We start from the raw sequence: 139,713 nt of genomic DNA, 5'->3' as shown, positions 1-139,713 counted from the left end.
CAACTGCTCGGTGATCGCGGACGTGAGACACGATGGCTCCGAGCCCTGCGTGGACGTGCTGTTCGGTGGGGAGCCCTGCGGGAGGGCGGGGCGGGCAGCGCGCACCCCCGGCCCCGCAGTGCTCCCCGCGCCTGACTGTTGTTCTCCCCTAGGAGACGGGCATCGCCTACTGATGCGCGGCGCCCACCTTACCGCCCAGGAAATGCTCTCAGCCTTCGCCTCCCACATCCAGGCCAGAAGCTCTGAGAGCGAGGACAAGCCGGATGCTGGTACTGGTACCAAGCGCAGATAGGGGAGAAGACAGACCGACTGGCAGGTTTTGGCCTGGGACTAGTAGGACACTTATGTAAGAAGAGCTTTGTTTAACCACACACATCACTTTCTGCAGGGCCTCTGAGTGCCAGTGAAACCCTAAGAGCCCAAAAGCGGGGATCGTGAATACAGATCCAGCCGTTGCTTCTGGGAGATAGATGGGGAAGGGGACAGAATAAATTTGAATTTTCACTTTCTTACCATACACTGTTGCTTAAGCCTTTCTGAATTTGACTTTTTTCAACATGCATTCAAGGTGCCCCTTACTCTAGTCAAATCCGTACTGCTTTCCCAATACTCATCTTTACATCTTAGTAAGTGGCATCAGACCCTCTTTAAGAGATTCATTCTTTTTTAAAATTTATTTTATTTATCTTCCCTTTTGTTGCCCTTGTTCTTTATTGTTGTAGTAGTTATTGTTGTTGTTTTAGATGTCGTCATTGTTGGATAGGACAGACAGAAATGGAGAGAGGAGGGGAAGACAGAGAGGGGGAGAGAAAGAGAGACACCTGCAGACCTGCTTCACCGCCTGTGAAGCGACTCCCCCCCTGCAGGTGGGGATCCAGGGGCTCGAACCAGGATTTTTTTTTTTTAATTTCTTTATTGGGGAATTAATGTTTTACATTCAACAGTAAATACAATAGTTTCTACATGCATAATATTCCCCAGTTTCCCATATAACAATACAACCCCCACTAAGTCCTCTGTCATCCTTCTTGGAGAACCAGGATTCTTATTCTGGTCCTTGCGCTTTGCGCCATGTGCACTTAACCCTCTGCTCTACCTCCCGACTCCCGAGATTCATTCTTTCATGGAACTTTATGGGTCCTTTACCTCCCTCCCCGCTCCCCTCCTGCAATCAAAATGGTGTTACTCTCACATTTCTCATTCTTCTTTCTCATCTCATCTTCTGTCATAACTTTACTCTCTCTGGCTAAGTGCTACATTTTTATTTGACGCTAATCTCAACTTCTGGGCCCAAGTGGTGGCACACCTGGGTTGAGCACACACATTATCATGGGCATGGACCAAGGTCCAAGCCCCTGGCTCCACCTACTGGGGGGAAGCTTCAGGAGTGGTAAAATAGCCCTGAGGGTGTCTCTATCTCCCCTTTCCCTCTGAGTTTCTTTCTGTCCTGTCAAAATAAATAAAATAATCAGTCTAGAGGCTGAGTGGTGGTACATCAGGTTCAGTGAACATGTTACCATGCAAGGACACCCAGGTTCAAGCCCCCAGTCCTCAACGGCAGGGCTGCAGGTTTCACTTTCTCACCTCTCTGTCTCTCCTTTCCATCCCAATTTCTCTCTATCCTATCAAATAACAATACAATAAAACTTTAAGGGGGGGGCCTCATTATCATAAAAAAATCTCAATCTCTCTTCTGTTGTTAGGTTAACCTACTAACAATTTATTGCAGATTCCACCAACACTTTGTACAGAATAGAACTGATAAGTCTTACATGAACATACACTTGCCTCTCCCTTGGGTTCCTCTTTTCTTTCAATGGCACTTCATTTGTATGACTATCTGTATTAGAAACCACAGCATTATCTCTAGTTCTGTCCTATTTATTTTCCTATATACCCAGTTAATATGTTTAGAATATTCTGCTCCTGAGGGTTAGGGAGACAGCATAATAGCTATGCAAAAGACTTCCATGCCTGAAGTTCCGAGCTCTCCCAGGTTTAAGCCCAGCACTACCATCAACCTGAGCTGAGCATGCTCTGCTGTTTCTGTGTCTTTTCTATTATTGAGTAGAGACAGAAATGGGAAGGGGTAGGGGAGATAGGGAGAGAAAAACAGAGACACCTGAGCAGCACTCGTGAAGCTTTCCTCATGCAGGTGTGGACCAGAGGCTTGTATATGCCTCCATGCACACTGTAATGTGAGCACTTAATGAGGTGCCTGGCCCCTTTCTTTGTCTTTCTGTATCATTAAAATAAAAAGTTTTCTTTAAAAAAAAAAAAAAGCTCTTGAAATAGCCTCTCCATTCACTCTTCTGTATCACTGTTATGTTTTCCCACTCATTATCCTGTTTTTTTCTTTATTTTTTCTAATCATTTTGCTGCTGCTTTATTTTCTTTAAAAGGTTGTCACTGGTTGTTTTCCATAACTTTTCTTTATTATTTTTTTTTTAATTTTTATTTATAAAAAGGAAACATTAACAAAACCGTAGGATAAGAGGGTTACAGCTTTGCACAATTCCCACCACCAGAACTCCATATCCCATCCCCTTCCTTGATAGCTTTCCTATTCTTTAGCCGTCTGGGAGTATGGACCCAAGATCACTGTGGGATGCAGAAGGTTGAAGGTCTGGCTTTTGTAATTGCTTCCCCACTGAACATAGGTGTTGACAGGTTGATCCATACTCCTAGCCTGCCTCTCTGTTTCCCTAGTAGGGGAGGGGTCTAGGGAAGCTGAGCTCCAAGGCACATTGGTGGGGTTGTCTGTCCAGGGAAGTCTGGTCAGCATCCTGCTAGCATCTGGAACCTGGTGGCCGAAAAGAGAGTTAACATTCAAAGCCAAACAAATTGTTGACCAATCATGGACCTAAGGGCTGGAATAGTGCAGATGAATTGGGGGGGGGGTCCTCCATTTATTTTTTATTATTTTTTTTTCCTCCTCCAGGGTTATTGCTGGGCTCGGTGCCTGCACCATGAATCCACCACTCCTGGAGGCCGTTTTTTTTCCCCCTTTTGTTGCCCTTGTTGTAGCTTCGTTGTGGCTATTATTATTGCCCTTGTTGACGCAATTCGTTGTTGGATAGGACAGAGAGAAATGGAGAGAGGAGGGGAAGACAGAGAAGGGGAGAGAAAGATAGACACCTGCAGACCTGCTTCACCGCCTGTGAAGTGACTCCCCTGCAGGTGGGGAGCCGGGGGCTCGAACCGGGATCTTTACGCCGGTCCCTGCGCTTTGCGCCACTTGCACTTAACCCTCTGCGCCACCGCCCGACCCCCGGGGTTCTCCATTTTATAGCTAGCTAGTGGGCATATTTTAGTTTTATTTCAAAGGGCCTGTAGCTATACTAGTGGTTTTTTGTTTGTTTGTTTGTTTGTTTTCCCCCAGCCTGAAATCTGATATACAGATGGATCCAAGTTATTGTCTGGGGCGATGATGTCATGGCTGGAAAAGGACCAGAGAGCTGGATCAGGGAAGACAGTCTCTCTAATATGGGAAAGGGGTATAAATATTACTGTAAACCCCATTGAATTGATATCATGGGGCCCATAATTAGCTTAGGAGCCTGTGTGACCTCTACATCCCTCTAGATCTGAGCTCACATTCTGTGGTCATGAGTAGGAACATTCCATGCTACCCCAGTATCGACCCATCTTCCTCAGGTGTAGCATAGAGTATGTTATCTATTCTCCCTTTGGAGGATGGAATATTTTCTACCATTGTTGATCCAAGTTGAGGGCAAGGTGCTATGGGGGCCCACAAAGGGGTCTATTTTGTTGTTCCTGATAGAAATGACCGGTAACAATGGAAAGAGGGATTTTAGTTCTAGGCCCATCAAGTCTGTTTGGGAATCTCAGGACTCCCCGATTAGGGTGTCACTGGTTTTTATCATTCACTACTTGTTTCAGAATATAGTGCCTATGGACTTTTTAGGCCTAAAGAGTTTCATACCATTAATGTGGGTCATGAAATCAGCTTAGGGAGTTAAATCAACCTTTAAAAGTAAAGTAATACAGAATTAAAAGTATGAATGTATGGCACCTGGAATGGGGTGTACTCTTTGAAGTATATAATCATGAATATAGAACTTATATAAAGTATTTGTGTTGTGTCCATGTACTTGGTTGCAATATGGAATTATTTCTTTGGCTAGGGAGACAGCACAGAGATACATGACTTGCACCCCTGAGGTCCTAAAGGTCCTAGGTTTATCCCTGGTGCCACCATATGTGAGAGCTTAGCAGCGCTCTGGTCTCCATGTATGTTTCTCTCATGCAAACAGGTAAATATATATTTAAAACAGAATGCTTTTATTTACTGTAAATTTTAGAAAAATAAGTGGGCTAGGCAGTGGCACACCTGGTTAGTACACGTTACCATGCACATGGGTTCAAGTCACCAGTTCCCACATGCAGAGCTTCATGGGTGGTGAAGAAGCGAAGTTCTGGCTCTGTACCCCTCCCCCCCTCAATTTGTCTTATCAGTAAAGTTAAAAGGGGGGCGGTGGCACACTGGGTTAAGCACACATAGTACAAAGTGCAAGGACCCATGCAAGTTTCCTGGTTTGAGCCCCCGGCTTCCCATCTGCAGGGGAGTCGTTTCATGGGCAGTGAAGCCGGTCTGCAGGTGTCTTTATCTCTATCTTTCCCTCCCCTCTCAATTTTACTCTGTCATATCCAATAAAATGGGTAGGCCACTGGGTGCAGTGGATTTGTAATGCTAGCACTGAGCCCCAGCAATAACCCTGGAGGCAAAGGAAAAAAAAAGTGTTTTTTAAAGATTTCTTTTTTTTTTAAGAAAGATTTTATTTATTTATTAATGAGAAAGATAGGAGAAAGAGAGAGAACCAGACATCACTCTGGTACATGTGCTGATAGGGATTGAACTCAGGACATCATGCTTGAGAGTCTAGTGTCTAGAGTCTAAACACGAAAAAAAAATTTTTTTTTTTTGCCTCCAGGGTTATTGCTGGGGCTCAGTGCCTACACCATGAATCCACTGCTCCTGGAGGCCATTTTTTCCCCTTTTTGTTGCCCTTGCTGTAGCCTTGTTGTGGTTATATTATTGTTATTGTTGATGTTGTTCGTTGTTGGATAGGACAGAGAGAAATGGAGAGAGGAGGGGAAGACAAGACACCTGCAGATCTGCTTCACTACCTGTGAAGCAACTCCCCTGCAGGTGGGGAACCAGGGGCTCCAACTGAGATCCTTCTGCCAGTCCTTGCGCTTTGCACCACGTGCGCTTAACCCGCTGCACTAGCGCCCGACCCCTGAAAATAAAATGTTTTTAAAAAGGTGATAACCACTTGCTTAGAGAACTTCAGAATGCTCAGCTATGCAAGCTTAACAGTGCTTTGGTAAAAACAAAACAAAAACCTCCCATTGTTTTATAGCATAACTATACAGCTTCCTTGCTGAAAAAGGTTCTAGCTGGGGAGTCAGGTGATAGCACAGCAGGTTAAGCGCACATGGCGCAAAGTGCAAGGACTGGCAGAAGGATTCCGGTTCCAGCCCCCAGCTCCCCACTTGCAGGAGAGTTGCTTCACAGGCGGTGAAGCAGGTCTGCAGGTGTCTTATCTTTCTCTCCCCCTCTGTCTTCCCCTCCTCTCTCCATTTCTCTCTCCTATCCAACAATGATGACATCAATAACAACAACAACGATAATAACTAGGACAACAATAAAAACTAGGACAACAAAAGGGAATAAATATTTAAAAATTTTTTTTGAAAGGGTCCTAGCTCCAAAGTTTTTTTTTTTTTTTTTACTTCATTGACAAAGATTAATGTACTAATACTTCCCTCTTAGTTAAGAACCATAGGGCTGAACTTGCAGCTTTGCCCTTAAGTTATGTAACTTTGAAGAATTAGTTTCTTCATGTCTGTTTACTCATTTGTAAAATGGGGATAAGAGTACCTACCTCATAGGAGTATTGAGAAAATTCATTTGACAGCTGTGAAGTACCTAGAACATTACTAGGAACATAGTAGCTCCTTGTGGAAAGAATATTGATAACCACCATTTGAGTTCTACAGCTCAGTCTAATTGTCTGTTATCACTGGCCAGACTTAACAACTTGCCTCTTCAATAAAAACAGAGACTGTTCAAGCATTGCTGTAAACGTAGCCTGAGTACTGGCTCTGTGCTTCTAGATTAGGAAATTGAACTTGAGGCTGGTTTTTTTTGTTTGTTTGTTTTCTTTTCTTTTCCTTGACTCTAGCACCTTGCAGATGATCTGGTACAGTGCGTGCAATAAACATTTGTAGAATTGGGGAGTTGGGCAGTAGCGCAGAGGGTTAAGCGCATGTGGCGCAAAGCACAAGGACCAGTGTAAGGATCCTGGTTCCAGCCCCCGGCTCCCCACCTGAAGGGGAGTTGCTTCACTGGTGAAGCAGGTCTGCAGGTGTCTCTCTTTCTCTCCCTCTCTCTTTCCCTCCTTTCTCCATTTCTCTCTGTTCTATATAATGATGACGACAATAATAATAATAACAACAATAAAAACAAGGGCAACAAAAAGGAAATAAATATTAAAAAAAAATTTGTAGACCCCTCCTGGGGATATATTCTAAGGAACCCAACGCATCCATCCAAAAAGATCTGTGTACACATATGTTCTTGGCAGCACAATTTTTAATAGCCAAAACCTGGAAGCAACCCAGGTGTCCAACAACAGATGAGTGGCTGAGCAAGTTGTGGTATATATACACAATGGAATACTACTCAGCTGTAAAAAATGGTAACTTCACCGTTTTCAGCCGATCTTGGATGGACCTTGAAAAAATCATGTTGAGTGAAATAAGTCAGAAATAGAAGGATGAATATGGGATGATCTCACTCTCAGGCCGAAGTTGAAAACAAGATTAGAAAAGAAAACACAAGTCGAACCTGAAATGGAATTGGAGTATTACACCAAAGTAAAAGACTCTGGGGTGGGTGGGGAGAATACAGGTCCATGAAAAATGATGAATGAAATAGTGGGGGTTGTATTGTTAAATGGGAATCTGGGGAATGTTATGCATGTACAAACTATTGTATTTACTGTTGAATGTAAAGCATTAATTCCCCAATAAAAAAAAAATTGTAGAATTAAAAATAGGTAGCATTGACCTTGTACCTATACTGGAATATAAGGACTAATAATGAAGTTTAAATATGTAGTATGTTGTTTTTTTTTTTTCTCCAGGGTTATTGTTGGGGCTCAGTGCCTGCACCATGAATCCACTGCTCTTGGAGGCCTTTTTTTTTCCCCTTTTGTTGCCGCGTTGTGGTTATTATTGCTGTTATAAGACAGAGAGAAATCGAGAGAGGAGGGGAAGACAGAGGGGGAGAGAGAGACACCTGCAGACCTGCTTCACTACTCGTGAAGTGACTCCCCTGCAGGTGGGTAGCCGAGGGCTGCAACTAGGATCCTTACGCAGGTCCTTGGGCTTTGCACCACGTGCGCTTAACCCGCTGTGCTACGACCGACTCCCCTTTATTTTTTCTTACTACCATTGTACTTGGTTCACATCTCTATTATAAAACTTACTACAGGGAGTCGGGTTAACAACAACAGTAACTACAATAAAAAACAACAAGGGCAACAAAAGGGAATAAATAAATATTTTTTAAAAATAAAGTAATGGTGGTATATGTAGCTCAGTGCCAGAACAAACGTCCTGGGTTCAGTTCCCAGCACTGGGGGAAAAATGTTTGTACTGAATGATCATAATATATATATATATATATATATATATATATATATATATATATATATATATATTCCCTTTTGTTGCTCTTGATGTTTTATTGTTGTAGTTCTTGATGTTGTCTTTGTTGGATAGGACAGAGAGAAATGGAGAGGGGGAGAGAAAGATACCTGCAGACCTGCTTCATTGCTTGTGAAGTGACTCCCCTGTAGGTGGGGAGCCGGGGGCTCGAACCGGGATTCTTGTGCGGGTCATTGGGTTTTGCACCACTTGTGCTTAACCCGCTGCGGCTACTGCCCGACTCTCTTGTGATCATACCTTTTATATTGAGCTTACTGTGATAAGAAATTAATGGATGTTACAGTCTTCCCTGACCTGTACATTAAGGGATTCTTCCCCTATATCTTTTACTTGCTAGGTTATGTCAACAACAACAAAAGTGGGGAAAGCCTTTTCTAAATACATTTACCACCATTATAGCTCCTTTTAGCATTCACCTAGATAAGGAAATGTGGTTTTTAAAATCACATGGTTGTGGCCTGGGATGTAGCTCAGTGTAAGTCCTATGTGAAGTCTCCTTGCACAGCATATGCTGTAACAGTGCTCAGGTTCTCATAAAATAAGTATTTAAAATGCCACAAATGAGGACATCTGATAGGGCATATGCCTTGCTACCTGTGTGACCTAGCACCATACTGTACTACTATAGCACCCGGGGAAGTTCTGGTGCTGCCTCTACTGAAGTACAAGTAAAAAAAGCCATCTAGGAGGTGGCACAAGTTCCATTTCTAGCATCACATATGCCAAAGTGATGTCCAGGTTCTCTTTCTCTTTAAATCTTTGTTTTTAATAATTTTTTATTTTTTAATTTTAATTTATTTATTGGATAGAGAGCCAGAAATCGAGAGGGAAAGGGAGTTAGGGAGGGAGAGACAGACACCTGCAACCCGGCTCCACCACTTGCAAAGCTTTCCACCTGCAGGTGGGGACCAGGAGCTTGAACCTAGGTCCTTGCTTATTGTAAAATGTGAGCTCAACCAGGTGCACCACCTCCCTGCCCTGTTTTTAATATTTTTTACATTTATTTTGGGTAGAAACAAATTGAGAGAAAAGGGGACTATAGAAGAGAAACCTGCAGCACTGCTTCATTGCTTGTGAAGCATTTCCTCTGTAGGTGGGCATAAAGGGGCTTGAACCTGGGTCATTGTCCATTATGTGTGTGCTCAACCAGCTGCACCACCTCCCGGACCCTCATTAAGTAAATCTTTAAAAATAAAGAATGAAAAAGTATTGAAGTTGCATTTGTGTAATGCCCCAGCCTGCCATAAAATAATAAGATTGTTTAAAAGACATTGCTGAAGGAAGAAAAACGACATTGCTGGAACAGGTCCCAGACTTACTTTTTGAGTCCATTCCTGCATCTTTCACTTCACTAAGAACAAGGCATGAATTTGGACAGTCTGATTCAAATACACCTGGGTTCAAAGTTAGCCACTTCCCGTCTCAATATAAAGTTACTTGAATTTTTTTTTTTCCTCCAGATTTATCGCTGGGGTTCCCTGCCAACACTACGAATCCACTGCTCCTGGTGGCCATTTTTCATTTGAATAGGACAGATGGAAATTGAGAGAGGAGGGGAAGACAGGTGGAAAGACACCTGCAGACCTGCTCCACGGCTTGTGGAGTGACCGCCTTGCAGGTGGGGAGCCGGGGGGCATGAACCGAGACCCTTGCACGAGTCTTTGCGGTTACTATGCGCTTAACCCGGTGCGGCATCGCCTGCTTGCCTCAATTTTTTATTTTTAATTATTTTTTGGGTAGGAATAGGATCGGGAAAAATCGAGTGAGGGTAAAGACAGAGGGAGGGCGAGAGAAAAGTAGACATCTGAAGACCTGCTTCATCTCTTATGAAGCGACTCCCCTGCAGGTGGGAGACACCCCCCCCCCCGAATGTTTTCTAGGTCTGTTTTTACTTAATTAGGGCGGGGTGGAGTCCAGTTAGATGTAAAATGTTGCTCGTGGCGTTTTAGATCCTTAACATATAATCTATTAAAATTTTTAAAAGGTCAGTGTGAAATCAGTGTTTTCTACTAGCACCTGGACGCCCTGAGATCGCCTAGCGATGCTTACCCTGTGGAAGCGGCGAGAGGGCCAAGCTGGGTGACTGGCCCCGCTCCACGCGGGTTCAAGCTTGGGGCTTAGCCTGACGTGGCAGGGTGGGACTTCCGGCGGGAGGCGGGGCCGAACCCGGAAGCGCAGAGCGGCAGGTGCAGCGGCGTGTCTCCCGAGCTGGGACGGCGAGATCGCTGTCCCCGGGTGCAGGGATGGCTCGGGGCGAGCGGCGCCGCCGCGGGGTGCAGTCAGATGGTGCGCGGACGGCTGAGAGGAGGGGCGGCCCGGCGCGGCGGGACGGCCGGCGCGGCGAGGCCATGGGCGCCCCCGGGAGGCCGGCTCTGGCCGTGGTGGTCCTGGCGCTGGCGCTGGCGCTGGGCCTGTCGGGGTCCTGGCTGCTGAGCTGGCAGCGCGCGCGCCGGGCCGTCACGCTGCACCCCGCGCCCCCCGCGCTGCCCCCCGACTCTTCCAGCCCCGCCGTGGCCCCGGGCCTCTTCTGGGGCACCTACCGCCCTCACGTCTACTTTGGCATGAAGACCCGAAGCCCGAAGCCCCTACTCGCCGGTAACCGGGCCCGGGGCGGGCTCTTCGCAGGGGCACCCCGGCTGGGGTGCCGGGCAGTGGCGGGAGGTGCGCAGCGCAGTCCCCCGGCGCCCACAGGCCCCTTGCTCTCTCTCTGACTGACCCGGCCATTCTACCCCCAGGACTGATGTGGGCGCAGCAAGGCTCCACCCCGGGGACCCCTAAGCTCAGGCACACGTGTGAGCAGGGGGACGGCGTGGGCCCCTATGGCTGGGAGCTCCATGACGGCCTCTCCTTCGGGCGGCAGCACATCCAGGATGGGGCCCTGCGGCTCACCACTGAGTTCGTCAAGAGGCCCGGGGGTCAGCACGGAGGGGACTGGAGCTGGAGAGTCACTGTAGAGCCTCAGGTCAGGGGCGCAGGGCACCCTCCCCCAGCCCAGACTCCCTCCACTCTCCTTGGCCGGCAGTGATTGCAGAATCAAGTGGGAATTGGCAGCAGCAGGGGCTCCAGGTCAGGCTGTATGACCACCTCTGCTGTCTCAAAGGTTTGGGCTCCTTGTCTGTCAAATGGAGGTTAAAAATAGCACCTCCCTCTCAGGATGATGAGAGTTACCTGAAGTCTTCTCTCAAGTTCTTAGCGCAGTACAGAATACTGTTATTTCCCACAGAGCCCTGGCAACACTCTTATGTCACGCCCTGGGTGCTTGCCTTCAGTGGCCCTCTATGCTACTTTATTTTGTTTTTCAAACTGCTCCTGCCTGGTGTCCTTTCGCCTCACTAAGGATGATCTGCATGAGAGACTGGCAAGATAATGTGTTTCTCTTTTCTCCTTGCCCATCTAGGCTCCAGGCACTACCGCCCTTCCATTGGTCTCCCTGTTCTTCTATGTGGTGACAGATGGCAAGGAAGTCCTAGTGCCCGAGACAGGGGCCAAGGGACAGTTGAAATTTATCAGTGGACACACCAGTGAGCTTGGTGACTTTCGCTTTACTCTTCTGGCACCGACCAGTCCAGGGGATACTACTCCCAAATATGGCAGGTAAGTGTGGAAAGGGAGTGTGGGGTGGTGGGATTGGTGATGAGGATGCAAACTCAGCCTACTCGCTGTAGTTAACACCCCCTTACTTTGCTCCAGTTTCCATTCTCACCAGGCCCTATAGGGTAGCCAAGACCTTCCCATTCTGACTCCTGATCACCTCATATTTCTCTTTATAATCTCTACTACTTCCTCTTGATTTTATTATTATTATTATTATTGAAGAATGTATTTATTTATGAAAAAGGAGGAGAGAGTGAGAAAGAACCAGACATCACTCTGGTACATGTGCTGCCGGGGATTGAACTCAGGACCTCATTCTTGAGAATCCAATGCTATAGCCACTGTGCCACCTCCTGGACCACTTACTTTTTTTTTTTTTTTTTTTTTTACCAGAACACTGATCAGCTCTGGCTTATAGTAGTGCAGGGAGGACTTCAGAGCCTCAGGCCTGAAAACCATTATGTTATCTACCCCCCACCTGATATATATATTTTCAATTTACTATTATCTTTATTTATTGGATAGAGACAGCCAGAAATCAAGAGGGAGGTGATAGAGAGGGAGAGACAGAGAGACACCTGCAGCCGACTCACCACTCATAAAGCTTTTCCCCTGCAGGTGGGGGCTGGGGGGTCGAACCCAGGTCCTTGCACATTGTAATACATGTGCTCAACCAGGTACGCCACCACCCAGCCCCACCGCCTGACATTTTTTAAAATATTTATTTATACGAGAAAGAGATCCAGGACATTAGTCTGACATATTTGGGGCCAGGGATTGAACTTAAGACCTTGTGATTGAGGGTCCAACCCTTTTATCTACTTTGCCACCTCCTGGCCTACTTGAATAACATATCCTATTATTTCCTCCCCTCAAGCTACAATGTCTTCTGGTCATCCAACCCAGGACTTCCTTTGCTGACAGAGTTTGTGAAGAGTCGCCTTAATAGCTGGTTTCAGCACCGGCCTCCAGGGGCTACCCCTGAACGTTACCTTGGTTTGCCAGGATCACTTAAGTGGGAGGATAGAAGCCCAGGTGGGCAAGGACAGGGGCAAGGGCAATTCCTGATACAGCAGGTGACTTTGAAAGTCCCTTTTTCTTTGGAGCTGGTGTTTGAATCAGGCAGTGCTCGGGGAGGAGGAAGACAAACCTTGGAGCAGCTGTCGGGCAGCCTGCTGACCCAGGCCCTGAAGAGTCACGCCACATCCTTTAGAGAACGTTTTGAGAAGACTTTCCGACTAAATGAGAAGGGCCTCAGGGCTGAAGAGCAGGCTTTAGGTCAGGCTGCCCTCAGTGGTCTGCTTGGTGGGATTGGCTACTTCTATGGACAGAGTCTGGTGTTGCCAGATATGGGGGTTGAGGGGTCTGAGCAGAAGGTGGACCCAGCCCTCTTTCCACCAGTCCCTCTGTTCACAGCAGTCCCCTCCCGGTCATTCTTCCCACGAGGTTTCCTTTGGGACGAGGGCTTCCACCAGCTGGTGGTCCAGCGATGGGACCCCAGCCTCACTCGTGAGGCCCTGGGTCACTGGCTGGGGTTGCTCAATGCTGATGGCTGGATTGGGCGGGAGCAGATACTGGGGGATGAAGCTCAAGCCCGAGTGCCCCCAGAATTCCTGGTGCAACAGACAGCTCATGCCAACCCCCCAACCCTACTTTTGCCTGTAGCCCATATGCTAGAAGGTGGTGAGCCTGCCAACATGGTGTTCCTCCGCAAGGCCTTCCCCCGTCTGTATGCTTGGTTCTCCTGGCTCCACAAGAGCCAGGTAGGGCCAGTGCCACTATCTTACCGCTGGCGGGGTCGGGACCCAGCCTTGCCAACCCTACTGAACCCCAAGACACTGCCTTCAGGACTAGATGATTATCCCCGAGCTTCACACCCTTCAGCCACTGAGCGGCACCTAGACCTGCGGTGCTGGGTGGCACTGGGTGCCCGTTTGCTGGCACAGCTGGCAGAGCAGCTGGGAGATACTGAGGCAGCCACAGAGCTGGGCCCACTGGCTGCCTCACTGGAAGCAGAAGAGAAACTGGATGAGCTGCATTGGGCACAAGAGCTAGGAGTCTTTGCAGATTTTGGGAATCACACGAAAGCAGTGCAGCTGAAGCCTCGCCCCCCTCAGGGGCTGGTACGGGTGGTGGGCAGGCCCCATCCTCGGATGCAGTATGTGGATGCCATGGGCTACGTCAGTATTTTCCCTTTGCTTTTGCGGCTGCTGAATCCCAACTCGTCCCACCTTGGGCCCCTGCTGGATGTTCTAGCTGACAGCCGCCACCTCTGGAGTCCCTTTGGTTTACGCTCCCTTGCAGCCTCCAGCTCTTTTTATGGCCAGCGCAATTCAGAGCACGATCCCCCCTATTGGCGGGGTGCTGTGTGGCTCAATGTCAACTACCTGGCCTTGGGGGCTCTATATCACTATGGGCATCTGGAGGGTCCCCACCAGGCCCGGGCTGCCAAGCTGCATAGTGAACTCCGTGCCAATGTGGTGGGCAATGTGTGGCGGCAGTATCACTCCACTGGTTTCCTATGGGAGCAATACAGCGACCGAGATGGGAGAGGCATGGGCTGCCGCCCTTTCCAGGGCTGGACTAGTCTTATCCTACTAATCATGGCTGAAGACTACTAAGGAGACAGGACAGAAGGGGAGCCAGCCCCTTTTGTTTCATTCTGGACTAGAGGGATGAGGTCTTCAGCTTCTGCCCCCCCCCCCCAGCCCTCCTCAGTGACTAGGGCTTCAAACCCCTCTTGGTTCATCTCAGGTGTTGCCTTGCTCCTTATGCCATCCCATAGAGCCCTGTGGCAAATGTGAATTCAGAGTCTTATTTTTCTAAATAAATTGGAAAACTGCCAAACTGATGTTGTTGCCAGTTGTGCCTCCCTAAGAGGTCTTAGTCCAGTCTAAGCCTTAAAGTTGACTCTTGGTCATCAGAGGTGAAAAAAGTAGCTACACCCACCATTCAGCCCTCCCCCTCCCCATCATCCATGGAGATGAGTTGAGTTCTAGTCCACCCAAATCCACAAGTAGCTGGTTCACATCTCTTTAATGAGATCAAAGGCTCCTGTGTATTTTTGGGGGGGCTGAGCTAGCTAGCACTATCCCCCAAACACTGCCCCTCTCCTTGGGGCTTCAGCCCTTTCAAACAGATTCTAGGAGAGCAGAGAAAGGCCAAGAACTCAAGACATTGGGATCAGGGCTCTTTCTGGTAGGCAAGTAACCCACCCACCTTCCCCAAACTACTTATGGGATAGCTGCCTCATTGGAAGCCAACTCCACAGAAGAGACCTGGGGGATGGGGTCCAGGGGCAGTGCACAAAGGGGATGGCCCTCCACGTCTGGCAGGGTGACACTCGCCCTAGTCTCCTTGACTGGCTCTCCCTCACTGGAGTCAGGACAAGGACAGAGCTCAATACCCGAGTCACCAGTCAGGCGGCGATAGCGACAGGAAGGGGGTGTAGAGGCAGGGTTCACCCCTGCCCCAGGCTCATCCTCCTGATGGGGGGCAGTCTGGTGGGAGGAAACACCTTCCATGTTTGTTCCCTCGAGCTGGGCAGGGCAGGCAGATGCGGAGGAACTGCAGGTGCATTCGCTGGAAGTAGTCAAGGGGCAGCCTGGAGCCACAGTGTAAGGAGGCGGTGGAGTGCCTGGGCGGTGAACCACGTCTTCATAGGCTGGGGGCTTAAAGGTGCTGAGGAGGCCTGTAAAAAGAATTATGGTTGGTTGAAGGCAACCAGGGCTAGGCTAATGATCTCTATCCTATTAGGGAGCAGGAAAATGTGCTTTGATATGTGGGGGTGATTCAGGGTCCTGGTTTCAGAGGACCTGCTGGTAACCCAAAGCCTTGAGTCACTCACGGAGGTCGAGAAGTGAACCAGTAGGGACAGGACCAGCCCCATGGCATGCCCCGTGGTAGGCCAACAAGTTGATCTCACGCTGCCGCTGCTGTTGCTGTAGACGGAGTTTAGCCCGTCGATGCCGGAAGGCACAGCAGCAGCTAAAAAGGATGAGGACAGTCCAGAGCAGCCAGAACCCTGCAGGGGATGAGAAGACAGTGTCTTAGCTACCTCCCATGCAGAAGAGAGTACCTGATATAGATGGTCTGAGGTTCAAGGGAAGGTGGATAGAGGGGCCTGAGAACAGCACCCGCTGAAGACTCACACCAGAGCTCATAGTAATAGGTGCAGCAGCCGGTCTCCCCGCAGCAGTGACCACTCTCACAGAGGTAGGGCTGGTTGTTCACTCCTGGGCATAGCTCTCGAAGCTGGAAGCAAGGAGGTACTTAGAACCAAGGGAGAGTCCAGCCCAAACCCAAGATACTGCCATTGCCCACTCCCTGTACACACATAGACACAATTCCACCCTGTGAATCAAGTTAAACTCAAGAGATGTCTATGGAGGGGGAAAGAGTGATACTGAGTAGTGTTCAAATATCTCAAGGGCTGTGAAGAGAGATGAGGATCTGGAATAGGCAGAATCAGTCTAGAAAACAAGACATAAGGGGTGGACGTACAAAGAGGCAGGTTTCAGCTTTCCATATAGGAGGCTGATAACATTCAAGCCTGCCCCCAGGCCCCAAGGCGTCTCTGTTGAGTATTTTGGCAGCCACCAAAAGATGTCTAGGTCATTTCAAAGGGTATGGGGTTCAAGGTAATTTCCTCCAGAGCTAAACTGCTTTCATCATCCCTCACAGTCTGACACTCCCAACCCCCAAGCTGGATCTTTGCACCCCTGGGTCTCAGGCTTCCTAGGGAAGTGCAGGGGCAGCGTTGAGCCGCAGAGCAATGCTCCCAACCAGATGGGATTGCTGCGGATGAAGGATGACTCCCAGGGCGGGAGTCTGGGTTCCAGCTCTTTTCCAGGTTGCAGCCTCATGAGAAGCCGCGGTCAGACTGTTAAGGCAATAGGTATACAGAAAAAAAACACAAACAACTGTTGTAAGACGGAGGGAGCCTTCCTATGGCTCTGGTCACTGGGGAGCCACTGCAAGCTACTAATGCAAACATGAGATGAGGGTCTAGGAGCCTGCAAAGTCAGGTCAACTGCATCTACCTTACAAAGTTTAGACAGAGTGGAACAGACATGTTTAAGAACTTCACAGTACCTTTAATCCGAGCTCCTCCCCTCTCCCACTCCCCCCAAGGAGCGGACAAGGAAAGAGAAATAAATGGCTGTCGCGATGGATTTCTGGAGCTGCTGGGATACCTGCTGTTGCGGCACCCGAAGTGCTCCCCAGGCCTCCTCGCTGCTGTTCCCGCTGCCGGCCCGAGCCATTCCTCCACCTACAGCCCCCCGAAGACCAGAGCCTCCTCCACCATCAGCCGCCCCGCCCCTGCCACCTCTGCTGCCACCGCCATGGTCCCCGCCCGGCCCATCTTCGCTGCCGCCACCATCACTCTGCGGCCGGAGCTTCCATCCGGGGAGAGCTCTGCCAACTAGGACCCAGGTTGCTCTTTCCTACCAATCAGCACCACCCTCCGACAGACTCTCCAATGGGAGCGGAACAGAGGCTTCCCCCCGCGACCAATCGCCAGCAGTGCTCTCACCCCTCGCCCAGACAACAAGAGCTCACACAGACAAAGAGTGGAATTAGGGCCGGCCCGGTCCTGACTGACAGCAGCATCAGCCAACAGGAGCAACAGAACAGATTTGGGGTTATAGACCAATGAGCGGCCGCCTGGAAGAGCAAAATTCCTGTTGATTGGCCCAAAAGGGATTTCAGCAAATGTCTGATCACACCAGGTAGTCCCAGAGTGAGGGAAGAGGCGGGGTCCCAAAGACTGGGCGCCCCCTTGCCAGTCTCGTAGAGGGTTCTGGGCTGACTTCCTGGCTTGACACAAGTCCAGCTGGGGCAACCTGTGTGTACCATGCATTGGCCAGCCCGTCCCATCCCCCAATACTGTACAAGTCTAGGCACCAGATGAAATTTAATAGGTGGGAAAGACAATGTTATGTGGGCAGGGAATAAGGCGCAGAGTCCGAGTTAGGTAACGATCTTAGGTAGCCAGAAGGGGGGATCCAGGACCCTCTGGCGCCCCCAGTCTCATCTGCAAGTTGATGCGGTAGCACTGGAGGCTGCAGAGTGCCTGGCCTGTGCGGGAGCAGGCGTATCGGCGCGGGTGTGGGCAGCCAGGGACAGAGCATCGCGGAGGGACAGATGCTGCTGGCCGCTGAGACACTGGTGCAGGGGCAGGCACGCCAGGTGGGAAGGAAAGAGTGGACCCCTGAGTCCCGCTGCTGTAGCGCACCATGGGGGCTGGGGCTGTGGTGCGCCCTCCCCGCCGCTCGCCCCTTGCGGCCCCCCGGCCTCCCCGGCCGCTGGGCGCCGCAGTCTTGGTGAGCCGCTCTATAGTTTGGTTCTTGTGCTCCTCAGCCCTGCGCGCAGCCTGCAGCCTTCGCTTCCGCGCACGCTCCTCCCGCTTCAGCAGCATTTCCTCGGTGAGGGCTGGGGCAGGGCAGCCTGTGGCCACCGGCAGCGGCAGCACTGGGGTAGGCTGACTCTGTGCCTTCTGGAGCAGAGCCCGCTGAGGAGACAGAAAGAAAGGGTGGTGTCAGAAAATGAAGAGTGGGACTGGATGGTGGTGCACCTGGCTGAACACAAGCATCACAGAATGAAAGAACCAGGGTTCAAGACCCCAGTCCCCACCTGCAGGGGGAAAGCTTGACAAGCTGTGAAGCAGAGCTGCAGATATCTATCCAAAATAAATAACATGTATATGCTAAAATATATGTTAAAATGTTATTTATATATTTATAAATATATTCACATTTATATATGTATGTAATACATTTATATATCATATATGGAAAGAAAATTAAGGTGTGAGATTCTCCAAAACGAGAAATAGCAGTGAGGGCATGAAAGGTGGGCCCTGAGAAGTACAGAACTTGTGAAAAGGGGTGGAATGTGTACCCTCTTTTGGAGTTATTTTTTAAAAATAATCAATCTATGTATTCTTGGATAGAGATAGAGAATTGAGAGAGAAGGGGATAATGGAGAGAAATATACTTTCACCACTCTTTTTTATTTTAAATTCTTTATTTTATTTTATTTATATATTCCCTTTTGATGTCCTTGTTGTTTTATTGTTGTAGTTATTGATGTCGTTTGCTGTTGGATAGGACAGAGAGAAAATGGAGAGAGGAAGGGAAGACAGAGAGGGGGAGAGAAAGATAGACACCTGCAGACCTGCTTCACTACTTGTGAAGCAACTCCCCTGCAGGTGGGGAGCCAGGGGCTCGAACCAGGATCCTTACACTGTTCCTTGCACTTTGCACCACCTGTGCTTCACCCGCTGAGCTACCACCTTACCTCTTCCACCACTCTTGAAACTTCTCCCCTGTAGGTGGGGAGCCGAGGTTTTGAACCAGGGTCCTAATCCATTGTAACATGTGCACTTTACTAGGTGTGCCACTACCTGCCCCCTCTTGGGAGTTTCTAATACTATTTCAGACATTTGGCTTTAGATCTTTGACTCAAGGGAAAAAGCATTAGTTTACGTTACCTGTCTGCCTGGTTTACCAAACTTTGTACCCCCATATCTAGAGGTTTTATATTGTTTTAATCTTTTTTGTTTGTTCTTAAAGCAACTATTTTTTTAAACATTTTATTTATTTATTTTTTGCCTCCAGGGTTATCGCTGGCGCTTGGTGCCTGCAGTACGAATCCACTGCTCCTGGAGGCCATTTTCCCCATTTTGTTGCCCCTGTTTAGTTGTTATTGTTGTCATAGCTGTTGTTGTTGTTGGATAGGACAAAGAGAAATCAAGAGAGATGGGAAAAACAGAGAGGAGGAGAGAAAGACACCTGCAGACCTGCTTCATTACTTGTGAAGTGACCCCCTGTAGGTGGGGAGCTTGAGGCTCGAACTGGGATCCTTATGCCAGTCCGTGTGCTTTGAGCACGCGCTTAACCCGCTGCGCTACTGCCCAGATCCCTTTAGCATTTTATTTTTATTTTAGTAAAAATAGATACAAGAGAAATTGAGGAGAAGCAGGAGACAGAAAGGGTGAGAGACAAAGAGACACCTGCAGCACTATCTCACCACTGTGGAAGCTATTATAGGTGGAGACCAGGGACTTGAACGTGGGTCCTTGCACCTTGCCACATGTGCGCTCAACTGGGTGTATTCCCACTCAGCCCATTTTAATCCTTTTCTATGAATGGGTCATATCAACTGAGTAACTACTCAAACCTCAATATTTTTTTAAAAAATATTTATTCTTTATGTATTTATTTTGTTGCCCTTGTTGTTTTATTGTTGTAGTTATTATTGTTGTCGTTGTTGGATAAGACAGAGAGAAATGGAGAGAGGAGGGGAAGACAGAGAGGGGGAGAGAAAGATAGACACTTGCAGACTTGCTTCACCGCCTGTGAAGCGACTCTCCTGCAGGTGGGGAGCCGGGGACTCAAACCTGGATCCTTACGCGGGTCCCTGTGCTTTGCACCACATGCGCTTAACCCACTGTGCCACGGCCTGACCCCAAACCTCAACATTTATGGATGGCCAGCAAGATGGCTCACCTGGGAGGAAGCTTGCTTTGCCATATGTACCACCCAGGTTCAGGCCTGGCCCCCACCACCATGGAGGAAGATTTGGTCCTCTGGTGACTTTCCCTCTCTCGTTCTATCTCTGTCTCTTTCTTTTGATCTGAAAAAAAAAAAAAAATTGGCCAAGAGCAGTAAAGTTCTGGTGACAAAAACAAAACAATAAACCTTTAGGGTTACCTTTGATTCTTTTTTCTTATGCCGGTCCTTGCGCTTTGCGCCACGTGCACTTAACCCACTGAGCTACCACCCGACTCCCTGACTCTTTGTCCTTCCCCCTTCTCAACTCATCCCCAATAGCTGTCTACTTCTAAAAATATATCCGGAATTCATCTGTTTTTCTTCATTTCTACAATGTCAGCTTGGTTCAAGCCATAACAATCTCCCACCTGACCACTTCAATGGCTACCTAGCTGGTATATCCTTATTTTTGTTCCCATTCTGCTAGGAGCCAAAGAAACCTATGGAAATATAGTGAAATCTATCACTTATCTGTATACATGACTGCACAGATAACTTTCATTTATTCTCAACCATCACTAGCCATGTTCCACTTTCTTTGTACCTGCTAGTCTCTGCCTGAACAGTTTATCTGGTACTGGGAATATCATATCATCCCTGATGCCTTCCCTGAGTACCCTATCTAATGTCTCTTATCTACCACCTTCTAGTTCATCACACTATTTATTTTAATTTTTTAAATTATCTTTACTTATGTATTGGATAGAGACAGTCAGAAGTCAAGAGGGATAGAGAAGGAGAGAGACAGCTACCTGCAGCACTGCATCACCACTCCCAAAGCTTTCCCCCATAAGTGGGGACTGAGAACTTGAACGTTGTAATATGTGCATTCAACCAGGCATGTCACCACCTGGCCCCCGTCACACTATTTTTGTATTTTCTTCTTTTTTTTTTTTAATATTTATTTATTTATTTATTTTTCTGTCTCTTTCCCTCTCTATCTCCCCCCCCCTCAATTTCTCGCTGTCTCTATCCAATAATAAATAAATAAAATGTTTTCTTTTATTGTTGTTGTAGTAGTTGTTGTTAGTGATGTCGTCATTGTTAGGACAGAGAGAAATGGAGAAAGGAGGGAAAGACAGAGGGGTGAGAGAAAGGGAGACACCTGTAGACCTGCTTCACCGCTTGTGAAGTAACTCCCCTGCAGGTGGAGAGCCGGGGCTCGAACCCGGATCCTTATGATGATCCTTGCTCTTCGTGCTACGTGTGCTTAACCCACGGCATTACCGCCCGACTCCCATAGAATGGTTTTTAAAAATATTTATTTACTCATTCCCTTTTGTTGTTCTTGTTGTTAAATATTTATTCCCTTTTGTTGTCCTTGTTTTATTGTTGTAGTTATTATTGATGTTGTTGTTAGATGGGACAGAGAGAAATGGAGAGAGGAGGGGAAGACAGAGAGAGGGAGAGAAAGATAGACACCTGCAGACCTGTTTCACCGCCTGTGAAGTGACTTCCCTGCAGGTGGGGAGCCGGGGGCTCGAACCAGGATCCTTATGCTGGTCCTTGTGCTTTGCGCCACCTGCGCTTAACCCACTGCGCTACTGCCTGGTTCCCTATTTTTGTATTTTCAAAATTATTATTGTTGTTATTAATTTTTAAATTGCCATCAGAGTTCTTCCTGGGGCTCAGTGCCAGCACTACGAATCTACCACTCCTGGTGGCCATTTGTTCTGTTTTCTTCATTTTTTAATTTAATTTTATTTTATTTGGTAGTACAGAGAGAAATTGAGAGGGGATGGGGAGACAGAGAAGGAGAAATATAAGACATTTAGCAGGTGAAGCTGGTCTGTAGGTGTCTCTCTTTCTCTCCCCCTGTCTTCCCCTCCTCTCTCCATTTCTCTCTGTCCTATCTAACAATGACGACATCAATAACAACATAAAGAACTACAACAACAATGAAAAATAAGGGCGACTTCTGGAGGCGGAGCTACGAGCAGCAGATCGCTTTCTCTCCTCTCCTCTCCTCTCCCGGATCAACTAGGAATACCAAAGGAGACCACCCGGACCGAAACAAGACAGGACTAGAATGACCACAGAAACCCAGTAAATCACCCGTGAGTACAAACACGCGTGGCTGGTGACAGAGAGGAGAGAGGGGCCTAAGGAGAGATTAAGTGACTGCTAACAGTTCGACAGTTTGTCAGTGGAGACACCACCTCCAGTCTGCTCCACCAACAAGGGGACAGCTGAAGGGAGGAAAGGACTCCCCAGAGACTCACCAAGTACAGCTCTGAGTCTCCATTGCTACTACCCTCAGAATCTGGAGCAGCAACAGGGAGGGACACCAGGGCACAGAGATCTAACCGGGAAACTCAGGAGAAGACCTATACCTCGGTGGCATAGCTGAAGGGCTGTGAAAGTCTCTTTGCATAACCACTGGATTATCTCTGCCACACCCTGCTTTATCTCTTGGTCAGGAGTCATTGATTAAGCCAAGAAGCCTATTGATAGTTTAAAAGCCCTCAGGCTACCATAGCCTACAGGGGAAAAAAAAAAGGCTTTTACACCACTGAACTCCAACTCAGGGATTGAAAAAACTGTTAACTTATATAAAATGGTTAAAACAACAAGAAAAAATAATGGAGACTCGAACCAGGACAAGAGTCCAGCTAAAAGTCCTCCAGAGGGCGAAGCACAAAACAACGAGTTCAACATCCAAACATTAGCTAAGGAAATAATAACAGGAGTGAGTAAAGAATTTGAAAAAATTGTAATCAGAACTGCAGGAACAACAAATGAGAATATGGAAGAAAATTCTAATAATCGCATGGTTATTAGAGAGCTGAAAGCTGAAATTGCTGAGCTAAGAAGGCAACTAGCTGAACAAGCTAAAACAGTATCAGAGCAGGGCAACAAAATAGATGAACTCCAGAAAGCAGTAGAGGGCAGAGAGAATAGAATCAATGAGGCTGAAGACAGAATTAGCAAGATTGAGGATGAATTAGAGACAACTAAAAAAGAAGTAAGAGATGTCAAAAAGAGATTAAGAGATGCTGAAAACAACAACAGAGTCCTATGGGATGACTTCAAAAGAAACAATATACGCATTATTGGCTTACCAGAGGAAGAAAGAGAAGGGGAGGAAGAAAGCGTTCTCCAGGCCATAATAGCTGAAAATTTCTCTAGTCTAGACAACACCAAAGACATAAAGATTCAAGAAGCCCAGAGGGTCCCAAACAGAATTAACCCAGACCTAAAGACACCAAGACATGTCATACTTAGATTGGAAAGGAATAAGGATAAAGAAAGGATCCTCAAGGCTGCAAGAGAAAAACAAAGAGTCACCTACAAAGGAAAACCCATAAGATTAGCAGCGGACTTCTCCATACAAACACTACAGGCCAGAAGAGAATGGCAAGATATCTATCGAGTGCTCAATGAGAAAGGCTTTCAGCCAAGAATACTATATCCTGCTAGATTGTCATTCAGACTAGATGGAAGCATCAAAACCTTCTCAGACAAGCAACAGTTGAAGGAAGCAACCATCACCAAGCCTGCCTTGAAAGAAGTTCTGAAAGGTTTCCTATAAACAACCAGACCACCACAAATAGAACATATATCAAAACACTCTAAAACTCTACAAGAATGGCGTTAAAATATCTTCAATCTTTGATATCAATAAATGTGAATGGCCTGAATTCACCTATTAAAAGACACAGAGTAGGAAGATGGATCAGAAAACACAACCCAACAATATGTTGTCTACAGGAAACTCACCTAACGCAACAAGACAAACACAGACTTAAAGTGAAAGGATGGAAAACTATCATTTAAGCCAATGGCCCACAAAAAAGGGCAGGAACAGCTATTCTCATATCTGACATGATAGACTTTAAAATAGATAAAATTAAAAAGATAGGAATGGACACTACTTAATGCTCAGAGGATCAGTCAATCAAGAGGACTTAACAATTATTAATATCTATGCACCCAATGAGAAGCCATCTAAATACATCAAACTTCTACTGAAAGAGCTACAGCAATATATTAACAGTAACACAATCATAGTAGGGGACTTCAACACCCCACTATCTCAACTTGACAGATCATCCAGGCAGAAAATCAGTAAAGACATAAGGGAGCTAAATGAAGAGATAGATAAACTAGAACTATTGGACATTTTCAGAGTCATTCATCCCAAGAAACTGGAATACACATTTTACTCAAATCCACATGGATCATTCTCAAGGATAGACCATATGTTAGGCCACAAAGACAGCATCAGCCTATTCAAGAGCACTGAAATCATCCCAAGCATCTTCTCAGACCACAGTGGAATTAAACTAACACTTAACAATCAACCAAAGATTAGTAACAGTGCCAAAATGTGGAAGCTCAACAGTACACTTCTTAACAACTTCTGGGTCAAAGAGGAAATCAAGGAAGAAATCAAAATGTTTCGAGAGTTCATAGACACAAGCTATCAAAATATTTGGGACACAGCTAAAGCAGTCCTAAGAGGGAAGTTCATAGCTATACAAGCACAAATTAGGAAACAAGAAAAGGCACAAATAAACAGCCTGATTGCACATCTTAAAGACCTAGAAGAAGAACAACAAAGGAACCCTAAAGCAACCAGAAGGACAGAAATTACTAAAGTTAGGGCAGAAATAAATAACATTGAGAATAGGAAAACCATACAAAAGATCAATGAAAGTAAATGTTGGTTCTTCGAAAGAGTAAACAAAATCGACAAACCTTTAGCCAGACTCACAAAACAAAAAAGGGAGAAGACCCAAATAAATCGGATAGTAAATGAAAGAGGAGATATCACAACAGACACTGCAGAAATTCAACATATCATGCGAGGCTTCTATGAACAACTATATGCCACCAAGTTAGAGAACCTGGAAGAAATGAATGATTTCCTAGATACCTACCAACTTCCAAAACTAAGTAAAGAGGAAGTGGATAACATGAACAGGCCCATCACAGCTAATGAAATTGAAACAGTTATCAAAAATCTTCCCAAAAATAAAAGTCCTGGACCAGATGGTTTTACAAATGAATTCTACAAAACTTTCAAAGAAGAACTAATACCTCTACTTTTAAAAGTCTTCCAGAAGATTGAAGACACTGGAATACTCCCTGCCAGCTTCTATGAAGCCAACATCACCCTGATACCAAAAGCAGACAGGGACACAACCAAAAAAGAAAACTACAGACCAATATCTCTGATGAACATAGATGCGAAAATATTGAACAAAATTCTAGCCAACCGGATACAGCAGTATATCAAAAAGATTGTCCATCATGACCAAGTGGGGTTTATCCCAGGCATGCAAGGTTGGTTTAATATACATAAATCAATCAATGTGATCCACCACATCAACAAAAGCAAGACCAAAAACCACATGGTCATATCAATAGATGCAGAGAAAGCCTTTGACAAAATACAACATCCCTTTATGATCAAAACACTACAAAAAATAGGAATAGATGGAAAATTCCTGAAGATAGTGGAGTCTATATATAGCAAACCTACAGCCAACATCATACTCAATGGTGAAAAACTGGAAGCATTTCCCCTCAGATCAGGTACTAGACAGGGCTGCCCACTATCACCATTACTATTCAACATAGTGTTGGAAGTTCTTGCCATAGCAATCAGGCAGGAGCAAGGAATTAAAGGAATACAGATTGGAAGAGAAGAAGTCAAACTCTCCTTATTTGCAGATGACATGATAGTATACATGGAAAAACCTAAGGAATCTAGCAAGAAGCTTTTGGAAATCATCAGGCAATACAGTAATGTGTCAGGTTATAAAATTAACATTCAAAAGTCAGTGGCATTCCTCTATGCAAACACTAAGTTAGAAGAAATTGAAATCCAGAAATCAGTTCCTTTTTCTATAGCAACAAAAACAATAAAATATCTAGGAATAAACCTAACCAAAGAAGTGAAAGACTTGTATACTGAAAATTATGAGTCACTACTCAAAGAAATTGAAAAAGACACAAAGAAATGGAAAGATATTCCATGCTCATGGGTTGGAAGAATTAACATCATCAAAATGAATATATTACCCAGAGCCATCTACAAATTTAATGCTATCCCCATCAAGATCCCAAGCACATTTTTTAGGAGAATAGAACAAATGCTACAAATGTTTATCTGGAACCAGAAAAGACCTAGAATTGCCAAAACAATCTTGAGAAAAAAGAACAGAACCGGAGGCATCACACTGCCAGATCTCAAACTATATTATAGGGCCATTGTCATCAAAACTGCTTGGTACTGGAACATGAACAGACACACTGACCAGTGGAATAGAATTGAGAGCCCAGAAATGAGGCCCCACACCTATGGACATCTAATCTTTGACAAAGGGGCCCAGACTATTACATGGGGAAAGCAGAGTCTCTTCAACAAATGGTGTTGGAAACAATGGGTTGAAACATGCACAAGAATGAAGCTGAATCACTGTATTTCACCAAATACAAAAGTAAATTCCAAGTGGATCAAGGACTTGGATGTTAGACCATAAACTATCAGATACTTAGAGGAAAATATTGGAAGAACTTTTTTCCGCATAAATTTTAAAGACATTTTCAATGAAACAACTCCAATTACAAGGAAGACTAAGGCAAGTATAAACCTATGGGACTACATCAAATTAAAAAGCTTCTTCACAGCAAAAGAAACCACTACCCAAATCAAGAGACCCCTCACAGAATGGGAGAAGATCTTTACATGCCATACATCAGATAAGAGTTTAATAACCAACATATATAAAGAGCTTACCAGACTCAACAACAAGACAACAAATAACCCCATCCAAAAATGGGGGGAGGAATTGGACAGAATATTCACCACAGAAGAGATCCAAAAGGCTGAGAAACACATGAAAAAATGCTCCAAGTCTCTCATTGTCAGAGAAATGCAAATCAAGACAACAATGAGATATCACTTCACTCCTGTGAGAATGTCACACATCAGAAAAGGTAACAGCAGCAAATGCTGGAGAGGGTGTGGGGTCAAAGGAACCCTCCTGCACTGCTGGTGGGAATGTCAATTGGTCCAACCTCTGTGGAGAACAGTCTGGAGAACTCTCAGAAGGCTAGAAATGGACCTACCCTATGACCCTGCAATTCCCCTCCTGGGGATATATCCTAAGGAACCCAACACATCCATCCAAAAAGATCTGTGTACACATATGTTCTTGGCAGCACAATTTGTAATAGCCAAAACCTGGAAGCAACCCAGGTGTCCAACAACAGATGAGTGGCTGAGCAAGTTGTGGTATATATACACAATGGAATACTACTCAGCTGTAAAAAATGGTGACTTCACCGTTTTCAGCCGATCTTGGATGGACCTTGAAAAAATCATGTTGAGTGAAATAAGTCAGAAACAGAAGGATGAATATGGGATGATCTCACTCTCAGGCTGAAGTTGAAAAACAAGATTAGAAAAGAAAACACAAGTCGAACCTGAAATGGAATTGGAGTATTACACCAAAGTAAAAGACTCTGGGGTGGGTGGGTGGGTGGGGAGAATACAGGTCCATGAAAAATGATGAATGAAATAGTGGGGGTTGTATTGCTAAATGGGAATCTGGGGAATGTTATGCATGTAAAAAAAAAAAAAAGTAGAAACGCAAAGCAGAAATTGAGTTTGGAGTATGGCACCAAAGTAAGAAAGCAGAAGTATACTAGAGTTTGCAGTGAGTACCTCCCTAATACTTCCTCTCCACTTTTCCAAGCTTTGGGTCCATGATTGCTCAACAATTTGTTTGGCTTTGTATGTTAACTCTCTTTTCAGTCACCAGGTTCCAGGTGTCATCAGGATGCCGGCCAGACTTCCCTGGATTGAAGACACCACCAATGTGTCCTGGAGCTCAGCTTCCCCAGAGACCCATCCTACTAGGGAAAGAGAGAGGCAGACTGGGAGTATGGACCGACCAGTCAACGCCCATGTTCAGCGAGGAAGCAATTACAGAAGCCAGACCTTCTACCTTCTGCAACCCTCAATGACCCTGGGTCCATGCTCCCAGAGGGATAGAGAATGGGAAAGCTATCGGGGGAGGGGGTGGGATATGGAGATTGGGCGGTGGGAATTGTGTGGAGTTGTACCCCTCCTAAAATAAAAAAAAAAAATAAAAAAAAAAAAAAGAATGGGAAAGCTATCAGGGGAGGGGATGGGATACAGATTTCTGGTGGTGGGAACTGTGTGGAGTTGTACCCCTCTTATCCTATGGTTTAGTCAATGTTTCCTTTTTATAAATAAAAAAAAAAAAATAAGGGCAACAAAAGGGAAAATAAATAAATAAATAAATAAAGTAAAATTAAATAAATAAAGATAGGGGCCAGGTGGTGGCGCACCTGGTTGAGCGCACGCACTGCAGTGCACAAGGACCTGGGTTCAAGTCCCTGGTCCCCACCTGCAGCGGGAAAGCTTTGCAAGTGGTGAAGTAGTGTTGCAGGTGTCTCTCTGCCTCTCTCCTTCTCTTATCACTTCGTTCTCTCTTGATTTCTGGCTGTTTCTATCAAACAAAATAAAGATAATAAAAATTATTTTAAAAAAATGATTAAAGATAATAACAATAATGTTAGCTGGAGGTCTTGCTTGTCTTTTCCCCACTGCTATCCCCATCACCTAGCAAAGTAACTGGCAAGTGAATAAAGGATGAAACAACTTACTTGTCGAGCAGTAAGCAGCCGTTCATTGATTTCTTTCTTGAGATCACCATTGTCATCCAGCTCCCCTTTCTCTAAGGCATCCAGCCACCTCTGTTCTTCCTCTTCTTCCTGACCTCCTATGCCACCAGACAGGTCCCGAAGTGGTGAGGGAGACAGATTACTGTCTTCATCTGGAAAGGAAAGTTGGAGCACAAATGGAATGGGGTAAAATGTTCAGATGGGGTCCCCTGGAAGTTGGGCGGTAGCACAGCAGGTTAAACGCAGGTGGCGCAAAATGCAAGGACCAGTGTAAGGATCCGGGTTCGAGCCACAGTTCCCCAACTGCAGGGGAGTCGCTTCACAAGCGGTGAAGCAGGTCTGCAGGTGTCTTTCTCCCCCTCCTTTGTTTTCCCCTTCTCTCTCCATTTCTCTCTGTCCTATTCAACAACAACGATTATCAATAACAACTACAATAATAAAACAACAATGGCAACAAAAGGGAATAAATATTTTTAAAAAGCTTAAAAAATAAAAACAAACAGAAGAGATCCCCTAATGTAGTCAAATGAATAACACGATCTTCAAAATTCTCACCCTCCTCAGAACCAGCCCATTTCCCTTAACCAGGTATAGTAAGAAACCCAGTTTCCCCACCTCCAAGTCCTTCTCACCCAGCCAGGCCCGGTACTGCTCAAGGGGGACTCCTTCCATAGGTTCCTCTTCATTGTCCACAACCATAAGGGGTGAGGGTGAACGTGGCCCCTCGGGAATCACAGTGAAGGTAGGGACGCTGAAGAAAAGGCAAACCTATTCTGTAAATTGAGCAAGTATTTTCTATTGTTCAGTGGCTACATCCAGCCTTCCCTACTTTTTTTTTTTAACCAGACGGCTGCTCAGTTCTGGCCAATAGTGATGCCTGAGACTCATTCACTCCTGATAACGCGATCTCTTAGTCTTTCTTCTTGGAATTTTGTTACCTTAACGTGGGCCCTGAAGTCAGTGTCCAAACTGTCTTCTAGAAAGCCCTGTTAACTTTTCCTTCTATCTTTGCCTTAGAGTCCTCCAAGTAAAACCCTGGCCTTCTTGGTCTCACCTTTTGGTGCCCAGGACCTGCCCGCCCAGCTTGATTTTGAGTTTGAGTTGAGGCTTGGCAGGAGATGGCTGTGTGGCACCGGCCTCCTCTTCCTGGTGGTGTTTCTTCTTGTGTTTCTTCTTGTGCTTCTTGTGTTTTTTCTTGTGCACTCCGTGGCCGTGGGCTCCCGCCAAACTCAACTCGAGCGCTTCCCCTGCAGAAGTAGAGGCTGTCAGCAGTGGGCAGGGGGAGCCCCGTCGGGCCACCTGTCCTCGGGGTGTCCAGCTTTTCCCGCGGTGCTTGCTGTTACCATGACGACAGCATCGCCTTTCCTCCCCTTCCCCCCCCTCCCCGGCCAAGTCCCCTGGTTGCTCCGAGAAGCACGAAAGGAACTCCTCTGTTTCGGAAACTTCAGCTGCTTTACTAGCCCTCGCTTACCCGGCTCGGGGGCCTCCATAGCCCCAGAAGTGCTCCCGCGCCGCCACAGCTTACTCATGGGGATCTGAAGGAAGGGAGGGTAGAAATGGCTAGGACACAAGCAGACATGCCTCTTCCGCCCCGCGGAAGAAGTGACTCCAGAGGAGGAATAACGGGTTACATCCGGTGTGTTGCTGCCATGTTTGTGAGGGGCACGCTTTCTGGCTAAAACCCTCCCCCAGAAACAACATGCTTCCAACCAAAGTTCCGGGTCCTCAGAGGTGGCTTTCGCTCGGAGGGGGCGTGGCTCTCTCGTCGCCGGGTCTCCTCCGCTCGCTTCCGGAACGAGGAGCCGGCAGTTCAATTAGCGGCATATTCAAGAATGATGGGCATATCCTCGGACCAAATTCATAGCTAGGTCCAGAGGATACAAGACGAATATGAACATTTCCCCCTGCTCCTGAGGAGTTCACACTTCGGAAGAAGAGTATGTAAGAACTGTCGCTGAAGTGAAGGAGATTGTATGATGGTTATGCAAATAGACTCTGGTGCTTGAGGCTCCTAGCTCCCAGGTTAAATTCCCAGACCACCATAAGCCAGAGCTGAGCAATGCCCTGGTAAATAAATTTAAAAAAAAATAATAGCCTGGGGGAATAACATAATGGTTATGCAAAAAGACTTTACTGCCTAAGGTTCCAAAGTCTCAGGTTCAGTCCTCAGCACCATCATAAGCCAGAGTTGAGCAGTACTCTGGTAAAAAATACATAAATAAATAAGTAGCAGTAAAGGTAACACATTTCTTTTTTTAAAAAATCACTTCAGTGCTGGCCATGGCATGTCCTATAGAATGTACATGTTACTATGTGCAAGGACCCAGGTTCAAGCCACCAGCCCCCATGTTCAGGGAGGAAGCTTCATCATGAGCAGTAAAGTAGTGCTGTGGGTATCTTTCTCTCTCCCTCTCAACTTCTCTGTTTCCATAAAAAATAAAACAATCTTTTTTTTTAAATCACTTCAGAGCATATGCTGATTTACAGGATTGTTGCTGTCACAGTGGTATAGTTCTACATCTCCCAAGCTGGGAGTCAATACACTTCACCTGCCACCAAACCCCAGTCCCACCATTTATTAACTATGTAACCTTGGGTTCAAAGTTACTTAAGTTTTCTGAACCATGTATTTCACTTCTGTGTGATGGAATTTTTTTTTTTAATTTTTTATTTAAGAAAGGATTAATGAACAAAAACATAAGGTAGGAGGGGTACAACTCCACACAATTCCCACCACCCAATCCCCATAATCCCCCCCCTCCCATGGTAGCTTTCAGATCTTCTTAGTCAGCTTCTGTTGATGAGTGGGATCATCCCATACTCATCTTTATCTTTCTGACTTAGTTCACTTAACATAATTCCTTCTAGCTCTGTCCAAGATGGGTCAGAGAAGGTGGGTTCATTGTTCTTGATAGCTGCATAGTATTCCATTGTGTATATATACCACAGCTTTCTCAGCCACTCATCTGTTGTTGGGCACCTGGGTTGCTTCCAGGTTTTAGCTATTATGAATTGTGCTGCTATGAACATAGGAGTACACACCTCTTTTTGGTTGGGTGTTTTTTTTTTGTTTTTTTTTTTTAATTTTTTATTTAAGAAAGGATTAGTGAACAAAAACATAAGGTAGAAGGGGTACAACTCCACACAATTCCCACCACCCAATCCCCATAATCCCCCCCCTCCCATGGTAGCTTTCCCATTCTCTAGCCCTCTGGGAGCATGGACCCAGGGTCGTTGAGGGTTGCAGAAGGTAGAAGGTCTGGCTTCTGTAATCGCTTCCCCGCTGAACATGGGCATTGACTGGTCGGTCCATACTCCCAGTCTGCCTCTCTCTTTCCCTAGTAAGGTGTGTCTCTGGGGAAGCTGAGCTCCAGGACACATTGGTGGGGTCTTCAATCCAGGGAAGCCTAGCCAGCATCCTGGTGGCATCTGGAACCTGGTGATTGAAAAGAGAGTTAACATATGAGGCCAAACAATTTGTTGAGCAATCATGGATCCCAAGCTTGGAATAGTGGAGAGGAAGTGTTAGGGAGGTACTCACTGCAAACTCTAGTGTACTTCTGCTTTCAGGTATATATTTTGCAGTCGTTTATGGATACGTGTGCACATAAGCTCTCTCTCACAGAAACTGGTGTATATCTAGATTATGGGACTTTGTTAGAAAGTGAACTACCTGAGATGAAATTAGAGTGTACTATGAAAGGAAAGGTCTCACCCGAGTAATGAAGTTGAAGGATTGTCATTCCACACGTGAAGTCTCTGGATGCAGTCTGAGGTGAAGCATATTGAGGTGGCAATCGTTGCTTTGGTTAGGTTGTGATCGGTGGATGCAATATTATTTGGTTTGGATTGGGAGATGCATAAAGGAAAGTGGGCCCTATCCAAGGGTTCCAGGACTGGGGGAAGTAGGGGCTCTATAGTGGAGATGTGAGGTTCCTGCTGTCTTAGGGTTCAAAAAGACAATCGATAGTTAATATTATCATCACTTTATTTGTTAGTTGGGTTAACTTTGAAAAGTCCCTTTGTTATGGTTTGCTGGACAGTACCCAGTATCTTGTATATAGCTGTGCTATTGGATGCTTCTAATCTACTTGGTCTAGGCTTTTGAGAGAGTCCGCATATCAAATACACAGCCTATATATTAAAAAGATTCAGTTTGTCTTTTGAGAAACTTTGAGACATACAATTGATTTCCCCCTCTCATATTAATTAACTACTGATGTATATGTCTACATTTTGCTAGGAGTGTACATAAACACCATTCCCACCACCAAAGGGCTGTGACCCATCCCTCCCGCCCACTCCCACCCCCCACTGGCCCAGGAAGCTACATGTCTACCCCTCACCACTGGGTTTTTACTTTGGTGCCTGGTTGGGTGTTTTTAAAAAATATTTTTATTATCTTTATTTATTTGATAGAGATAGCCAGAAATCGAGAGGGAAAGGAGTGATAGAGAGGGAGGGAGAGAGACAGAGAGACACCTGCAACACTGATCCACCACTGGCAAAGCTTTCCCCCTGCAGGTGGGGATGGGGGCTCCAACCGGATCATCGCACCTAGTAATATGTGTGCTCAACCAAGTGCGCCACCACCTGGCCCATTGTGTGATGGAATCTTATAGGATCTTCTTCACAGGACTCTTTCAAGGAATAAAGCAAATTAAAAAATGCAAAGTCTGAGGTCAGGGAGGTGCCATGATGAATATAGTGCTGGACTTGGATGATGAGACCCTGAGTGTGATCCCTGGCAAGAGTCATACTCTGGTTTTCTCTATCTTGTATTGATAAATAAGTATTTTAAAAAATTTATTAGAGATGGAAATCAAGAGGGAAGAGGAGATAGGGAGAGAGAGAGAAGAGACACCTGCAGCATTGATTCACTTCTTTTTTCTTTTTGCCTCCAGTGTTATTGCTGGGGCTCTGTGCCTGCACTAGGAATCCACTGGTCCTGGAGGCTATTTTTTCCCTTTTGTTGCCCTTGTTGTTTATCGTTATTGTTCTTATTATTATTGTTTTCATTGCTGTCGTTGCTCTTGGATACGACAGAGAGAAATCGAGAGAGGAGGGGAAGACAGAGAGAGGAAAGATAGACACCTGCTGACCTGCTTCACCACTTGTGAAGTGAAGCCCTGCAGGTGGGGAGCCGGGGGCTAGAACTGGGATCCTTATGAGGGTCTTTGTGTTTTGCCACATGTGGCCATGTGAACTTTTTAAAATATATTTATTTTATTAATTTATTCCCTTTTGTTGCCCTTGTTTTATTGTTGTAGTTCTTGATGTCATCGTTATTGGATAGGACAGAGAGAACTGGAGAGAGGAGGGAGTTGGGCAGTAGTGCAGCGGGTTAAGCGCACCTGGCGCAAAGCACAAGGACTGGCATAAGGATCCCAGTTCGAGCCCCCGGCTTCCCACCTGCAGGGGAGTCTCTTCACAAGTCTGCAGGTGTCTATCTTTCTCTCCCCCTCTCTGTCTTCCCCTCCTCTCTCCATTTCTCTATGTCCTATCCAACGATGATGACATCAACAACGATAAGAACTACAACAATATAACAACAAGGACGACAAAAGGAAATAAATAAATATTAAAAAAAAAGAAATGGAGAGAGGAGGGGAAGAGAAAGACACCTGCAGACCTGCTTCACCACTTGTGAAGTGACTCCCCTGCAGGTGGGGAGCTGGGGGCTTGAACCAGGATCTTTAAGCCGGTCCTTGTACTTTGCACCACGTGTGCTTAACCCGCTGTACTACTGCCCAACTCCCGGCCATGTGAATTTAACCCACTGCTCTACCGCCCGACTCCCACTGATTCAAGCTTTCTCCCTGAAGGTGGGTACAGAGGGCTCAAACCCAGGTCCTTGGACATTGTAACATGTACATTCAATAGGTGTACCATCACCTGGCCCAATTTTTTTTTAAAGAATGCAAAGTTTGGGCTATTGGGCAGTAGCACAGTGGCTTAAGCACACATGGTGCAAAGCACAAGGACCGGTGTAAGGATCCCGGTTCAAACCCCCAGCTCCCCACCTGCAGGGGAGTCCCTTTACACGCTGTGAAACAAGGACTGATGTAAGGATTCCAGTTCGAGCCCCCGGCTTCCTACCTGCAGGGGAGTCTCTTCACAAGCGGTGAAGCAGGTCTGCAGGTGTCTGTTTTTCTCTCACCCTCTCTGTCTTCCCCTCCTCTCTCCATTTCTCTGTCCCATCTAACAACGACATCAATAACAACAACAATAACTACAACAACAATTAAAAAAAAACAGGGAGTCGGGCTGTAGCGCAGCAGGTTAAGCGCAGGTGGCGCAAAGCACAAGGACCGGCATAAGGATCCCGGTTCGAACCCCGGCTCCCCACCTGCAGGGGAATCGCTTCACAGGTGGTGAAGCAGGTCTGCAGGTGTCTATCTTTCTCTCCTCCTCTCTGTCTTCCCCTCCTCTCTCCATTTCTCTCTGTCCTATCCAACAACGACAACAACAATAATAGCTACAACAATAAAACAACAAGGGCAACAAAAAGGAATAAATAAAATAAATAAATAAATAAAAATAAAAAACAAGGGCAACTAAAGGGAAAATAAATAAATTTTTTTTAAAAAACAATGCAAAGTTTAAGTCTGGAAGATGAACAACAGTAGTCACGAGACTTGCATGCATGAGGCTCAGAGACTCTAGGTTCAATCCCTGGTATTATCATATGATACAGTTGAACTCTAGTGTCTTTCAATATCCTTTCTTTTTTTTTAATATTTATTTATTCTGTTTTGTTGCCCTTGTTGTTTTATTGTTGTAGTTATTACTGGTGTCATTGTTGTTGGATAGGACAGAGAGAGATGGAGAGAGGAGAAGACAGAGCGTGGGAGAAAGATTGACACCTGCAGACCTGCTTCAACGCCTGTGAAGCGACTCCCGTGCAGGTGGGGAGCTGGGGACTCCAACCGGGATCCTTAAGCTAGTCCTTGCATTTTGTGCCACGTGCATTTAATCCACTGCACTACCACCCGACTCCCCAAGATCCTTTCATTTTTAAAAAAATATTATTTATTTATTTTCCCTTTTGTTGCCCTTATTTCTTTTTATTGTAGTTAATATTGTTGTCATCATTGTCAGATAGGACAGAGAGAAATGGAGAGAGGAGGGGAAGACAGAGACGGGGAGAGAAAGATAGACACCTGCAGACCTGCTTCACCGCCTGTGTAGGGACTCCCCTGCAGGTGGGGAGCCGAGGGCTCGAATCTGGATTCTTACACCAGTCCTTGTGCTTTGCGCCACCTGTGTTTAACCTGCTGCTCTACCGCCCGACTCCCAAGATCCTTTCTTTATCCTCATTCCTTTCCATTCTAAATATGATGTGTCTTGGTGTCTTTACGTCTGGGTTAATTCTGTTTGGGACCCTCTGGGCTTCTTGAAACTTTATGCTTTTGATGTTATCTAGACTAGATAAGTTCTTAGCTATTATGTCCTGAAGAATGCTTTCTATCCCTCCCTCTCTTTCTTCCTCTGGTAAGCCAATAATGCGTATCTTATTTCTTTTGAAGTCATCCCATAGGTCTCTGTTGTTGTTTTCTGTATCTTTTAATCTCTTTTTAAGATCTCTTACTTCTTTTTTAGTTGTCTCTAATTCATCCTTGATCTTGTTAATTCTGTCTTCAGCCCCATTTATTCTATCCTCTCTCCCCTATACTGTTTTCTGAAGTTCTTCTATTTTGTTATCCTGTTCTGAAACTGTTTTAGCTTGTTCAATTAGTTGTGTTCTAGTTGTGTTCTTTCGTTGATCTTTTGTATGATTTTCTTATTTTCAATGTTATTTATTTCTGCCCTAACTTTAGTGATTTCTGTCCTTCTATTTGCCTTAGGGGTCCTTTGTTCTTCTTCTAGGTCTTTAAGATGTGCAATCAGGCTGTTTATTTGTGCTTTTTCTTGTTTCCTAATGTGTGCTTGTAGGGCCATGTTCACTTAGCCCTCTGCGCTACCACACAACCCCCTACTACTTACATTTTTATAGCCCAAATATTTGGAAGGAATGTGGTGTTTTCAATGAGGAAAAGAATGTAGGAAGTCAAGCAAGCAAGGAGGGGATCATCTATTGTTTCTTTTTTTTTTTTCTTCCAGTTTTTTAAAATTTTTGTCCCTTTTATTTATTTTTATTTTATTTATTTTTTTATTTAAGAAAGGAGACATTAACAAAACCATAGAATAAGAGGTGTACAATTCCGCACAATTCTCATAACCCAATCTCCATATCCCATCCCCTCCCCTGATAGCCTTCCCATTCTCTATCTCTCTGGGAGTATGGATCCGGGGTCGTTGTGGGTTGCAGAGGGTGGAAGGCCTGGCTTTTGTAATTGCTTCCCCGCTGAACATGGGCATTGAGTGGTTGATCCATACTCCCAGTCTGCCTCTCTCTTTCCCTAGTAGGGTGGGGCTCTGAGGAAGTGGAGCTCCAGTACACATTGATGGGGTCATCTGTCCAGGGAAGTCTGGTCAGCATCTTGCTGGCATCCGGATCCTGGTGGCTGATAAGAGAGTTAACATACAAATCCAAACAAACTGTTGAACAATCATGGACCTAAAGACTGGAATAGTGCAGATGAAGTGTAGGGGGTATTCCCTGCATGCTCTTGTGTACTTCTGCTTTCAGGTATATATTTCTCCCCTAGTTTATGGGCACTGGTGAACCTATGCTCTGTCTCAGGGGACTTGGACTATACCTAGGTTTGGGAACTTTATTGGGGAGTGGAACACCTGGAATGGAATTAGAGAATACTATGAAAGGGAAGGTCTCACCTGAGTGATGAAGCTGAAAGGTTGTCATTCCACACCTGAAGTCTCTGGTTACAGTTTGAAGTGAAGCATGCTGGGGTGGCACTCATTGCGTTGATTAGGTTGCGATCCGCGGATGCAATATTATTTGATTTGAATTGAGAGCAGCATGCAGAAAAGTGGGCCCCACCCTAAGGTTCCAGGACTGGGGGAAATATGGGCTCTATAGTGGAAATGTGAGGTTCCTGTTGTCTTAGGGTTCAAGAAGACAATGGATAGTTATTGTTATCGTCACATTATTTGGTGATAGGGTTAACTTTGGAAAGTCCCTTTGTTAGGGTTTGGGGTATAATACCCAGCATCTTGTATATAGCTGTGCTACCGGTTGCTTCTGTTCTCCCTGGTCTAGGCTTTTGGGAGAGACAACATATCAAAGACAGCCTATGTATTAAAAAGACTCAGTCTGTGTTTTAAGAAGTTCTAGACATATGATCAATTTTTCACCTCTCATATTAATTAAATAGCGGTTTATATGTTTACACTTTAATAGGATTGTACATAAACACCACTCCCACCACCAAAAGACTGTGTCTCATCCCCACCCCCACCCCCCCACCCTCCCACCGTGCCAGGAAGCCCAATTGCCACCCTCCCTTCACCACAGGGTTTTTACTTTGGTGCCCTGCTCTCGATTTAATCAGATCCTGCTTTTAGTTTCCCTTTCTGTTCTTCTTTCTCAGCTTCTGTTGATGAGTGGGGACATCCCATACTTATCTTTATCTTTCTGACTTAGCTGACTTAACATAATTCCTTCTAGCTCTGTCCAAGATGGGTCAGATAAGGTGGGCTCATTGTTCTTAATAGCTGCATAGTATTCCATTGTGTATATGTACCACAGCTTTCTCAGCCACTCATCTGCTGTTGGGCACCTGGGTTTTAGCTATTATGAATTGTGCTGCTATGAACATAGATGTACACACATCTTTTTGGTTGGGCATTATGGAATCCTTGGGGTATATCCCCAGGAGAGGAATTACTGGGTTATATGGAATGTCTATGTGAAGGCCTTGTGAGAGTTCTCCAGACTGCTCTCCAGAGAGGCTGGACCAATTTACATTCCCACCAGCAGTGTAGAAGGGTTCCTCCGTCCCCACAGCCTCTCCAACATTTGTTGCTGCTGTATCTATTGTTTCTAAAGGTGTATTGGAAGGTGGTCCAGGAGGTGGTGCAGTGGGTAAAGCGTTGGACTTTCAAGCATGAGTTCTTAAGCTCGAGCCCTGGCAGCACATGTACCAAATTGATGTCTTGTTTATTCTCTCTCTCCTCCTATCTTTATCATAAATAAATAAAATCTTTTTTTAAAAAAAAGTGATTTGGAAGTACTATGGGAAAACTGAGGAAGATAGAATACTGAAATGCTAAAGGAGGGGTGTGAGGACTGGGGGGGGGGCAGCATAATGATTATACAAATTAGTTTCATGCCTGAGGCTCTGAGGTTCCAGTTTCAGTCCCAAGCACCAGCACTGCTTCCTCCCTCTTCCCCCAACTTAACCTCATCATCGACTTACCTCATCATCGATTTACCTCATCATCGACTTACCTCATCATCGACTTACCTGAGAGTAGAGACATCTGACTCAAGGGATTCGATTGTGGGCCTCTGGCTTCAGATCCAGCAACCTAACCACTCACCCACAGTCCTCAGCCATGCTGGGGGAAGGTTTCTAGTAACCTTAACATGTATCCATCACTAAGAAAACCTGCAACGACTGACACACTTCCTACTTCCCATCACACCTTTTAGATGTTTTCACTTATCCATCTCAATCTTGCCCTCTTTCTTCCCTTTCTATGCCTGATCTCAACAAAAAACAAAACAGGACTTTTCCCAGAGCACTGTCTCTGTTTCTAAAGCCCTGGACTTATTTGGATGATGACAGTGTTGTGTGTGCCCATGAGTTTAAGAAAGGGTGGGAGATGCCACATAAATTTAAAAGGGACAGGGCTAGGTTTCCAAGACAACAACAAAAAGACCAAGGCAAGATGAGAGGGTTGGAACTGACCTCCAGGTGGGAAGAAGGGCTGGTGACCAAGCTCAGCCACTAGTAATCAAAGATTTTACCTCTCATCCCTAGACCTCTAATAGATCCCCCTCTCCACTGTCACTGGCCATCTCCATCAGGAGCAACGTAATGGACCCCTTTGTGGGCTCCTATAGGACCTTGCCCTCAATGTGGATCAACAGTGGTCAGGACTGCCTCATTCTTAGAAGGGAGGTCAGACCAATATCCTCTACCACCCAAGGAAGATGGATCTGGCAACAGGTGCAGCCTAGAATGTTCCTAGCTAGGACCACAGAAGACGAGCTCAGACCAACAGGGATGCAGAAGTCACACAGGCTCCACTGAATATAGGCCCCAGATCAAATCGATGGGATTTACAGTTAATGGTATTTAGATACTTTTCTCAGATTTGGGAGCTATTATCTTCCCTGATACAGCTTTCTAGTCTTATTTGCAACCCTGATACCATCTCTCCAGATAATACCTTGGGTCTACCTGCATGTTAGTTGTCAGGCTCAGCCAAAAACTAGTAAGGTCATGGGCCCCTTGGAATCTACCTAAAATTGACCTACTAACTTTTCCAAAATGGGAACCCCAAATCTCATTTGCTATAGTCTTGCCTTTAGGTCCCTGATTATTAAACAATTTGTTCTTCTTTATACCTTAATGCTTTTTTAGATACCAAGTTGCAGATGCTACCATGACGCCAACCTGAATCCCCTGGGCAGACGACCCCACCAATATATCCTGGAACCTCATCTCTCCGGAGCCCTGCCCCACTAGGGGAAGATATAAACAGGCTGGGGGTATGGACTGGCCTGCCGACACCCATGTCCAGTGGAGAAGCAATTACAGAAGCTAGACCTTCCACCTTCTGTACCCCGTAATGATCGTGGGACCATGTCCCAGAGAGATGAATAGGAAAGCTTCCTTCCAATGGAGAGGATGGGATATGGAACTCTGGTCATGGGAAATGTGTGGAATTTTACCCCCTCTTATCCTATGGTTTTGTCAATATTTTCTATTTTATAAATAAATTAATTTTTTTTTAAAAAAAGGCCCAGAAGACAAGCACACAAAGTCACGGCCACTGGCATTTCCTTGCCTGGAGTGACACATGGCATTGTGTGGTCAGCAGTGTTGAAAGTTAGGATGGGCATTCAGAAGGTAGCAGAGATCAGTGTGGTTCACAGTAATTCTGGGAAGGTCTCTGAAGAGTGGGGTCCTGAGCTGAGGACGAACTAGGATCTGGTGCAGTGACAGGATGGGTCACCACCCAGTCAGACAGCAGAAGGGATTCTGCACATGTGTCTTTGTGTGTGGATGGATTCCCATTACAGATCTCTGTGCTTTCCTCTTCTGTGAAGAATGTTGTAGAAAAAGGGGGAGGGGGCCAATGGTGGTGGCACACCTGGTTATGTTCACATGTTTCCATGTAAGAAGGATCCAGATTCAAGCCCTCAGTTCTCACCTGTGGATGGAAGCTTCAAAAGCAGTGAAGTAATGCTGCAGGTTCCCCCACCCCCTCTCATACACACACACACACACTCACACACACACACACACACACACACACACCACACACACACACACACACACACACACACACACACACACACACTCCCCTCTCTATCCCTTTCCCTCTCAGTTTCACTCTGTCCTATGTTGTGGGGAGCCACATGTGCCCTCAAGGTTGCTATTGGCATGGCCACAAGCCATTGTTCACAGAAGGCCTTGCTTACAAGGTAAGTTTCTGTTTCCTAACTAGAGTCTTGACAAAGAAAAGTTTCTGTTTGTCACTTTACCTTTCTCGTAAATCAGGTAACTTGCCCACCTCCCTACGAATCACCCAGGACCTTCCAGATAACAGCTGATCACCATGACAGCATGCCATGTCAACCAATTGTCCCCAACTGCTAACCTCCTCCTTACCCTGGCCTTAAAAACAGCACCTTTTATGCTAATAAACAGACTTGATCAGAATCCTGTCTTGTCTCATTTCTCTCTTGTGTCTCTTGTCCCCATTCCCTCTCCCTTGTCCTCACTCCCTCTCCTAAGTTTACCCATGTTGAAGGTTCCGCAGGACGGGACACTATGTAATTAAATAAAAATTTAAAAAAATTAATTCCGTTGTGATCAATATCTGTAATGTGTCTAATTTCCTCCATAAAAACTGTGTGACACAGCCCTGCTTGCTGTGTAGATAAGGTCAGTTAAGATGCCTGACTACTTTACAGAGTTCCACCCAGTACAACTGCCACATTTGCATGGCCATCTCTCATGACAATAAACACTTAGTCCTGTACACTCAGTTTTATATAGACAACTGAAATGAAACTTGTATGTGAATCTTTACAAGCCCAGCCCAGATCCTGAGCCCAGACTTAGCACTGAAACAAACATTTAGATCACTGTGTCTATCAAAAAAATGATCTTGGAAATATTCCATATTTACTCCACAGAGGTATATACATTTGTTAGTAGCTGAGCATAAATTGGAGTCATCCTTACATGTATGTGTTATGGTGATAAAGTCTACCAAGTTAAAAGCTAACACAAAGCATAGATACTAACTCAACTGTGATGGAGAGAGGAAAACAGAAAGTTGGAGAGAGAATGCTATTCACTGTAGGAACAGCTGGGAGTTGGTGGGAATGGGGCAGAATACTCCCGACTGCAACAATATAAGGGCTTATTTCTCTTTCTTGTAACTGTCCAGGCTAATCTACCCCTTGAGGTTATCCTGGAACCCAGGTACACAACTATCCAAAATCTATGGGTGAAATCGAGGAACTTCTGTCAACTACAATAGAAAACCTATTTTCTTTTAATTTTTTTAATTTAATTTAAAAAAATTTTAATATTTATTTATTTATTCCCTTTTGTTGCCCTTGTTATTGTTGTAGTTATTGTTGTTGTCGTTGTTGGATAGGACAGAGAGAAATGGAGAGAGGAGGGGAAGACAGAGAGGAGGAGAGAAAAACAGACACCTGCAGACCTGCTTCACCGCCTGTGAAGCGACTCCCCTGCAGGTGGGGAGCCAGGGTTCGAACCGGGATCCTTATGCCGGTCCTTGTGCTTTGCGCCACCTGCGCTTAGCCCGCTGCACTACAGCCCGACTCCCTAATTTAATTTTTTAACATTTATTTATTCCCTTTTGTTGGCCTTGTTTTATTGTTGTAGTTATTGGATTGACAGTTGTTGGATAAGACAGAGAGAAATGGAGAGAGGAGGGGAAGACAGAGAGGGGGAGAGAAAGAGAGACACCTGCAGACATGCTTCACCGCTTGTGAAGAGACTCCCCTGCAGGTGGGGAGCCAGGGGCTCGAACTGGGATCCTTATGCCTGTTCTTGTGCTTTGCGCCACTTGTGCTTAACCCGTTGAGCTTCAGCCAGACTCCGTAGGAAACTTATTTTCTATCTTGCTTTTCAATAACCTCTAAATGACTTTGAGTTGTCTGTTCTCCTAGGATTTGGTGACAACAATCATGGAAGCATTATGACTGCCTTTGAGCCAGATACCAAAATATATCATGGGTATTCCCTTCTTTTTCTAGCGTTTGCCCTTCTTCCGTAGCCAGTCAACAGCGTCAGGTTGAGCACAATAAAGTCATTATAGAATCTTGGAATATCAATTACACTTAGCAGACCTTTTTTTGTTCTTGGGGGGTGGTGGTGCATATTTTTTCCCTTACTGGGCTCCATGCTTATACTTCTGCCACCCTGTGCATAACCTTCTTCTTTTTAATATTTTACTTAAATAGTGAGAAAGAGGACAGGGGTAAATAGCATAATGGTTATGCAAAAATACTCATAACTGAGGCTCTAAAGTTCCAGGTTCAATCCCTTGCACCATCATAAGCCAGAGTTGAGCAGTGCTCTGGTAAATAATAATAATAATAATAAATATATATATATATATACACACACACATAACCCATACGTGTGTGTGTGTGTGTGTGTGTGTGTGTGTGTGTGTGTGTGTGTGTGTGTAGGAGCGAAAAGAGAAAGAAAAAAACACCTGCCGCATTGTTCCACAGCTCACAATCCTCCCTCCCATCCTTTACACCCACAGGGTGTCTGGGGGCTCAAGCACAGATCCCTATGCACAGTAAAGTGTACTTCTACCCAGTGAGCCTTCCCCCTGCTTCTACTTTAATGCTATCTAAAACAAAATAGACTCATTTTCTGCTTGGAACCCCAAAGCACGATATCAGAACTCTTGACTTACAGATTCACCTTGCCAAGGAACTATTTGTTTTTTTCTCTTTAATATTTATTTATTCCCTTTTGTTGCCCTTGTTGTTTTATTGTTGTAGTTATTATTGTTGTTTTTATTGATGTCGTTGTTGGATAGGACAGAGAGAAATGGAGAGAGGGGAAGACAGAGAGGGGGAGAGAAAGTTAGACACCTGCAGACATGCTTCACCGCCTGTGAAGCGACTCCCCTGCAGGTGGGGAGCCAGGGGCTCGAACTAGGATCCTTGTGCTTTGCACCACGTGCACTCAACCCACTGCGCTACCGCCTGACTCCCAAGAACTATTTGTTATTGATAAATCAAGAACTGTACATGTGAATTTTCTGGAGAATAATAATTTTTTTCCTCATTTTTTTTCTCAAGCAAGCAAGGTAAAGTTTTTCTGTTGTTTTTTTTTTTTTCTGGATTCTACTTTTTTTTGATAGGAGATTTAGAATAATATAGAATTTTTCTAAATCCTAACTCTTGTAATTACTGTTTCTTTGACCTCAAGCCCCATGGGGAGCTGAGCGGAGGTGTAGCGGGTTAAGTGCACATGATGCGAAGTGCAAGGATCGGAGTAAGTGTCCCAGTTTGAACCCCTGGCTCCCCACCTGCAGGGGTTCACTTAGCAGGTGGTGAAGCAGATCTGCAGGTGTCTTTCTCTCCCCTCTTCATCTTCCCCTCATCTTTCAGTTTCTCTCTGTCCTATCCAACAACAATAACAGCAGCAACAACAACAATGATAAACAACAAGGGCAACAAAAAGGGAAAAAATAAAAATTTAAAAAAGTGTGTACACATGTGCATGATCATACTGAAGGATGTAGTGTGCATCTTTACAAAATCAAATACATAGATTATCTATTCAATAAGCCTTCAACTGCATAAAAAGAATGAATTCTTCAACTTCAACAAAATAGTCAGTTAAAAATATCATACATGACTGCTACATCTTGCTACTTAGTATATTACTAAACATTAGTGTGATAGAAGGTTTAGGTTATATTGCACAGACACCCATCATGGGAGGATAGGCATTGTATCAAAGTGACAACATCAAGTTGCAAATCAGTATTTCCTTCATGAGGCCATCTTCTAAAAGGTAATCTGGGGTGGGTATAGATAGCATAATGTTTATGCTTAGCGACTCTCATGCCCAAGGCTCCAAATTCCCTGTCTCAGTACCCCTACACTACTATAAGCTAGAGCTGACCAGTGCTCTGGTAAAAATCACATACATACATACATAAAAATTTAAAAGTAGGGAGTCGGGCTGTAGCGCAGCGGGTTAAGCGCAGGTGGCGCAAAGCACAAGGACCGGCATAAGGATCCCGGTTCAAACCCCGGCTCCCCACCTGCAGGGGAGTCGCTTCACAGGCAGTGAAGCAGGTCTGCAGGTGCCTATCTTTCTCTCCCCCTCTCTGTCTTCCCCTCCTCTCTCCATTTCTCTCTGTCCTATCCAACAACAACAACAATAATAACTACAACAATAAAACAACAAGGGCAGCAAAAGGGAATAAATAAATAAAATAAATATTTAAAAAAAATTAAAAAAAAATTAAAAGTAATCTGGCCCCTTTATTCCAAGAAGGATTCAAACTTGCCATCACTTTGTTGGAGCCTTTCCACATTGTTCTCCTGATGAGAACATGGTGAATAATTGCCTCAGAGCCTACAGACTATAAATGGGACTTGTTTAGAAACTCACAGGGCCCAGCCAGCAGTGCTGCCCAGCTTGGCAGAGAAGCTGAACTGAATCTGGAGCTTTGGATCCTTAGGGTGTGAGAGTTTCTTTGCATAACTACTATATTATCTCTCCCCCATCCTGCTTTATCTCTTGGTCAGGAGTGAGTGGTTAAGCTAAGAAGTCTACTTATAGTTTAAAAGCCTTCAGTCTCCCATAGCCTACAGGGAAGAAAAAGAACAAAAGAGGTTTTTTGTTTTTTGTTTATTTATTTTCCCTTTTTTTGCCCTTGTTGTTTTATTGTTGTAGTTATTATTGTTTTTATTGATGTCATTGCTGTTGGATAGGACAGAAAGAAATCGAGAGCGGAGGGGAAGACAGAGGGGGAGAGAAAGAGAGACACCTGCATATCTGCTTCACCCCTTGTGAAGTGACTCTCCTGCAGGTGGGGAGCCGGGGTTGGAACCAGGATTATTATGCCAGCACCACCTGTGCTTAACCCACTGTGCTACCGCCCGACTCCCTGTTGTTGTTATTGATGTCCTCGTTGTTGGATAGGAAAGAGAGAAATGGAGAGAGGAGGGGAAGACAGAGAGGGGAAGAGAAAGAGAGACACCTGCAGACCTGCTTCACTGCCTGTGAAGCGACTCCCCTGCAGGTGGGGGAGCTGGGGGCTCCAACTGGGATCCTTACACCAGTCTTTGCACTTTGTGCCACGTATGCTTAACCCACTGCACTACCGCCCAACTCCCCAAGAAAGGCTTTTAACTGCTTCTGTGCTCCAACTCAGGGACTGAAATAATATTGAAACAACTGTTCATTTCCACAACTGTGAACTCTTTAAGTACCTTACTTAGACACAAGTCAATCCAGGCAAGAGTGATCAGTAATTTGAAAAGTAATGAGAGAGGGACCTCATAACATACTACTTAGAATGCCAAGTAATGGAAATCCCTGAATAGTGAGACATTCTGAAAGGAGCATGTGGATGTAGAAGAAAGGACCAGGGACAGATCTGGTGGATCCCAGCTGACAACTAGACAGAGGAACTAGTCAGGGTTGAAGTCAACAGAGGCTAGAAAAACACCCAAGGAGCAAGAAATGCAGATAAGGGGCAGGCAAAACTCCAAAAATAAATAAAAGCCTCTATTCTAGCAGGGTGTGAAGACATTCCCAGGAATTAAAGTGAGGTGTCACCTGTGGCTAGTATTCTTTGAATATTTTATAACTTTGTTTTATGTATACCCTTGTTTTCACATGCCTTCTCTCCGTGATACCTGCCCCCTTGCCCCCCACCCCCATCCTCAACAAGGTAACATGGTAAAGGAGATGCTGTTATTAGGTGGAAACAGGTCCAGTGTTTAAATGGTTTCCCTAAAGTACATGGTTAAGGAATTGCAAAGCCAGCCAAAAGCAGAGGCTTCCTGACCCCCAATCCAATAGTGTTTTCTCAACATCCTGATATCTAAGTAAAGGAAGTGGCAGCAGTGAGTTATTTTGTTTTTGTTTTTACTTTTGCTTTGTTTATAGTAGAAGAATTTGAATATGGGTGTAGGCTGAAAGAGTTTGACTTTCTGCAAGAGCCTTTCACTTTATTTTCAAATATCATTGATTATGAAATAATTTCAAAATTACAGAAAAGTTACACCCACCAGTCTAAGTTTTTTACTTTGCTGCAATTTTTTTTATTATTGTAGTTATTATTGTTCTTATTGGATAGGACAGAAAGAAATGCAGAGAGGAGGGGAAGACAGAGAGGGGGAGAGAAAGATAGTCACCTGCAGACCTGCTTGAGAAGCGACTCCTCTGCAGGTGGGGAGCCGGGGGCTTGAACAGGGATCCTTACACAGGTGTTGCAATTATTTTTAAATATATTTTATTTTGATGGGAGGAGAGGTGGAGGTATAGATAGAAAGAGAAAGAGACACTAGAGCACTGCTGAGTTTTGGTTTACTGTGGTGCAAAGGACTGAAGCTAGAACTTTGGAGCCTCAGGAATGAAAGTTTTTTTTTGCAGAACTGTCATGCTATCTTTTCCACCCAGGAAAATTTTTAATGTCTATGCCAAGTAAATAATACACACATAAGATCAACACAACGGTTGGCACCTCAACATACTTCAGCTCAGACTGTGTCCAGAGACTTCACGTGTGGAATGACAACCCTTCAGCTTCATTACTCGGGTGAGACCTTTCCTTACATAGTATTCTCTAATTACATCCCAGGTGGTTCACTTTCTAACAAAGACCCAAAACCTAGATATACACCAGTTTCTGTGAGAGAGAGCATATGTTCACACGTATCCATAAATTACTGCAAAATATATACCTGAAAGCAGAAGTACACTAGAGTTTGCAGCGAGTACCCCCCTAACGCTTGCTCCCCACTATTCCAAGCTTTGGGTCCATGATTGCTCAACAATTTGTTTGGCTTTGTATGTTAACTCTCTTTTCAGTCACCAGGTTCCAGATGCCATCACGCTGCTGGCCAGGCTTCCCTGGACTGAAGATCCCACCAATGTGTCCTGGAGCTCTGCTTCCCCAGAGACCCACCCTACTAGGGAAAGAGAGAGGCAGACTGGGAGTATGGACCAACCAGTCAACGTCCATGTTCAGCAGGGAAGCAGTTACAGAAGCCAGACCTTCCACCTTCTGCAACCCACAATGACCCGGGGTCCATGCTCCCAGAGGGATAGAGAATGGGAAAGCTATCATGGGAGGGGGTGGGATATGGGGATTGGGTGGTGGGAATTGTGTGGAATTGTACCCCTCCTACCCTATGGATTTGTTAATTTATCCTTTCTTAAATAAAAAATAAATTTAAAAAATATATACACATAAGATAAAGCCATTGCAGACTTTTCTAATAATCTAATGTATAAGAATCTAAGTAAAATATTTATTATTTTTTAATTTTATTTATTTATTTTGGAAGGTAACAGAAATAGAGAGGGGAGGGGGAGATAAAGAGAGAGAGAGAGAGAGAGAGAGAGAGACATACAATACTGCTTTACCCAGGTCCTTGAGCACTCTAGTATGTGTGCTCAACCAGGTGTACCACCACCCTGCCCTCTAAGTAAAACGCACAGAGGTGCACTAATTATTTCACATCCTAAAATCAAGCATCTGCAACAAAATGGGCATTCCTTTAGGATGATGTCAATCTTTCCATCATTCTTTGAGGAGTATTTAACTGCCTAGCACTTCAAAAATGTCTTAGACTCATCTTGTACTTTCCCTGGAAAAGAGGTGGGAACTAAAGGTAGCCAGACAACAAGAGCATATGGGTGAGTTTATTCAGAGACCATAGCAAAGCTGTGACACATGAACTTGTTGATGTGGATTGCCTGGCCCACACAGTCACCCAGGCGCAATCAGAATATCATGAACTTTCTCTGGGTCTTGTTTTCACTTGATCTAGATTCAAAGTCCAATTAGGAGCATTCCAGTTGGTTGCCTGGCTGAATGCCTATCTCTGAGCCGTGAAGAAATAGAGGGAATGTGGGTGTCTGTCTCCACCAGCTATATAAAGAGGAGAGCCTCAGTCTACCAATATTCTCTGTAGTAGAGGACTATGCAGAAACAAGAACATGATTTGAACACTGGATGACCAGTGATGCCTCCCTTTGTGTATAATTCATAGTTAGGGAGATGGAGGTACAGATGGAAGGTAAAGAAAAAGTTGGGAATATTATGCACCAAACCAGCATGCTGGTAAATGTTTGACAGTTGGGGAGGGAACAACAGTTCTGAATCATGTTGTTGGCCTATTTCTGTTGTAGAAATACTTCCATCGTGGCCAGTGTCAACTAAGATGAAATTGAATGCTTAAGTTAGGGGCCAGCAAAATAGCTCACTTGGATAGCTTTGTGCTGCTTTGCTGTGTGTGCTTCCCAGGTTTGAGCCTGACTCCCATTGCACTGAAGGAAGCTTTGGTACTGTAGTCTCTTTCACTCACTTATCTCTGCCTCTGTGTTGCTATTGAAAAATAAATACACTAATTAAAATGATTTACTTATTGGGGCCAAGTGGTGGTGCACCTGGTTAAGCACACACTGCAATGTTACAATGTACAAGGACCTACGTTGGAACCCCCGTCCGTACATGCAGGAAGAAAGCTTTCTGAGTAGTGAAGCAGGTCTACTTGTGTCTCTCTGTCTCTCTCACTCTCTATTTCCCCCTCCCTCTCAATTTCTGGCTGTATTTAGCCAATAAATAAAGATAATAAAAATCATTTAAAAATATACTAACTGTGTAATTGGAACTCCAAAGACTTTTCTTTAGCTTAATTTTGTGTGTGCACTAACATTCCCTAGTTTTTGTGTGATCATTCTAAGAGTTGCTGCAAGATTACAGTGGATGTGATCTTTTAGCATGTGCTTTTATAAAAAGTGGTAGCTCCAGATGATATAGCAATCTACCTTATATAGAGCCTTCAGAAACTGTGAGTGGAGATGAATGCAGTGTGTGACCGGTGGTGATAAATGTATCTTTGTGTGTGAGTGTGCATGGTAGCTAATGTGCATGGTACTTGTGTGAGGGCCTGGTAGCTAATGTGTGTTTGAGATCCTATATACCAGCATGTACCAAGAATGTGTGTGTAGTTTTAATTATACTGCAATGTATACTCTGGTGTGTTATTTATACAGTACTAGTACTGTACACTGATTTTCCCTCCTTGTGTTTGCTGTTGCACACTGATTGCTAAGGGTGCATCAATTGTAAGCATCGAATACTCCATACTTTTCCTTCCCTGTGAATGGAATGAGAAAAGCCTTCTTTCTTTGCTTTAGGCAGCTGTCATCTCTTTGTGGTGACCCCATCTGGGTCACCTTAAGAAAAAAGTGTAGCAAGAACCGGCGTAAGAATCTCGGTGGGGGGGGGGGGTCGGAAGGTGGCGCAGTGGGTTAAGCGCAGTGGGTTAAGCGCATGTGGCGCAAAGCGCAAGAATCCCGGTTTGAGCCCCTGGCTCCCCACCTGCAGGAGAGTCGCTTCACAGGCGGTGAAGCAGGTCTGCAGGTGTCTATCTTTCTCTCTCCCTCTGTCTTCCCCTCCTCTCTCCATTTCTCTCTGTCCTATCCAACAACGAACAACATCAACAATGGCAATGATGATGACCACAGCGAGGCTACAACAACAAGGGCAACAAAAGGGGGAAAATGGCCTCCAGGAGCGGTGGATTCATGGTGCAGGCACCGAGCCCAGCAATAACCCTGGAGAAAAAAAAAAAGAATCCTGGTTTGAGCCCCGGGCTCCCCACCTGCAGGGGAGTCGCTTCACAAGCGGTGAAGCAGGTCTGCAAGTGTATATTTTTCTCTCCCTCCTCTGTCTTGCCCTCCTCTCTCTATTTCACTCTGTCCTATCCAACAACGATGACATCAATAACAACAATAATAACCACAACAATAAAACAACAAGGGCAACAAAAAGGAATATAAAGAAATAAAGTTAAAAAAAAGAAAAAAGTGTAACAGATTTCTCACTCCAAAAAAAATTACTTATTTAACATAAAGGGGGAGAAAGAGGAAGAGAGAACCCAAACATCACACCAGCATCTTTGATGCCTGATCAAACTCAGGACCTTATACAAGCAAATTCCATGCTCTATCCACTGCACAGCCTCCTGAGATGCCAGATTATGGTCTTTAATATGTAGTTTATCTGTGTTACCACTTTCCTGAAATCTCCATTCACAATGAGTACAAATTGTCAGGGAAGATTTGTGTTCTAATTTATTTCCAGACTTCTTCCATCTCTTCAGCCCTTGTTAGGGAGTTTCTTTCTTTTTTTAAAATTTTTTTATATTTATTTATTTATTTATTTATTTTCCCTTTTATTTCCCTTGTTGCTTTTTATTATTGTTACAGTTATTATTGTTGTTGTTATTGATGTCATCATCATTGGATAGGACAGAGGGAAATGGAGAGAAGAGGGGAAGACAGAGAGGGGGAGAGAAAGATAGACACCTGCAGACCTGCTTCACCGCCTGTGAAGCCACACCCTGCAGGTGGGGAGCTGGGGGCTTGAACCAGGATCCTTACACCAGTTCTTGCACTTTGTGCCACCTGTACTTAGCCCACTGCACTTAACCTGCTGCGCTACCACTTGACTCCTATCAGGGAGTTTCAAAACCTTCCAAAAGTGTGGTTGGAAAAACAGTTTAACTGGCTGTGAGCTCAGACCAATACGAACTCAAAGGTTACACAGGCTCTAGTGCCATATATATATGTATGTATGTATGTCCTGGGTCAGGTGGATGGAGGTAAATAGTTACTTCTACCCACAGAATTTTTCTCAAGAGTGGGAGCTACTTTCTGCCCTAATCCAACTTTCTAGTCCTTTTCTCTACTTTGACACCATTTTCTCAGATAATGGTTTTTTAAAAATTTTATTTATTTTCCCTTTTGTTGCCCTTGATGTCTTTTTGTTGTTGTAGTTATTATTGTTGTTGTTATTGGTATCATCGTTGTTAGATAGGACAGAGAGAAATGGAGAGAGGAGGGGAAGATAGAGAGGGGGCAAGAAAGATAGACACCTGCAGACCTGCTTCACCGCCTGTGAAGCAACTCCCCTGCAGGCAGGTGGGTAGCTGGGGGCTCTAACCAGGATCTTTAGGCCGGTCCTTGTGCTTTGCGTCATGTGCGTTTAACCTGCTGTGCTACCGCCCGACTCTGGAGACAATGGTTTTATCTAACTTCATGCTAGCTATCAAATTCAAGCAAAAACTACTGTAGTCATTGCCCATAGAAACATGCCTAAAATGGATTTCTGAGCTTTCTTCTACCAGAAAAGCCCCGATCTCATCTTCCCTGTTCCTACTTTTTGGTTCCTGTTCATTAACCATTTTGTCTCAATGTACTGCCATCTTTCAGACTTGATTCCACCCTGACTTCTCTGGGCAGACAACCTCACCAATGTGTCCTGGAACCTCACCTCTCCAGAGCCCTACCCCACTAGGCAAAGACAGAAATAGGCTGGGGTTATGGATTGACCTGCCAATACCCATGCACAGTGGAGAAGCAATTACAGAAGCCAGAACGCCTACTTCCTGTACAACTTTGATCCATACTCCCAGTAAGGGAGAAGTAATAGGAGGAAGAGGATAAGAGGGCTCTGAACTTTAGCTCGGTCAGGTCCCAGAGAGAGGGGACGAAAAAGATAAAAATTTTGGACGTAGTAATAGGGTGATGTAGGGCTTGGAGGGGAAGAGAGAAATGGACCTGGAAGAAAAAAGGGGTAAATATGTACAAATGCAGATGGATAGTTGTAGAGATGACAGTTGATCCATATCTGAAACTTTGAGAGAACCGTAGTGGTTTTCAATGGAGGGATTAGGGATTCAGAACTCTGGTGGTGGGAACGGTGTGGAATACCCTGTTGACATGTAATTTTGTAAATCACTATCAATTCACTAATAAAATTTTTTTTAAAAAAGTAGAAAGAGCTCAACTGGTAAGAACACAGATTTATATTATATTATATTAGTGGTTAATGATTTACAGTACAGTTGTTGAGACTTGAGTAAACTTTCTCATCTCACCACAATAGGTGATCAATCACATCCATATGATCTTAGTCAGTTATGAGTTCTTAAATGTATTTTGAGACTTGACTGATAAAATGTCTGACATTCTTTTTAAAAAATAAAGTATTTTGGGGGGCCAGGTGGTAGTGCAGCGGGTTAAGACCACATGGTGCAAAGCGCAAGGACCGGTGTCAGGAGCCCAGTTCCAGCCTCCAGCTCCCCACCTACAGGGGGGTCACTTCACAAGCGGTGAAGCAGATTTGCAGGTGTCTATCTTTCTCTCCCCCACTCTGTCTTTCTCTCTTATCTCAATTTTTCTCTGTCCTGTCCAACAACAACGACAGCAATAGCAACAATAATAATAACATCAACGATAAACAACAAGGGCAACAAAAGGGAAAAATAGCTTCCAGGAGCAGTAGATTCCTAGTGCAGGCACTGAGCCCCAGCAATAACCCTGGAAGCAAACATATATATTTACTTACTTTTGCCTCCAGGGTTAACACTGGGGCTTGGTGCCTACACTAAGAATCCACTGCTCCTGGAGGCCATTATTCCCATTGTTGTTGTTGCTATTGCTGTTGTTGTTGGATAGGACAGAGAGAAATATAGAGAGAAGAGGAGACAGAGAGGGGGGAGAAAGACACCTACAGACCTGCTTCACTGCTTGTGAAGTGACCCCCCTGCAGGTGGGGAGCCTGGGGCTGGAACCAGGATCCTTATGCAGGTCCTTGTGCTTCGTGCCATGTGCACTTAACCCGCTGTGCTACCCCCCAGACTCCTATTTATTTACTTTTAATGAGAGAGATGCAAAGAGAAAGGGAGGTGGGAGACCAGATCACTGCTCAGCTTTGGCTTATGGTGGTACTGGGGACTGAACCTGGGACCCTTGGTGCCTCAGGCATGAAAGCCTATTTGTATAACCATTATGCTGTCTCCTCAGCTGCTCCTCTGACATTCTTTAAATTTGTAGTCTCATTCTTGGAAGTTTTTCATGTACACTGAGAACTGACCTATATGGGGAATCTTTTCTATATTGTTTATATACATAGGACCTTTTCCGCTCTCTCCTTCTGAGTGTGTGTGTGTGTGTGTTAGCAGGATTATTGCTGGGGAAGAGCACAAGTCTTGTATGCTTGAGGATCCCAGTTCAATTCCCAGCACCTAAAGTACTGGGAATGGTGTTCTGACTTTTTCTTTTTTTTAAAATTTTTAAAAATATTTATTTTATTTATTTATTCCCTTTTGTTGCCCTTGTTTTTTTTTATTGTTGTAGTTATTATTGTTGTTGTCGTTATTGGATAGGACAGAGAGAAATGGAGAGAGGGAGGGGAAGACAGAGAGGAGAAAGATAGACACCTGCAGACCTGCTTCACCGCCTGTGAAGCAACTCCCCTGCAGGTGGGGAGCCGGGGTTCGAACCAGGATCCTTATGCCAGTCCTTGTGCTTTGCGCCACCTGCGCTTAGCCCACTGCACTACAGCCCAACTCCCGTTCTGACTTTTTCTTTCTCTGTCTTTGACTCTCATGTGAAACTCTCTCTCTTTTTTTCCCAAGAATTTTTATTCATTTTAATGAGAGAGAGAGAGAGGAAGAGAGAAAGAAAGACAAGAGTGCTACTCAGCTCTGGCATATGATGGTACTGGTGATTAAACCTAGGACTTCAGAGCCTCAGGCACGAGAGTCTTTTGCATAACCATTATGCTGTCTCCTTAGCCCTGAAATTCTCTATCACATGTGAAATAGATAAAATCAAATCTTTAAAAAGAAGAAAAGGGGCTAGAGAGACAGCATAATGGTTATGCAAAGGACTTTCATACCTGAAATTGTAGGTTTCAGTTTTAATCCCCAGTACCTCCATAAGCCAAAGCTGAGCAGTGCTTTGTACTCTCTATTGTTCCATATCATCTCTTACTCATTAAAATTAAAATATTTAAAAAAGGTGGAGGTAGATAGCATAATGGTTACGCAAAGAGACTCTCATGCCTGAGGCTCCAAAATCTTAGGTTCAGTCCCCTGCACCACCATAAACCAAAGCTGAGCAGCGCTCTGGTTAAAAAACAAACACCTTCCACAAACGCTGGAAAATAGCTCACTTGGATAGTGTGCTTCTTTGTTATGTGTGTGACTCAGGTTGAGTCTGCCCCCCCCCCCCCCTGCATTGAAGGAAGTTTTGGTGCTGTGGGAATCTATCCATCTGTCAGTCACAAAACAAAAGCAAAGCAAAGGGAAGTAAAACAACACAACATAACACAACACAACTGGGCTGGGTGGTTGTGCAACTAGTAAAGTGCACAAGTTACCATGCCTGTGGGCCCAGTTCAGGCCCCCAGTTCCCAGCTGAAGGAACTGCAGGAGCTTCATGAGCAGATGTCTCCTCTTTTCTCTCTCACTGTGTCTCCTCATTCATTCTCAATTTCTCTCTTTTTTAAATAAAAATTTTCTATTTATTTATTATTATTACTTTTATAGTTATTTATTTATTCCTTTTTTGTTGTCCTTGTTTTTTTATTCTTGTTGTAGTTACTGTTGTTGTTGTTATTGATGTTGTTGTTGGATAGGACAGAAAGAAATGGAGAGAGGAGGGGAAAACAGAGAGGGGGAGAGAAAGATAGATACCTGCAGACCTGCTTCACCACCTGTGAAGCGACTCCCCTGCAAATGTGGAGCCTGGGTCTTGAACCGGGATCCTTGTGCTGGTCCTTGCGCTTTGTGCCACCTGCGCTTAACCTGCTCGCTACCGCCCGACTCCCCCTTATTTATTATTGGATAGAGACAGAGAAGTTGAGAGGGGGGAGAGACAGATATAGAGAGAAACAGACAGAAACCTTCAGCTCTACTTCACTCATAAAGCTTTCCCCCTGCAGGTAGGGACTAGGGCTTAAACCTGGGTCCTTGTGCACTGTAGTATGTGTGTGTGCTTAACCAGGTGTGCCACCACCTGGCCCCCTCAATTTCTCTGTTTCTATCCAATAATAATAGTAATGATGGAATACCACTCAGCTGTTAAAAATGATAAAGTCACAGAAGAAAGGAAGACATTACTGTGAAGGACTTTTTTTTTTTTTTTTTTTGCCTCCTGGGTTATTGCTGGGGCTCAGTGCCTGCACCACAAATCCACTGCTCCTGGAGGCTATTTTTTCCCCTTTTGTTGCCCTTGTTGTTTTATTGTTGTTGTGGTTATTATTGTTGTTGTTATTGATGTCGTTACTGTTGGATGGGACAGAGAGAAATCGAGAAGGGAGGAGAAGACAGAGAGGGGAGAGAAAGATAGACACCTGCAGACCTGCTTCACTGACTGTGAAGTAACTCCCCTGAAGGTGGAGCCTGGGGCTCAAATCAGGATCCTTAAGCCGGTCCTTGCACTTTATGCCTTGTGTGCTTATACTGTGCGACCCCCTGATATTTTTCTTTTTTTTTGAAAGATAAGTGAGACCTAACTTTTTTTCATAATAGGGAAAATCAGTATGTAGACTAAAAAAATAGAGAAAAAAATATATACACATTTCCGTTGCTATAGATTCAACAATATGTGCATCCCTGATCTTAGAGTTTATCAGATTCTCACTCTAAGTTATGGTTCTGATCCATATGTTTTTTTAACTTCTTTATTGGGGGATTAATGTATTATATTCAACAGTAAATACAATAGTTTGTACATGTATAACATTTCTCAGTTTTCCACATAATAATACACCCCCCACTAGGTCCTCTGTCATCCTTTTTGATCCATATGTTTCTATACATCTACTAGAGATTGCTATCACTTCATGGGCAACACAGGAACATTTGATTAAAGAAAATTGATGAAATCATCTCCTTTGAGTCATCTAGGGTTGAACTAGCAGGCACCATGTTAAGTGAGATAGAACCAAAAGAGAAGAACAAACACTAAATGCTCTCACTTGTAAGTGGGAGGGAGGAAGAACACAAAATGAAAAGTGCATGTGGCATGGTATATTGCATCAAAGTAAAGGACCCTGGAGGGGGTGTCAGGCGGTGGCACACTGGGTTAAATACATACAGTACAAAGTACAAGGATTCCAGTTTGAGCCCCCAACTCTCCACCTGCAGGGAGGTTGCTTCACAGCGGTGAAGCAGGTCTGCAGGTATCTATCTTTCTCTTCCCTTCTCTATCTTTCCCTCCCCTCTCAATTTCTCTCTGTCCTGCCCAATTAAAAAAAAAAAAAGCTAGCTAGCTGCCAGGAGCAGTGGATTCATAGTGCAGGCACTTTGCCCCAATGATAACCCTGGAGGCAGTAAATAAAGGACTGTAGGGACGGAGTGAGTGGAGAGGTGGAAGAGAACTTTGGAGTCTCCTACTTTTCTAAAAAAAAGATTTTATTTATTTATTAATGTGAAAGATAGCAGGAGAGAGAAAGAACCAGCCATCACTCTGGTACATGTGCTGCCGGGGATTGAATTCAGGACCTCACGCTTGAGAGTCCAATGCTTTATCCACTGTGCCACCTCCCGGACCACTGGAGTCTCCTATTGCATAATGAAACTGTACTCATTGGCTGCATTGTAAAGCATTAATCCCTTCAACAACAACAAAAATAATAAAAAGACGAGCTTTCATAGTACAGGCAGTGAGTCCTGGTGATAACCCTAATGGGAAAAAAATTATTTACATGGTGGGTGGGGGAGGGTGCTCAGAGTATCACTCCAATATATGCAGTGCATGGGATTGAAGCCTGGTGTCATGCATGCAAGTGCTGTGCTTTACTTGTGGAGCCACCTTCCAGGTCCACCATATTAATTAGTTAAGCCAACAAATTTCCCCCTTTAGGGCTGGCAAAATATCTCACTTGGATACTATGCTGCTTGGCCATGTAAAGGATGTGTGCCACAGCTCTGCTCCACTGCTTTGGCCTTTTTGTATAGTGTTCCCATGTGGTGGCCAGGGACTTGAATCTGGGTCCTTGTGCATGGCAAAGTGTGCTCCCAACTGGGTTGACTATCTCCTGGTCCCAAGAAGCAATTTTGAATCCTGTTTTCTCCCTCTCTCCCTTTTTTCTCTTTTTGCTTCATTCTCATCACATTTATTTCTATATTTTTAAAGTTAATTGCTTAGATTTCTTTCTTAGTTGTGCACATTCTATTATTGTTCATCAGAGACCTCTGTGGGACTTTTTTTTTACTGCCAGATTAACTCAAATTGCAATTCATCTTTTTATTTCTTTTGTTATGAACTATACGTCCTCTCTTGAACCTGAGCTGTTATTATTTCTTTTAAAATTTCTTTTAATTTTTATTTATAAAATGGAAGTATTGACAAGACCATAGGATGAGAGGGGTACAATTCCACACAGTTCCCACCACTAGAATTCCGTATCCCCTCCCCTTTCCTGATAGCTTTCCTATTCTTTAACCCTCTTCGAGTATGGACCCAGGGTCATTATGGGGTGCAGAAGGTAGAAGGTCTGGCTTCTGTAATTGCTTCCCCGCTGAACATGGGTGTTGGCAAGTCGATCCATACTCCCAGCCTGTCTCTCTCTTTCCCTAGTCGGGCAGGGATCTGGGAAGACGGGGCTCCAGGATCGTCCTTCCTTTTAGCCAGAGCAGTGTTCAACTCTGGCTAATGGTCGCATGGGGGATTGAACTTGGGATCTCTGGTACCTCAGACATGAAAGTCGTTTGCATAGCTTTTATGCTATCTACCCCGCCCCACTTTGCCCTCCTTTAGGTACTCAAGTTATGGGCGGAGAGCTGAGGTGGCTGGTGCCTTAGCCAAGCGCAGCACCCGCTCCACTTTAGGGGGCACTGTGTGTGCCAGACACAACACTGGAGACTTTACCCCCATTCTCGTAGCCTGAGCAGTGGGAGTGATGACTGTATCCCATTTGGACATATGAGAAAGCCGAAGCACGGAAAGCTGAATAGCAGAGCCAAGGCTTCATGGTTAGTAAGAGATAGACATGGACTCCAAGACGTGCTTTTACGCACTGCCCCACGAACTGTGACCACTAAGTATGGACTGCGAGCTGGCGAGGAGAGCCTGAAGGGTCGGGGACCGAGAAGGGACGTTGGAGACCTGAGGAAACTGAAGTGGTTGTCTGGGGAGCGGCGCAGGAGCGCAAGTGTAGTTGTGCGCACCCGGCGGGGCTTCCCGACCCGGGTTTTCCGGGGAGGGCTCAGCTTGGCAGGTGGGAGCAGCTGTGGGCGGGGCTTCCCGGGCCAGGTGAGGCGCGGGCGAGCTGGCGGGAAAGGCAGGTACGCGCGGCCCCTGCAGTGAGCGCGCAAGTTGGAGCTCCCAGGCTGCTGGGCGAGGCACTCCAGGAGTCCTGGGACCGGCCGGGCTGACTGGGTCTCAGCGGGGGCGGAAGAGCGGGGAGCCGCGCCCGGCCCAGCCCAGGTGCAGGTCCCCGGGGCGGGGTTTGGGAACTGGCTGAGGGGGGCGGTGGGTGCCGGTTCGATTGGAGACCAGACGAGCCCGGTGGCGCGCGGAGGACCTGGGCGGCCAGAGGCGCGGACTTCGCAGCATGTTTTCCCGAAACCACCGGAGCCGGGTCACCGTCGCCAGGGGCTCCGCCCTGGAGATGGAGTTCAAACGCGGCCGTTTTCGTCTGAGTGTCTTCAGCGACCCGCCGGAGGTGAGCGCCCCTTGCCCCCGCCGCCCCTGCCTGGGCTCTCGCAGCCCCGCGCCCGCCTCCGCTGCTGCCCCGGCCCCGCACGCGGCTCTGCCTCCCAAGCCCGCCGCTCCCGCCCTGGCTCCAGCAGCCAGGTCTCCCGCAGGGGGGCGGAGACGCAGCGAGCCCCTTGTTGTTGACTTGAAAAGTGAGGCGCGGCCGCTTGGTTCGTGGGTCGGACCTGTGCCTCCCCAGACACTCTGGTGTAGTTTGGGATGATTCACTTCTCCTTTCTGGAATAACTCCGGGTTGGCCTAAATATAAGAGGTTCCAGACGCGATACCCCAAAATGTGTCTGGACCCCGGTCCCTCCCGGGCACGCTGTGGCAAAGGGCGGCGGCCACTCGGCGGGCGCCTGACAGCCCAGACCCGGCCGGGCACGCAGCACCCCACCCCCGTGTCGCCAGCCCCTTCCCACGCCCTGGGTCCATCTCCCGGGACAGTCACTGCGGTCTCGAGCTGCAGGCCAGATCGCACCCCCTGTCTGCCACTCCCTTTCGTTGAATCTCTCTTCGACTGCTTCTCTGCATCCTCCGAAGGGCTGGGAGAGAGAGAGAGTGTGTGTGGGGGGGTCGGCTTCCGTGGACCGATTTGGGGTTATTTCCCACACGTTCACCCAGTTCCCCTGAGTCCAGCCTCTGCAGTGAATGTCCTCGCTCTGCTCTGAGCCCTACCTGGGTGCGGGAGGGACCGACCTGTGGGGCTGAGCGGAGAGGTTGTCCCAAGGTCAGTTGTCTTTCCCTGCGGCGCTGCCGGGAGAGGGTTAAGTGAGGGGGCCTGGCTCCCGCCCCACCGGGATTCTAGACTCGCTTCGGCCCCCTCCCAGCCTCCTCTTTCCCCTCCGGCCCGAACAAAGACGCTTTCAACACCGTCCTGCCGTCCGGGCCTTCACTGACTCATAAGTTAGTGGACCTGGCGGAGAGGGCCCTTGTCTGTTACGCGCAATCCCTGGGTGCGGGGGCTGGAGTGGGGGCCAGAGATGGGGGAGGGGCCTGGGGGCCGCCCCCAGACGGTCAGGCCCTCGGGGGCCCTGGAGGAGCTGGGGCGGAGCTACTAGCTGGGCCTGCTGCCGAGGGGAGTGTGACTCCGGGCCTGGTGGAGGGGGTGGCGGCGGTGGCAAAACTGCAGCTGGCTGGGAGCTGGGGCTGGTTTCCTGTCTGGAAGGGAAGGGGCCCAGGAGGGGAGCAGGCCAGCAGCGAACAGGCACACCCCTGCTTTCTCTCTCCCCCCACCCCCTTCTCTTCCCTCCTACTGGAAAAGCGAGGTAATCGTGAGCCCAGAGTGGGGCGGGCTGGATGGGGGCTCCCGTTTGCAGTAGGTGGCCACATTTACTCCTTTGTCCCACTCGCTGGGCTCACTGTTCCCGCCAGTCCACAGTTCCAACTCGTTTCTGCCTCAAGCTCTGCCCGAGACCCAGTGGGAAGCCTCCAGACTCCTTGCAGAGGCCAGCACTCTCTGAACCTGCAGGAGGAGTCCCCTCCCAGCCCCCTTCCAGCTGTGCCTGCCCCTCACGCCCTCCCGGCACACAGATTCTCTGTCTGCCAGACCAGAGCTGTGGGCGGGTGCTGAGGAGGGGCCGGAGTGCGAATGAAAAGGCCTTTTTCTTCCACAGCTGGGAGAACAGTTGCCACCAAAGCAAGACTGGACACTCTGTGCCCAGAGCCCCCTCTGCAGCTGGCCTCCTCTCCTGGAACTGAGTCCACCTCATCTTGCTCTCCTCTCCTCCCATGTCTGGCTCTCACCAGGGCCTCGGGACTGCAGGAGGCCAGGAAAGTCTGTCTCAGCGGCCAGAGAGGTCTAACGGGAGTGCAGAGGGACAGGGGCAGCTTCTGCCCACTTCTTTCAAGACCAGGGAAGCAGCGGGAAGAGGAATTGTGGGACTCCGTGGTGCCTACGTATACCCGCCCCTCTGGAGGGGTTGTCTAGGGGAGGGACACTGGGGGGCGCAGAGATGCAGGACAGATTGCACATCCTGGAGGACCTGAATATGCTCTACATTCGGCAGATGGCGCTCAGCCTGGAGGTAAATGCCCCGTTCCGGGAGCACACCTACTCGCATGCACCCCAGCCCTTCTGGGCTCTGTCCATCCCTGCTAGGGTTGAAGGAGGAGGGTCTGCTCCGAGGAAGGGTTGGGTGGTTCCGTAGGCCCTGTGTTGGGGGCTGTGTGTGGGTGCAGGCACACTTCTGCCTACCAGAGCATTATGTTGGCTGCATGGCCTTTCTGTGGGTATCTAGAAGCTCTGTGGATGGGTGTGGATGTGTACTCTTTTCAGAGATTTGAAGAAGACAGGAGTTCAATCAGTGTTTGCAGGAAGGATGTGATCTTTCTAGGGAGGGGGAAGGGGACTTTGGGGCAGGATGTAAGGATTCTGCTAGCCTTACTGGGAACTGTTTGTTCTTTTCTTTTATTATTTATTTATTATTTTTATTTGTTTGTTTTGCTACTAGAGTCATTGCTAGGTCTGTGTGCCTGCACAATGCCACCATTCCTAGTTGGCATTTTTTCTTTTTTTTCTTTCTTTCTCCTTTCCTTGATAGCAGATGAAAGACACAGAGATAGGGAGAGAAAGGGGGAGATTGGCAAAAGGAGAGACACCTGTAGCACAGCTCCACTGCTAGTAAATCTGCCCCTGCAGGTGGAGACTGGGGGCTTGTGCACTCTACTGGAAACATGTGCACTGTAGTGAGTATGTCACCACTCAGACCCTCTTTTTTATTGTATTTATTTTTTTATTATAATCATGTTGCTGGGATTTGATGTGGTCACTAGAAATCTACCAATCCGAGTGCTATTCCCTCCCCCCATTTTTTTCCTTTTGTTTTATTTGGTAGGACAGAGAGACATTGAAAGGGGAGGGGGAGGGAGTAAGAAAGACATGCACCTGCAGACTTGCTTCATTGCTTGTGAAGCATCCCCCCGAAGGTGGTTCAGCACCACCATAAGCCAGAACTGAGCAGTGCTCTGGTTTCTTTATCTCTCCCTCTTGATCTTATTTATTTATTTAATAAAGTACCCAGGGTGGGGCAGGAGAGATAGACTTAAAGGTCCCAGGTCCCATCCCTGGCACCACCACAGGCCAGATCTGAGCACTGTGGTGCTCTGGTGTCTTTTTTTTTTTTTTTTAATGAAAATAAATCTTCAACAAAAGAGAATGTATGCAAGTTAAAGTGTTCAGAGTGAAGATGGAGAAAGGGATGAATTTGAAACAAAGGTAGATCTGATAAGGTTTGTTGACTGACTGGATTTGAAGAGTGAGGCAATGAGTGGACACCAGGATGATTCCCTGGAGTGTGCCTAAGCAACTAGTTGGTGTGGTAATTTATTTACTGAGATTGAGGAGATGGAGGAAACTGGAAGTGACTTCCTTCACCACACGTGCACAGGTGAGGGGTGCTGCTGAGGCAGGACTGTAAAGGTCCAGGTCCTGCATGTGCTGTCCACCCCCCACTCCCAGCCCCTCAGCCTCTCCCTGACTCCTTGGGTCATAACAGACATTACTATCTAGTCCATCATAACACTGCATCAGGAGGGAGTGTTTTTTTTTTTTCTTTCTTTTTTTCTTTTTTGCCTCCAGAGTTATTGCTGTGGCTTTGTGCTTGCACTACAAATCCACTGCTCCTGGAGACTATTTTTTCCCATTTTGTTGTTGTTGTTTATTGTTGCCATTGCTGTTGTTGTTGGATAGGACAGAGAGAAATGGAGAGAGGAGGGGAAGACAGAGAAGGGGAGAGAAAGATAGACACCTGCAGACCTGCTTCACTGCTTGGGAAGCAACCCCCCTACAGGTGGAGAGCTGGGGTCTCGAATCGGGGTCCTTGCTCTTCGTGCCATGTGCACTTAACCCACTGAGCTACTGCCTGGCCCCCGAGGGTGCCTTCTCTCTCTCTCTCTCTTTCTTAAATGTTTGTTTATTCCCTTTTGTTGCCCTTGTTGTAGTTATTATTGTTGTTATTGATGTCGTCGTTGTTGGATAGGACAGAGAGAAGTGGAGAGAGGAGGGGAAGATGGGGAGAGATAGACAGACACCTGCAGACCTGCTTCACTGCTTGTGAAGCAGCTCCCCTGCAGGTGGGGAGCCAGGGGCTTGAACCAGGATCCTTACGCCAGTCCTTGCACTTGGCGCTTTGTGTGCTTAACCTGCTATGCTACCGCCTGACTCCTGAGGGGGTGCCTTTTAAAAATTAATTTATAGAGACAGAGAAGGCAGAGAGAGTGAAAGTTGGCTACACTAAAGCTTCCTTCAATGAGGTTGGAGCCAGGCTGGAACATGGGTCACATGAATAGCAAATCAGCACACTATCTAAGTGAGCTATTTTGTCAGTTCTGGAGGACACTCCTCTTTTCAGTTTGTTTGCCTGGAGAGCGTCACCAACCCCCCTGCCCCCGGCACTGCTCAGCTCTGGCTTATGGTGGTGCTGGGGACTGAACCTGAAAAACATTTGGTGCCTTTGGCATGATGTTTTCATGTATCCATCATGCTATCTCCTTAGTTCTGGATCACTCATATTTTTTCCTTTTTAAAAATATTTATTTATCAAGTAGATAGAGACAGTCAGATATCAAGAGGGGGGAGTAGGGCGGTAGCGCAGCGGGTTAAGCGCATGTGACACAAAGCACAAGAACTGGCGTAAGGATCCCGGTTCGAGCCCTGGTTCCCCACCTGCAGGGGAGTCGATTCACAAGTGGTGAAGCAGATCTGCAGGTGTCTTATCTTTCTCTCCCCCTCTGTCTTCCCCTCCTTTCTCCATTTTTCTCTGTTCTATCCAACAATGAGGACATCAATAGCAACAATAACTACGACAATAAAAACAAGGGCAACAAAAGGAAATAAATTAATTAATTAAAAAATGTTTTTAAAAAAGAAATCAAGAGGAAGGGGGTCATAGAGAGGGAGACAGAAACACCCACAGCACTGCTTCACCACTCCTGAAGATTTCCTTTTGCAGGTGGGGACTGGGGGGCTTGAAGCTGGGTCCTTATGCATTGTCACATGTGTGCTCAACTACGTGCACCACCATCTGGCCCCTGGGTCACACTTTTCTAATATTTAAGAAATGTGCCCAATAAGCTTTTGGAACTCTGATACTACCTACTGCCCTCTGTTAACACTGAGATAAAATCTATTTGCCATCCCTAGTTTTCTGCACTGCCCACGCTAATAGTCACACATATCTATACATTTAGTCACATTTTATTTCACTAGAATGAAATAAAATCTAGTTTCTTTAAAATTTTTTTATTATCTTTGTTTATTTGGATACAAACAGCCAGAACTCAAGAGGAATGGAGAGGTAGAGAGGGAGAGAGACAGAGACACCTGCAGCCCTGCTTCACCATTCATGAAGCTTTCCCCCTGCAGGCGGGGGCCAGGGGCTTAAACCCAGGTCCTTGCACATTGTAACCTGTACTCAGTCAGGTGTGTCACCACTCAGTCCCTAAAATCTAGTTTCTTGTTTGTTTTGGTCATATTTCCAGTGCTAGATGACTACTGAGCATTTTCATTCCCAAAGAATATTTTAGTAAACAGAGTCAGTCTAGCTCTTAAAATGTTTACATATTGAGTCAGTAAAGTAGTTCACCTGAATTGCAGCTCAGGTTCAAGGCCATCTCTCACACACTGAAAGAAGCTTCAGTGCTGTGGTTTCTTTCTCTCTCTTCTTGTCTCTATCTAAAAAGAAAGAAATTTCTATTAAAATTTAAGATGATCTTTATTTACTTATTGATTGACACAGCCCTAGATGGCCCTAGATGGAGAAAGAATAATTTTTATTTATTTATTTATGAGGAGGAGAAAGAACAAGATACTGCTCTGATACATGTGTTGCCAGGGGTAGAACTCAGATCCTCATGCTTGAGAGTCCAGCAGCTTGTCCGCTGCTGGACCTCCTGGACCACCAAGAAAAATTTTTCTGGAGGAGGTAACAAGCCACAAGTAAAAGGAGTGGGGAATGACAGAGTGTGCAAGGACCCAGGTTCAAGCCCCAGGTCACCACCTACAGGGTGAGCAGGGTTACAGGTCTCTCTCCCCACCCAACCCCTGTGCATATATATCTCCTTTCCATATCAGTTTCTCTCTATCTCTATTCAATACATAAATCAATATGATATAGAAAGATTTGTTGGTTTATTAAGTACAGAGAGAACCAGTGTATCACTCTGGTACATGTGGTACCCAGGACCAAACTCAGGGACACCATGCTTGCAATGTCCTGTGCTCTACCAGCTGCATCACTGCCCCTGCAGGGGAACATTGCTTTTCAACGTGTGTTGGATTTAGGTAGATGCTAGACTTCTCCAATTAATCCTCAAACATTGCTACAAAAGAGGTATAATACCCTCCAGTTTACAAATTGAGACTCTGGAGGTTGAGTTCTCACAGCTGGCTAAGTTCCTGAGCCAAGAGATGAATTTAGCCTTAGTGGAGATTCTGAAGGTGATGGAAAGCTGAACAGGAAGTGGGGGGCAGAAGAGACCGGGAAGGGTCAGGAGAGATGTCAAGGAGGGCCTAATGTGTGCTGCAGCTTCTGCCCATGACTCATCCTCTTTCAGCCCCATGTGACCTGACCCTGGGCCAGCTGACATCCCGTTCTGGGCTCTTTCCCAGGAGAGCGGTGAGAATTCTGCCTGCCTGGAGAGAGAGGGGGTGTGTGGGGACAGGGAGTGAAGAGCTGGGGAGAGGGGGGGGCCCAGCACAGTGGTTCAGAGCCTGCACCAAGGGCATGAGCAGTAGAAGAGGTATTCTAGGGTGCTTCCTGTTGGGGCTGGGAAGATAATCTACCTCCTCTAGTGATTTCTCCACACCCCCAGTAATTCCATTATAGACCATCCCTCTCCTTTGAGCTCCCAGGCAAGTGATCACCTTACATAACTGCCTGCAGCCTCAACCCAGCGTGGAGGCTGCGGAGGCTGCAGAGGCTGCAGGGTGACCCCACCTCAGCTCTCTTCCTTTCTGCCAGGATGGCTTCTACTGGCAGTGCTGCTGGGAGCCCAGCCCAGCCTGTAGCCCAGGACCAAAGGAGCCTCCCAGCTGCTCTCGCGGTTACCAGCTGATGTCAGGCTGATGTCACCAACGCCGGGGGGGGGGGGGGGGGGGGGGGGGGGGGGGGGGGGGGGGGCTGCCGGCTCCAGAGCATCGCCAATGGACAGGGCTAGGGAAGCATCCGTGAGTGTTGGGACCCAGGGGAAGGAGCTGGTGGGGAAGGGGCCTCCCTGCCACAACTCATTTGGGGTGTTTGTGGGAGAAGTTGGATGTAAAATAGATAGAGATTGGCAAACAGCGAAGCTTAGCAGAGGTGGGAGTCTGGTACAGACAGTGTCAGGGAGGAGGTTGAGTGCTGGTGAGTGATCTGGGAGGACTTCCTGATGGAGAGGGATGTTGCAATCTGGTTGGCCTGTTTTCCTGGGGTCCGTAAGGGAAATGGGGATAATGCTGTGATGAGAATCAGTTCCTCTCTCTCTCTTTTCTTCTCTCTCCCCTTCCCCAAGTCAGGAAATAGTGAAGAATTTGCAGGGAGTTATACAAGGCTTTTGGGAACAGGGGTTTAGGAGGTTCAAGTTCTGGAAACTTGCAGGCAGGAGCCATCAGAGACAAGCAAGGACACAGGGTGTGGAGGAGAGTTGGCATGAAGACAAGTTGGGGGTGTTCAGGTTCACTCCATTCTTCCAGTGTGATGGCTCCACTTGACTTGTCTCCTGGATGGATCTGAGCACTGAACTGGGGCTAGCCCAACCTTCTCTCTGAAGCCTGCCCCAATTTGCCTCAACCAAAACCACACAGGGTCTCTTTCAGCCTGTGTATTTACACTGTGTTGTGCATGTATGGAACGGCCATTAGTATGTGCATCACTCACATCCTAGCTGGACTTTCTATGTGAAGCCTTGTGTAGCATAGGGATGGGCCAGTGTTTGTTGGGGGAGGTAGCATCATTGAAGTTAGCGTCACAGGCTGGTGAGACAGCTCCCCTTGCAAGGTGCTTGGTCAGCCCTGCCTGAAACCCAGGGGTAAGCCCAGGCCCCACCACACTGGGGGGGAGCTTTGGTGCTGTGATCTATTTCCCTTTGTCTCTGTCTCTATCTGAAAATATTGGTCTAGAGTGGTGAAGCCCCAGCAATGGCAAAATAAATAATAAAAAGAAAAAAATAAGCACCTCTACCACTCATGTATACCATCTGCTGAATGCTTTACATGCCTGCCTCACTGAATCCTGGAACTGGGGACTATTTCCATATTTATTTATTTAACTCTCTCTATATATTTTTCTTTTTTTTTTTTTTATTTAAGAAGGGATAAACTAAAAAAACCATAGGGTAGGAGGGGTACAACTCCACACAATTCCCACCACCCAATCTCCATATCCCATCCCCTCCCCTGATAGCTTTCCCATTCTCTATCCCTCTGGGAGCATGGACCCAGGGTTTTTGTGGGTTGCAGAAGGTGGAAGGTCTGGCTTCTGTAACTGCTTCCCCGCTGAACATGGACGTTGACTGGTTGGTCTATACTCCCAGCCTGCCTCTCTCTTTCCCTAGTAGGATGTGTCTCTGGGGAAGCAGAGCTCCAGGACACATTGGTGGGGTCTTCAGTCCAGGGAAGCCTGGCCGGCATCCTGATGACATCTGGAACCTGGTGATTGAAAAGAGAGTTAACATACAAAGCCAAAGAAATTGTTGAGCAATCATGGACCCAAAGGTTGGAATAGTGGAGAGCAAGCGTTAGGGGGATACTCACTGCAAACTCTAGTGTACTTCTGCTTTCAGGTATATATTTTGCAGTAGTTTATGGATACGTGTGAACATATGCTGTCTCTCATAGAAACTGGTGTATATCTAGGTTTTGGGTCTTTGTTAGAAAGTGAACCACCTGGGATGGAATTAGAGTATATTATGAAAGGAAAGGTCTCACCTGAGTAATGAAGCTGAAGGGTTGTCATTCCACACGTGAAGTCTCTGGACACAGTCTGAAGTGAAGCATGTTGAGGTGGCACTCGTTGCGTTAACTCATATTTTATTGCTACCAGGATTATCAATGCGGCTAGGTGCCAGCACTATGGACCCATTGCTCCCAGCAGCTATATTTTCCCTTTTTTTCCTCTAATAATATTTTATTATCTTTATTTATTTATTGGCTGGAGACAACCAGAAGTCAAGAGTGAAGGGGGAGATAGAGAGGGAGAGAGATGGAGAGACACTTGCAGCCCTGCTTCACCACTCACAAAGCTACTCCCCTGCAGGTGGGGACCAGGGGCTCGAACCCAGATCCTTGCACTTAGTACTATGTGGGCTCAACTAGGTACGCCACCACCCGGCCCTCTTTTATTTTATTTGATAATACAGAAAAATTGAGAGGGGACAGGGAAATAGAGAGGGAATGAGAGATAGTTACTTGCAAGCTTGCTTTACCAGTCATGAAGCCTCCCTACTGCAGGTAGGGAGTGGGGGCTCAAACCCAGACCCTTGCGCATGTTAATGTGTGCCCTCAACTGAGTGTGCCACTGCTATCCTCCCACCCCCAACCATGTTCATTTTATTATAGATAGAAATATCTAGGCTTGGGGTGAGTGGTGGGGTGGTTGGGTAAAATGCTCAGTGCTTTTTATATATTTATTTTTTAAACTTTCTTTTTTTCCCCTTTTCGTTGTCCTTGTTGTTTATCATCATCGTCGTTGTTGTTGTTGTTGGATAGGACAGAGAAATGGAGAGAGGAGGGGAAGACAGAGAAGGGGAGAGAAAGAGAGATCTACAGACCTGCTTCACTGCTTGTGGGGTTGGGGGGGGGAGGGCTTGAACCAGGATCCTGAACCAGGATCCTGATGATCAATGCACTTTCCACCATGTGTGCTTAACCCACTGTGCTACCGCCCAGCTCCCCATAGTGCTTTTTTTTTTTTAAATTTATTTTTTATTTAAGAAAGGATAAATTGGCATTTTGCACCAAAGTAAAAGACTCTGGGGTGGGTGGGTGGGGAGAATACAGGTCCATGAAGGATGATAAATGACATAGTGGGGGTTGTATTGTTAAATGGGAAACTGGGGAATGTTATGCATGTACAAACTATTGTATTTACTGTTGAATGTAAAACATTAATTCCCCAATAAAGAAATTTAAAAAAAGAAAGGATAAACTAACAAAACCATAGGGTAGGAGGGGTACAACTCCACACAATTCCCACCACCCAATCTCCATATCCCTCCCTTCCCCTGATGTTGTATGCTTTACATTGGGTTGTTCTAGATCTCCCCCGCCAAGAGAATTGGATCAGTCCAGTTAGTTTTCAGCCCGCTTGGCCCCGCCCCTAGGAACCCCGCCAGAGTTCCAGGGTTCCTGAGTGCCAGAGTTTCAGAGTTGGAGAGTTAGAGAGGGTTCCTGAGTTCCTGAGTTACAGAGTAGGAGAGGGTTCCAAAGTGGGAGAGCGCCAGAGTTCCAGAGTTCTAGAGTTCGGGAGTTCGAGAGTTCCTGAGTTCCAGAGTTAGAGAGAGTGCTTGCGCCGCCGCAAAGAGACAGCAGAGTTCTGTTTGGTGATTAGTTTGGTTTAGTTTATGAATCGTTGTTCCTGAATAAAGAAATACAGCTTCCCTGCCCAGCCGTTGTCTCCGCGTCTCTGTTACCCGCCCGTGAAGCTAGCCCGCCCGGCTAGAGCCTACGAATTTTAACAACACCCTGATAGCTTTCCCATTCTCTATCCCTCTGGGAGCATGGACCCAGGGTTTTTGTGGGTTGCAGAAGGTGGAAGGTCTAGCTTCTGTAATTGCTTCCCCGCTGAACATGGGCATTGACTGGTCGGTCCATACTCCCAGTCTGCCTCTCTTTCCCTAGTAGGGTGGGTCTCTGGGGAAGCAGAGCTCCAGGACATATTGGTGGGGTCTTCAGTCCAGGGAAGCCTGGCCAGCAGCATGATGGCATCTGGAACCTGATGGCTGAAAAGAGAGTTAACATACAAAGCCAAAGAAATTGTTGAGCAATCATGGACCCAAAGGTTAGAATAGTGGAGAGGAAGTGTTAGGGGGGTACTCGCTGCAAACTCTAATGTACTTCTGCTTTCAGGTATATATTTTGCACTAGTTTATGGATACATGTGAACATATGCTCTCTCTCACAGAACCTGGTGTATATCTAGGTTTTGGGTCTTTGTTAGAAAGTGAACCACCTGGGATGTAATTAGAGAATACTATGTAAGGAAAGGTCTCACCCGAGTAATGAAGCTGAAGGGTTGTCATTCCACACCTGCAGCCTCTGGACACAGTCTGAGCTGAAGCATGTTGAGGTGGCAATTGTTGCGTTTATTATTTTTTTTGTCACCTACGGTCCACCTATTATCAATGGGACTTGGTATTTGCACAATACTATACTCTTTCTGGTGGGCTTGCTTTAACTTTTAATTTTTTAAAAAAATTTTAAAGACAGAAGTAGAAAGGGAGAGGGAGATAGAGGAGATGAAAGAGGAAGAGAGAAAAAGAGACACCTGGTGGTGCAGGAGATGGCACAGTGGATGGAGCATTGGACTCTCAAGCTTGAGGTCCTGAGTTCAGTCCCTAGCAGCACATATACCAGAGTGATGTCTGGTTCTTTCTCCTCCTATCTTAGTCTTTCTTTCTTTCTTTCTTTCTTTCTTTCTTTCTTTCTTTCTTTCTTTCTTTCTCTCTCTCTCTCTTTCTTTCTTTCTTTCTTTCTTTCTTCCTTTTTTAAAATTTATTTATGAGAATGCTAGGAGGAGAGAGAGAGAAAGAACCAGACATCACTCCGGTACATATGCTGCCGGGGATCAAACCCAAGACCTCATGCTTGAGAGTCCAATGCTTTATCCATTGCACCACCTCCCAGACCACCTTCCTATCTTTCTCGTGAATAAATAAATTAAATGTTAAAAAAAAAAGAAGGAAGTCAGGCAGTAGCGGAGTCGGGTGGGTGGTAGCGTAGTGGGTTAAGTGCAGGTGGTGCAAAGTGCAAGGACCCACGTAAGGATCCCGGTTCAAGTCCCCAGCTCCCCACCTGCAGGGAAGTCACTTCACAAGTGGTGAAGCAGGTCTGCAGGTGTCTATCTTTCTCTCCCCCCTCTGTCTTCCCTCCTCTCTCCATTTCTCTCTGTCCTATCCAACAACAATGACATCAATAACAACAATAACTACAACAATAAAAACAACAGGGGCAACAAAAGGGAATAAATAAATAAATATTTAAAAAGAGAGAGAGAGAAAAAAAGGAAAAAAGAAAGAAAAAAAGAAAGAAAAAGAGGCACGTGCAGCACTGCTCCCCTACTTGTGAATTTTCCCCCTTGCAAGTAGGGACCAGGGGTTGAGCCTGGGTTTTGGAGCATGGTAATGTGTGTGCTCTACTGGGTGTGCCATTGCCCAGCCTGTTCCTGACAGTTCTGATGCTTCTTCCAGGGCCTCCCCTCTGGCTCTTTTTCACAGCGTTCTCTGCCTCTCCCCCCAGGCCTGCTTTAGCTGCCTTCCTCTGTCCTCACCTCCTAAGTTCAGAGAGCCAGCACATGCTGGAGTCACTGATTATAATGGGCTGTGTTCAGGACCGCAGCCTGCTTTTTCTTCACTGACCCCTTGTCAACTAGATGTTTCCCCTCATTTGTGTCTCACATCACCTTCAATGACCTTTACTGTCTAACTTTAGTTGGTGGTTCTCAGCCCTGGCTATACCTCAGAACCACTTGGGGAAGTTAAATAAAAATGTTATTATGTCCTACTTCTAGGAATTCTTACCTTATAAGTTTGAGTATTGGTAATTTGTTTTTAATTCAGAGCATTTCTTTATTTACTTAGGTTTCGATAGAGACAGAGACAGAGGAGAGAGTGAAAAAGAACACAGCACTGAAACTTCCTTCAGTGTGGTAGGGGCTGGACTTAAACCTGGGCCATGCACATGGCAAAGCAGCACACTATTAAAGTGAGCTATTTTGATGGCCCCAAATTTATTTATTTATTAATTTTTTCAGATAGAGAATTAGAGTCAGAGAGGGTACGAGGTAGAGAGAAGAAGTTCCACAGCACTGTTCCACTACTCGTGAAGCTGCTTCTTTGCATGGGCCTCCTATGTGGTGACCAGGGGCTCAAGGGCACTTGGCAAAGTATGTGTTCAATTAGATGAGTCATCTCTTGGCCTCCAGATTTAACTAATCAACTATTTAAAAATTTTCCCTTTATTGGGGGATTAATGTTTTACATTTAACAGTGAATACAAGAGTTTGTACATGCATAACAGTCCTCAGTTTTCCACATAACAATATGACCTCCACTAAGTTCTCTGTCATCCTTTTCCAAGACCTGTACTCTTCCCCTCAACCCACCCAGAGTCTTTTACTTTGGTGCAATACACCAGTTTTAACTATTATTTTTACCAGAGCACTGATCAGTTCAGTTTTATGGTATCACATGGGATTGAACCTTGGATTTCGGACACTCAGATACTAAATAAAGTCTTTGTGCATAACCATTATATCTCCCCTGCCCTAGGCTTAATTTTTTATTCCTTTTTAAAAAAATGTTTATTATTATTCCCTTTAAACTTAGAGCACTGCTCAGTTCTGGCTCATGGTGGTTTAGAGGATTGAACCTGGGTCTTCAGAGCCTCAGGCATGAAAGCCTTTTGCATAACTATGTCATTTTCCCAGCCCCAAATTTGAGTTTTTGGAAAGATAACACAATTTCCAATAGTTCAGTAGTAAAGAAGGGTATATGAAATGTATTGTGAATGTTTCCCATTTTTGACTCTCAATCTTGAAGTCTCTATTTTATGCATATTTTATGTATGTGTCTAGTCACACATAGCCCAATTAAAATATCATGCTAAAAGAATGTTTTCTTCCCTCACTTTGTATAATTTTAAACCTTTCATATGTACACACACATATGTCTGTATCATTCTATAATATTCCGCTGTGTAGATGAGCTGTATCTTCTTTAACCAGTGCCTATTTTTATCACTGATACTGGTTTTTGCAGTGCTGGGACTTCACTACTCCTAGGCCGACTTTTTCATTCCTTTAATTTCAGACAAAGAAAGAGAGACAGAGAGGTGCACCCAGCATCTGACCTTTCCCTGGTACCATGGCATTCTCATGTGGTGTCAAAATATTTATTTCCTTTTTGTTGCCCTTGTTTTTATTGTTGTTGATGCCATCATTGTTGGATAGGACAGAGAGAAATGGAGAAAGGAGGGGAAGACAGAGAGGGGGAGAGAAAGATAGACACCTGCAGACCTGCTTCACCACCTGTGAAGCGACTCCCCTGCAGGTGGGGAGCTGGGGGCTCGAACCTGGATCCTCACGTGGGTCCTCACACTGTGCACCACGTGTGCTTAACCCGCTGCGTTACTGCCAGACTCCCTATTATTATTATTATTTTTTTTGCTGCTAGGTCTTCACTGGGTGTCTGCACAATTTTGCCACTCTTGGCAGGCAGGTAGACAGACAGAAACACACACCCACCAATCCTGGCAGACAGACAGGCAGGCGTGCGCGTGTGTGCGCAAGTGTGCGTGTGTGTGCGCACGCGCACACACACACACACATTTCAGCTGCTCGTGACATTTTCCCGTTTTCAGGGTGCTCTAATGCACTGGCTTGGGACTTGAACTGGTGTTCTTGAGCACAGTAAAGCATGCTTTATTAAGTAGCTATTTCCTAGTTCTTAATCTTGATGTTTAAAACAGTGTTGCAGGGAAGATGAGTCACAAAGGCCTAAGCTGGTCTGCAGGTGTCTTTCTCTCCCTCTCTATCTCACTTTCCCCTTTCAATTTCTCTCTGTCTGATCCAATAGAATGGAAAAAATGGCCACCAGGAGCAGTGGATTCATAGTGCTGGCACTGAGCCCCAGTGAGAACTCTGGTGGCAAAATAAACTAACAAAAACAACATTGTTATGTATACTTTAGTACATTTTACCCACATGTGTAGCTCTATCTGTAGGATAAACCCTGAGATACTAGGTAGTTGAATCAAAGGGTGAGAGTGTAGTTTTTATAAGTTTTCTCAAATTGCACTCAAGAGACTGAAGTATATACTCCCACCATCAAATAAATGCATGAGGTCACCAGCATTTTTACAATGTTATCTGGTTATTCTTGGGCAGCTGAGGCTGCTAATCAGCCCTTATTCTTGAGTTGCTTCAGACAAGTTCTGATAGTTTCTCCTGGGGTCTGGGGCCCAGCCCATTTGGGGACTATAGGGTGCTTTAGACTGTCCTGACTGACATTCCCTTCTCATACTTCTTCCCTCTCTTCCTAGGACACTGAACTGCAGAGGAAGCTGGACCATGAGATCCGAATGCGGGAGGGGGCATGCAAGCTGCTGGCGGCCTGCTCCCAGCGTGAGCAGGCTCTGGAGGCCACCAAGAGCCTACTGGTGTGCAACAGTCGCATCCTCAGCTACATGGGCGAGCTGCAGCGGCGCAAGGAGGCGCAGGTGCTGGGGAAGACAGGCCAGCGGTGAGCAAGGGGGAGGCGAGGCCTTGGGGAGGGCGGTGGTACAGTGTTTGTAATAGACGGGGTGTGGACTACCCAGGAGGCCTTTGCGGCCTGGAGGATACCTGGGTGTTTTCCCACTACAGCAGCGTGCTGCCCAGAGGTGTACTAGTGGGTGACTAAGGCTGAGCCCAGGAAAGCCAGGCTGTCTGAGAGGAGGCTGGTTGGCTTCCGGAAAACTACTTTTCTCAAAGCCAGTTCACCAAGTGGCTAATTTGCTGAAGCGCTCACTTACCACAAGCCGACAGTAGTACCTGGGCTTCATCACAGAGGCGGGGACCGGGAAAGAAAACTGTATAGCCCCACTTAAGAGAAAGCCTGCCTCTCCACACAGTTTTTGTACATTCTAACATGTTCTCCATTGTACCACCTCCCCAGTTCTGTTTGTACAGTTTATAAAAAATCTTTATTTATTGAATAGAGACCACCAGAAATTGAGAAGAAAGGGGAAGAGAGACAGACAGACACCTGTAGCACTGCTTCACCACTTGTGAAGCTTTCCCCCTGTAGGGGGAGACCGGGGGCTCAAACTTGAGTCCTTGCACATTCTAAAAGGGCTCTGCTCCTGATGGATGACAGATCTCAGTGAAATGGTTTCACAGATGCAGTGGTAAAACCAAAGCAGTGAAGAAAATATTAGCAAATTGATGATTCTGTAAATTGGACATTTAAAAATTTTTTAAAAATTTTTTCCCTTTTGCTGCCCTTGTTTTTTATTGTTGTTGTAGTTATTATTGTTGTGGTTACTGATGTCATTGTTAGATAGGACAGAGAGAAATGGAGAGAGGAGGGGAAGACAGAGAGGAGGAGAGAAAGATAGACACCTGCAGACCTGCTTCACCGCCTATGAAGCGACTCCCCTGCAGGTGGGGATCTAGGGGCTCGAACCGTAAATTGGACATTTTGAGAGTTCCTGTCAACAGGGGAACTAGCTTCTTGCAAAGTAACCTGCTTGACTGACTCCCAAGGCTGAGTAAGGAGAAAGTCCTGCCCCTCACCCCAGCTCAGTCATGAAGGCTGACACCGGGAGCCCTTTATAACTCACCTAATGAATCGCCCAGCAGGACCAATAAAAACCATATTCTGGGGGCCAGGCAGTGGTGAACTTGGTTGAGTGCACACATTATGGTGTGCAAGGACCCAGGTTCAAGCCCCTTGTTTCCACCTGCAGGTGGAAAGCTTAATGAGTGGTGAAGCAGGACTGCAGGTATCTCTCTCTTTGCCTCTCTCATCCTCCTTTCAATTTCTCTGTCTCTATCCAATAATAAATAAATGAACAAACAAACCATGCTCTGGTCACCCCCACAAAGCTAAAGGAAGGTATGTGGGGAATGTGTGGAGAGGTAGAGATTCTCCTGTGAGTTTGCTTTCTTTTGAAGTAACCACTGATCTGCTCTGCCCTGCTTATCCTCTGTCCCCACACAGCCTTGACAATGTGATTAGAGGTATGCTCCAAGTCCCTGACAGCTCAGTGCATTGCCACCAGTGCCACATCATTTAGCTTAAGACCCTACTAACCCTAATCACACTAGGGGCATTAGGATGTAGTCTGTCTAAACTGGCCATCACCTCAGGGAAGTGACACATGCTAGTGACTCCTGATGACTGGAGGGGAGTGGAGGGGAGGAGACTCAAAGGTGTGGAGAAGGGAAGGTTTGTGGCGACTAGAAAACAAATGTCCCCTACTTCTTTTTTTCCTCTTATCACTGACCAACTTGATTTTCTGACTCAGCAATCTCCTTTGTAAAAAAAAAAAAATATATATATATATATATAGTGGATTCAAGCACCTGCCTTGTTAGACAGAAAGCCTGCAAGCTCCTTCAAGCCTAAGGTTTAATGCCCTTGAAAGGTAGTATCTCTGATCTCTGGAAGTGTCTGTCCTATCAGGGTCCCATCTGTCCCTATCAGGAGCCTGGGAAGGTGGTTAGTGAGGGTGTCTGGTGGGAAGAATCTCTAGCTTGCATGCAGTGTATGTGACTGTTTGCCTCTGATGTCCCCAATCTCACTGATTTTCTGGGTGTCAGTCCTCCCTGGTAGACCTAAGTCCTGTCATCTCATCCTGACTAGGAGGCCTGGAATAAGCCCTGGGTCAGGGGGCCCTAGAGCATTGGGGAACAGGATCTAGAGGGGTTGGGGATACTAGTGACCAGCTAGGACCTTGTGATCTGTCCACAGGCCTTCTGAGAGCAGTTCACCTGCTGATCGTTCCCCCTGCCGTGGCCGGGTCTGCATCTCTGGTAAGAAGCACAACTAGGGCCAGGCAAATAGTATACTGGTTATATAAAAAGGACTTTCAGGGGCCAGGCAGTGTTGCATCTGGCTAAATGCACACACTACAGTGCTCAAGGACCTTGAATTCAAGCCCCTGGTCCCTACCTGCAGGGGGAAAACTTTACAAGTGGTGAAGTAGAGCTGCAAGTGTCTCTCTCCCTACCTACCCCTCCCCCCTCAATTTCTCTGTCTCTATCCAATAATAGAATAAATTAAAACGACTTTCATGCCTGAGGCACCAAAGGTCCCAATTTCAATCCCCAGTACCACCATAAGCCAGAGCTGAGCAGTGCTCTAGTAAAAAAAAAAAAACGAAAAAGAGGGAATCGGGTGGTAGCACAGCAGGTTAAGCGCAGGTGGTACAAAGCGCAAGGACCCGTGTAAGGATCCCAGTTCGAGCCCCCGGTTCCCCACCTGCAGGGGAGTCGCTTCACAGGAGGTGAAGCAGATCTACAGGTGTCTTTCTCTCCTCCTCTCTGTCTTCCCCTCCTCTCTCTGTTTCTCTCTGTCCTATCCAACAACATCAGTGATAACTACAATAAAAAAATAAGGGCAACAAAAGGGAATAAATAAATATTAAAAAAAGAAGAAGAAATGCAACTTCTGGGACCAGGTGGTAGTGCACTCGGCACACATGCACAAGGACCCAGGTTCAAGTTCCTGGTCCCCACCTGCAGCGGGGAAGCTTCAGAAGTGGTGGAGCAGTGAGACAGGTGTCTCTCCTCTCTATCTATAAAGGAAAAGCACAGCTGCCCCAGCTACTGCTGCCACCCTTTACCCAACCACAAGACCTTCCACCTGACTCAATGTTCCTTTCCCCTCCACCTTAGACCTCCGGATTCCACTCATGTGGAAGGACACAGAGTATTTCAAGAACAAAGGCGGTGAGTTCCACCCATGCTGGGATGACTGCACAGGACTGAGGAATGACTCAGAGTGGAGGCTGGGGGTGGGATGGGTGTGCACATCTTCACCAGCTTTTTGTTCCCCAGACCTCCACCGCTGGGCTGTGTTCTTACTGCTACAGCTAGGGGAAGACATTCAGGACACAGAGACGATTCTGGTGGACAGGACCCTCACAGATATCTCCTTTCAAAATAGCATTCTCTTGTGAGTCCCTTGTCCTGGAGTTCCCTCCCTTCTCCACTCTCATGCTATTTAGCTACGGGTGGGGAGAGGATGAGGCCTCTCTTTGTGGCACTGTGCTATATTTTTCTCCACATCCTTGCTTCCCTGCACCAACCTCCTCTCCCCCCCCACACACACCTGTAGCACGGAGGCAGGGCCAGACTTTGAGCTGCGGCTGGAGCTGTATGGGGCCTACATGGAAGAGGAGGGGGCCCTGGCTGCCGCCCCCAAGAGGCTTGCCACCAAACTCAGCAGCTCCCTGGGCCGATCCTCAGGGAAGCGTGTACGGGCATCGCTGGAGAATGCTGGGGGCTCTGGGACTAGTCCCATCCTGCTCCCCACCCCAACTATGGGGTAAGGTCTTTCACTCCCCAAATGCCCTCAGCTGTTGAGTCCTGGGTGAACTTAGGACTGTGCTGAGCAGGCAGAACCTACATACTGCTGCTAGAACACACACAGTCAGGCAAGAATGTACAGTGGCCACACAGCTGGAGGCACTGGGACCTGGAGAACAGAGCTGGGCCCTCGCCAGCTGAAAGGACCAACAGGAATGTCGAGAGGGGCTGACTTTGGTGTCTCTTTTGGAGCAGCAAATATTTATCTTTTGTGAATAGACCAGAGCACCCTGATTGGAGCAGGGCAGCCTAGGAAACTGTAAGGATGGCTGCAAGGATCTAGGGGCCTCCTGTTGGGACCACTGCAACTCTGAATAGTAGTTTGAGAACCTCAGGGGTTAACGGACAGAATGCTGACTCTGGAGAAACACAGGCTTCAAATTCTAGCTCCACCAACTGCCAAAGTTTATAAAAGATGAGAAAATTCTCTAACCTACCTAGGCAACCGCCTCATTTGGTAGTTGAAGAATGCCACCAACCTCACAGGGCTATTGTGGGAATAAGGGGGCTAATCTGTAATACATAACAGAACCCGCACAATGAGCAGAAGCTCATAAGTCTCCAGCCTCCGGGGGGAGACAAACTGCTCTTCTCCAGGGACACATGGACACAGGGGCAACCAGCTTGCCCCTCACTCATCTGACCCTCACTTCTGTCTCCTACAGTGGTCCTCGATACCACCTCTTGGCTCACACCACACTTACCCTAGCAGCAGTGCAAGATGGGTTCCGCACACACGACCTCACTCTGGTCAGCCATGGTGAGTGTGTGGGGGAGGGCTCCTTGGATGGTAAGAGAGGCCACTGGCCTCTCATTCCTCGACTTGACCCTGCACTTCATCCTCCCCAGAGGAGAACCCTGCCTGGCTGCCCCTTTACGGGAGTGTGTGTTGCCGCCTGGTGGCTCAGCCTCTCTGCTTGACGCAGCCTACTGCCAGTGGCTCCCTTAGGGTACAGGTGAGGTGGCTCCGGGAGTGAATGGGCTCACTTAGGAACAGAGGCCTAATGGAAAAATGATTATCTCTGTAGAGGAAGGTGGGGTAGGGGAAGGCAAGAGGACCAGACAGGAGGGTGGGCAGAATGGAGCAAATTCCTGATGGAAGGCTGGAGAGAAGGGGAGGAGGGGCTGTGTGATTTCCCCAGGAAACCTTGAGTCATTTATGCAGCAAGCCAGGGAGCTGCAGGACTGGGCTCAAGTGTACGGAGTCTTGAAAGGCACAAACCTCTTCTGTTACCGGCACCATGAAGATGCAGACTCTGGGGAAGAGCCGCTGTTTACAATTGAGATCAACAAGGTGATGGGTCCCCTGGTGCCAGGGCCTGGGAGCCTCTCCTTCAGGTCCCAGGAGGGTGGGCACAGACTTCAGAGTACTCACCACAAGCCTCTTGCTCTTTTTTTTTTTTAAAGCCTCTTGCTCTTAATAGAATTGCACCCAGCTTCAAGATGGGGAGTGATGAAACAATCACATTCCCTCTTTCCTGCATCACTGGAAAAGGGTTACTTTGTTATATTTTTGCCACCAGGGTTACTGCTGGGGCTCAGTGCCAGCACTATGAATCCACTGCTCCCTGTGGCCTTTTTTTTTTTTTTAATTTAATTGGATAGGACAGAGAGAGATTGAGAGAGGATGGGGGGCCAGGTGGTGGCACACCTGGTTGAGTGCACATGTTATAATGTACAAGGATCTGGGTTCAAGCCCCCAGTCCTCACCTGCAGGGGGAAAGCTTTGTGAGTGGTGAAGCAGTGCTACAAGTGTCTGTCTCTATCCAATAAATAAATATAATAAAAGAGAGAGAGAGAGAGCAAAAAAAGGGGGGTTAGTAGAGAGGGAGAGAGAAAAGGAGGAGACACCTGCAGATCTGCATCAACACTTGTGAAGCTTCCCCCCTGCAGGACCCTGCCAGCATTCACACTTGCATTTCACACTCTGTGCACTTAACTGGGTGTGCCACCACCTGGCCCCTGAAAAGTGTTACCCTTTTACTGCCAAGTTTCAGAGAAAGTTCTGCAGCTAATTTAGGATTTTTTCATCCTCCTTCCATCTTTTTCCTCAGATTACAATCTATCTACTTCACTCTTTTTTTTTCTAATTATTTTTTCTTCTAACTCAGGTGTAATGACTCTCTTTTTTACTGGCTTTCTTGACAACTTTTAAGACAGCATTGAGGCCTCAGCTTTCTCTACCTCACTCAGTTCCTTTTTGCCTGACTCAGGATTAAGTGTTCCATCCCCAGTTCTTCCCTACCATCCCCTCCCAGTAGGAGGTAAATGAAAGGGTCCTAGCTCTTCCTCCTAAGGCAGGGCTGAGCAAGCTTGCCTGGTGTGACTGCTGACCCCTGTGGCCAGGGTGGAGATGGGAGCAAACCTCTTCTTTCTCCTGCAGGAGACCCGGGTCCGAGCAGGGGAGCTGGACCAGGCTGCAGGCCGGCCCTTCACCCTGAGCATCAGTAACCAGTATGGGGAGGACAAAGTGACACATACCCTTCAAACAGAGAGTCGGGGAGCCCTGCAGAATTGGATGGAGGCTCTGTGGCAGCTTTTCTTTGACATGAGTAAGAGGAGGGGGTTGGGTTGAACTTCTGGAAGAAATCTCAATCTATTTATTTTATTGTCACTAGGGTTGTCACTGGGGCTTGGTGCACTAAAAATCCAATGCTCCTGGCAGCCATTTTTTCTTTTTTTTCTATTTTATTGGCTAGGATAGAGAAATTGGGAGGAGAGGGGGAATTAGAGAGGGAGAGAGAAAGCTAAGACATGGGCAGACCTGCTTCACTTGCAAAGCATTGCCCCTGCAGGTGGGAAGTGGGGGCTCGAACCTGGGTCCTTGTGCATGGTAATATTTGCACTTAACTAGGTATATTACTGCTTGACCCCCAGTCTGTTTTTATCAAAGATCTCTATTTTTTTTTTTTTTTTTTTGTCTCCAGGGTTACTGCTGGGGCTCGGTGGCTGCACTATGAATCCACTGCTCCTGGAGGCTATTTTTTCCCCTTTTGTTGCCCTTGTTGTTTATCATTGTTATTATTGTTGTTGTTGGATATGGCAGAAATCGAGAGAGGACAGGAAGTCAGAGGGGAAGAGAAAGATAGACACCTGAAGACCTGCTTCACCATTTATGAAGCAACCCCCCTGCAGGTGGGGAGCTGGGGGCTTGAACTGGGACCCTTACGCCAGTCCTTGCACTTTGCACCATGCGTGCTTAACCCACTATGCTACCACCTGGCCCCAAAGATCTCTATTTCAAAGATGTGTGGAAGCAAATGATTAGGGAAGGTGGTAGCTGGGAACCCTCATAGCCCTCCCATCGACACCCCTGATGTTCTCCCTTTAGGCCAGTGGAAGCAGTGCTGTGATGAAATCATGAGAATTGAAACCCCTGCTCCCCGGAAACCACCCCAAGCACTGGCCAAGCAGGGGTCCTTGTACCATGAAATGGGTGAGTGAAAGTACACTCTGGGGACCTGATGGGAAGTGCGGTTGGGGACTTCAAGGGGAACCAGACATTGGAATGAGGAAAAGCGTGCTTTGGCCTAAGACAGCTCCTTTGAGGACCTGTTGTAGTCCTTTCTTCTCTCCAGCTCTTCTTTTTTTCTTTGACCAGAACACTACTCAGTTCTGGCTTATGGTGGTGCAGGGGACTGAACCTGGGACCTCAGGGCCTCAAGCTTGAAAGACTTTTATATAACCATTATGCTATCTCCCCAGCCTTCTCCAACTCTTCTTAGAGCCAAAGTTCAAAACAAGCCCCCAAGAGAACCAGATTCATTCCATGGATTCTTTTCCTAATTTCTTCTTTTCTGTTTCCCTTTCTGCATGCGGACTCCTGTCTCTTCCTCTGACCCTTCACCTGCCTGGCACCGCTTTCATTTCCCTCCTCTTTCTTGACTTCTTCACTCCCCATCCCTGTCCACCCTGTGCCCTATATGCCATAGTTTTACCAGAGCCTGGGGCTCCCGGGGGCCCAGGTGAAGGGCTGCTCCTGCAGGATAATGCAATCTCAGCTGAGATCCGGGCTTTGCTTTCCTCCTATTATAGTGACAGGTGATGGTCAGCGTTGGGGAGGCCTGCGGCCTGAGCTCTAACTAGTCCCCCAATCCCCACCCCAATACCCCTTCCTGGTGCCACAGCTATTGAGCCGCTGGATGACATCGCAGCAGTGACAGACATCCTGGCCCAGCGGGAGGGTGTGAGGCTGGAGACGCCCCCACCCTGGCTAGCAATGTTCACAGACCAGCCTGCTGCCCTGCCTAACCCCTGCTCACCTACAGTAGCTCCTGCCCTAGCCCGGACCCAACCCCTGCCCTGGGGGCGACCCCGAACTTTCTCCCTGGATGCTGTACCCCCAGACCACTCCCCCGGGGCTTCTTGCTTGGTTGCCCCTCTTCCCCCACAGCGATCCCCAAGGTCCAGAGGCTTCTGCAACAAGGGGCCACCTCATACTTGGCTTCAGTCACCAGTGTGAGAGAGAAAGTACTGGCAACAGGATCTGGCCAGAAGAGGAGAAAACCTATGTGCAGTTGGGCTCTGGATACAGCACTTTCTGTAGTAGGTTGGCGGCCTGGCCTCCCCTTCTTCTGCTGGTGAGAGGGAGAAGTCCCTCTTAAACTGTGGTTTCCATGATGCTGAGAGATTCATTCATCGTGGCTGGCTGGGACTACCCTCAACCCCCCAACTCTTCCTGGGGACAAACTGGAACCAACTCTGCCCTACCTCCCTGCACTAACCAGCTTTGAGGATGGCACTGAAGAATGCTGGGAGGGAATGCATCTTCCTTGTAATGCCCACCTCAACCATTAAAAGTTATTTAATGCCATTCTTGACTCAGTCCTTGAGGACAGGTTACCTCTCTCCTTGGTCTAATCCTGCCTCATCCCCTCAGCTGGGAGTGATGAACGGCTGTGAGATATGACTGTGAGACTGAGTCATCAGACAAGGGCTGGATAGAGGGGGTACTTTATAAATAGCACAGGGAGGGAGGAGGAGAAGGAGGTCGATTTTCTCTCACATGTTGCTGAATCTCAGAATCTTAGCAAGGTCGTAGCCAGTCACAGCAAAAGAGTTGCCTGAGGGGTCACAGAACCGGGCACCACACACCTGGGTATCAGGTACACACTCACCATGGCAGTGTTCCACCTGGGGGAGAAGAGAGGCTGCTCGGGGCCTGCTAGACCATGCCTGGGTCCCCCATGCCATTCCTTTCACCAAACACACCTCAATGGAGCCATTCTCCAGGCTTCTGCTCAGCTTCCAGATATGCACAAAGGTGTCCTCTGCTGCAGAGAGTAGCTATAAAAGAAGGGCAAGGAGGAAGGGAGAGTCAGGACTTGTGCCCAGGAGAGACTGTTCAAAGATGGAGTGTCTAGCCCAGGTGTCTGGAGAGAAGGATATACTGAGTACAGAGACAAGCCTGTAGAATTTCTTTACTAATCCCAGTGTGAGGGGCCAGGTGGTGATGCACCTGGTTGAGCACACACATTACAGTGTGCAAGGAACCAGGTTCAAGTCCCAGTCCCCAGCTGAAGGGGGGAAAGCTTCATGAGTGATCAAACAGTGCTGCAGGTGTCTGTCTACCTTCCTCCTTCCCTCTCAATTTCTCTGTCTCTGTAATAAATCACACACACACACACACACACACACACACACACACACACACATCCCAGCACCAGCCATGAGGGTATGTCAGGATGCAGGAAGAGACTTACCTTGCCCACCTCAGGAGCCAGGTCCAGGGCACAGATGGCTCTGGCATGAGCACTGATCTGAATGTGAAGAGTTCCTGTTTTGGCTTCATACAGACGCACTTGCCCATTTCCATAGCCTGCTGCTACCATCCCCTGCCACAGCTGCACCGAGGGGCACGTGACCCTGCAAGGGTGTTACCTCACTTTGCTTTCCCAGGTCCAGAGCCCAGTACTCACTCTGAAGCTACCCTGGGGGAGGGGGCTGTCACAACCCCACTCCATTCCACTTACCCAAATCCTGGAATACTAGTCAATAATTTGAATTTGGGCCCTGACCGCCAGACACACAGCAAGCCTGAGTCATCTGCCGTCACCATGTCAGCTATGCAGTCCTGAGGGGAAAGGTTGGATCAGTCCTTGCCTTTCTCTCCTGCTGGATCCTGTTTACAGGGCAGGAGGGAGAAGAGAAGCAGTATTTGCATCTTTGTCTCTACAGAGAAAAGGCAAGATGTGAAGTTCTCACCCACTGTGTCCAGGGTTCCCTCAGGAAGCATACAAGTTTTTCTTACAAGCTCCCCCCTTGCCATATGTTAGGAAGGGTATATAACTTCCTGGGAGGGACAATGAAACTGAGACCATACTGTTAAGATTATTTGGAGGCCTTACAGTGAGTCCGTCATAGCATGACTAGACTATGGACCTCTAGATGATCCCAAACCCAAGCCATATATCCCACAGGCCCACTCGGGCCAGGTGCAGTGGAGGATATGGCTTAGAAGATACATACCCTGTTCTCTCAAGAGGTTTGCTATCCAACTGAGGAGATCAGAATTATCTTTGAGGACAGTTAGCAATTCAGGATTCGGCTGAGGGAGATCAGTGGGAGGTGGAACTGGGGAGGGCTTCTTGGAGAGGTAGCCTCTGGGGGTGGGTCTGAGCAGGTAAGACTTGCCCACATCCAGAGAAGGAAGCCATACATGTCAGAGCCAGAAAGCATCCTGGAAACATCAGTCCCAGGTCCTCAAGTCACACTAGTATTGAAAAATGTTAGTGAACTAGCAATACCAACTACCGTGTAATTCACTGAACCTGAGGTTTTTGGAACTTAGGAAAGGGCAGCAATTATCCCAAAGTCCCCTGCCTCTCTAGATAGGGAAGTTTTCCAGATTCACTGAAATGGGCAGAGGGAATCCACTCACCTGTCCCTGGGCAGGCTCAGTGCCAATGTCTGTAATTGGTGTGTGGTGCCCAGCCAGCTCTTCACTCAGTACAATATTGGGACCTTTGGCCGGGATGTCAAACACCAGTACTCGCCCCGACCATGTTCCTGCAGAACCAGTGTCCCATTGGTGGCTTCCCAATCTTCTTGGGTGTTCAGCCATCACATTCAACACTCCTTCCCTTCCAGATACCTTAACAGCACAGCCACCTCTCACCACTTTAACTACTGTGCCCCTCCACTCACTACTCCCATCTTTGCCCCTCTGAATCCCTCCATAGATTTTTAAATCTTTCATACACCCTGTCCCTTCATTCCCATACTTCTCTCTAACCCTCTACAATTCCCTTACACCTTCAGCATCCCCTGGCTAAAACCCACACCCGTTATATACCCCACCAACCCCTCCCCTGCCCGTCCCATAATGCCCTGCCCTCGGGCCCCTCACCCACACAGATGAAGTGACCACAGGCGGCAATTCCTCTGGCAAACACAGCCTGCACTAAGCATGACAGGAGGAAATATTAGAAATATGGACAGGAAAGGGGAAAGGTTATTGGAAACAACTCCTTCCCCATCCCACTCAATCCTGCAGGTACCTGGAGAGGCATCTCCAGAGTCTAGAGCATGCCAAAAGACCATGACGGAACCATCAGACTCGTACATCTGGAAAACAAGGGCAAGGGCAAGGGCACACATAATCCTGCTGGCTTCAGCTGAACACTGTGCTGCAGGTATCACATGCCCATTCCAGACCTGGCCCGCCTGATCCTCAGAATCATCTCTGGGAGGGAGCCACTACTTTTAGCACTCCTTTACAGAGGAGAACACTGAGGTCTGGAGAGTTACCTGAACTGCTCAAGGTCATATAGATAATAAAAGTGGCAGATATCACATGGGGAACTAGGGAATTAAAAAACCTGTAGCAGGAGTGGGCGGTAGCGCAGTGGGTTAAGCACACGTGGTGGCACAAAGTGCAAGGACCTGGCATAAGGATCCCGGTTGGAGTCCCCGGCTCCCCACCTGGGGAGGAGTCGCTTCACAGGCGGTGAAGCAGGTGTCTGTCTTTCCCTCTCTGTCTTCCCCTCCTCTCTCCATTTCTCTCTGTCCTATCCAACAACGACGATATCAACAATAATAGCTACAACAACAATAAACACAAGGGCAACAAAAAGGAAATAAATATTAAAAAAAAAAACTGTAATGAAGATGAGAAATAAGGGACGTGTGGCTGGGCATGTGAAAACTTTCGAAGGGGGGATGGGTCTGGGGGCCCTTGAAGAGGCATGGAGAAGCTTCTAGTGGGAGCAGCAGGAAGGTTAGTTTTTTGTTTGTTTGTTTTTTGCCAGAGCACTGCTCAGCTCTGGCTTATCAGTGGTATGGGGTATTGAACCTGGGTCCTGGGAGCCTCCGGCATGAGAGTCGGTTTGCATAACCACTATGCTATCTACGCCACCCGGAAGGTCTCTTCTTACCTGTATGCCTCGATGCGAGGTGAGTACCAACAGTACCCGGAACGGGAGGACGCACCAGTGGACCTGGGGAGAAGGTGTGTGGGAGTAAGTAGGGAGTCAGGGTCAGAGAAGAGGGCAGGAGGATTCAGAAGAGTCGTAAGTCCCAGGGTTAGGGAAGGCCTATTCCTCGCGGCTGGTCGAGGAAGGACAGGGTCCAGCACACCATTGCCAGCGTGCCCACGCTTCACCTGAGTGATAAGCGGGGGGCTCACGCCGGCGCCTTCCTTAGCCTGGAGCTGGCGCTGGGCCAATGGCACACCCTCGGGCCCTGCGCTGAGCAGCTGGGCGCTGGGCCCGTGCACCATCCCGAAGTGTGTGAGGTTGCGGGCCGGCAGCTGCAGCACCGTGAGGTTGTTGCACAGGGCGGCAGCCGAGCCGCGGAGGCGGATGGAGCGCTCTCGGCGGAACATCCCCGGGAGACACGCTGGGAACCAGCGACGACAGCGACTCCTGTGGGAGGAGGAAGGGGGGGGGTCGTGAGGCACTGGGGGAGACGCCAGACGGGGTGTCCCGGCGATGGAGGCACCTGCTGGGGGCGGGGCCCGGGGCGGGAGAGGGGAGCCCGGGGGCGAGTCTCGGGGCCGCCAGGGAGCCCCAAAGGAGGAAGGGTCACGGGACAGGCCCCTGCGGCCCCAGGCGCCGGAGCCGAGGCACCCTGAGGCGGGGCAGCGCCGAGGCCCCTGCTTCCGTCTGCAAGCCCCTCGTCTGGGTCAGAGGAGACACCCAGCAGCCTTAAGCAGCCCCAGGCCGGCTTGCCTGGCTCCGCACTCCAGAGGTTCCTCTGAATCCGCCGCCGCCATAGAGACCACGCACGCACACGCACGCACGCACGGCAGTGAGGCGGGGAGCGCAGCCCTGAGAGGCGTGTGGTTGCCCAGGCAACGAGGGCGGGCCGCATCCGCCTGGCGCGTGGCACGGTTGCCAAGGCGACCGTTAGGCAGCCGCCGCGGAACCCGGCAGCGCGGCTGTTGAAACCCCCCGGGCCGGAGCAGCAGCTTGGACCATGTCGCACGAAGGCTCGGTGAGCGACAGCTGGCGGGCAGGGACCAACCACACCTGGGATCGCCCGTTATGGCCGGCGCCTGCTGTCCTGGGGGCTGAACGCCAGACGACTGCGGAAGCAGGCACAGAAGACGAGACCCGGGGCCGGGTGGTGGCGCACCTGGTTGGGCGCAAGTGTTACACTGCTGTAGGAACTGGGTTCGAGTCCCCGGTCCCCACCTGCAGGGGGAAAGCTTTGCGAGTGGTGAAGCAGAGCTGCAGGTTTCTCTCTCTTTCAACCCCCCGCCCCTTCCCTCTCGATTTCTGGCTGTCTCTACCCATTAAATAAATAAATAAAATAAAATAAACCACCAATAAATTAAAAAGAAAAACTAAGAAAAGAAAAATTGAGACGCCCCTCTCATGGGCTTTGCCACACAGGACCTGGAGGGGAGGGCCCGAGGGCGACGCAAACCCCGGGGACGAGAAGTGACGATGGCAATTCCCAAGACGTGTAGTAAACCTCTTGGAGATACAAATTTTCTCTCTTTTCTTCTCTTCCTCATTTTATTTTGGAAAGAGACAGAGATTGAGAGGGAAACGAGAGGGGCGGGGGGAGATGGATGCAGTCCTGCTTCATTGCTGGTGAACTTCAACAGGTGGGGACCAGGGACTTGAACCCGTGTCCTTGAGCACTGGAACATGTGCACTCTACTAATTACGCCATCACCTAGCCCTTTGAGGTACCCAATTTTAAATGGATAAACCAGAATTGTTCAGGCATTGGGAGAGATGATGCTAAATACATATTTTAAGAATTTGGAGTATTACACCAAAGTAAAAGACTCTGGGGAGGGTGGGTGGGTGGGGAGAATACAGGTCCATGAAAGATGATGAATGACATAGTGGGGGTTGTATTGTTAAATGGGAATCTGGGAAATGTTATGCATGTACAAACTATTGTATTTACTGTTGAATGTAAAACATTAATTCCCCAATAAGTAAATAAAGAAATAAAAAAAAAAAAAGGAAACACTGGGAGTCGGGCTGTAGCGCAGCGGGTTAAGCGCAGGTGGCGCAAAGCACAAGGACCGGCATAAGGATCCCGTTCGAACCCCGGCTCCCCACCTGCAGGAGAGTGGCTTCACAGGCGGTGAAGCAGGTCTGCAGGTGTCTATCTTTCTCTCCCCCTCTGTCTTCCCCTCCTCTCTCCGTTTCTCTCTGTCCTATCCAACAATGACGACAACAACAATAATAACTACAACAATAAAACAACAATGGCAACAACAACAACAAAAAAGAATTCCAGGGGGTCAGGCGGTAGTGCAGCGGGTTAAGCGCACATGGCGTGAAGTGCAAGGAGCAGTGTAAGGATTCCGGTTCAAGCCCCTAGTTCCCCACCTGCAGCCAGGGAGGTCGCTTCACAGGTGGTGAAGTGAGTCTGCAGGTGTCTTTTTCTCCCCGTCTTTGTCTTCCCCTCCTCTCCCGATTTCTCTCTGTCCTATTCAACAACAACAATAGCAATAACAACAGCAATAGTAATAGCAACAATAAACAGCAAAGGTAACAAAAGCAAAAAAAAAAAAAAAAAAAGCCTCCAGGAGCAGTGGATTCATAGTGCAGGCACTGAGCCCCAGCAATAACCCTGGAGGCAAAAAAAAAAAAGTAAGAAAAAAAAATTCCAGGAGGAGAGATGGATGCAACAATTCTGACACTGCATTCAAAGGTCTCTTTTTTAATGAACTGTTTATTTATTTATTTATTTATTTATTAGAGTACTGTTCAGCTCTGGTTTATGGAGGTGTAGGGGATTGAACCAGTGGTTTTGGAGTCTCAGGCAGGAAGCTACCTCCTCTGCCCTTTTATTATTTTTTTTAACAAAACATTTAATTTTTTTTTTCACTGGGATTATGTGCATGCATAACTCCATTGTTCCTGGTGGCATTTTTTTTTTTGGTAGAGGGTGAGGTACAGATCAGGTTAGAGAGCAGAGAAAAAGAGAGACACCTGCAGCTCTGCTCCATCACTTGTGAAGTTTCCCCCATGCAGGTCTCAAACTTGGTTCCTTGTGCATAGTAACATGGATGCTCTACCAAGTGCACTACCACCTGAGCCACCTAAGAGGACATTTTAAAATAAGACAGTTTTTTTAAAAAAATTATTTATTTATTTATTCCCTTTTGTTGCCCTTGTTGTTTTATTGTTGTAGTTATTGGTGTTATTGATGTTAGATAGGACAGAGAGAAATGGAGAGAGGAGGGGAAGACAGAGAGGGGGAGAGAAAGACAGACATCTGCAGACCTGCTTCACCGCCTGTGAAGCGACTCCCCTGCAGGTGGGGAGCCGGGGGCTTGAACCGGGATCCTTATGCTGGTCTTTGTGCTTTGTGCCACCTGCACTTAACCCGCTGCGCTACCGCCCGACTCCCAAATAAGACAGTTTTGAGGAACTTTCATTGCAACAGTTTTTCAACCCCTCTGGTCAAGCCGCATGTAGGCTTGATCACTACCATGAGTACCACGTGAAGGCCTGGGAAGGCAAGTCTAAATACTGACTCTCTTCTACCAGTTCTAGCCAAGCCTGGTCTGGGCAGTGGCCCACTCCCTGAGACTGCCACTCTACTGTTCTCACTAGTGGAGAAGGGACATAGGTTAATGGATTGGAGATTCAGTGTGAAGTTTAGGGAATATCAGATCTGGAGTACAATTATTTTGATGGAATATTTTTTTAAAAAATATTTATTATTCCCCCCTTTTGTTGCCCTTGTTGTTTTATTTTTGTAGTTATTGTTGTTCTTGATGTCATTATTGTTGGATAGGACAGAGAGGAGTGGAGAGAGAAGGGGAAGACAGAGAGGGGGAGAGAAAGACACCTGCAGACCTGCTTCATCGCCTGTGAAGCGACTCCCCTGCAGGTGGGGAGCGGGGGTCTCAAACCAGGATCCTTACACAGGTCCTTGTGCTTTGCGCCACCTGTGCTTAACCTGCTACGCTACTGCCTGACTCCCTATTTTGATGGAATATTAATGATGAGATAATACAGTTGGAATTGGGGAAACAAAGATTTGGAAGGTTATGATTGTAGATCAACTTTGAAAGGAATCAGGTTAAAAAAAAACAAACAAGTATACTGTTTTTAAGACTGAAAACTATGGTGATTATCTTTGGGAGATGGGAGGGTGGGGACACAGAACTTTGATGGCAGGTATAGTGTGGAACTATACAGTCTTGTAACTCACAGGTAATCACAAATAAAAAACTGAAAACAAAAACAAAAATAAAGAAAGGAACCAGATTAAGGGAAACAATTGTAGGGGAGAGTGAAAAGGTCCCCAAGAATCTGTTAGTGAATTTCTATGTCCCTAAAACAAAATTTGGGGACTAGTTTCTTCCTTCTTTTCTTTCTCTCTCTCTTTCTTTCCTTATCAAATCATTTTTGAAATTTGTGAATAATAGTAGTCTACAAGACTGTAAGATTATAGGGTATGGTTACACACAGCATCTACCACCAAAATTCTGTGCTTCTACTTTCCCATCGGTAGACATCTTAGAGTTTGCTTACTTCTCTCTCTGTGTGTGTGCCTGCAAGTTAATGCTTTAGTTCTCTAGATTCCACATGAGTGAAACCATCAGGTAGTTGTCATACACCTCTTTACTTCACTATGCATAATCAGTTCCAATTCCATTCATTCATTTTGTCCCAAAGGACACAATGTCATCTTTTTGATTGCTGAGTAGTATTCCATGGGGTAAATATCCCACGAATTAATTTGAAGGGAAGGGATTTTGAGCAACAATAATTTCAGCACCATTTATTGACTCTTTCTTAAATTCTTTGACCTTTTTTAATGATTTTGAACAAAGACCAAGGATCTTGGAGTTAGAACCACAAATAGCTTGTATTTACTGTGTGATCCCAAACAAATAATAGTAAAATTTCAATGGGTTTGCAAATGAGCTCAGTGGGCTGGTATAAAAATTAAACTAAATCAGGGAGTCAGGCGGTAGTGCAGTGGGTTAAACGCACGTGGCGCAAAACACAAGGACCTGTGTAAGGATCCGGGTTCGAGCCCCTGACTCCCCACCTGCAGGGGAGTCGCTTTATAGGTGGTGAAGCAGGTCTGCAGGTGTCTATCTTTCTCTCCCCCTCTCTGTCTTTCCCTCCTCTCTCCATTTCTCTCTGTCCTATCCAATGATGACGACATCAGCAACAACAATAGTAACTACAATAAAAAAACAACAACAAGGGCAACAAAAGGGAATAAATAAATATTAAAAAAAATTAAACTAAATCATATGCAATCCCTGGCACTGCCTCACACCAGAGGTGAACAGTGCTCTGTTCTCTCTGATTCTTTTAAGTTATAAAAATAAACATAAGGGGGAAGGGTAGATAGCACAGTGGTTATACAAAGAGACTCTCATGCCTGAGGCTCTAAAGTCCCAAGTTCAATCCACCGCACCACCATAAGCTAGAGCTGAACAGTCCTCTGGGAAAAAAAAATATAAAATAATCTTTAGAGCGGGGGTAGACAGCATAATAGTTATACAAAGAGACTCTCACACGTGAGGCTCCAAAGTCCCAGGTTCAGCCTCCCACACCACCATAAGCCAGAGCTGATCAGTGCTCTGATAATGAAATGAAACAATCTATAGGTCAAGCACCTAAAAAGTATGTCATGTACTAGGCTCTTAGTAAATTGACCCTTTGAAAAGACTTTTCTGGGCCAGGTTGTGGCACATCTGATTGAGTGCACATGTTACAGTATGCAAGAACCCAGATTTGAGCCCCCCCAACAACCCCCCCCCCCCCGTCCTCACCTGCAGGGGGAAAGCTTCATGAGTGGTGAAGTAGTGCTGCAGATGTCTCTCTTTCTCTGTCCCACTCTATTACCCCCTTCCCTCTCAATTTCTGGCTGTCTCTATCAAATAAAGAAAATAAAAATAAAAAAAAAAAAGGAAAAGAGTTTTCTTTCCTGCTAGTCTACTCCAGGAAATATCTTCCTAGCCTCTAGTTGCTTTTCAGTTTCATTCCGACCCCCTCTCCTGATTGTCCTATTCTTACCTAACAGAGGCAGGCTCGAGACCGAGGAATGACCCGATCCAAGGCAGAAAAAGTGCGGCCCCCTACTGTGCCTGTGCCGCAGGTGGACATTGTGCCAGGGCGACTCAATGAGGCCGAGTGGATGGCACTCACAGCTGTGGAGGAGGGCGAAGAGGTGGTGGGGGACATCCTAGCAGATCTGCTCTCGCGAGTCATGGACGCCGCCTTCCAGGTCTACCTCAGCCAGCAGGTGGGTCTGGGCCACATCTTCCGTGTCTACTCCCCCTGAGCCCCCACTCCCCCTGCAGCACTGAGATCCTTTCTTTGCCTCTGCAGTGCATCCCATTCACCATTAGCCAGGCCCGGGAGGCCATGCTACAGATCATAGAGTGGCGCTTCCTGGCCCGGGATGAGGGAGAAGCTGCGGTGGCTGATGACCCCACGTGGGGCGAGGATGAGGAGCCTTCAGCATGTGCCACAGACTCCTGGGCTCAGGGCTCCGTGCCCGTGTTGCACCAGTCTGTCTCTGTGGAGTTGGAAGACACCCTCCAGAGAGAAGTAAATCCAGCCCTCCCACCCCTACCCGTCACTTCCCAGGCCCTTACTTCCTCTATCCCCTTTCCCACTTCTCACTACGCATCTTTGTGCATTTTCCCAGGGTCAGAGGAGCACAGACCGAAGCCCTTCAGGAAGACGGTGGACGGGCAGAGATTCTCAGGGGCAGACGGATTCTTGGGAGCAGACTCCTGAGTCGAGGGTCACTCAAGATCCCCCACCCACCCCGGAGCTGTATGAGGAGGCAGGGGAGGAACTGGAGGACCAGGATACAGACAAGCGATCCTCGGCTGGGTCCTTGGACGTGAGTCTCCAGGGTTCGGTGGAGCTGGGGTCCATGGGCAGTCTCCACCCTTCTCTGGAGCTGTCCCTGGAAGGCAGCCCCCTGCCCTGGGTTGAGAGCTCACAGTCGGGTAGCACCCCGCTGTCACTCGAAGACCTCTATTTAAACATATCCCAGCCGGACGCGGCGGGGGACGGGCCACAGCTCAGGCAGAAGGTGTCCCCAAAGGCGTCAGGGGTGTTGGTGGACAACTCCACCGCGAGGTTGCAGCCACGGCGCCCCCCTGCGGTTGCTGAATCCCTAAGCGCCCTTCCATCCCCGGCGCGGCACAGGCCGACCTTGGTGCGGCTGGACCCCGCGCGCTTGCCCCAGCGCTGGGTGCGCCCGCAGGTGGAGGTTCTGTACCCAGGAGCCAATGAGCCCTATCTGGAAGCCTCCGGCAGGTGCCAGCGCCCAGAGAAGCCGGAGCACCAGGTCCGACCGCAGCGCCCCCGCCCAGAGTCTCACATCTCCCAGGCAGTCAAGGTCCCTCTCTGGCCTGGCGTTTCTTTGTGTGATTTGGGCCAAGACCCTAGACGCCTATTCCCACCTTTAGGCTCAGGCCTACAGTCCCCAAACTTTGGGTCGAAATTGCCCTTCCCTAGCCCAGCACGTCGTTTTCTAGCTACGGACTCTGTGCATGACACTATGACCCACATCCCTAACCCCCAAATATGGCCGGTGTCCAAGTGGCCCCGTGGCTGGGAGGCAGAAGCCAGGATGCTGGGCGAGATGTGGGCGGGCCGCACCCAAGCACATCCACAAGACCTGGAGCAGGAGGACCGCAAGGGTCAGAAGGACCAGGATCCCTACAGGTGGCCTCAGCCTATGCCGAAGCTCAAGGCCACTTCCCAAGTCATGTGGAAGCCCTTGTTGCTGCCAGAAGCAATAAAATTGACTCCTGGTGTGAGCTTGTGGAACCCAACCACCCAAGTGCTGCTCAATTCTGCAGTGCCCCAGTCTGAGGATAAAGATGACATCTCTCTTCCTACAGGGCAGCATCCCATCCAGGCAGCTGCCCCAAAGCCTCAGGTGACTGTGGCACAGCTAACGAAAAACTCCACCTTCAAAATGTGGTCAGAGCCCCCCAGGTACTTGCCCCCTTCTGATCCTTGAACCTCAGGCAGTTGGACGTTCCTTCTGCTTGCTTGCCAGAAATAAACATCTGAGCTGCCTAAAGAACTGGCCTGCTATTTCTGTTAATTTCTTTCAAGGAAGTCTGCTCTCACTGAACTGGACCTGGAAGGAGACAGAACACTGCAACAAATATTACAAATATTAGAAACAGAGAAAACAGCAGCAAAGCTCAAAATACATAGCTATCCCAAGTCTCAGGACAACCAAACAGCTAGGTCACTGTTGAATGCTTGGTCACAGGCACATCCAGGCATACAGAAAACATTTAATGGCCAGATGGACCCCATTTTGGGATGAAACCAGTTAAAAGTTATGCAGGCAAGCAAAGTCTTTCTCAATAAACTTGATGCCCTTTTAGGCCTATTATATATAAAGAGAACTCAATTTAAAAGAAGAGGAGGAGGAGGAGGAAGAGGAAGAGAAAGGAGGAAGAGAAAGGAGGAAGAGAAGGAGGTTGTTTAACCGGCTGGGGAGGTATCATAATGATAATATTTTAAAAATACTTATTTTTGGATAGAGACAGAAATTGAGAGGGAAAGGGAAGATAGGGAGAGAAAGAAAGACACCATTCTGGTAGTTTCCCACCCTTCCCCTCCCAGCAGGCTAGGTGCTTGAACCCTGTTCCTTGCACATTATATCATGTGTGATCTACCTGACCCCTACCCCACATACTCTTCTAATTGCTATTCCTACAGAAAGTAGATTGATTACACTTTTAGATTTATGCAGTGCTATTTTCAATATTCCTATAACTCTAGAAAACTGATTCCTCATTGCTTTTGGCTGTAGTGAATGCCAGTATACTTGAGTAATTATGCTAAAAGGTTAAAGTCTGTGTAATGTTAATTTTCTACAGGAAAGTTGACATTTCAACCTTACTATCACTAATTGGCAGTTGTTGGATATTGCTGACAGTACAGCAAAGTGGAACCTTTTCAGTTATTAGAGAAAAAATACAATTTCCATGTAAATCATATAGGACAAATATGATCATATAGGACAAGTCTGAATAGAGGACTGCTTTCATAATGTGTGGGGTCATGTGCTTAGACTTACTCTTTTCTGTTTGTTCTCCCTTTGTAATCATCTCCCTCTGCTGATATTATTGGTATCAGGATTACAAACTGTTTTCTTATAGTTTATTACTATCTGTATTTTTTTGAGATTTATTTATTCATTTATTTATGAGAGAGAGAGAGAGAGAGAGAGAACCAGAGTATCAGTCTGTTATATGCCTTGATGATGATGGCACTTAAAACCTCATGTTTGAGGATTCAACACTTTATCCACTGCATTGCCTCCCAGGCCACATATCTGTGTTTTTATATTGTTCAAATTGCTTGTACTCTAACTAGTATCTTAGCTCAATAATCATTCTGGTGGTTCAAAGACTAGAGGTTGTTCACTAAGTCATGCTCCTTCAGAATCATCTTGCATCAGGTTCTTTTGACAAATCTCTGATCTGCCTGGAACATAGGTACTGGCTTTACCTTGTTGCTCAAATGTGCCCTAAAACCTTGAGAACAGATTCCAGTGTACTAGCATTAATTAGACTATCCCCTCTATGAGTGATGTGACTTCCTGGGACAGGACAGGTTGATCCCAGCAAAGTGAGATAGCTGTAATTGATCAATACTCTTCTTGACTGGGAGCAGATAACATAGTGGTTATGCAAAAAGCCTGAACCGCCAAAGGTCCCAGGCTCCTGCACCACCATAAGCCAGAGCTGAGAAGTGCTCTGGTAAAAACAAAACAAAACTACTTTCCAAAGGAAAGATTTTGATCGAACATTAAAAAAAAATGATAAAAAATATAAAGGGAACAAACAAACATGGGACCTGAGTCTGAGTAAAAACAAAATCGCTGAGGGGTTGTGGAGAGCCTGTTTGATCAAAATCTCCTTTGGAAAGTGTTTTTTCTTTGTTTTTTTTTTTGACCAAACCTGGAATGTATAATCATACTGAAGATGAAACTATGCCTACAAGCTATAAAGCATGGGAATCAATTTCCAGAATCAATCAATTGCTGCTTGATAAAATTTCTACCAGTCTCATGGGGGTCGGGCAGTATTTTAGAGCGTTAAGTGCACATGACATGAAGCATAAGGACAAATGTAAGGATCCCGGTTCAAGCGCCTGGCTCTTCATCTGCAGAGGGGTCGCTTCACAAGTGGTGAAGCAGGTCTGCAGGTGTCTATCATTCTCTCCTCCTCTCTGTCTCCCCTCTTCTCTCAATTTCTCTGTCCTACTGAACAACAGCAACAGCAATGGCAACAATAATAATGACAATAACAAGGGCAACAAAATGGGGGAAATGGCCTCCAGGAGCAGTGGATTCGTAGTGCAGGGACCGAGCTCCAGCAATAACCCTGGAGGCATCCATAAATTAGGGCAAAATATATACCTGAAAGCAATAGTGCACAATAGTCTGCAGGGGAGTTAATATATGCAGCAAGCAAGTAGAAAGACCTAAAAAGACACCATAAATTTCCTAATGATATAGTGTCTACTTAGACTTAGATACCCTCCTCACCTATTTCCTATTACACTTCCCTCAGTCACTCCAAAGCTAACCTTATCAAAGTAAGGACTACAAAAGCTGAATAAGGGCAAGACTGGCATACTTTAATGATGACTCTTTAGTTACTATTAGGCCACCCCATCAGCTGGGGCCCTATTCGGGGAGTCCTGAGATTCTCAAATAGTCATGATGGGCCTAGACCTCAAATAAATCCCTCTCTCCGTTGTTACCAGTCATCTCTATCATGAAAAACACAATAGGCCCCTTTGTGGGCCCCCATAAGGCCTTGCCCTCAACTTGGATCAACAATGGTGGAGATTGTTCCATCCTCTGAAGGGATGGACAACATAGTCTATGCTACACCTGAGGAAGATGGGTCCTGATATTGGGGCAGCTTGGAACGTTCCTACTCATGACCATAGAATGTGAGCTCAGATCTACAGGTATGCAGAGGTCACATAGGCTCCTAAGCTGAATATGGGTTCCAAATCAGATCAAATCAATGGGGCTTACAGCCAACAATATTCATACACCTTTCCCATACTTGGGAGCTACTCTCTTCCCTGATCCAGCTTTCCGGTTATTTTTCCAGACATGACATTATCTCCCCAGACAATAACTTGGACCCACCTGCATATCAGATGTCAGGCTCAGGAAAAAAAAAAAAACTAGTATGTTCATGGGCTCTTTGGAATATAACTAAAATGGGACTACTAACTATCTACAAAACAGAGGACCCCCCCCCCAACTCTTCATATGAACTATTCCAGCCTTTAGGTTCATGATTAGTCAACAATTTGTTTGGCTTTATATGTTAACTATTTTTTTCAGCCACCAGGTTCCAGATGCTACCATGATGCCAACCAGATTTCCCTGGGCAGATGACCCCACCACTGTGTCCTGGAACTCTGCTTCCCCAGAAGCCCACCCCACTAGGGAAAGAGAGGGACAGGCTGGGAGTATAGATGGACCTGTCAACGCCCATGTTCAGCAGGGAAGCAATTACAGAAGCCAGACCTTCCACCTTCTGCACCCCATAATGACCCTGGGTCCATACTCCCAGAGGGATAAAAAATAGGAAAGCTATCAGGGGAGGGGAATGGCTATGGAGTTCTAGTCGTGGGAACTGTGTGGAGTTGTACCCCTTTTATCCTATGGTTTTTGTCAGTGTTTCCTTTTTATAAATAAAAAATTAAAAAACAATTTCCACCAGTCAGACCCACACTGACTGAAAACCTTATTTGCACAAACAAACATAGTACCCATCCTCTTGTGTACATAAATCACTATTTTCCCATCAGGTAGTGGGCCACATGGCTCAGTGTTTGCTCTGAAGCTCTAAATGATTAATCCCTGTGTTATTGTGAATGTGAGCTGTAGCAAAGGAGCTATAAAGCTGTAATGTAGATTTATGTAGTTTGACCAGACATCAGTTTCTCAGTTAACAACCGGCTGCAGAGAATAACCCTATTACCACCCTTAGCAGATGCTACGATATGTCAAGGTTGCTCCCTCGCAGCGGCATTCTGGAGCCTCATACCTGCTTTTCTCCCAAGAAAGGAGCAGATCTAAATTCTGCTGGTGAGGTCAACTCCCCATTGGGATACTTATAGTCTTCTTTCAGTAGGGGAGGAATTAGAAGCACTGTTTAAGCACAGACTGATCAGAAACACCAGGAATTTGATTTCTTGTTTCTCCCATCTCTGGAGCTCTGTCATTTTAGTTCACACAGCCAGACCTGGTTGCTTTTGTTTTTCATTTGAGTTGGCAACTGGGTTGAGGCAATCAGGTAGGTGGGGAAAACAATTTAAGCGGAAGCTCCCTCTCAGGTTCAAAGTACTTCCACTGAGTCAGTTCCTCTTTAAACTTTGTACAATACATTTCTCAGTTGCTTCATTTCATGTGAACTTGTCCTTTACCACAACAGCCTGTGACAGGTCAGCTGTCTCTACAATGGCACTATGGTTTCTGAGCAGCACTCTGCTCTGGGGCCTTGTCTCTGTCTGGGTCATTGTACTTATCCTGAATAAATTAAAAGTGTGGTTTGGGCATAAAACTTATGTTTGGGACCCCCAGTTCTGCTCCACATATCTGACTGGGAAGACGGCAGTGGTGACTGGTGCCAACAGTGGTGAGTGTTCCTCCTGTCATCTTGCTATGGGTCTCGCTCCCAAACACTTTTTTTTTTTTATTTAAGAAAGGATTAATTAACAAAACCATAGGGTAGGAGGGGTACAACTCCACACAATTCCCACCGCCCAATCTCCATATCCCACCCCCTCCCCTGATAGCTTTCCTATTCTCTATCCCTCTGGGAGCATGGACCCAGGGTCATTGAGGGTTGCAGAAGGTGGGAGGTCTGGCTTCTGTAATTGCTTCCCCGCTGAACATGGGCGTTGACTGGTCGGTCCATACTCCCAGTCTGCCTCTCTCTTTCCCTAATAGGGTGGCTCCCAAACACTTCTAATAGGGAGGGTAGTGAGTTGGAACTCTTCGTCCCTGTCCTCTATCACTGCCCACCCCAGCGTACTGTGAAACCTCCCTTTCACAGGCATTGGCAAGTTTGTGGCCCAGGAGCTGGCCCTCCGAGGGGCCCGTGTGATTCTCGCCTGCCGTAGCCGAGAGCGTGGGCAGCAAGCTCTGACTGAGATTCAGGCTGTCGCAAAAGGCAATGATCGCCTGCTGCTTGGTGAGGTAGACATGAGCTCTATGGCTTCTGTCCGGAACTTTGCTCAGTGGCTTCTGCGGGAGTATCCTGAGATACATCTTCTTGTTAACAATGCTGCAGTCTGTGGTATGTATCTTGACTTGCCCAAACACATTTCAGGAGCCTCCTTTCATGGTCAAAAACCTCAAAATTGGCATTTCCCAAACCTAACTTGTGTGTCCTGCTGACACACTCTAGTTCATCCACCACCCTCAAGAACCCACCTTCACTTGCAACTTCAGATTTCATGGCTCCCATCTTTGTACATACCTGCTCCTGTAGCATTTCTATTGAACTCCTAAATCCCCTCAGCCCCAGATCTTATGTCTTACAGGTTATTCCTCCTATCACCCACTATTTGTGTTCTCCCGTCCTCCCAGGAATCCCCATGACACTTACCAAAGAGGGCCTTGAATTCACCTTTGCCACTAACTATCTTGGACCCTTCCTGCTCACAAATCTGCTCAAAGGTAAGGAAGTACCTAGAAGGTAAAATGCCTACTCTCTGACCCGTCTCTACTATTATCACCCCTGCCATTTTTTTTTGTGGCTGTCTCTCTGGACACCTCCTGCTCCTTGGTAGCTGACCTTCAATTATTTTTGGAGCTCAACTGACGAAAATCAGGACTAAGAGGTGAGTAATGATATCATGTAGCCCCAGATACAGTCTGGGGCTACATGATACTACCTCTCCTTCCTACCTTCAAATCAGGCCAATAATCTCATCTTTTTTTTTTTTTTTCCATTATTGAAAGAATCAATGGTTTACATTTGACAGTAAAATATAATAGTTTGAGGGGGTAGATAGCACAGTGGTTATGAAAAGAGACTCTCACACCTGAGGCTCCAAAGTCCCAAGTTCATTCCCCTGCATCATCATAAGCTAGAGCTGAGCAGTGTTCTGGTAATAAATATATATAATACATATGTAACATTTCTCAGTTTTCTACATAACAATTCAACCCCCCTCTAGCTCCTCTTCTGCCATCATGTTCCAGGACCTGAACCCACCCGCACGCCCCACCCCAGAGACCTTCACTTTGGTGCAATATACCAACTCCAGTCCAAGTTCTGCTTTTGTGTTTTCCCTTCTGTTCTTATTTTTCAGCTTCTGTCTATGAGTGAGATCATCCCATATTTATCCTTCTCTTTCTGGCTTCTTTCTTTTTAAACATTTTTTTTATTTTAATTTTTTTATTTTTATTTTACCAGAGTACAGCTCAGCTCTGGTTTATGGTGGTGTGGGGGACTGAACCTGATACTTTAGTTTCTCAGGCATGAGAGTCTCTTCGCATAGCCATTATGCTATTTACCCCCGCCCAGCTTCTCCTTTCCTTCCTTCCCCCCTCCCTTTTCTCTCTCTCTCTCTCTCTCTCTCTCTCTTTCTTTCTTTCTTTCCCTCCAGGGTTATTGCTGGGGCTCAGTGCCTGCACTATGAATACACTGCTCCTGGAGGCCATCTTTTCCATTTTGCTCCCCTTGTTGTTATTGCTATTGTTGTTGCCAGATAGGACAGAGAAGAGTTGAGATGAGGGGAAGACAGAGAGGGAGAGAGAAAGATAGATACCTGCAGACCTGCTTTACCACTTGTGAAGTGACCCCCCTGCAGGTGGGGAGCTGGGCATTGGAACCAGAATCCTTACACTTCTCCTTGTGGTTCACACCATGTGCACTTAACCCGATGCACTACTGCTCGCCCTCCTCTTTCTGGCTTATTTCAACATGATTCCTTCAAGCTCCTTCCAAAATGAGGTGAACAAGGTGAATCCACTATTTTTAATAGCTGAATAGTATCCCATTATGTATATTACAACTTACTCATTCACTCAACAAGGTTGCTTTCAGGTTTTGGCTATTAAAAATTGTGCTATGAACATAGATATACACAATTCTTTTTAGATGGGTGTGTTCAGTTCCGTAGGATATATCCCTAGGAGAGGAATTGGGTCATAGGGCAGGTCCACTTCTAGCCTTCTGAGAGTTCTCCAGACTGCTCTCCACAGAGGTTGGACCAATTGACATTCCCATCAGCAGTGCAGGAGGCTTCCTTTGTCCCCACAACCTCTCCGGCATTTGCTGCTGCTACCTTTCCTGATGTATGACATTCTCACAAGAGTGAAGTGGTATCTCTTTGTTGTCTTTATTGGCACTTCTCAGACAATGACTTGGAGCACTGTTTCATATGTTTGTTGGCCTTTGGATCTCTTCTGTGGTGAATACTCTGTTCATATCCTCTTCTCACTTTTGGATGGGGTCATTTACTTTTTGTTTCTGAGTTTGGTGAACTCTTCATATATTTTGGTTATTAGCCTCTTGTCTGAGATATGGCATGTAAACATCTTCTCCCATTCTGTAATGTTTATTTGGATGGTGGTTTCTTTTGCTGTGCAGAAGCTTTTTAATTTGATGTAGTCCCATTGGTTTATTTTTGTTTTAGTCTTCCTTGCAACTGGATTTGTATCATTGAAGATGCCTATAAAATGTGGATGAGAAAGAGTTCTGCCAACATTTTCCTCTAAGTATTTGATAGTTTCTGCTCTAACATCCTAGTGCTTGATCTTTTTGGAATTTACTTTTGTGTCTATGAATAGTGACTCATACATTACAGTATACAAGTCTTTTGTTAGGTTTACTCCTAGATATTTTATAGTTTTTGTTGTTATAGTAAAAGGGATTGATTAGTGGGTTTATTTGTTTATTTATATATATTTTTATATTACAGAATTACATGTCCACAGGGGTATGAATCCGCCATTCCCAACATCAAAGTTCTGAATCTTCACTCTCTCCACTGCAATCCATCACAGTTCCCCTAAAGTTGTAGACATGGACCAACCATCATCTCTACAACTGTGTGCCCACATTTATACATAGTTGCCCCTTCTTTTTCTGACTCAGTCCTCTCTTCCCCTCTAAGCCACTCATAACATCATAGCTACCTCCATATGTCCCTCTCCTTTTCCTTCTCTTTCTCTAGGTGCTGATGGAGCTGGAGTTCAGAGTCCTCTTATCTTTATTCTACCATTTCTCCTCTGCTGGGAGTATGGATAAAGGTTGTTTATGGGGAGCAGAAGGTAGGAGTTCTAGCTTCTGTAGCTGCTTCTCCACTGAGCATGGGCCTCAACAGGTTGATCCATACCCCCAGCCTATTTCTATCTTTCCCTAGTTGATCAAAGCTCTGGAGATGTGAGGGTCCATGACACATTGGTGAGGTTGTCTGCCCAGAGAAGTTGGGATGGAGTCATGGTAGCATTTGTAATTTGGTGTCTGGAAGGTGGCATGACCTAAGTTGAGACAAGATAGTTAATGAACAGGAACCAAAAAGTAGGATCAAAGCAGATGAGATTAGGGACTTTAGGGTAGAAGAAAGCTAGGAAATTAATTTTAGGCATGCTCCTGGAAGCATACAACTATAGTAGTTTTACTTGAGTTTGGTAGCTAGCCTGAGGTTGGATAATAATATTGTCTGAGAGAATGGTGTCAGAGTAGAGAAAGTTGGATTAGGGGAATACTTCTGGAGGTGGGGCTATGAAGCAGCAGCAGCTGTGTTTGTCTCCTCTCTTCTCCTGGGTCAACAAAGAATACCAAAGGAGACCACCTGGAACCACAACAAGACAGGACTAGAACAACTTCAGGAACCAAATCACCAGTGAGTGCAAACATGTGTGGCTTGTGGGCAGAGAGGAGCCTAGGGACAGATTAAGTGGCTGGTAACAGTCTGGCAGTTTACCAGTTGAGACATCACCTCCAGTCTGTTTTACCAACAAGGGAATGGCTGAAGGGAGGAGAGGATTTCCCTAAGACTCATGAAATGCAACTGTGAGTCTCCATTGCTACTCCTCTCAGAGTCTGGAACAGTGTCCGGGAGGCCCTGTGCTGACACCAGGGGACAGAGAAATAATGAGGAAACTCAGGACAAGATCTATACCTCGGTGGCCTAGCAGTGGGGCTGTGAAAGGCTCTTTGAATAACCACTGAATTATCTCTGCCCCACCCTGCTTTATCTTGGTCACAAGTCAGTGATTAAGCTAATAAGCCTACTTATAGTTTAAAAGTCCTCAGGCTCCCATAGCCTACAGAGAATAAAAAGAACAAAAGAGGCTTTTAAGCCACTGAGCTCCAACTCAGGGATTAAAATACTATTGAAACAACTGTCAGTTTTCACAACTGTGAACCCTTTAATTACCTTACTTAGACACAAGTCAATCCAGGCAATAGTGATCAGTAATTTGAAAAGTACTGAGAAAGGGACCTCATAACATAATATATAAAATGGTTAAACCAACAAGAAGAAATATTGGAGAAATGAACCAGGACAAGAGTCCAGCTAAAAGCCCCCCAAAGGTTGGAGCACAAAATAATGAGGTCAACATCCAAACACTAGTTAAGGAAATAATCACAGGAGTGAGTAAAGAGTTTGAAAGAATTGTCATCAGAAATGCAGAAACAACATATGAAACCCTGGAAGAAAACACTAATTATCTCAAGGTTATTACAGAGCTGAAAGCTGAAATAGCTGAGCTAAGAACACAACTAGCTGAACAAGCTAAAACAGTATCAGAACAGGAAAACAAAATAGATGAACTCCAGAAAACAGCAGAGGGGAGAGAAAATAGAATAAATGAGACTGAAGACAGAATTAGCAAGATCGAGGATGAATTAGAGAAAACTAAAAAAGAAGTAAGAGATCTCAAAAAGAGATTAAGAGATACTGAAAACAACAACAGAGACCTATGGGATGACTTCAAAAGAAATAATATATGCATTATTGGCTTACCAGAGGAAGAAAGAGAGGTAGGGGAAGAAAGCATTCTTTAGGACATAATACCTGAGAAGTTCCTAGTCTAGATAGCATAAAAGACAAAAAGTTTCAAGAAGCCCAGAGGGTCCCAAACAGAATTAACCCAGACTTAAAGATACCAAGATACATCATATTTAAAATGGAAAGGAATAAGGATAAAGAAAGGATCTTGAAGGCTGCAAAAACAAAGAGTCATCTACAGAGGAAAACCCATAAGATTAGCAGCAGACTTCTCTACAGAAACACTACAGGCCAGAAGAGAATGGCAAGATATCTATTGAGTGCTCAATGAGAAAGGCTTTCAACCAAGACTACTGTATCCTGCTAGACTGTCATTCAGACTAGATGGAGGCATCAAAACCTTCTCAGACAAGCAACAGTTGAAAGAATCAACTATCACCAAGCCTGCCCTGAGGGAAGTTCTGAAAGTTCTTTTATAAATAATCACACCACCATAAATATGCCATCTATCAGAATATAACTCTACAGGAATGGCGTTAAAATATCTTCAATCTTTGATATAAATAAATGACAATGGCCTGAATTCACTTATTAAAAAGCACATAGTGGGAAGATGAATTAGAAAACACAACACAACAATATGCTGTGTACAGGAAACCCACCTAACACAACAAGACAAACACAGACTCAAAGTGAAAGGATGGAAAACTATCATACAAGCCAATGGCCTACAAAAAGGGCAGGGACAGCTATTCTCATATCTGACATGATAGACTTTAAAATAAATAAAATTTGAAAAGATAGGGATGGACACTACTTAATGCTCAGTGAATCAGTCAATCAAGAGGACTTAACAATTATTAACATCTATGCACCCAATGAGAAACCATCTAAATACATCAAACATCTACAAAATATATTAACAGCAACACAGTCATAGTTGGGGGCTTCAAAACCCCACTCTCTCAACTTGACAGATCATCCAGGAAGAATATCAATAAAGACATAAGGGAGCTAAATGAAGAGATAGATAAACTAGAACTATTGGACATTTTCAGAGTCATTCATCCCAAGAAACAGGAACACACATTTTACTCAATTCCATATGAGTCATTCTCAAGGATAGACCATATGCTAGGCCACAAAGACAGCCTCAGCAAATTCAAGAGCATTGAAATCATCCCAAGCATCTTCTCAGACCACAGTGGAATTAAACTAACACTTAACAATCAACAAAAGACTAGTAATAGTCCCAAAATGTGGAAGCTCAACAGTACACTTCTTAACAACTTCTGGGTCAAAGAGGAACTAAAGGAAGAAGTCAAAATTTTTTGAGACTTTAATGAAAATGAAGACACAAGCTATCAAAATATTTGGGACACAGCTAAGGCAGTAAGTACTGAGAGAGAAGTTCATAGCCATACAAGCACACATTAGGAAACAAGAAAAAGCATAAATAAACAGCCTGATTGCACACCTTAACAACATAGAAGAAGAAGAAGAACAAAGAAACCCTAGAGCAATCAGAAGGACAGAAATCACTAAAGTTAGGGCAGAAATGAATAACATTGAAAATAAGAAAACCATACAAAAGATCAACGAAAGTAAATGTTGGTTCTTCAGAAGAGTGAACAAAATCTACAAACCTTTAGCCAGACTCACAAAACAAAAAAGGAGAAGATCCAAATAAATCGGATCATAAATGAAAGAGGAGATATCACAACAGACATTGCAGAAATTCAACATATCATACGAGGCTTCTATGAACAACTATATGCCACCAAACTAGAGAACCTGGAAGAAATGGACGATTTCCTAGATACCTACCAACTTCCAAAACTAAGTAAAGAGGAAGCAGATAACATGAACAGGCCCATCACAGCTAATGAAATTGAAACAGTTATCAAAAATCTTCCCAAAAATAAAATTCCTGGACCAGATGGTTTTACAAATGAATTCTACAAAACCTTCAAAGAAGAACAAATTCCTCTACTTTTAAAAGTCTTGCAGAAGATTGAAGACACTGGAATACTCCCTTCCAGCTTCTATGAAGCCAACATCACTCTGATACCAAAAGCTGACAGGGACACAACCAAAAAAGAAAACTACAGACCAATATCTCTGATGAACATAGATGCTAAAATATTGAACAAAATTCTAGCCAACCAAATATAGCAGTATATAAAAAAACGTTGTTCAACATGACCAAATGGGGTTTATCCCAGGCATGCAAGGTTGGTTTAATATACATAAATCAATCAATGTGATCCACCACATCAACAAAGACAAGACCAAAAACCACATGCTCATATCAATAGATGCAGAGAAAGCCTTTGACAAAATACAACATCCCTTTATGATCAAAACACTACAAAAAAAATAGATGGAATAGAAGGAAAATTCCTGAAGATAGTAGAGTCTATATATAGCAAACCTACAGCCAACATCATACTCAGTGGTGAAAAGTTGGGAGCATTTCCACTCAGATCAGGTACTATACAGGGCTGCCCACTATCACCATTACTATTTAACATAGTGTTGGAAGTTCTTCCCATAGCAGTCAGGCAGGAGCAAGGAATTAAAGGGATACATATTGGAGGAGAAGAAGTAAAAAACCTCCCTATTTGCAGATGACATGATAGTATACATAGAAAAACCTAAGGAATCCAGCAAGAAGCTTTTGGAAATCATCAGGCAATACAGTAAGGTGCCAGGCTACAAAATTAGCATTCAAAAATCAGTGGCATTCTTCTATGCAAATACTAAGTTAGAAGAAGTTGAAATCCAGAAATCAATTCCTTTTACTATAGCAATAAAACAATAAAATATCTAGGAATAAATCTAAAACCTAACCAAAGAAGCGAAAGACTTGTATACTGAAAATTATGAGTCACTACTCAAGGAAATTGAAAAAGACACAAAGAAGTGGAAAGATATTCCATGTTCATGGGTTGGAAGAATTAACATCATCAAAATGAATATACTATCCAGAGCCATCTACAAATTTAATGCTATCCCCATCAAGATCCCAAGCACATTTCTTAGGAGAATAGAACAAATGCTACAAATATTTATCTGGAACCAGAAAAGATCTAGAATTGGCTAAACAATCTTGAGAAGAAAGAACAGAACCAGAGGCATCATACTCCCAGATCTCAAATTGTATTATAGGGCCATAGTTATCAAAACAGCTTGGTACTGGAACATGAATAGACACACTGACCAGTGGAATAGAATTGAGAGCCCAGAAGTAAGCCTCCACACCTATGGACATCTAATCTTTGACAAAGTTGCCCAGACTATTAAATGGGGAAAGCAGAGTCTCTTCAACAAATGGTGCTGGAAACAATGGGTTGAAACATGCAGAAGAATGAAACTGAACCACTATATTTCACCAAATACAAAAGTAAATTCCAAGTGGATCAAGGACTTGGATGTTAGACCACAAACTAACAGATACTTAGAGGAAAATATTGGCAGAACTCTATTCTGCATAAATTTTAAAGACATCTTCAGTGAAATGAATCCAATTACAAAGAAGACTAAGACAAGCATAAACCGATGGGACTCCATCAAATTAAAAAGCTTCTTCACAGCAAAAGGAACCACTACCCAAACCAAGAGACCCCTCACAGAATGGGAGAAGATCTTTACATGCCATACATCAGACAATAGGCTAATAACCAAAATACATAAAGAGCTTGCCAAACTCAACAACTAGAAAACAAATAACCCCATCCAAAAATGAGGGGAAGACATGGACAGAATATTCACCACAGAAGAGATTAAAAAGGCTCAGAAACACATGAAAAAATTTTCTAAGTCTTTGATTGTCAAAGAAATGCAAATAAAGACAACAGTGAGGTATCACTTCACTCCTGTGAGAATGTCATACATCAGAAAAGGTAAGAGCAGCAAATGTTTGTCCTATTGAGATAGGTGGGATTCCTGCAGACAACATATAGTTAGGTTGTATTTTCTGATCCATCTTCTTACTCTGTGACTTTTAATGGGTGAGTTCAGGCCATTGACACATATTGATATTAAGATATTAGATATTTTAATGCCATTATTCTAAACTTTTAGACTGTTCTTAGTGATGTGATCTTTTAGAACTCCTTCGCAGGGCAGGCTTGGTGATAGTTGATTCCTTCAACTGTTGCTTGTCTGAGAAGTTTTATTTTTATTTTTATTTTTTTTGTCTCCAAGGTTATTGCTGGGGCTCGGTGACTGCACTATGAATCCACTGCTCCTGGAGGCTTTTTTTGTCCTTCCCTTTTTGTTGCCCTTTTTGTTTATCATTGTTGTTGTTGTTATTGTTATTATTGTTGGCATTGTTGTTGGATAGGACAGAGAGAAATCAAGAGAGGAGGGAAAGACAGAGAGGGGGATAAAGATAGACACCTGTATATCTGCTTCACCGCTTGTGAAATGACCTCCCTTGCAGGTGGGGAGCCAGGGCTCGAACTGGGATCCTTATGCTGGTCCTTGTGCTTTGCGCCATGTGTGCTTAACCTGTTGTACTACCGCCTGCCCCCATCTGAGAAGGTTTTTATGTTTTCATCTAGTCTCAATGACAATCTAGCAGGATATAACAGCTTTGGTTGAAAACCTTTTTCATTGGGCTCTTGATATATGTATATCTTGCCATTCTCTTCTGGCCTTTAGAGTTCATGTGGAGAAATCTGCTGATAATCTTATGGGTTTCCTTTGTATACAACTCTTGGTTTTTCTTGTAGCTTCCAGAATCCTTTGTCTATCCTATTCATTTTCATTCTAAATATGATGTGTTTTGGTGTCTTTGGGTCTGGGTCAGTTCTGTTTGGGACTCTCTGGGATTCTTGGAATTTAAAAAAAAATTTTTTTTTGGTATTATCTTTATTTACTGGACAGAGGCAGCCAGAAATTGAAAGGGGAATGGGAAATAGAGAGGAAGGGGAACAGAGAGACACCTTCAGCTCTGCTTCACCACTTGCAAAGTTTTCCCTCTGCAGGTAGGGGCTAGGGGCTCAAACCTGTGTCCTTGTACATTATAACATGCGTGCTCAACCAGATGCACCACCATCCGGCCCCTGGGCTTCTTGAATCTTTATATCCTTTATGTTGTTTAGAGTAGGATAGTTCTCTGTTGTTATGTCCTGTAGAATGTTTTCTTTCCCTTCCTCTTTTTCTTCCTTGGGCAAGCCAATAATGTGTATATTACTTCTTTTGAGGTCACTCCATTTGTATTTGTTGTTGTTTTCAGTATGTCTTAATCTCTTTTTTAGTTCTCTTACTTCTTTCTTAGTTTTCTTTAATTCATCCTCAACCTTGCTAATTCTGTTTTCTGCCTCAGTTAATCTGTTCTTGCTCCCATCATTTGTTTTCTGTAACTCAAGTATTTTGTTACCCTGTTCAGATACTGTATTAACTTTTTCAGCTAGTTGTGCTCCTAAGTCTACTAATTTTTTAAATTTATTCCCATTTGTTGCCCTTGTTGTTTTATTGTTGTTTTATTGTTGTAGTTATTGTTGTTTTATTGTTGTAGTTATTGTTGTTACTGATGTCATCGTTGTTGGATAGGACAGAGAGAAATGGAGACAGGAGGGGAAGACAGAGAGGGAGGGAAAGACACCTGTAGACTTGCTTCACTGCTTGTGAAGTGACTCCCCTATAGGTGGGGAGCCGAGGGCAGGAACCGGGGTCCTTGCGCTTTGCGCCACGTGCGCTTAGCCCGCTGTGCTACCGCCTGGCTCCCTAAGTCTGCTATTTTTGCTTTCAGTATTTTATTTCAGAGTCACATTTATTGTTTCCCCATTTCTTCAAAAGCTTTCCTCACTCCTGTGATTACTGCATTGATTAGTGTTTGCATGTTGTCTTCATTCTTATTTGCTTCTAATTATTTGGGATTTTCTCCTGGGCTTCTGTCCTGGTTCGTTTGTCCAGTGTTTCCATCTGTTTGACCATTATATTTGGTGTGTTATGAAATTTACACAAATTTCTTGGATGTTGCTGTTTATATATGGTGTGAGGTGGTTTCTGGTTGGTTAGTTCCTGGATCCCTGAAGCTGGTTGCCTTTGGCTTTTGGTCTATTTCAGGCACGGATGGAGTTGTTAGTCTAACATTGACACAGCTGCTTTTGGAAGATGGGAGGTAGGGTCTCTTGTGTTCAAAATTGAAGAGAGAAGTGAATGATTGCAAATCGTAACAGTTTTTTTTTTTTTTGTTCTTGTTGGTTTTGTTTTGTTTTATCTCAATCCCTGAAGTGAAGCACAGTGGTTGTTAAACCTTTGTTATTGTTGCTTGTGATTTGTCTGTTATTTATCTTCCCTGTGGGCTATGGGAGCCTGAAGATTTTTTAACTATAAGGAGATTTTTTTCAGCTTAATCACTCACTGGTGACCAGGAGATAAAACCATGCAAAGAGTATATAGTGCAATGGTTATGCAAAGAGATTCTCATGCCTGAGGGTTTAAAGTCCCAGGCCCAATCTTCAGCTCCACCACCAGTCAGAGCAAAGCAGTGCTTTGTGGCTTAGTGAGTTTCTGAATAAATCCTGGTTGTATTGGTAAGTTTTAAGGTGATTTTTCATTGTTTTTCCTAGTTTATCAGGAGAACAATGTGAAAAAGCTTCTACTGTATAGCCATAAATCCGGACCACCTTCAGGGTAGATTTTATCCTGAGTCTGCATGTAGGGACTTGAACCTGAGTTCTTGTACATTGTAACATGTGTCCTCAACCAGGTGTGCTACCACCCAGCCCCCAGCTGTGTAATTTTGGTTTTGATTTTTGAGAAGTCAAATGTTTCTTCCTTCCTTCCAAGTCTAGCATCCTTAGGTTCTTAACTCTTGGCTTGGGTTGTCTGTTTTCTAGGGCCTAACAAACACTCATGGAATGAATAAACACATAAGTAAGTGAACATGAAAGCCTGGTATCAAAGTGGCAGGGTAGTCTGACCTGACCCTAGAGGGAGGAGTTGACCTGAAATAAATAGATTGTCCTTGCCTCTGAACTGTTTTTGCAAAGAATAGTTACTATTTAGCTAAAGTTGAATTTGGAAAACATAAAGTTAACTATCTGGGTTTCTTACTCTACACGCTCTTTCTTTCTGGACTTCGTCCTTTAGAATCAAGAGAAAACTTGTAACCTGTCTGTTGTGGGCTTTGTTTTAGAAGAAAATGCATAAGAGGGGAAGATTTGACTTGAATGTTTCTTCTGCCTCCCTGGGTCTTTTCCCTTCAATCAAAAAACTGCTGTGACAAGTGTTTAAGTTTCACGGCAATGGGCAGAGATTCCACTACACTCAGCTTCAAGTATGTGTACGAATAAGTGAAAGACAATTTTTAGAGTGTCTCCAGCTTTCCTTTATGTTTTTTAGACTTCTGTGAGTTAAAGCATAAAACAAGGAGTGACCCTGAAGGTGCCACAGAAGCACTGGACTCTTGAATATGAGGTCTTTAAATGTGACAGAATGATACTCTGCTTCTCTCTCCCCCTCTATTCCATTGATAAAATAAATAAATGTTAAAATGTATAAAATAGGACTAGGGAGAGAGATACATAAAGGTTATTAAACGTTACACAGGCATCTCTCTCTCAGGTCAGGTTCAGGTTCTGAGATTCCAGGCTCAGTTCCTGGTACCACTTTAGCCAGAGCTGAATGGTGCTAAAAGCAAGCAAAAAAAAAAAAAAAGGATTGATTAAATTAGCTCCTGCTAACAAGTGAAAAAAATACTAAATGATAAGAGGAGGAAGAACAGAACAGAAGTTAATGAAAGTGAAGCCTTTGTTAGCTCTTCAGTGCCTACTCCAGGTGAGGGTCCATTAACCCTCTCCTGAAAGCCAGGGGTGGGCCTCCTCTCCTGGAGTTTTTAGAGAAACAAGTTGGGAAATGGACAGGGGAGGTTACACTGGGATTCAGAGAGAAGGAAATAGTACTCTTTTCTCACAGGGGCCCTACAACGAGCAGGATCAGCCCGAGTGGTGAATGTGTCTTCCTATGTGCACGTACAAGGGCACATTGATGAGAAAGATCTGAAAGGGGTTGGTGGTCCTCTGAAGCCCTACCAGTACTATACCTGCAGCAAACTACAGCTGACCTCATTCTCTGGGGAGCTTGCCCGAAGGCTTCAAGGGACAGGTAAGTGCATCTAATACCTACTACCTGTTCACTCCCAGTGCTTCACATCTCCCACCATGCCCACCTGGCCATACAATACTCCCAGCATCCTCCAGGCAGTGGTTATATACTCCACTTAACATCTGTGCACCCTTTATTTCTGTCAACTTATCTTTTACATCTTTGCAACATTCTCCAGTGCTCTTACCACCTGCAACATTCCTTTTTCCCCAGGATTTAAAAAACAAAACTAGACATTTTTTTACACCAGGGTTGTCTCGCTATGTGATGACTCCCCTGTTGGTGATTGCCTTTTTTATTTTCCCTTTTTCTTATAGAGTCAGAGAAATAAAGATGGAGAAACAAAGAGAGGTACCTGAAATAATGCTCCACCAGTCATAAAGCTTCCTCTCTGCCAGTGGGGGCCAGGGACTTGAACCAGAGTCCTCACTGAGAGAAATGTATATGCACCACAGGGTGTGCCACTGCCCACCCCCTCCTTTCAGTATTTTCCTATACCAGTAGCATCCATCAATTCCTCCTAAAGATTACTTAGCAGGCATAATGGTTATGCAAACAGACTCCCATGCCTGAGGCTCCAAAGTCCCAGGTTCAGTCCCCTGCACCACCATAAACCAGAGCCAAGCAGTGCTCTGGTAAAAAAAAAAAAAAAAAAAAAAAAAAAAGATTACTTACCACTGGGGTCGGGCAGTAGCGCAGCAGGTTAGGTGCACATGGCACGAAGCACAAGGACCTGCGTAAGGAACCGAGTGGCTGGTGGCTCCCCACCTGCAGGGGAGTTGCTTCACAAGCAGTGAAGCAGGTCTGCAGATGTCTATCTTTCTCTCCCCTTCTCTGTCTTTCTCTCCTCTCTCCATTTCTCTCTGTCCCATCCAACAACAATATCAATAACAACAACAACAACAATAACTACAACAATAAGACAAGGGCAACAAAAGGGGGGAAAAGAATTTTTAAAAAAAGAACTTAAAACAATTACTCAGCATTAAATATATATATATTTATGGGGGTTGGGTGGTGTCACACCTAGTGACTGCACATAGCTGAGTGCACATGGTACCATGCACAAGGACCCAGATTCAAGCTCTTACTCCCCACCAGCAAGAGGAAAGTTTTGAAGCAGGTCTGCAGTTGTTTATCCTTCCTTTCCCCTCTCTATAGCACCCTCCCTTCTCAATTTATCTCTGTCTTGTCAAATAAAATAAAAAGGAAAAAAAAAGGAAAAAATGACCATTGGGAATGGTGGATTTGTAGTGTTGATATAAAGCCCCAGTGATAAGCCCTGGTGGAAAAAATATTTACCTATTGATGAGAGAGAGAGATAAGAGATTGAGAATGAAAACAGCATCACTCTGGCACGTGTGCCATGGGTGGAATTCAAATTTACACATGCAAACTCTAATCTCTATCACTTCCTTGGCTGCTCACCCAGCATATTTAAAGGCATATGTTCCTTACTGACTTGAGTGTCACCATTCACTTAATGTCCTTGGCACTACTTCCAAGTCTCTAGTCAGCTCTGCTCAACAGGGCAGGCAGGCTCCCTCCTACATTGCCCACTTAACCCTTTCTTCCCAATACACGCCTCCCTTATGAACTCATTTTGCAAGTGTACTTGTGTCTCACCCTCTCAGGTGTGACCGTGAACTCTGTGGATCCGGGTCTTGTCTACACGGGCATCATGAAGAACTACTTTTGGTTATTCCGCTTTGCTTTCTGGATCTTCAGCTTCTTCATGAAGGTGAGTGGGGGAGGAGTTGACTGAAAAGACTGGGTCAGGGCTCTGCATCTCATGTGTCAACAGCAGGCTGACACCTCTGTGACCCCAATAGCACCCTCTGCCCACCTTCTGACAATGTCTCCACAGAATGCCAAACAAGGTGCCATCCCGGTCCTCTACTTGTGTTTGGCAAAGGAGTTGGATGGCATTTCTGGAAGATATTTTAGTGACACCTTTGTGATAAGGCTTCCATCTGAAGCTGCTCAGGATCTTCATGTAGCCCAAAGCCTCTGGAATGCCTCAGTTCGACTAACAAACCTAGACAAGATGGACTGATCCACTGTGACTGCTCAGCCCTGACTTGTCACTCTCCCCATGATACTCAGCTCTTAGTCTAAACACCTTTGTTGCTTTGCCCAAGAACTAATCCCCTTGTCCAGTATAATGATATTTCTCAGTGACATGAGAGTTCTGATTAGCCAGAAGATGATTTCAAATTCTACTTTCTTGCCAGTTTTCTCATGTCTTTCTTTCTTTCTTTCTTTCTTTCTTTCTTTCTTTCTTTCTTTCTTTCTTTCTTTCTTTCTTCCTTCCTTCCTTCCTTCCTTCCTTCCTTCCTTCCTTCCTTCCTTCCTTTCTTTCTTTCCTTCTTTCTTTGCTTCTTTCTTTCTTTCTAGCTTTTATTATCTTTATCGATTAGATGGAGACAGCCAGAAATTGAGAGTGTAGGAGGAGACAGAGAGGGAAAAAGACAGATAGCTGCAGCCCAGCTTCACCACTTGTGAAGCTTCCCCCTTCTGTAGGTGGGGACCAGGGACTTGAACCCGGGTCCTTGCGCATTGTAACATGTCCGCTCAACCAGATGCATTACCACCTGCTCCCCCCCCTTTTCTAACCAGAGACCACTGCTCAGCTCTGGTTTATGGCAGTGCAAGGATTGAACCTGGAACTTCAGAGCCTCAGGCTTGAAAGTCTCTTTGCATAACCATCATGCTAGCTACACCTGCCTGAAGTATTTGTTTCTTAAGCACTAGGATCTCAAAAGCTAGGTTGTGGCGTCTCTTGTGAGTGAGTATTTGGGTCCCCTTTTGTACCTCTTCATTGCTGGACCTGTGCCTTGGAAGGGAGGCAGAACTACACAGTGCCCTCTGGGTTAAGGTTTATAGCTAACTGTGGAGGTAGGAGAGCACCCTTACTTCACAGGGTATTTTCTCCCAGCTGGTACTGTTAGTGAGCCTGCAGATAATCTCTCTTTCTCTTTCTCTATCTCCCTTTCCCTTTCAATTTCTCTTTATTTCCATCGAGTGAAAAAAAGAAAGAGAGAGAGAGAGAGGCGGGGCGGGGCGGGCGGAGAAAGCATTTCAGGAGTTGAGATTGAAGTTGCCACATTAGATGCTTAAAGGACGTTTGAAATAAATTCATAATTCCTTGTTAAAAATTGTGCATGTTAGGGGCCAGGCGATGGCGCACCGGGTTAAGAGTACATAATATGAAGCACAAGGGTCCGAGCAAGGATCCTGGTTCGAGCCCCTGCTTCCCACCTTCAGGGGGTTCACTTCACAAGTGGTGAAGCAGGTCTTTCCCTCCCCCTCACTGTCTCCCCTTTCTCTTTCAATCAATTTCTCTGTCCTGTCCCAGAAATGGAAAATATGGCCACAAGGAGCAGTGGATTTGTAGTGCCTTAACTGAGCGCCAGCGATATCCCTGGAGGCCAAAAAAAAAAAAAAAAAAAAAAAAAGAGCTAATGTTAATGTTAATAAAATTTGTAATGTTAATAAAATTTCCGTAGATTCTTTTGCTTTCTTTTCCACATAGAAAATCCAATCAGGGAGTCGGGCGGCAGTGCAGCGGGTTAAGCGCAGGTGGTGCAAAGAGCAAGGATTGGCCTAAGGATCCCAGTTCGAGCCTTGGGCTCCCCACCTACAGGGGAGTTGTTTCACAGGTGGTGAAGCAGGTCTGCAGGTGTCTGTCTTTCTCTCCCCATTCTGTTTTCCCCTCCTCTCTCCATTTCTCTCTGTCCTATCCCAACAACGACATCAACAACAATAATAATAACTACAACAACGACAATAAAAAAGCAACAAGGGCAACAAAAGGGAAAATAAATAAATAAATCTAAAAAAATGTAAAAAGAAAGATATTTTAAAAAGAGAAAATCCAATCAAGGGACCAGACGGTGGTGCACCTGGTTAAGTGCTCACATTACAGAGCACAAGGACCCAGCTTCAAGCCCCTGGTCCCCAGCTACAGGAGGAAAGCTTCATGAGTGGTGAAGGTGTCTCTCTGTCTCTTTCCCTCTCTATCTCCTCCTCCCCTCTAAATTTCTGTATCTATCCAATAATTAATTAAAAGGAAAATCCAATAATCTAGCAGCACTGGCAGTTTTATTTTCTTTAATCCAACTACTGTAACTTTCATTTTCTTTTTAGAAAATTTTAATAAATTGTCTATTAATAATTGTCTATTGATCATAGTGTTACTTTTGTATACAGCATGATTTTCTTTTCTTTTAAAACCTTTTTTCTTTCTGTTTTATTTTTATTTATTTATTATTGGACAGAGACAGAGAGAAGTTGAGAGGGAAGTGGGAGAAAGAGAGGGGGAGAGACAGAGAGACACCTGCAGCCCAGCTTCACCACTCTTGTAGCTTTCCATCTGCAGGTAGAGATGGAGGTTTGAACCTCGGTCCTTATGTACTGTAAAAAGTGTGTTTTTACCAGGTGCACCACTGTCTGGCCCCTACACCATGGTTTCCTTTTTAAAAAATATTTTTTATTATCTTTATATATTGGCTAGAGACAGAAATTGAAAGGGAAAGGGGATATAGAGAGGAAGAGAGACAGACTCATGCAGCTCTAATTTACCACTCCCAAAGCTTTCCCTCTGCAGGTGCGGGTTAGGAACTCAAACCTGGGTCCTTATGCACTGTAACATGTATGCTCAACCATGTGCACCACCACTCGGCCCCCACCATGATTTTCTTTAGGACATTTTACTGTTTTCATAAAGGAGACTGGCTTGTGTGTTTCCTAACTTATGTTGTCATTTTCTGCTTTTGTTGTCATAGACACATTAATTAACTTTTGCCACCTGAATTACTGCTGGGGTTCATAGCCTGTATGATTTCACTGCTCCTGGTGGGTAATTTTTTCTTTCCTATTAGACAGATGGTGAGAGACAGAGAGAGACAACACAAAAGGGGGAAGGAGAAACTCTACAGTACTGCTCCGTCACTCATGGAGCTCCCCCCTTGAGTTGTTCCCGTATGATAATGTGAAGCTCAAGCCAGGTCCTAGTGCACAGTGATGTGTGGGTGTTCTACTGGGGAGCCACCTTCCAGTCCCTGCATACATCCATTTATAAAAGGAGTTGGAGGTTTCTATTAGTTGAGGGACTTCATCTGAGAATTTGACACTAAGTTAGAATTAAATGTACGAATACCTTAATAAAGGAAAGAAGAAGTCAGAAGCTGTGGTATTCAGTCAGGACTGAAGGTGAGAGGGATGGAAGACCATTTATTTTAATTAATTAATTAATTAATTAATGACAATATCAATAACAACAACAATAACTACAACAATAAAACAACAAGGGCAACAAAAAGGGAAAATAAATAAATATAAAATGTTTTTTAAAAAGAAAGTCTTTTGATAACTATGTGATTATTTGTTTATTTATTTACTTATTTTTATTGCCACCAAGTTTAGCTAGGATTTGTGTCAGCACAATGAATCCACTGCTCCTAGCAGCAATTTTTTCCTCCTTCCCTCTCTCCTTCCTCTCCCCCTCCTTCTCCTTTTTTTTTAATTTGATAGGACAGAGAAAAAATGAGGGGGCATAGAAAGGAAGGCAAAAAAAAATAGACAACCTGTGGACCTGGCTCACTGCTTGTGAAGCATCCCCCTGCAGATGGGGAGTCAGGGCTGGAACCAGGGTCCTTGCACATGTACTTAATCAGGTAGGCCCCCACCTATTCCCACTTCTATGCTTATGCTATCTTTTTTTTCATTTTTATTTATTTATACTTATTTTTATATTACATAATTACATGTCAACAAGGTTTTGAATCTACACCATTCTCACCACCAGAGTTCTGAATCTTCAGTCTCCCCACTGCAATCCACAACAGTTCCCCTAATGTTGTAGACATGGGCCAACCATCATCTCTACAACTATGTGTCCACATTTATACATTGTTGCCCCTTCTTTTTTATGACTCAATCCTCTCTTCCCCTCTAAGCCACTCATAACATCATAGCTACCTCCATATGTCCCTCTCCTTTTCCTTCTCTCTCTCTAAGTGCTGATGGAGCTGCAGTTCAGAGTCCTCTTATCTTTATTCTACCACTTCTCCTCTGCTGGGAGTATAGATCAAGGTTGTTTATGGGGAGCAGAACGTAGGAGTTCTGGCTTCTGTAACTGCTTCTCCACTGAGCATGGGCTGTTGTTTTATCTGGGCTGGCTTCACAGGCAGGTAACAGAGACGACCAGAGACACATGGCTGGGCTGAGAACGCAGTTTAATCTTTATTCACGAACGGAAAATCACCACACCATGTGCTTTTCTCCATCATCCTCTCTCCGCTGCTGCTGCTGGGACTCTGCCCGTCCTTAGCATAGGGGGCGGGGAGAAAGTGGGCGCAAAACTAGCAAGTGGGTGCAAAACTACCAATTCTTCTCAGAGGTCGGGGGGAAGGGAACATACCAACAATTCCCCCTTCTGTTTTTAACTAAATGACCACAGTATCAGTGGTGTGGGGTGAACAGAAACCTATATCGTACAGGCATTTTCAAAAAAGAAACTGGCACAAAGATGGAGAAATATGTAAGCAAGTAACAAGAACCAGTGTGCTGCCAAGGGAGGGCCTGAGGGGGCCATTTTTTTTGCCTCTGTGGGCAAAACTGTATCAGCTTAAAAAAAAAAACATTTCCTGCCTCTGGGGGGTGTACTTGCCTCCTCGGGCATTTTATAGCATGGGGGCGGGGAACGGCCTAGAATCCCAAAGGCAGCTGGCTGCAGTCAGTGTTTGAGAAATCTAGCAGCACTTTTGCACTTTTGTGCAAAGTGTCTAAGGGTGTACCAGTGAGTCCAATAGGAGTGCCAGTCGAAAGCAGATGTCCATAGAAGAATGCCAGGGCGTGGAGCATTGTATGAGGAAGGTCCGCTGCCGGAACTCTGCTTTTCTGTAGAGAACTTGACAGCTGCAATTTACTTACTATGAAACAAACTTGTAGCAGGTTAGAAGTTTATCACGATTGATAACTATTACAATTAGAAGTCTTTTTTAGAATCATTTTAAGGTTGGTTAAAGTTTAAACAATAGAATGTGAAAAGGTAAACATGAGAATCAAGGAAAGAAAACCTCAGGCATGAGTATCATTAGCATAGCCATTGTGTAATCTACCATTTCTAATAGGGAAGGTAATCGAGAGTTTTACATATCAACAAGTCTATTTAACCTTAGTTACACCCATTTAAGATGGAGACACACCCTAGGTGTGCGCAGATTTTGTTTAGACCAACTTAATTAAAATATATTGATTGTTAACTAATTTTTACCTCAGACTTTAAATGTAAGTTAATTTTATCTTTATGAGAATTACGTTGAAAACCTTTTTCATTTAACTTTGCCTGGTAAGAATTTAGCCTTAAAGTTATATTCTTAACCTTAAAGTTAATGTTACCAAACTTTAAACACACACATACACATGGTCTTCAATATACAAGGAGAGAAACTTTTGTTACGAAGACATGTCATTTTAAACACGAATTTAGATCTATACTGTCTTAGCCATTCTGGGAGTGCGTTGTCTAGCGGTGGTCTCTTGGGCAGCTTCACTTCTAGGAATTGCAGGTTGCGATCTCTGGACGAATCTCTGCATATTTTAGCTCGTCTGCCTTCAGAGCCAAGCTGGAGATCTTGGCCAGGGGGCCCAGTTTCGGCAGGGAGCCCGCGGTCTCCGGGTGGTCCGGGATCTGTCCGGACTTCATAGCATGAGGGCGGGCGGGCCAGCCATGCAGAAGGCGCGGGCCGAGGTGCCCTGGGTTGGCGGCCATGATAGGTTGCTGCGGCCCTGCCCCATGGCCCTGCCATGTCTGTTGCCCTGCTCACAGTGGACGAGCAGCGTGGAGGGAGCCCACGCCCAGTACCCTGCGCCACGCGGCAGAAAGCCGGCTCATGCGGGCTGGCACTGGGCTCCTGTGGGTTGGCCTTGGGCAGAAACCACAGAGTGGTCCAGAGATAAATGTTCCAGAAACAGCAAAACAGTCTCATGAAGAAAGGGCAGACGCCTTTGGAGATCTCTTCACAAGCAGAAGAGAAGGCCATAGTGCATAGGTAGCCAAATTGTCTTCACTTATCTGAGAGATGTGCAGGTCCAGTCCCACGTTGTAGGCGCCATATGTTGTTTTATCTGGGCTGGCTTCATGGGCAGGTAACAGAGACGACCAGAGACACACGGCTGGGCTGAGAACGCAGTTTAATCTTTATTCACGAATGGGCAAATCACCATACCATGTGCTTTTCTCCATCATCCTCTCTCCGCCGCTGCTGCCGGGACCCTGCACATCCTTGGCAAATGCTAGAAGAAGAAGTGTAAAAGGCAGTAGCCTTGAAGTTTTTTTTTTATGTAGAAGTTTTTAAGTTTTTTTTAGTATAAGTTGTTTGTAGTGTGAGATTGAAAATTTTTTGTCTTTTTTTCTTGAAGAACAGGACCTAATCAGTAAGCCACCGGTTGTTTACCAAGAATCAGTAAGCCACCGGTTGTTTACCAAGACCCTGCAAACAGGCAGAGCTTATCAGGGCCTTTGCACTAGGAAATTATTTTCTAGGAAGGGGCAGCTGATGGTGGGGGGATTCTATTGGTTGTGTGATTTTGAAATGTTTGAAACCAGTCCGCGCTTTGCTTTGAATGGATCATGCTTTTGCTAAGTTTAAAATGATTGGATTTTGTGTTTTCTATAGCCTGTTATTGGATATAGGTTGATAAGGTGATGTGTTCCCCCTCCCTGAGTGTAGTCTGAATTCCTATAAATTGTGTGGTTTGAGCCTTGTTCAGGGTCAAGCTTAGTGGACTGCCACCAGTCACCATCTCGGCCCGGATTGCAATTCGTGAATAAACATCTTTGCCTCTTTACAGTAGATGGTGGTTAATTCTCACTATGTAACACTTAGCATAGGGGGTGGGGAGAAAGCGGGGCGTGAAACTAGCAAGGGGCAAACCAATTCTTCTCAGAGGTCGGGGGAAAGGGAACATACCAACAATGGGCCTCAACAGGTTGATCCATACCCCCAGCCTATTTCTATCTTTCCCTAGTGGATCAGAGCTCTGGAGATGTGAGGGTCAAGGACACACTGGTGAGGTTGTCTTCCCAGAGAAATTGGGATGGAGTCATGGTAGCATTTGTAATTTGGTGTCTGGAAGGTGGCATGACCTAAGTTGAGACAAGATAGTTAATGAACAGGAACCAAAAAGTAGGATCAAAGCAGATGAGATTAGGGACTACCCGAATTAACTGAGTCATTGCGGCCGAGGGGGTAACGCAAAGACTCGCAGAGATCGTCACGGAACTACCCGACCGTGAGTTGCATCTAGAGGAGTGTCACAGTGGCTGAGGTAAGCAAAACCATGGGACATGAATTTAGCAAACAAGATTTATTCATTAAAGGACTCAAGGAGTCACTCAAGACACGAGGAACTAGGGTTAAAAAGAAAGAATTAAAGAAGTTTTTAGATTATATTGGAAATATTTGCCCCTGGTTCCCCCAGGAAGGCACTATAGATGAGAAATGTTGGAGGAGAATTGGTGACTGTCTTAATGATCACTATCAGTCTTTTGGTCCTGAACGTGTACCTGTTTCTGCCTTTTGCTACTGGAATTTAATTAATGATATCTTAAAAATTTATAATAATCATCCTGATATTAAAAACCTTATTACAAAGGGTGAAAAGGTCCTCCGGCAACTTTCTAGTCTGCCGTCCAGGACAAAGTCCCCATCCCCATGCCCTTCTGTGATTATTGATCTTGATTCCCCCAGTACCCAGTCAAAATAAAAGCCTCCCAGCACCTGATGAAAGTAAAAGCCCTGTCCCCCTCCCTATAGGTCCCACCTCACTTACTAAAGTTCCCTCCATTGACCCTCCTATTGCTAATTCACAGGAGAATGAAACCCAGTATTCTTTTCCCCTGCCTCTATCCAGTTTTACAAAACCCCCCCTCTCCTGAAGCACTTCCCGCGGAGGATGAGGCTTTGCTAGAAAAAGAGGCTGCCAAATACTACAATCCTGATTGGTGTCCTCCTCCCTTTAATCGCCCTCCCTATATCCATGCCCCTGCTCTCCAGCCTGACCCTCTCCTTGACAATCCTGTCAGGCAGGCACGCTCAGGAGCCCTTACAGGAATTTCCACCCTCCGCAAGGTCCTTGCTGACCGGAGAGAGCAGCTTCAATTAATGAAAGAAATAGCTGCAGTTACAGAAGAACTTACATTTTTAGCCTCACCAAAAAACCCAATCCCTAAAACTAAAACTAAACCATCCAAATCAAAACCAGTTTTGGCTTTCCCTGTTACTTGGAGCCAGGCTCATACTGGCTAACCCTAACCCCTACGCTCTTCCTTGTCCAGACTGCCTCCCTACACCACCGCCCCTCCGTTTTGTGCTCTGGTCCTTGACTTGGCCAATAATACTGATTAGACCACTAAGGCTAAAACTCAACTAGCACAAAAAACAGCTTCCCTTAGAAAATTAGTAGAAAAAAAAAGAAAACATTTACAATTAGTTAAAGAACTGTGGGCTCTTGATTTGGCATTATCTTAAAACTAGCCAGCAAAAAAAAGATCCAGCTTTTTTCCCCTACTCTCAGAAAGCTTTAAACCAGTTCTGAGTGAGATCTTATCTGGATAACAAGCTATTCCTTAGAGAAAAAATGAAATTAATCAAACAAGACGTTCTCTTTAACTTAAAAGCTATTAATCAGAAAACCAGTACACACTTTTGATAGAAATTTAATGATTTGTTTCTTTAAAACTGTAAAATGTACCCGCACAGCCAATCATAGCACAGAGCTCCTGCTCCACAGATTGGCAAAGACTCCAGTCAATCATTCCCTAGCCACTAACGCCTCTCCTGGGGGGGTAGATAGTCTGTGAGTTAGGAATCCAAAAACCAAAGCAGTTTTTCAAAGTGAAAAATTTTCTTTTCACCAAAAATGTCTGTTTTAAGTCTGCTCACCTTGTTTTCATTAATGTGTGTTAACCCCTAAGTAACTAAAGTTTGTTTTAAGTTTTAAATAAGATTTAGTTAAGCTACATGTGGTTTTAAAGATCCCGACTCATAGAGTTGGCACACCTTTACCAAAGTAAAATATAGGACAGTTTCATCCTTCTGATAGCTAATATCAGCATCAATTCATTAGTTAAAAGATTTTCTGAGATCTCTAGGAGTGGTAAAATGCCTCTGCAGTCTCTCTCACTCTTGTGAGAATTGTAAATATTACCAGCACCCCAATACCAACTGCCACTGTTTGTTAATTTGTTAATTCCATGTTTGAACTGGCTTTCTAATAACCCAGTCAGTGTAGAGCAGTGGCCTTGCCAGGAAAAAAAAAGGGTTAAACATATTCCTGGCCTGATAAAAAATTTTTATTCAACAGATGTGATTCAACAAAATTATTTAGTGTAAAATGGTCATCTAAAAGAAATGTTAACAGTAAAAATTTATTTTAACATTTCAGCTATGAGGTTTATCTTAGCTTTTTAAGTTACCTATCCAAATCAAAGTGAAAGATCAATTAAGTTGTGTACCCACCCTTGTTCATAGCTGCCCTAAGGGTGTGATAGCTTTGTGATAAACAAAGATCCTAACAAACAAAGTTTAACATTTTACTTAAAATTGTTTAAGACTGGCTTGGGTTAGTAAAAGATAACACAATGGTTATGTTAATTATTTACATGCCAGAGGCTTTTGCTCTGGTTTTCCTCTTTATATCTTTCTGCTTTTAAAAATTATCTGGTTTGTTTTAAGATACTGCCAGAAGTTTATTCTTGATAAATTAAGGTAATACATTGTGCTTCTGGTCAGATAGATTTGTTTTGGCAAATCCTGATTTAACAAAATTAATGTTTTGAACATTTAAGCTATGAGGTTTTATTTTAGCCTTTTAAGTTGCCATATTAGAGTTCTAAGGGGTAAAATCTATTAAGAGTTTTATATCTATGCTTACTCATGATAGCCTTGTGATGAGTAAAGATCTTAGTAAACTAAAGTTATAGTATTGTACTTAAACTGTCTAATCAGTTTAAAATAATGCTAAAAAATGGTAAACATTTTATCATGTCAACACATTAGGTATTGACTTTCTATAACATATTGGTATATTCTAATAAAGAGCCTTCTAAAATCATAGAAAAAAACCTCAAGACAATTCTAACCATTAGATCATCAATTAACTTGGTACAAGTTCTCTCCCTAAGTAAATAATTATAGGTATATCTGCACATGAAGAACTGACTGCTCATATGGTAAGATTTAAAACTAAACATTTTTAATTTTTTATTTATGGGTGTGTGATGACTCCTAAAGTCAGTCATGTCCTAAAATTTTTCTCATTTTTTTACAAGCCTCTTAAAATTGTAACGCTTGACCTGCCATAGTGAGAGCACTTTACTGGCTCCTGCATTGTTTAATTAAGATCTTGCTATTCAGACTTTTAAGATTAATCTCCATTGATAAAAGCCAATACTCTCTGACAGATTGATGTAATTCACCTGTCCATGTTTAATAAACAAAAACTTTTTTTCTCAGTTGGTATTTTTTCTAAATTTATGTGGGCTACAGCTCAAACAAGAAAAACTAAAACCCTTAAGCTCAATTTAAAAAAAAAAGAAGGGAAATGCACCCCCCAGTATTCAGTTGGCTAAAGTGTCAATGAAGTAACATACTAAACCTTCTTAATATTTACAAAAATTCAAATTGTCCATTTATTGTATCTCATTGACAAAGCCACCCACTTTTCCAGTCACAGAGACATATTCTTTTTTCAACACTGGATGTCCATGTTTGTTTTCCTTTTATTATGGTGGATGACATTATTGCTCTTGCAAAATCCACAGAGTCCCTGTTGGCAAGTCCTTACCACAAAGGACGCCATGGCAGTATATACTGCAGCTAACCTCACCAGCCTATCCAAGTCTTCTCTTTCTGCTGACCTACCACTGCTGACTTCATCTTTGCATGCTTATTGACTGCTCACTTTTCTCAAAATATTCCTCAATGTTCAAGGAACCTCACCTTAACTTCTAATGTGTATGTACCTCCTCTGTGTTTTGGTACAACACCATCCTATATTTTCATGTCAATTCTTCTCTACCTGGTCCTTGCCTCCTAGTTTTGCTTGTTCCACAGCTGAACCTCTATGAAGAAGAAAAATTTCACCACCAGAAGACCAGACGTGCTGTGTTTCTTCCCCTGGACATCACATCCACTGACTGCTTCCCTTAGACTTGCTGGTGGCACGCTAGGACACTCTATATATTCCTCCCATGAATTTTCTGACAAATTACAACAGGTTATAGACTCCACCACAAATAGTCTTGAGTCACTACAGAGCCCCTTATGAGACCATTGATTAGTCTTTTGTTAATGATTACCTTAAGACCCTTTATTTTTAATAAGATTACTGATTTTATAAAATGGCAGATTGACTCCTTGGCATCAAAACCTTTGCAAATACATTATCACAGACTTGATTTGGCTGATAGAGGCCTGGCTGAACCTGAGGATGACAGACCTCCTTTTCGGATGGCATAAAACTCAGAATTATGCATCGAGACATCCAACCTTGGCAGGGCAAGGACACCAGTAAGGGGTGCAAGGCAAAGCACTGCAGGGGGAGGACCCTATAGTCCGCCTCTGAGTCCCCCGTGAAGCAAACCTGATTTGCATGGAGGTTGGTGTCAACAACAAAAAATTGTTTCCCTAGAAATCGTGGCTCTGCCTCCCCTCCCCAAAAAGACACCGAGAGCCTTATAAGATGCGGGGAGATTGGTTTTGCACTCACCCCGCGGGGGAAATCGGGTCAATACTTTCCCCTCTGGTTATGCCCACCAAACCTGCTGTTAGGGTCTCCGCTCCTCACCCCCAATTTCCTGCCTCAATTTAAATTATAACAAAGGGAGGATATGCCAGGAGCCATTTCTCTGCTTGATAGAAGTTAATCCTTGAAACAACAGAAGCCCTTGAGATAAGTTTCTAATTCCTGTAGGAAGGATGTTTGCCAGAAACTAAGTGACATACCGTATAGTTATAGTGACATACCATATAGTTATAGTTTAACAGAAATAGTTGCAAGGGACCCTCCACCGCGATCTCTGCCTCCCCCTTCCCCCTATGCTCCCCCTTCCCCAAAGCCTTAAAATGCCTGTGAACACAATACAATTTTGCAGCTTGATCAGAAACCTGTTTTGCTGTCGTTCTTTCTTGTCTCTTGTCCCTATCATTACAGATCTTTTAGGTTCCTAGCCCCTGTTCACCACCCTGCTGGTCGGGGCAAAGCATAGGGTGAGATAGAGAGAAGATAAATAAGTTATGGGGTTTTTCTCTATCTGGTGTTTGGGGTGTATGATAAAGTGTGTTCTCCTCTGTGATCAAAAGATGAGGTTGATGTGTGAACTTTGAGTGACTATGTGAACTTTTAATGAACCTTAAAGCAGGCAGCCCTGTGGCATGCTGCTAGCAGGGAGAAACTAAGTGTAAGGGGCCTGTAGGATTTCTGTGAGCTTGAGAGGCTGACAAGGAGAAAGTGAGTCTGGAAGACTTTTCCCTCTTGGCTCATCTCTATAAGGATAGAGAGAGGCTAACAAGTGGGGTATCTTTCCAGACTTCCATCTGAGGATGGGAGAGCTTCCCTAAGCTCCACCAAGCTTTCACATAGTCCCACAATATAGTATATGTGTGTGGCACTCCAGCCTTGCACATGTGTGATTTCTTTCTCCTGGGCTGTTTTTTCATTCAGCCATCACTCTGGCACATGCAGTGCTAGGGACTTAACTTGGGATTTTATGCTTGTAAGTCCTGCTTTCTACTGTCTTCTATCAACTCCAAAATAGCTTCCATTATCAGCACATTTATTGTAGTCATTCCTATTTATTTCATACCAACCATACCATCAAACTACAACCAAAGCCTCTTGGACCACTGAAGTTTCCTCTAGGGTTGAAGTTGTCATTCCCATGAAAGCCACTTCTATGACTACCATTGGTGTTTGCAGAACCATTGTTACATCTGGCTGAAGTGCTAGCCATCTCTTGCTTGGACAGGCTTTCCTTATTTCACAATTGTGGCCACTCCACCATATGATATATCTGAATGACAATCTTGACTACAGAATCATGTTTGTTTTTTGCCCCTAGGTTTATCGCTGGGGCTCAGTGACTGTACTAGGAATACACTGCACCTTGCAACCATTTTTTTCCCCATTGTTGTTGCTGCTATTATTGTTGTTGGATAGGACAGAGAGAAATTGAGAGAGGAAAGGAAGACAGAGAGGGGGAGAGAAGATAGACACCTGTAGACCTGCTTTAATACTTGCAAAGTGACTCCCCTGCAGGTGAGGAGCAGGGGCTGGTGGGGGGGCTCCAACAGGGATCCGTGCATGGGTCTTTGCACTCCACACTATGTGCACATAACTGGGTGTGCTACCTCCTGGCCTCCTAGAATCATGGTTATCAAAGGTACAAAGCCAGACTCTTCTTGCCGTGGCTCAGTTGGGCGTGATTTCTCTGTTGTTGTCACCCTCCTATTCTCTTTCTTCTTCAATATATCTTTACTTATTTATTTATGAGAGGGAGAGGAAAGAGACAAGAGAACCAGAACACCACTCTTGCATATGTGGTACCAGGAATTGAACTAGGAACCTCATGATTGAAAGTCCAGTTTCATCCACTACACCACCTCTGGTCTGCAGACAGTCATTATTTTAATCTCTTCAAATTTCCCATACTGTTCAAAATAATCTTGAGGTCTGGAGGTGACACACCCACTAGAGCACACCAATTCCCATGTATGAGGACTAGGGGTTCAAGCCTTGAGTCCTTACCTACAGAGGGAAAGCTTCACAGAGTGTTACAGGTGTCTCTCTTTCTCACCCCTTCTCTACCCCTCCCTCATTTCTATTTCTTTTAAGAAAGAAAGAAAGAAAGAAAAAGGCAGGGGGTGAGGGAGAAAGGCCACTGGGAATAGTGAACTGGGAGTAGGCACCAAGCCCTGATGATAGGGCTGTTGTCAATTAAAAAAAAAAAAAAAATATATATATATATATATATATATATTACACACACACACACACATACACACATGTATCTTAGTTGATGTTTTTCAGTGTCATCCACAAAAATAATTTTCAGTTAAATGGGTACCATGACTTTGAGAATTTTCTCTCAAGACAACCCTTTTTGATTCTACAACTTTTCTATTCACTCATGAGGTCTTGCATTCATGACTGTACTGACCTTCTTGTTGGCATGTATGCCAAGCCCAGAATACAGAAGCACTTGATGTTTGGATGTCTCATTACCGCCTAGTCTGTGAGCTGTCCCCATTGTTCAAAATGACTCCTCAGACACATCTGTTGTATCAAAATTCGAACCTCTGATGGAAGCTTCTAGGTTCTGTAGGAGACTCTGACTTACACTTATTGCAGTTAATCAAATACCAAGCCCATGGGCAGAAAAAAGCCTGATTTTAATTTTATTTTTTAAAATTTTTTGTTTTTACTAGCGTACTTCTCAGCTCTGGTTTATGGTGGTGCCTGGAATTCAGCCTTAAATCTCTGAGCCTCAGGCATGAAATTCTGTTGTGCAAAAGCTGATTTTTATAATAGATCTTTGGGGGGGGGGATAGGTACTGCCTGGTTCCCAGGCTTTCATATATTAAGCGCTTTACACATGTATAGTGTGTGCCCAGCCACAGAGCTACATCTGGTCTGTTATTATCTTATATAGTTTTACCCACATGTTCTAGTTTCTTCTAAGTCTCAGATTTTTCCATCTGGCACTATTTCTCTTCTACTCAAAATACAATCTTTAGAAGTTCCTTAAGTGGAAATTTGTGGCTGACAGAATTCTGAGATATCTGCTAAAATTCATACCTCTTTCTGTACACAATTTGAATAATCTTTGAGCATGAGCACAACTTATGAATATGATGGAGTTTTACTCCTCTTATTGTTTCCTGAAAATAATATCTATCTATCTATCTATATCTATCTATCTATCTATCTATATATCTAGGTCTTTACTGATCTGGGTTGATATTTTCAAGGAGACAGACAGGCAGAGAAAGAAAGAAAAAGAGAGGAAGAAAGAAAGAAAGAAGTGTGGGGGGAGTTTTGGAAAGATACCACAATAGTGAAACTTTCTCCAATGGTGAGGGTGAGGCAGGCTCAAACCTGGGCTCTATACATGGCAAAGTAGCGCACTATCCAAGGAAACTATTTTGCTCACTCTTCAGGCTGTACTGTTAAGTGAGGAAAGGAGAGTACAAGGATATATAGTATGTCAATACATACACGCACAGGCACACACTTAACTAGAGGACATCTTGGCTCTGGCTTATGGTGGTGCAGGGATCTGAACCTGTGACCTGGGAGCCTCAAGCATGAAAGTCTGTTTGCATAACCATTATGATGCTCTCTCTCCCCTGGTCTCACCTTTTGTATAATAATTATGAAGGTGGAATAAAACTATATTCCTGGATCAGAGTGATCGCACAATGGTTCATAAACCAGAGATGAGCAGTGGAGGGGGGGGAAAGGAAGTGTACATTCCTCTTTTTTTTGTACTTGCATAAAACACTGGGAGGACAAGCAAAAACTGAAAACAAGGATTCCCTATAGTGGGGACAAGGGGAAAGGAATGGATGGGCACAAGGGTTCAGGTTGAAAGGTGGTTTTTCAGAGCGTACTTTAAAAACAAGTTTTGAGTTTTGAATCAAGCAAATACAATATTCAGGATAACAGAACAAATAAAAAATATCTATTTTTTTAAATGAGAGAAACAGAGAAAGATAGGAGACCTGATCACTGCTCAGCTCTGGCTTATGTGGTGCTGAGGACTGAACAGGGAAGCTCAAAGGCTCAGGCAATAAAGTCTCTGGCATGGGAGTCGGTGAGGGAGCAGGTTAAGCGCATGAGACACAAAGCGCAAGGACCAGGCATAAGGATCCTGGTTCAAGCCCCCATCTCCCCACCTGTAGGGGGTCCGCTTCACAGGCGGAGAAGCAGGTCTGCAAGTGTCTAACTTTCTCTTCCGCTCTCTGTCTTCCCCTCCTCTCTCCATTTCGTTCTGTCCTATCCAACAACAACCTAACAGAGAGAGGGAGAGAAAGACACCTGCAGACCTGCTTCACCACCTGTGAAGTGGACCCCTGCAGGTGGGAAGCCGGGGGCTTGAACCATGGTCCTTACGCCGGTCCTTGCGCTTCGCGCCACCTGCGCTTAACCCGCTGCACCACCGCCTGACTCCCACAACATTCTCATTTTACTAAGTTCACCGGTGAGATAAGGTTTAACCAGCAGCTCAGCACTCATAAGCCAGCTGCCTTTGGCGGGTCAGCCCGTATGTGAAGCACAGGACCCTGCGGTCGCCCTGCACAGCCTCTCTCTGCAAGCAGGGGGCGCCCACACCGCCGCTCCTCTCTCTCTCTCTCTGGTCCTAATTGTTTTTTTTTTCAGATGTGGTGCGCACGCGCGCGTTTCACTGAAGGTGTCCAGCTTTCTGCCTGACCAGAGTCTCCTCTGACGCACTCGGTGTGTAGTTTTCAGCCGGGTGGGCTTTCAGGGAAAACTAACGTGTCCCCAGCACCCAGAGCGTCTCCAGGCTTCGAGGGCGAGAAGGCTTGGGATGGGGCCAGCGGGGTCGGGCGGTGCATCGGGCAGCCCAGCGGGCGGGGCGGGCGGGGCGAGAGCGGCGGGGTCTTGGGTGTCGCCGGTGGGGCGGCAGCGGGGCGTGAGCCCCTGACAGCAGCGCTGCGGAGGCGGAGACCCTGCGGGCCGTGGCCCCCCTGGCCCCCGCGTGTTGGCGAGGTTCCGGGCGGTGGCTTGGGTTTTCAGCGCTGGCCTCGGGCGTGGTATGGAGCGGGGTGCGGGGCGCGGAAGGAGGCGGGTGGGCCGCGGCGGGGCCGGGCGCGGGGTGCGAGCGCTCCTGCCCGGCGGCGTCGGCCGCCCCTGCGCCCCGCACCCCGCACCCCGTACCCGCCGCGAGGGACCCTGCTTCCCGGGGAGCGTCCTGGGCTCCCCGAGCCCACCCCGAGCCACTGCTCTTCTGTGGGCACGTGGTGGAGAAGTTTGCTGTTAACCTGGGAAAAACAACAACAACAACAAAACCCCCAAACACAGAAATAACCAGAACGCAGGACTCCTGCTTGGGCGGCGGTGTTTAGGCTGCCTGCGCACCCCAGCCCCTGGGGCCGCCCCCTGGACAGCACGGCCTGGGAGGAGCCCGGGCAGCACTCGGCGACAGAAGCCAAGTTAAGTCACACGCACGAGGAGCTCGGTACTTAAACAGATGCCGAAATTGGGGGACCGACCCCCACCGATGGGGCTGAGAGCAGCGAGCCCGTCCTGGCCGCCCAGAGTCCTGCACCCAGCACCCTGCACCTTGCACCCGGCACCCAGCCGGGACTTCGGGATGCACTTCTTTTACCTGCGGTACAGCCCAAGCCTGCCACCAGGAGATGTGAAGAGAATGATAACTCCCACTCCTCCACTTTTTTTTTTTTTTTTTTAAATTTCAGTGTTTTTGTACCATCGAGAATTTCGTGGTTAAAAATTTTCTCTACTGCCAGCTATTTCAGAGCCTCTAGCATGCTAATGACATTTACCACGAAACTCCCACTCAAGTATGACACGGTGCCTTTCTTAAGTTTGAATAGGAGATACTGATTTTCTTGACTTTTTAAAAAAATCTTTATTTATTATTGGATAGAGCCAGAGAAATTAAGAGGAGAGGGGGAGATAGGGAGAGAGACACCCACAGCCTTGCTCCACCACTCGTGAACCTTTCCCTCTGCAGGTGGGGACTGCGGGATTGAATCCAGGTTCTGTGCACTGTAATGTGTGTGCTTAGCCAGGTGTGTCACTGCCTCCCTCCTATGATTTTCTTTTTTAAAATTTTTTTTAGGAAAAATTTATATTTTCCCTTTTATTGCCCTTGCTTTTTTTTTTTTTTTAAATCATTGTTGTAGTTATTATTGTTGTTGCTATTGATGACGTTGTTGTTAGATAAGACAGAGAAATAGAGGAGGGAAGGACAGAGGGGGAGAGAAAGACACCTGCAGGCCTGCTTCACCGCCTGTGAAGCGACTCCCCTGCAGGTGGGCACCCTTATGCCAGTCCTTGTGCTTCTCGCCAAGTGCGCTTAACCTGTTGCGCTATCTCCTGACTCCCGTTCCCTACGATTTTCTTGTCTTGCTGTGGCTGCTCAGCATCTGAAACAGTGTACGGAATGCAGGTCTAGAATTAAACCCAAGGTTTGGAAGGGACAATCTAGACTAGTGCTTTTCAGACTTTAGTTGTAGGTTTGTTTTCTTTTAAAGTTAATTATTATTTAAAATTTTTTTTTTAATTTATTTTCCCTTTTGTTGCCCTTGTTGACTTTTTATTGTTGTTGTAGTTATTATTGTTGTTGCTGTTGATATCGTTGTTGGATAGGACAGAGAGAAATGGAGAGAGGAGGGCAAGACGGGGTTGGGGGGGGGAGAGAAAGACACCTGCAGACCTGCTTCACCGCCTGTGAAGCGACTCCCGGGCAGATGGGGAGCTGGGGGTTCAAACGGGGATCCTTCCGCCGGCCCTTGCACTTTGTGCCACATGCTCTTAACCCGCTGCGCTACCGCCCGACTCCCAAAGTTAATTATTTTATTTGATAGGACAGAGAGAAATTTAGTGGGAAGGGGGATAGAGAGGGCTAGAAACACCTACAGCACTGCTTCACCTTTCCTGAAGCTTTCACCCTGCAGGCGGGGCCTGGGGGCTTGAACCCTGGCCCTTGTAATGTATGCATTTAATCAGATGTACCACCGCCTTGTCCCCGTTCTATATTTCTTTCTCTTTCTTTTTTTTCTTCTATTATTATTCACTGAAGCATCACTGTTCTGGGCTATCCTTTCCAAATAAAAACAGGAATAGCTACCATAGCACTAAAGCTTCCTCCAGTGTGATGGAGGCAGGGCTCAAACCTGGGTCTTGGGTGTGATAGACAGGCACACTGTCCGGGTGAGCTGTCTTGCTGGACCTGGTTCTACATTTCTGTCAAGTTCCCAGGTGATGGTACACCTCTGCAGACCACTCTTGTGCGGTGTGAGTGTGAACCACTGTGTGAAGGAAGCTGTGTCCTGCTTCCTGCTCTCCAGGACAAACTGCTGCTGTGAGCCATTTCACCTGTGTTGGCCTGGAAAATAGAAAACTGGACTAGCTGATCTTTTATTATTATTATTTTTATTATCTTTATTTATTTGATAGAGACATCCAGATATCAAGAGGGGAGGGAGAGGTAGAGAGGGAAAGAGATGGAGACACATGCAGTTCTGCTTCACCACTAGTGAAACTTTCCTCTTGCAGGTGGGGACCAGGGGTTTTAACTTGGGACCTTGTGCACTGTAATTTGTGTGCTTAACCAAGTGCATCACTGTGTGGCCCCTGGTAGATCTTTAATGTTCCTTTCAGATCTAAGATGCTGTGATTTAGTTCAGTTGCCCTTGTGATAGCTGAGTTTGTGCTAAAATATATTATTTTTTAATTAGAAATATTAAAAAAATATTGACCTTTGGTCGGACAGAAACTAAGAGGGAAGGTGGAAGTAGAGAGGGAAAGAGAGATACCTGCATGCAGCACTACTTCACTGCTTGTGAAGCGGTCCTGCATGTGGGGAGCAGGGCCTTGAACCTGGGTCCTTGTTCATTGCAATATTTATGCCAATCAGATTTGCCACTGCCTAGCCCTAAAATATTTCTTTTTTTAAAATTTATTCCCTTTTGTTTCCCTTGTTGTTTTATTATTGTTGTTATTGATGTTGATGTTATTGTTGTTGGATAGGACAGAGAGAAATGGTAAGAGGAGGGGAAGACAGAGAGGGAGAGAAAAAGACACCTGCAGACCTGCTTCACCGTTAGTAAAGCCAGCCCCCTACAGGTGGGGAGCCAGGGGCTTGAACCAGGATCCCTACGCCGGTCCTTGCGCTTTGCGCCAAGTGCACTTAACCTGCTGCACTACTGCCCGACTCCCAAATATTTCTAATAAGAGAGAATTTACTACACACGAGGCATCCCATCTCACCTTAGGATAGCTCTGGAATAAGATTGTGTGTGTGTGTATATATATTTAATGGGAGAGTGGAAAAGAGAGAACCAGATCATTATTCTGGTACATGTGATGTTGGAGCTAAAACTTGAGACCTCATCCCTGAGGGTCCAACACTTTATCCACTGTGCCACTGCCAGGGAGAATGTTTGCGATGTTGCTAAAATAATACATCAGTACAACTTCCCAGCATTAACAAAACAAAACAAAACCTTTTTTTTAATTTAAATTTTTATTGCCACCAGGGTTATTACTGGGGCTCAGTGTCTGCAGTACGAATCCACTGCTCCCAGCAGTCATTTCCCTCTTTCTTTCTCTCTTCTTTATTTTTATTTGACAGGACAGAAATTGAGAGGGAAGGGGGGATGGAGAGGGAGAGTGAAAGATAAACACCTGCAGACCTGACTCACTGCTCATGAAGCGTGTTTCCTGCAGGTTGGGGATCAGGGTCTTGCAAACCTTTCTTTAAAAAGGCAACTGTTACAGTATTGGATGACAACTGTTCCTCCTAAGTTTTCTCTAAGCTGAATGATTCTTGAGTCTGGATTTCCCCCCCTCCCCCCAAATCCCTCTCTTAAATTTAGTCCTTCTGCATGGAGTATGGTGGGGCTTTAGCTGGATTTTGAAGAACGGGTGGGGTTTTCAAGACTAGGGAAAGTTGTTTTTTTTTTTTTGTTTGCCTCCAGGGTTATCACTGGGGCTCAGTGCCTGCACCACAAATCTACTATTCCTGGAGATCAGTTTTCCCATTTTTGTTGCCTTTATTGTTGTTATTGCTGTTGTTGCTGGATAGGACAGAAAGAAATCTAGAGAGGAGGGGAAGACAGAGCAGGGAAAGGAAAGAAAGCTTGTGAAGCGAGCCCCCCTGCAGGTGAGGAGCCCAGGGCTCGAACCGGGATCCTTGCGCTGGTCCCTACATATGGTGCCATGAGCACTTAACCTGTTGCTTTACTGCCTGTCCCCTAGGGAAAGCATCTTAAGCAGCTGCTGTGGCAGTGCAGAGATGACCCTGCATGTGTCAGACCTAAGATTTTTTGAATAAAGTAAGGCATGGTATTTCAGTGAAAGTTTGGGCAGGTGCAATGTTTTAGAGTGAATAGTTGTCTTCTCATGGTATATAATGTCATTAAATATGGGAAGGAGAGAGTCAGGGAGCCAGATATACTTTAGTATAGTAGACTTAGGGTGATGATTATAGTAATGTCTTGTACTTACATATAACATTTTATAGATTACAAAACCTGTCACAGGCATGAATTCATTTGACTTGATAATCCTGTGAGGTAGACAGAACATCTGTTCCTCAGTCTTATAGATGAAGCACCAAAGAGAGTAAATGATTTGCATTAATTCTTGGAGTGGTCAGCTAGCAGACCAAAATGATGACAGTGGTAACTGGAGGAAGGAAAGCTTCAGGAAGCAATACTTAGGAAGAATTGACAACTGGGACCTGGCTAAACATGAGAGTATAAAGGAGAAGAAGTTTTTAGGATCAAAATAATTGTGTCATCATACCACTGACAACTGCTGTACTAAGGTTTGCTATGTTTGTTTGTTTGTTTTTCTTTCTATTAAAAAAATTTTTTTTATATTTATTCCCTTTTGTTGCCCTTGTTGTTTTATTGTTGTAGTTATTATTGTTGTTGTCGTTGTTGGGTAGGACAGAGAGAAATGGAGAGAGGAGGGGAAGACAGAGAGGGGAGAGAAAGATAGACACCTGCAGACCTGCTTCACCACCTGTGAAGCGACTCCCCTGCAGGTGAGGAGCCGGGGTTCGAACCGGGATCCTTATGCCGGTCCTTGTGCTTTGTGCCACCTGCGCTTAACCCGCTGCGCTACAGCCCGACTTCCTCTTTCTATTTTTTTAACCAGAGCACTGCTCAGTTCTGGTCTGTGGTGATGCTGGGGACTGAGCCTAGGATCTTGGAGACTCAGGCATAACTACTATGTTATCTCTCCATTCTGCTCTAGCTTTTAATTTTTTCCATTTTGTCGTTGCTGGTAGCTCCCAGGAGTTATGGGTTGGTAGGGATTGCTTGGTCAGGTTGCTTGACCTGTCTGCAGCTTTTGGGTTGTAATGTGGAAACCTGGGTTATTTGTCCTTTACCAAGGGAAATGATACCTGGGTCCTCAAGAGTATCCTGAGATGGTAAGTCCTGAGCTGCGGACTGATTCAAATCTATCTTTTTTTTTAAACTTCTTTTTAAAAAATATTTATATTTATTCCCTTTTGTTGCCCTTGTTGTTTTATTGTTGTAGTTATTATTGTTGTCGTTGTTGTTGGATAGGACAGAGAGAAATGTAGAGAGGAGGGGAAGACAGAGAGGGGGAGAGAAAGACAGACACCTGCAGACCTGCTTCACCGCCTGTGAAGTGACTCCCCTGCAGGTGGGGAGCCAGGTCAAATCTATCTTAGGGTACTTGTTATCCTAAAGCCTTTGTATTTGGCTTTATATCTTTTTATTTCTTTTTCTTTTGAAATTCAAGCTGGTATTCTTTTCACTTGGCTGATGGACCAATCCATCCTCACCTCCTGAAGCTGTATATCCTGACGGCTTCACTGATACAGAATCTAGACCCTGCCACATCTGTAAAGCTATTCCTCCCGACCCCCTGGTGAACTGTAATGTCCCTGAGGTCTTTGGACTTTTTTTTTTTTTCTAGCCTGGAAGCGCTTTTTTTTTTTTTTTTTCTAGCCTGGAAGCGCATGAGATTGAGATTTAGTGTCACTGCTAAGTTCTTAGGATGTGGCACTATCTGGAACTTTTAGTTTCTCAGACTCCAGACTGGAGAGGAAAGAATTCTGTCAGGCTATGTATGCATGACCCCATCACACACTGGGTGCATGCCTGTTAATTTCCCCCATAGTGATCTTTAAGGGTGTAGATACTCTCTGGGGAAGCTGTCAAAAGCCAGTTTATATCCCTAGTCTGTTGTCGGTACAGGCTTCTATTCAGCATTGAAGGTCTTCTGTACTCAGTGCTTAGAATATTGAAATGGATAAAAAGTCTTTGCCCTGGAAGAATTAATTAATGAGGAGGGGGAAAAAGAAAGTATTTTAGACAAACTGTGACATTGCAATAGTCATGTCCAAAGTGCTCTGTGAAGGCAGAGAAGAAAATGACTAACTCTACATGAAATCAGGGGAATCTTTAGGAAGGAGGTGGTAATTCAACTGAGCTGTGAACTTTAGAGTGGCACACCTGGTTAAGCACACACATTACAGTGTGCAAGGACCCAGGTTTAAGCCCCCACTCCCTACTTGGGGGGGGGAAATATTCATGAGTGGGGAAGCAATGTTGTAGGTGTCTCTATCTCTTTCCCTCTCAGTGTTCTCTCTCAATTTCTGTCTCTACCCAATAATAATAATAATAATAAGTGACATTTGATACATTTGCAGAAGCATGGGAGTGGGACTGAGGAACGTGGAGCCAAGTGACTATGATATAAAAGAACTTTGGAATCCATGGAGATGTGATTATGAGGCTATGTTCATGGCAAGGGCAGGTTTTTAACTGTAGTGCTGCTATGCCAGAACGATTCAGTTTTTGTGGACTGAAAAGTCACAGGAGGTTTTTTTTTTTTTAAGACAGGAAGGTGATAAGATTATATTTTGGAAAGCTAATTGTTGAAATGGACAGAAGGGGGAGAATCTGAGTCAGGGACATCAGGATTTATTTCTGGTAAACTAGACAAGGTTTAAAGCTAAAGATTAGGTAAGAGTGTATGGAGAGGAAGAGAGTCTGAAAAACACTGTAGAGACAGAATTAGCCTGACATAATGACAAAGTGTGTGGTGAGAACAAGAAAGAGGAGACAGGGAGTTGTTGAGGAGAGAGGGAGTTGTTGAGGATGACTCAGTTTTTTATTTTGGGTGGAGTGGTGGAGGCTGTATTAAAGGAAGAACTTAGAATAGGGACATTTTTCAGGGGGAAAGATAGCATGTTGACCTTGGCGGCGGGGGCGGGGGGGGGGGGGGAAGCTGTCACTTAGCAGATAAGTGGAAATGTGATGTAGGTTTTAGGTTCAGAAGAGAGAGTATGCCTGGGGCAATAGGTGTAGGTGGTAGTTGCTGCTTTAAGAATGAATGTACCGAGTCCTGCTACAGAAGACTGAGGATAGCAAATGAGAAGGATTGGTGCACAAGTCAGAGAATGTTGTGTAGGAAGCCAGGAGAGGACAAAGTCCCAGGCAGAAATGTAGTAGCCTCAGTTGCTACACAGAGGTCAAGTAGAGTGAGCTTAGAGAATGCAGCTTACAGTGGGCATAGGAGGTTGTGGTCACTTGGACTTTTTATTTAAAAAAACTTTTTTAAAAAGTGTGAGCAGTTTCAGTAGAGT

At 45.5% G+C, this 139,713-nt stretch overlaps 8 protein-coding genes across 14 annotated transcripts in view; 5 read left to right on the top strand and 3 right to left on the bottom strand.

Moving 5' to 3' along the window:
* The window catches only part of MRPL53 (mitochondrial ribosomal protein L53), a 1,008-nt gene extending 491 nt beyond the window's left edge, over positions 1–517 (top strand). The window contains exons 2-3 of the mRNA XM_007523376.3: positions 1–65; positions 153–517. The exon at positions 1–65 is cut by the window's left edge and continues 48 nt beyond it. Coding sequence (XP_007523438.2) covers positions 1–65; positions 153–292 — 205 coding nt within the window. The 3' untranslated portion in view covers positions 293–517. The remainder of the gene's footprint in view (positions 66–152) is intronic.
* A 9,379-nt stretch (positions 518–9,896) lies between these two features.
* Positions 9,897–14,206, top strand: MOGS (mannosyl-oligosaccharide glucosidase). The gene is made up of 4 exons (XM_007523357.3): positions 9,897–10,356; positions 10,497–10,723; positions 11,159–11,355; positions 12,233–14,206. Exons 1-4 carry the CDS (start codon positions 10,005–10,007, stop codon positions 13,974–13,976), a joined length of 2,520 nt encoding a protein of 839 aa, XP_007523419.1. The 5' UTR covers positions 9,897–10,004; the 3' UTR covers positions 13,977–14,206.
* Positions 14,207–14,372: 166 nt separating this feature from the next.
* On the bottom strand, positions 14,373–16,784 carry WBP1 (WW domain binding protein 1). 2 transcript variants are annotated; one of them, XM_007523356.3, is made up of 4 exons: positions 16,551–16,784; positions 15,507–15,609; positions 15,203–15,379; positions 14,373–15,046 (listed from the first exon to the last, which is right to left on the bottom strand). In XM_007523356.3, the coding sequence occupies exons 1-4, from the start codon at positions 16,617–16,619 to the stop codon at positions 14,589–14,591; spliced, it is 807 nt and encodes a 268-aa protein (XP_007523418.1). In that variant the 5' UTR covers positions 16,620–16,784; the 3' UTR covers positions 14,373–14,588. The 2 variants fall into 2 exon arrangements, with proteins under 2 accessions (XP_007523418.1, XP_016043759.2); XM_016188273.2 differs by having other exon boundaries at positions 16,685–16,762.
* Positions 16,785–17,255: 471 nt separating this feature from the next.
* Positions 17,256–30,194, bottom strand: INO80B (INO80 complex subunit B). Its single transcript, XM_007523355.2, has 5 exons — positions 30,049–30,194; positions 29,632–29,824; positions 29,210–29,328; positions 28,560–28,729; positions 17,256–17,869 (listed from the first exon to the last, which is right to left on the bottom strand). Exons 1-5 carry the CDS (start codon positions 30,104–30,106, stop codon positions 17,342–17,344), a joined length of 1,068 nt encoding a protein of 355 aa, XP_007523417.1. The 5' UTR covers positions 30,107–30,194; the 3' UTR covers positions 17,256–17,341.
* An 18,719-nt stretch (positions 30,195–48,913) lies between these two features.
* RTKN (rhotekin) lies at positions 48,914–83,551 on the top strand. Of its 5 annotated transcripts, none has more exons than XM_016188259.2 (13): positions 58,325–59,438; positions 61,087–61,497; positions 74,706–74,905; positions 77,120–77,181; positions 78,046–78,099; positions 78,208–78,325; positions 78,488–78,697; positions 79,404–79,498; positions 79,588–79,694; positions 79,904–80,032; positions 81,122–81,290; positions 82,070–82,174; positions 82,866–83,551. In XM_016188259.2, the coding sequence occupies exons 2-13, from the start codon at positions 61,426–61,428 to the stop codon at positions 83,198–83,200; spliced, it is 1,656 nt and encodes a 551-aa protein (XP_016043745.1). In that variant the 5' UTR covers positions 58,325–59,438; positions 61,087–61,425; the 3' UTR covers positions 83,201–83,551. The 5 variants fall into 5 exon arrangements, with proteins under 5 accessions (XP_016043747.1, XP_060043533.1, XP_016043745.1 ...); XM_007523354.3 differs by lacking the exon at positions 58,325–59,438 and adding an exon at positions 60,582–60,738; XM_016188261.2 differs by lacking the exons at positions 58,325–59,438; positions 61,087–61,497 and adding an exon at positions 48,914–48,987.
* A 115-nt stretch (positions 83,552–83,666) lies between these two features.
* Positions 83,667–87,864, bottom strand: WDR54 (WD repeat domain 54). 2 transcript variants are annotated; one of them, XM_007523352.3, is made up of 9 exons: positions 87,341–87,864; positions 87,114–87,176; positions 86,238–86,304; positions 86,087–86,140; positions 85,619–85,746; positions 84,711–84,811; positions 84,441–84,603; positions 83,950–84,024; positions 83,667–83,871 (listed from the first exon to the last, which is right to left on the bottom strand). In XM_007523352.3, the coding sequence occupies exons 1-9, from the start codon at positions 87,560–87,562 to the stop codon at positions 83,740–83,742; spliced, it is 1,005 nt and encodes a 334-aa protein (XP_007523414.1). In that variant the 5' UTR covers positions 87,563–87,864; the 3' UTR covers positions 83,667–83,739. The 2 variants fall into 2 exon arrangements, with proteins under 2 accessions (XP_007523414.1, XP_016043744.1); XM_016188258.2 differs by lacking the exon at positions 86,087–86,140.
* A 132-nt stretch (positions 87,865–87,996) lies between these two features.
* C3H2orf81 (chromosome 3 C2orf81 homolog) lies at positions 87,997–95,235 on the top strand. The gene is made up of 4 exons (XM_060187549.1): positions 87,997–88,173; positions 93,205–93,426; positions 93,513–93,734; positions 93,835–95,235. Exons 1-4 carry the CDS (start codon positions 88,156–88,158, stop codon positions 95,167–95,169), a joined length of 1,797 nt encoding a protein of 598 aa, XP_060043532.1. The 5' UTR covers positions 87,997–88,155; the 3' UTR covers positions 95,170–95,235.
* Positions 95,236–99,591: 4,356 nt separating this feature from the next.
* On the top strand, positions 99,592–115,684 carry LOC103113774 (retinol dehydrogenase 12). The gene is made up of 6 exons (XM_007523351.3): positions 99,592–99,841; positions 100,262–100,504; positions 100,798–100,887; positions 113,112–113,300; positions 114,935–115,041; positions 115,168–115,684. The coding sequence occupies exons 1-6, from the start codon at positions 99,664–99,666 to the stop codon at positions 115,354–115,356; spliced, it is 996 nt and encodes a 331-aa protein (XP_007523413.1). The 5' UTR covers positions 99,592–99,663; the 3' UTR covers positions 115,357–115,684.
* Positions 115,685–139,713: the final 24,029 nt, after the last annotated feature.

The sequence above is a fragment of the Erinaceus europaeus genome, chromosome 3 (assembly GCF_950295315.1).
Source record: "Erinaceus europaeus chromosome 3, mEriEur2.1, whole genome shotgun sequence".
NCBI lineage: Eukaryota > Metazoa > Chordata > Mammalia > Eulipotyphla > Erinaceidae > Erinaceus > Erinaceus europaeus.
Note: the sequence above shows the minus strand (reverse complement) of the source record. Positions and strands in the feature narration are given on the sequence as shown.

Bases quoted from the DNA above. Each gene is read 5' to 3' on its own strand.
- MOGS (XM_007523357.3), top strand. From the start codon at position 10,005: ATGGCTCGGGGCGAGCGGCGCCGCCGCGGGGTGCAGTCAGATGGTGCG. The intron at 10,724-11,158 runs GTCAGGGGCGCA...TTGCCCATCTAG, and splicing joins GAGTCACTGTAGAGCCTCAG to GCTCCAGGCACTACCGCCCT. The intron at 11,356-12,232 runs GTAAGTGTGGAA...CCTCCCCTCAAG, and splicing joins ACTACTCCCAAATATGGCAG to CTACAATGTCTTCTGGTCAT.
- WBP1 (XM_007523356.3), bottom strand. From the start codon at position 16,619: ATGGCTCGGGCCGGCAGCGGGAACAGCAGCGAGGAGGCCTGGGGAGCA. The intron at 15,380-15,506 runs GTGAGTCTTCAG...CATCCCCTGCAG, and splicing joins CTATTACTATGAGCTCTGGT to GGTTCTGGCTGCTCTGGACT. The intron at 15,047-15,202 runs GTGAGTGACTCA...TTCTTTTTACAG, and splicing joins TGGTTCACTTCTCGACCTCC to GCCTCCTCAGCACCTTTAAG.
- INO80B (XM_007523355.2), bottom strand. From the start codon at position 30,106: ATGAGTAAGCTGTGGCGGCGCGGGAGCACTTCTGGGGCTATGGAGGCC. The intron at 29,825-30,048 runs GTAAGCGAGGGC...CTACTTCTGCAG, and splicing joins TATGGAGGCCCCCGAGCCGG to GGGAAGCGCTCGAGTTGAGT. The intron at 29,329-29,631 runs GTGAGACCAAGA...CCTTTTCTTCAG, and splicing joins CAGGTCCTGGGCACCAAAAG to CGTCCCTACCTTCACTGTGA.
- RTKN (XM_007523353.3), top strand. From the start codon at position 59,328: ATGTTTTCCCGAAACCACCGGAGCCGGGTCACCGTCGCCAGGGGCTCC. The intron at 78,100-78,207 runs GTGAGTTCCACC...TTTGTTCCCCAG, and splicing joins GTATTTCAAGAACAAAGGCG to ACCTCCACCGCTGGGCTGTG. The intron at 81,291-82,069 runs GTAAGAGGAGGG...TTCTCCCTTTAG, and splicing joins GCAGCTTTTCTTTGACATGA to GCCAGTGGAAGCAGTGCTGT.
- WDR54 (XM_007523352.3), bottom strand. From the start codon at position 87,562: ATGTTCCGCCGAGAGCGCTCCATCCGCCTCCGCGGCTCGGCTGCCGCC. The intron at 86,305-87,113 runs GTAAGAAGAGAC...CTTGTTTTCCAG, and splicing joins CCTCGCATCGAGGCATACAG to ATGTACGAGTCTGATGGTTC. The intron at 84,812-85,618 runs GTGAGTGGATTC...CTTTCCCCTCAG, and splicing joins CTGAGCCTGCCCAGGGACAG to GACTGCATAGCTGACATGGT.
- C3H2orf81 (XM_060187549.1), top strand. The intron at 93,427-93,512 runs GTGGGTCTGGGC...TTGCCTCTGCAG, and splicing joins AGGTCTACCTCAGCCAGCAG to TGCATCCCATTCACCATTAG. The intron at 93,735-93,834 runs GTAAATCCAGCC...GCATTTTCCCAG, and splicing joins AAGACACCCTCCAGAGAGAA to GGTCAGAGGAGCACAGACCG.
- LOC103113774 (XM_007523351.3), top strand. From the start codon at position 99,664: ATGGCACTATGGTTTCTGAGCAGCACTCTGCTCTGGGGCCTTGTCTCT. The intron at 113,301-114,934 runs GTAAGTGCATCT...TCACCCTCTCAG, and splicing joins CCGAAGGCTTCAAGGGACAG to GTGTGACCGTGAACTCTGTG. The intron at 115,042-115,167 runs GTGAGTGGGGGA...ATGTCTCCACAG, and splicing joins TCTTCAGCTTCTTCATGAAG to AATGCCAAACAAGGTGCCAT.